The sequence below is a fragment of the Lotus japonicus genome, chromosome 2 (genome assembly GCF_012489685.1).
Source record: "Lotus japonicus ecotype B-129 chromosome 2, LjGifu_v1.2".
Lineage (NCBI taxonomy): Eukaryota > Viridiplantae > Streptophyta > Magnoliopsida > Fabales > Fabaceae > Lotus > Lotus japonicus.
This window is the reverse complement of record NC_080042.1, coordinates 52278509-52422687: the sequence shown is the minus strand read 5'-3', so window position 1 is coordinate 52422687 and position 144179 is coordinate 52278509. Positions and strand designations below refer to the sequence as shown.

Here is a 144179-nt window from a genome sequence, read left to right as displayed (position 1 = left end):
AAGCACCAAGGTCCTGCGTAAAGGACTCATTGTCAGATGAAACATAACTAACTATTCGACCAGAAGGATATTGAATTCGTAATGGTTGAAAGTTTAAAAAGTCATCAAGACTTTGGCAGTCAGAAGAACTGGAATCAGAAGAGTTCGAAGACAAATGGATTACTTGAGGAGGGGGCTTTGGTTTCGAGGAAGTGTCCTGAAGAAGAATGCAAAAGGTAAGTACAAGGATTAAGGAATAACGAAGAAAGGAGTGTTGAACGAAAAATACTTACTTGTTCTTGCTGAGTTTTGGTCGGAGAAGAAGCTCCCGAACTTTCGCTTTGAGAGGAGCCAGAATCTTCTTGGTCAGTTTCTGCTTGTTGCTCTTCTTGATTCGGCTCAGCCCCGGCACGTTTCTTTGCAGAAGAGATCGGTGGATTCTCTTCGTTAATGTCCGAGGCTTTAGAGTTAGCATTGTCTTGTGCAGCTTCATCTGGATCGACAGTCTTGGAAGAAATGTTCTCGTCTTCAGGAATTGGGTCTACCTACAAAATATAAGGGAAGAAGATGAGTAAAAAAAAAAAAAAAAGGAAAATGAAATGAGAAGGATAGAAGATAAGATTACCAAAGTTCTTTCTGAATCGTCCTTTTCGGATGAAATTCTTATTTTCTTTCGAGCATCCGAAGTCGAGCTTTGAGAACCTCTCTTTCGAGCCTGGAAAATATATAAGATATGGATTTGGAGTCGAATAAAGGGTAAAACAACGCGTTAACGAATATACCTTAGGGACGTTCTTTTGTTGAACTGGAATGCCTGTTGAATTGTCGGAACCTTCGTCTTCCTTGCATGGAACCTTGGGTATTGGTTCGGCTGAAGGAAAAGGGGTATAAGTACGAGAGTAAAGGAAAAAGAACAAAAGTAAGACGAGTCTATCTAACCTTGATGAATTTGTGTAAGGACTTGGACGTGACATGAGTTAACATGAACGTGTCCGGGGTAGTTGTGCAAGAAATATTTAGTCGAAGTAACCCTTTTCGGAAGTGGTAAAAGACTTTGTATAAAACATTTGTATGTAAAATGGTCGAGCCACTTTGGGTAAATAACAGGTAAAGCCAAAGCCATGTCACTGGTAGGAAAAGCTGGAAATTTTGGACAATAATGTCGAAGAGTATAAACATATTTATCCACAAAAGGGGGAAAAAGTTTAATTTTTAAAACTTTGGCTTTGACCTTTTCTTTTAAAACTTCCGCCGCTTCCGAAAGGGTTAAATTCAATCGACCTGGAAGATAAACAGTTTTGAAGAATCTCTGAAATGACTGGATTTCTTTGATGAGCATACCTCGAGTTTTCTTTGTAGCCTTTTTCTGCACAGATTGAAGAGCTTCAGTCATCTTTCCAATACAAACTCCTAAGGTGGTCTGAATAGACTTGTAGTAGGTCGACCACCAAACTTCAAATTCTTTAGTGCAATAAAAGGATGGTTCGAAAGACAGAGGTTCAAGACGAAGAGCAGACGTCTTCTTGTCATAATAGTTGAGGGCTTCATAAAAAGAGTCGACATCTTTGTCGCAAAACCCTTCATTGCAAATGGCATCCTTTTTTGAAAAAAGAGGGATAGGAACGATTTGACATAGGCCGAATTGTCTAGCCACAAGTTGAGGCTGGTAACCCAACACGTTCACCTCAGATTTTTTGAAACCAAGGGGAAGAACTTGAGGTCGGAAAAATTCCCTCCAGATGCTAATACTTTCAAGCTGTTCGCCCGGAGATTCGCATGGGAAAGGTCGGACAAGCCATTTGGGACCAGTAGTTGGAGCAGCAAATGGAGCAAGGTCGGGAGTAAAAGAGGTCATTTCCATAAAAGCAGTAAAAAACTCACGGAAAGTGGTTTCTGGATCGACTTTATCTTTGGAAGGAGTCAAGCAATTAAGTCGAAAAGCAGCAATAGAAGTCGAGACATTTTGTGGACTTGGAGTTGAGAGTTTGGTCTCAAATATGGCATTTAGCCAAAGTTGAAGAAACCATAGAGGTCCAGCAAAAAGGATGTTTTTCTCGGCTCCAGAGGGCTTCTGAAGAGAAGTGATGGCTTGACTCAAAGAAAGGTAAAGTTCGCCTAATAAAACTTTACCTAAACAGACGTCGGTACCTTCGTGCAAAAGCTGAGCAAGAAGCACAAATTTCTGAGGAACTTGAAGAGACTTGGAACAAAGGAAGAAAGCAGAGAGCCAGAACAACAAGAAAGCTACATGTTCCGAGTCGGAAACATTTGCAGAGGTCTTGTCGTGGTTTCTCAGAATGAAGCTTTTGTAAGTTAGATGGTTATAGTCTAATTTGATTTCTTTCTTAACAGGCCGGTCGAATGTAAAAGAGGAACCTGTAGGTCGAAGACCGGCAATAGCAGCTACATCTAAGAGAGTAGGGGTAATCATTCCCTGAGGAGTATGAAAGGTATTGGTCGAACGCTCCCAAAAGAAGAAAGAACTGGCTAACATTGCTGGATGGTAGACAATTTTCGACCTGGATAATTGGATTATGTCAAAAATCCCTAAAGTTTTCCAGAAATCTCCTTTCACTTTCTCGACTTTGTTTAACCATTCAATGTAGGGATTCGTCTTCACTGGAGGTGAAGAACGGAAAGCTCGAGGGGGGTCACCTAAAAAGGACAGATTGTAGGAATCCCTAAAGGCCAAGATTTTCTCATCCGGTAAAGGTGAAGGAAAGAATGCAGATGCATTTCTTGGGAAAATAGTTTGGTAAGGTCCTAGATATGCATGCAACTTATCACCAATGGAGAAGGGAATAAGTACCTGGGAATTCCAGATCTTAATCTTTTCTTCTTCATTGGGAGGTTCTGGAACAAAGGTCCTCCCTTCAACTTCAATGGGTTTTAAAAGAGAAACCGCAGACGGAACCTGAGAAGAGGATGTGGAAGTCATGGTGGTGGCCGGCGAACTGGAAGATGATGATGATGCAATGATGGTGATGGTGAAAGCTCGCGTAAACCGAAATGGTTCCGGTAGAGCTTTGGAATATCAAGGAGTTGCAGGGTTTGGAAATGGGTTTTTTCAGAGAGAAAAGCTAGAGGTTGAAGAAGAAGTGAAGTGGAAAAGTTTTTTCCATCTATTTATAAGTCTGGAGCTACAACAAGATGGACGGTTGAGATTGAAGCGGATGCCAAACTTTTGTTTAATAGAATTTATTTGTGATCCGTTTAAATTCTGAGTGGGGTATGGCAGTTTTCCTTGGAGAACGTGTCTGACATGATTAGACATTTATGATAGTGGAGTGTGGAAGTTACTAAAGGTTAAAAGAGACTTTTACTTGTCAGAAATGAAAAAGGGGAAAACTGACATATAGTATGTGGTCGAAATTAGGTAAGTCGAAAATATCATTTTTCTGATCGAACAAATGATATTTTGGGGGGCATCTGTTAATTGCATATAATTTCGACCTATTGTTGGACATTTCGATTGGAATTTATACTGGGTTCAACCTTCGAAGTCGAAAGTGAAGGGAATCAAGGAAATTTATCAAGTGTTCAACGACTTCGACTGTAAAGTACTGTTTTTCGAGATACGGAGAGTTCCATATGAGAAGCCGGTTTGTCTTTGAAAGATGATTCACGAGGGACACGTATAGAATAGAAAGACACGTGTAGGACGAAGCTATGTTCAGAAGACACTTGTAATAGTTGTATTAATTGACCGTTAGAAGTCAGTTACATTTTAAGTCTATAAATAGCAGGTTTGTAGAAAGAATAAGGGTTCACAATCTTTACTCGAAAACTCTCAAGTGCTTACAATCGATCACAATGATTACAAGCCAAGTTAGAGTGAAAAAGTAGGGATTCGTGTAACACTTTGCATCTTATAGTTCATTATTATTATTCAGATTCAGAAAGTTCATTTATGTTTTTATCATTTAAGTCGAATTTATTCGTTTTGTTTCTAATTTGTTATTAAATTTCTTTAGTTTTGAGTGACTAAATTTAATTCATTTTCACCAAAGAACCCAAGAGGACTCGAATCCAGTCCCAGATTGATCTTTGGATTCTTTATTTGTGTTTACTAAAATTTGGTGTAAACACCTTGTAGTTTCACATTTCATGCTTCTTAGAACTGACGACAATTTTAATTCTAAGTTGAAACAAACTTATAAATATTGTCATGTGCATCCAATTGAACACACACTGAGACACTTAAAAAACAACACAACATCGTACAATGTCAGATATAAAATCACAAAATTTCTTGTCAGAACTGATCGAAATGAGAAATCAATCAAATGATTGGAGAAGAAAGAATAGCCCAACCTAGGTTCATTCACTATTTATCTGGACGGAGAATTTTCTTTTTTTACATTGAAAATCATTTAAATTCTCCTGGTAAGGATTGATCATTGGATCTTCTCCTTCTCAACCCTAATATCCTCAACTCTTACCACTTGAGGTATTCACCACAGAAACAAGAGGGTGTCCTCGTTCCTTCTACAAACGGTAGGTGTGACGCCACCACTGAACCACACCTGTGTTTTTCATGAACAGAATAAAAGATTGTCTTTTTTTATATTGGCTAAAAAACACTTTTGGCCCCTGATGTTTCAAGTTTGTGCAAATTATGCCCCTATTCTATTTTTGTCGACGTTTCTACCCCTCATGTTTTCAAACAGTGCACCGTCTACCCATCCGTCACTCAGGCTTTCTCAGGAGAGGTTCCTGAGTAGATTGGAGAGATGAAGAGGAGTATATGAAGTTGATGATGATCAAGGAAATGATATCAATTAAATTTGCTCGATGTATATATCAATTATGTATGTAACTTAACTGGTTAAGTGCATGTTTTGTTACTTACAGGTCTTGAGTTTGAATCTCCCATGCCCAATTTTTCCAATTTCACTTGTAATTTCCATGTGACAGATCCAAATAATATAAAAAAAAGTCAAATTAGTTCATTCCGTTAGTTTTTTAACGTGTCTGAGTGACGGAGGGGTAGACGGTGCACTGTTTGAAAACATGAGGGGTAGAAACATCGACAAAAATAGAGTAAGGGCATAATTTGCAAAAACTTCAGGGGCCAAAAGTGCTTTTTAGCCTTTTATATTCTAGAGTACATTTTGGTAACTAATTTGATTGGCGTAGTGGCTCAGTATGGATTGACGTAGTGGTTTAGTATTTCATCCTTTAACCAAGTGATTGAGAATTTCGATCTCAAATCATATGAATGAAACAAACTCATTGGTCAGTCTCTTACCGCTTAGTGCGCTGAATGTATGACGAGAGATTAGTCTCACGGCTACTGATATCAAACATAATCTAGTTGAACTAGATAGAAACACTATCCACTTCGTCTCAAAGAAAATCCTAAAGAGAAGATGCAACATCTAAGGAGGGTTGTGCCCAATAGAGAATGATGGTGAAGGACCGAGCCACCTCTGCTCCAATCACTATCCTCGCAAAAAGCCCCCACTAGTCAAAGACCATAGCTAAAATACAAAAGAGAGAGGCGCTCATGAGAAGACGACGGAGGGGAGCTAGGAAGCCTTCAAAACCTCTTTTAGATGTTCTTTCTGCTAGAAGACGCTAGAAGTTCTTCCTGCTAGGATTCCTCTTCAGAGTATTATTTCACTCAACATGTGATAGACTAATCTCTCTATCCTTGTCTCTCGTCATTGTCAGATGCCAATGTGGAAACTCCTACTAGTTTTTTCATATACATCGATAAAAAAATCAAATCCAAGACCACACAAATAAAAATCCAGACAAGTCTACAAATTAAACTGCTCAAATTGGTGCAATTTATTACCTTGCCATATTAAATCATGAAAATCTCCGTCCAAACAAATTATTATATTTATCCAGAAAAACCATACAAACTAAGAGCATTTTTGGATACCAGTTAAAAATTATGAAAATAGGAAAACAATATATCCCGATACACTGTCTGTTAAAGTACCTCGTGACATATTATTATTTCGTTTTCATACTTTCTAATCGTTATCCAAACATACTCTAAATGTATTCAATACTTGGCTCAGAATATAATCCCAAATGTTCACTAATTGTGGCCTCTAAGTAACACATTATATGGAGTTCCATACGGGGTACGTGAGGAAGTTTACACCCAAGTGAAGTTAAACACTAAAAAAATCATTATTTATAAATAAATAAAAAAGCAAAGTCCAGGAAAAAGGGGAGGGAGAACTAGACTACTAAAAGGAAAACTTATGCAAAATACATTCAAGAAGGACCAGACCAATTTCTCTCAGAACCTCTTGTGCAATTGTGTACCATTATTTCTTGAGGGGAATTATCCAACCCTTTTTACTCTTTAGCTGCATCAATATTTGAAGGGGTTTCATCACTTTTAACAGCTTCAGTTTCTGAAGGGCCATTTTCAGTAGGTTTGGAAGCATCATCATCATCAGCATCAGCATCAGGGGTGGTGGTAGATTCTGATGGTTCACCAGTAGTGGATTCTGGTGCAGTAACCGTAACTGTCGTTTTGATAGTTCCAACTTTTACATACTTGCTCATGAACTTATATTCCCAGTCTTGCAAGGCATCAAGCTCAAATGAGCCAAGACCAGAGATATCCCCAGTTAGATCTTTCTCTTCAAAAGACATCTTTGCTAAAGCTCGGCTAGCATCCTTGCCGGCAAATAGAGCATAAGGTCCACCGGGTCCGTAAAACATCCTGGCAGGATAGATTACACACAGTGAGAGACAAAAATGGAAAACATATATCAATTTCCTTTACCAAACGTGATGTCCTGGTGGCAATTAAAGTAGAAATGAAAAGAAAATTAAACACATTAATTTTTGCAACTAGCAAATTTATCAGACACAAGGTGAGTTTTCAGGTCATTGTTTCCCAAATAGTTAAATTTACTTTGTTTTTACCTTTGAGTTTCATAACTCATGCATATTCAGACAAATTATCATGATATTCACAATTTTATTCAAAATCTGACAACAATGGTTGAAAGCAACCTATAATATAGTATGTTTGCTAGCAGGTATTGGAAAAGGTTGCGTGAAGGGAACACAGTGATCATCCTAATATTACCCAACTTTCATACAAAAAATATATCAAGCAAAAATAACTCGAGCTTTTTAGGGATAATTATGCAATCAGAATAAAATGAAAAGCTATACTGAAAACCAAAACGCACCTACACATTAGGTCCTACCAATATAGATTAAAAAAAATATGATGTACTTGTTTTCAACTAACCTATGCCTTAAATAAGAGGCTTACGTGATTCATACTACATAAAAACAGTTTGGAAACCCAAGCTTATTTGAGAACTTAAAGTTCATAATTTTATGACTACCCTAATTCTAAATTGAGCAACCCTATAAACAAAATTTAAACTTGAAACTACCAAGATTTTATTCTTTTCAGAGATAGAATGAATAATTAAAGTTGCAAAGAGAAAAATGACTAATACCCATGACATACCAACCATCTAGATCAACCATTGTCCCAATAAGGGGCATATCAATACTATATTTCCTCAAATCATTCTCTTTTGAGATGCATCAAAACTGTAGTTAAAACAATTGAATCATACACAAACATAAGAAAAAAATTAAATTGAGTAAAGCGTGAAAATTCACTTTATTTTAATTGAGGGACACCCTTTTCAATTAAAATGTTCAGTTTGTTTTAATTTTTTTTGAATGCAAACTTACATAGGATTGGAAGGTATAATAGAGGATTTGGGTCCTCTAAAGTGAGAGAGTCGCATTAGAGAGTAAAGTAAGCAATTACAACTGTTGATTTGGTGTGATCATACTTTCACATGTATAACAAACTAGGGTGAAGTTCTTTAAATCTCAACCTTTACTTTCTCAATCAATGGTTGTGATGACATAATTCACTCTCAAAATTCACTCCCCCATTTTTTAGGAGCTACAATTATAAATAGAAGCTCCAAGCAAAAGTGCATCAATGGGTTATAGTTTGCCTCATCCAGTCTTCAGTGTGCATTGTGTTTTGTCCTAAAAAAGTTTGGCAAAATAGCTTGACATATATTTGAATAACTTAAATATATGTATTTATATACTTTAAGAGAGGAAGAGAGGGATAGAGGGGGTGGGGGGAGTGAAACATGTGATGCACTTTGAAGAGAGAGATTGACAAGAAGAGGTATATAAAAATCATTACCCAGTTGAACATAATTCACTATTGTCCAAAAACAGCCTTGACTGAGAGCCTACTTGGTTGACTAGTATAATGTTGGAAGCCGGAAAATCTGAAGTCAATTCACTTAAAACTTGGCGTGGAAATACAAAATTAAGAAAAGGTTGAAGTACAAACTAAGTCATTTTCACTCTAATAAGCCATAACCATGTTTGATCACCACTTTTTTCCACCCAACCAACCACCTCCCAGCTAATCAACCAAACAGAAATTAAGGGTAGGTCAGAAAATGATAGCGCAATTGAATAAAACGTTACATAACTCTATACACACCCAACATCCAATTCTCCAATACCCACTTTCCCATCCCCCACCCCCTACCAAGCAAAACCAAACACTAATTGATAAGTGATAACATAGTAATTCCAATAAAAACTTGAGAAGGAGCACGTCCTCACCCTCTTCCAACCATACAATCAAACAAAGAACTACAAGTACTCATACACAGAAAACAATAACAAAACCAAGACCTTCAAACATAAAAAAGAAGTTCAAAATCATATATTCTTAAGATTTATACTTATCAAATGCAATTCGAAAAGAAGGGTAGCAAACACAAAATTTAAAAAGGCGAATTAACAACAGAGATGAAAACTAGACAGTATAAAAAAAAAATCCAAATACCAAAAAGTCTCTGTTGACCAAACAAAAGAAAACCCAGAATCCAAAATCAGCAAAAGTTTAGTTTTTCAACTATGCTATGATTATTTACCTGCTCTGTGAAACATCATAGATCTGACCCTTAATCGCCATGAGAAGGGGCTTCTCGGGATCAGAGCCATCGTAGCTCTTAAGCTCTTCCTCGGTGACTTCCCCGATCTGAACCGGCGGCCGAAGAGGCTCCATCTGCGGCTCGAAGTCCCTGGTGGTTCCATGGCGGTTGTGGGTGTCGGAGGAGCCAAAGAGGCCTGAAAGGACGTAGTATAAGGCGAAGAAGATAGCGAGGAGGGTGAAGAAGGTGGTTGGGGAGAAGCCAGTGTAGGCAACTATGGCTTCCTTCAGTGTTGACCACAGTTCCAGAGCCATGTTTTGTGGATTGGTTGGTGATAGAGGAAGTGTTTGAGAGAGAGTGTCAGATAAAGAGAGAAGAGAGAAAAGGGGAAGATTTTTATAACACCCTTTTTGCTTCTACTTTTACCACGGTTTGGTTTCGTCACCAAAGTTGTCTAACGCCAACAAAAAAATTCAACAATTCAATGAAGACTTGATGAGAATTTTTTTTCTTTGAAAATATTTTCATTGCTTTTACTTTTATATAATTTATAACAATTTTAATTTGTTCATTACCATAAAGCTTTTTTAGTGTGTGTCTCCTCCTTTCTCCCTCAAGTCTCAACCTTATTCAACCTCATCACCAGTAAAACTCACATCGTATACCAGAAGGCTTGCCACTTCCGGTACTACCCAACATCCCAAAAGCATCTTTAGAGTTCAAATATCATAATCAAGATTCAAGAGCAAAAACAATGAACAAACAAATTAAAATTAAAAATCCTATCTTGATCTAATTGAACAACCAAACCATCCTTCTCTCTAAAATAAACCAATTAAAAAAATACCTATTTGTATTGGTGGTGGTGGCTTTCCCCAGATCTGCACAAGCGAGAGGCTTTGATACAGATTCGCATGAAAGATGAATATTTGCTTCAGAGGAAGAACCTGATCTCATTGGTTCCGGCGAGTCTACGAGCAGCGGCGAGCACGGGGTTTGGCCTTCCTGCGACGGCGCTGTACAACGCAAGTACAGGCAAATCTCTATGCTCTACCGAAATTGTTCCAGGCACGAAGAAGGTTCTCGAAAACGCTTTCATCACCGCAATCGAGCCAACGACCACCACACGACGGAGACAACGCTAACGTCTTACCGCTCCTCCTCTTGGCCAGTTTCCCCCTCCAGTCACCAAGATGGCTGTTCAGATCTGGGTGAAGCTTGGTGGAACCATCGCGCGCGTGAGCGAGTTCTGAGGCTCCCCCCTCCAGCCACTGACGAGGCATTCAGTTATGGGCGAAATACGGTGGTTGTTTTTCGGAGATGGCGGCTTCACGGAGATGACGGCGGCGCAAAAAGGCAGCGAAAGGGAGAGAGGTGAGGCAGTGAGGTATCTGGTGGTCCTCACCGGTGGTGGCGGTGCTGGTGACCTGACATTGAGGGACAAGGGAGAGGAGAGAGAAAGGAGAGGGGAGAGGTAGAGAGAGAAGGTGGAATGAAAAGGGATATTTGTGTAATCTGAGTTTTTTAATTTTTTTAACAGCAGGTTACTAAACCTTCTATTATGCGTGATTTTTGCTCTTGCATGGTGAAAGACATAGAGTGCACTTGCACCCTAACAACCACCTTTACTTTTCTATAACTTTTTCAAATCACAAAATAAAACGAAATAACATTTTGATAATTAAAGTTTAAAGTAGGAAATGAAATTTTTCCTTTGTAAGAAAAAAGTAGGGAATGAAAACAAAATTATTTTAACAAATCAAATCAAAATATATCTTTCCCTCACTCTATATTCTTCCACCTTCGTTTTCCTCACTCTCAAATCCAAGAAGATTTTTTTCCAACTCTCATATCATTTTATGGCTCATCTAAAGTAAGGTATACTTTTCTATAGCTTGCAATGTTCGTGCATAACCCAACAAAGTTGTGACGGAAGATGGCTCAAGTTGAAGATACTTTTGCAGCAACAACTTTAGATCGCGAATGAGAAGCATAACAATGCCCATGAAGGTTTGAACTGGTAATTTGTTAGGTTTTACCCGTTTCATCAGGTTCTAATCGATTTTATTAGTGTACGAGACCGATCGTCACGCTAATTTCTGGTTCAACCTATTCAACTTGTGGGACTAGTCTGATTTTAATAACCATGGGATCTATCCTTACAAATGGAGTAAGTGGGGACTTGCTCATATACCTTATATGACACACCAGACCGACCTATTCAACGTGTGGGCTAGTCCGATTTTAATAACCATGGGAGCTATTCTTATAAATGGAGGAGTAAGTGAAGACTTTCACATAGACTTTATAAGATACATGGGTGTGGAAAATGGGCAAGCAGATCAACAATGATATGACATGACATTTAGTTTCCCAATATGAAAATGATTTTCTTGGTAATAGTTGATGAAATAACGATGAATAATTGTTTGTTGACACCTCAAAAATGAAAAATGAGTGGAATGAAGTGGAGAAGAAGAGAAATAGAAAGAAAAGAAAAAGTAAGAGAGAGAAAGTATAAGATGTGATAGATAATAAGAGAAAAGAAATAAAAATAAAAATAAGTGAAAATAAAATATATAATAAAGGAGGTGTGAATATATCATTGTTGAATAACGATACATGTTAGTCATGATGTGGCTGACTGTTAGGTAGCGTTTGGTAACGGGACAGAACAGGACGGAACAGAACAGAACAGGACGGAACAGGACAATAATGTTCTGTACATTGTGTTTGGTAAACATACACAGAACAGGACAATTAGATCCTGTTTCATGTTTGGTGCATGTTTCACAGAACAGAACCATAATGTTAATTACATATATACCCTTGTCATGTTTGAAGAGTGAAAATGCCTCTCTCGCCCAAGTGATTATAACTAAATATGATACTGCTACTTAATTTTTTAGTGGGTGATTGGTGATAAAACAATAGTATGAGAGGTGAGATATTAACAATAGCATCACGTGAGTTGTGGTCAAGAAAGAAAATGATGGAATCAATTGTAAAAAATAGTGATTCAGACATGAACACCTAAAAACCAAAAAGTAATGGCAAGAAGATGTATCATAGCATCATGTGGGTACAGAGCAAAACAATTTCGAGAACGGTGGAGTTTTTGGAATACCTTCAATGGAGTGAGAAAATCGATTGAGAAGATTGAAGCCGCAGCAGCCGCAGAAGACGTCAATTGATTTTGAGGAGAATGAGAATGATAGAGAAGCGTTTCTAACGCAATAGACCTAGAGGGCAATTTTGTCACCGTAAAATATTTTAATTATGTGTTCTGTTCTGTTCTCTTCGTTCCACCTTTTTTTAGGAACCAAAATGTTCCGTTCCTGGAGCTTTTTGTCCCGTTCTGTTCCGCATTAAAAGCATGACAAACACAGAACAGAACCCATATGTCCCGTTCCGTTCCCTTCCCCCATGTTTACCAAACGCTACCTTAGAGATGCTACCATTCTCCCTTTTAAATATTAATGGACTAAAACTATGTGAAAAATTGAATAACCAAAGCTAAACGCATGAATATTTGTAGAGAGAAAAAAAAAACATATTTAATTCAATGTAAAACTTAAAAATGAAATTATTTTCTTGAGTAAATTTGTCTACTTTATGGGAGAAAACTTTGATGTGGGTTTCATATTGCTCGTGCGAAGTCATGGTATATTTTCTTGAGTAATAGCCATTTTAATCTCAAAAGAATTCGAGTTGAACTGATTTAGTTCCTAGACTAGGGAAATTAGCATAAAAAATCTTTGACTCGTATTATGCTAGTCAATATGGATCTTTTGTTGCTCTTCATTACATAACCTTTACACAATGACATATATGACAAGTTTAGTTCTAATTAATAATGAATCTTTTCTTTCAAAAAAAAAAATAATGAATCTTATATGGAAATTTTGGAAGTTTTTTTTTTCTTTTTATTTTCTGTCATGGGTGTTTTCATGCTGGGGTGTTGTCCGAGTTCATTCCTTTGGGGGTTTTGTGTTGCTTTGCGGTTTATGTCGTTTTTTGTCTCCGTTGAGACCGGCTAATTTGTATTCTCAACTTGAGAATGCTACTCTCTTTCTTTTGCTAATATAATATAATTTTATCTTTCTAAAAAGAGAACTTAATTGGATAAATTGCGAAACATTTAATTTTTACGTACTCAAATCATCGCACCTAACTCTAATCATTCGATGATTATGTAGTTTTGTATCACTACAGCATTTTCAGCTTTAGGCCACGCTATTATCTTCAACGGACAAAAACCTGTGGCATAAGTACTGTATGTGCCACAGTTCAATAGTTGTGAAAGGTTGATGGCCACGGGTAAAGAAAACGGTGGCATCTACGTTTAGAACCACGGTTCAATAATTGTGGATGGGTTATGGCCACGACGTTCTAACCGTGGAAACCTTATCCCACTAAAAACCGTGGCATAAAACTTACATCTTGAAGTCAGTCCAACACAAAAAAAATCATTTCGCCAATTTGGTACTTGGACTTGACCACGACCACATACACTGTGACATGGAAAGCGTGGCAAAACTGTGGCGTAAGCTTTCAACCACAGTTTTTTAACATGTGCCCGCGGTTTTCCGTCCGCGGCGGAAGGCCAAAAATGATGTAGTGTATGGTACAATGGTCAACTATGCATGGCAGTAATCCTTTGGCTTTTTATGCAATGTCTACGATAGCATGCATGCATAACATCCCGATGATTTGTCAAAACCTACAAGTTCATGTATGACTTGCGAATTTCAAATAAACCTTATATGTCATGATTGTTATTCAAACATATTACCCTTACTATCAGAAACCTTACATCTAGTTTTATGTTTATTTTCCCTATTTTGTGGCATATGTGCTAATTGTTTGTGTATCCATCTAAGTATCTCATTTTAGATGTTATGCTTGGTTGAATCTTCAATTTTTTCTCAAATTTATTCCTATACATGTTCCAGAATAAAGATCTAAGCTAAATAGGTTGAGAGAAATACCTTAGAGTAAATTTTTTTGTAAAGAAGTGAACATGAATTATACATCATAGGCTCCCCCTTTATATATAGTTGGAGGCTAAAAACCTCACAGATACATTGAACCTGGATGGACTGGGCGAGACCCTAGGGTCCCTCGCCCAGGAACGCTAGTCCAAGGCGACGCGCAAGCCAGGAACTTGGGCCTTTCCCAGGAGACCCAACTGGCACATTAAGAGAAGCTAGGGGTGCTAAGCCCAACCCCAACTCTATAAATAGGGGACGGAAACCAATTGTAAAGGACTCTTAGCTCATTCGAGAAATAACAAACTTGAAATTCTGTTACTTTCTCTCTAAGCGGTTACGCTCTCAGTCTCTCTAAGATTCTCACATCACGATCCTTTCACTCTAGGTACCGCACCTCACCTCTATGTTCTTGGATAGAACACTGGATGACTTACTAAGTTGATTATGTTACATGAATGAGAGAGAAAATCAAGGGGAATAATAACTAATTCCTTTGACAAGTCTTGGGAATCAAGGGAATGAATATGGACCACACCTCATGCTTGGTTGTCTTTCTTTTGGGTCTGCTATGTTCTTGGATAGAACACTGGATGACTTACTAAGTTGATTATGTTACATGAATGAGAGAGAAAATCAAGGGGAATAATAACTAATTCCTTTGACAAGTCTTGGGAATCAAGGGAATGAATATGGACCACACCTCATGCTTGGTTGTCTTTCTTTTGGGTCTGCTTACCTGATTCTTGGTCGCTCATCTAGCTTGGAGACACACTCGACCCAATCCAAATCCATGACAATCTAATATCCACTTTCAATTAGCACTTTTGCTTTTGAACCCTCTACAACCAACATGCTCCTAACGCATTGTTTGGTTGGAGGAGAACGGAGGGGAGGGGAGGGGAGGGGAGAAAAATCCCTCCAACCTCAATTTTTTGTTCCCCCCAAAAGTGGGGAAATTAGGAGGGGAAATAAATTTCGGACAAAAATAACCCTGCACAAAACTAAAAATTCTAATTTATCCTAGGGTTTCACGTGTATTTCTTTACTTCTTCATTTCACGTGTATTTCCTTCCTTCTTCATACCAACCACCGCTGCCCCCCTCTCTGGTCTCTCTCTCCGCCATCTCCGGTGCCCCCCTTTCTAGTCTCTCACTCCGCCGCCGCCTCCTTCTTAGCGGCGCCGGCTCCCCTGCATCCGCAACACAGTTTCAATCCCCTTCTTTGTCACCAATAACAGCCCCTTCTAGAATTTTCGTTTCATTTGACTGTTCCATTGGCTGGCTGTATAGACGTTTTTTTCTGTTGTGAAAGGAAGAAATCATAGTATATATTGTTTGGTTCAACATGTTAATGTTTATTCATGTTGTCAATGTTTATTCATTGAGGGATTTTTAAAATCTGATTTTGTTTGGTTCAAACTTTAGGAGGGGGGGATGGGAGGGAATTGGAGGGGAGAAAAATCCCTCCAACCTCAATTTTTTGTTCCCCCCAAAAGTGGGGGAATTAGGAGGGGAAATAAATTTTGTACAAAAATAACCCTGCACAAATCTAAAAATTCCAATTTATCCTAGGGTTTCACGTGTATTTCTTTCCTTCTTCATTTCACATGTATTTCCTTCCTTCTTCATACCAACCACTGTTGCCCCCCTCTCTGGTCTCTCTCCGCCACCGCCGGTGCCCCCTCTCTAGTCTCTCACTCTACCGTCGCCTCCTTCTTAGCGGCGCCGGCTCCCCTGCATCCGCAACCCAGTTGCAACCCCTTCTTTGTCACCAATAACAGCCCCTTCTACAATTTTCGTTTCATTTGATTGTTCCCTTGGCTGGCTGTATAGACTTTTTTTTCTGTTGTGAAAGGAGGAAATCATAGTATATATTGTTTGGTTCAACATGTTAATGTTTATTCATGTTGTCAATGTTTATTTTGTTTTATATATGTTATGTTGTTAATGTTTTTTTCATGTTATATTATGAATGTCATACTTGGCTCCCTCTTTCTATTGTTGGATTACATAAATTGGATTATAAAAATATGTTACTATGTTAGATGGATGCTGAAGATTTGAATCTTATTATATAGTACGATTTGCATCGAATAAGTGTTGTAGCTCAGTTCATATGCAATGTTGTTTATTACCTTGTCCTGTAGAGGTCTCGTAAGAGAAAAATTAGTTACAATATGAGCTCCAAGAGAGAAAGGTGCGGAAAGAAATAATGGGTAGAATCAGTAGTAGTGAAACCAGTAGATATATATTAAGAATAGATCCCCAAGTCTTTTTAATGTTATGTGGTATGTCAGAAAGAGAGGGGGCTTACAACCCACAAGATGGTCAAGCGTAGAAGAACAAGTTGTCAAAACAATTTACATATTAACACACAATGCTAAAAATCGTAAAGTAAATTTTTGGTTTCGTCAACCTGGTGAGACGATTAGTTGTCATCTCCATCATGTATTGAGAGCCCTCCTCCAATTGGAAGCAAAGTTTATTGTGCAACCTGATTGTTGAATAGTTCCTCAAGAAATTTCTAGTAGTGGTAGATTCTACCCTTATTTTAAGGTAAAATTCATGTTGGAATTACTATTGAGTAAAAGATATGAACAACAAACTTGATTATATTAATATAAATATATTGTGTCAGGATTTTGTTGGTGCCATCGACGGTACACACATATGTGTCAAAGTACCTCCTAAAGATGCTCCCCGATATCATGGTACAAAATATTACCCAACCCAAAATGTGTTAGCAGCATGCACATTTGATTTAAGGTTCACCTATACGCTCCCTAGTTGGGAAGGGACAACCTCTGACTCAAGAATTATAAAGAACACATTAAGACGAGAATATATGCTTAAAATCCATCAAGGTAATGAGTAAATTATGTGTGCAATTTAGGCAATACTTGATTTTAAAACTATCTCATTAATTACTTATTTAACTTGATTATAGGAAAGTATTACCTTGTTGATGCTGGCTTCATGTTGACAAGTGGACTTATTACACCTTATAGAGGAGTTCGCCATCACTTGAAAGAATAATCAGCAACAAATCCACCGCAAAATCATAGAGAATTGTTTAATCTTCGACATTCATTATTGCGCAATGCAATTGAAAGAGCCTTTGGTGTATTGAAAAACATATTTGAGATTTTATCTAGCTCAACAGAGCCTACTTATGGCATTAGAGCTCAAAAGCAATTCATCGTTGCATGTTTCATCCTTCATAATTACTTAATGACCATAGATCCAGATGAAGACCTTATAGCTGAAGTAAATTATGAGCTTGCTAATCTAAATGTTTTTCATGACAATTATCAAGGTACAAGAAGTGGTTGTGAGAAGACTGCTCATGGAGAGCTTATAAGACACACTTTAGCCAATCAAATGTGGATAGATTATCAAAATGATCTTTTGAGCTAAAAGATGTGTAATCATATTTGTGTTACTTTTTTTTATTTTACCTTGATGTATGTTGAATTTGGTTGAATTTATTGTCATGCTGATTTTCTTGAAATGGAACATGTTTTATTGATTATTATTATTATTATTATTATTATTATTATTATTATTATTATTATTATTATTATTTTGTAATCATCTCATTTTATTAATTGTGTTATGCTATAATTGATGAAGTGGTAATAACATGAATTGGGCAAGAGCCATGGATGATGCTCTTGTCAAAGCTTTCATGCACGAGTATAAAGTCGGTAACAAAGTTAACGACCAGTTCTCTACCAAAGCACTTGACAGCATCGCAAGTGAGCTGAGTGTATTGTTTGCGATGAAAATTGGCAAGAGTAAGATTAAAAACCGCTGGAAACCGATCTTTATGATATTTTTAAGAATGGTATGAGTGGGTTTGCTTGGCATCCATCTACTCATTTATGGGATACTGAACCAGAAGTTTAGGGTGCTCTAATTCTGGTAACATGCTTGTCATTTTATTTACTAATATGTCATTATTGAATTGTTGGCTAACTTTTGTGAAATTTATGCTTTTATTAGTCAAAACCTAAAGCAGCATATTGTAGAAATACCTCATTTCCAAACTATGAGGCGATGGTGACACTTAATGGGAATGATCGAGCTATTAAAGAGGAAGTTGAAACCGCATCAGAAATGAGAAAGCGACTTAATTCAACCACTGAATCTGTTTGTTTTTTTATTCCAATGATGATATTGATGATTGTATACTTCGGAATGAGATGAGATTAGAGGACTTTGATGCTTATAATGGTAATGATGATTTTACTCCTGAAATTCAGTCTCAAGATACTTCACCAACACAAAGTACTAATAACAAAAGAAAGAAATCAAAAGTGGCTAACAACCAAGGGAAGGATGATGACATACTTGAAATTAAAGGAGCAATGCAAGAGGTTGCATCAGCACTAAGAGAAGGAAATGTTATAATGAAAGAGCGTCACAACCCTCCAATTTCTGGAATTAAGTTCTCTCCACATGTTGTGGAATACTTACACCCTTTGTATAAATTGTAGAGACATTTTGCATGCCCACTAGTACAAAAAATAGATAAGGTAGCGATTAAAATATGGATAAGGTAGTGGTTCTAACCGCAGAAAAGCAAGGTGTAGCCTTTGAGCAAGTGCAACGGTAGTGGTTCTTAACTGCTACCTTTTGTTTTTTAAGGAACCGCTAATAATTCTGCATAAATGACACCAGCAAACTTCTAATGTAGCAGTAGTAACCACTGTCATTCGATAGAAATAGTAGCGGTTGTAATCGTTGTCTTTGTTTAAATATTTAACAACAAAGGCAGCAGTTTCATTGCGCTGCTTTAATTTTTATTTTTTTAAATGAACTGTTGGAAACGTAGGCATCTGACATTGCTTGCTAAAGAAACATGCTAAAAATTTGTCCAAACGAAAATTTACATAGTTCACAAGTATCTTGATTATTATGTAATAATATTTGATAGAAGGAAATACAATTAAAACATGACAAAGTTTATCTTTTAAGGTTGCCAAACATGAGGGGTCAGGCAAAACAATGTAACAGAGAGAGATTTTTTCAACATCCTTCCACATAAATATATTAAAACAACAGCAGTGGGATCCTCATGCCTTGAAGCAAAACAAAGCAAAGAACAAGAATCAGAGGTTGCCATCTTGATCTTCAAAAATCAAAAGCACCAACCAAAACGCAAGATTAGTCCATGACCAACATCAATAAAGAAAGAAATAAAGCAATCCCATGACTCCAACCACAAATATCAACATAGATGTAGGAGGAAACGATTTTCTAATAAAAGCCAAAAACACTCAGCGGATGGTAACCACATTGTCATTAACACAAAATCTTATGGCAAACATATGTCCAAACTTATCAAAAACACGAAGATATCCAAACTTATAGCACTATTGCGTTATTTGTTATGGGAATCACTTTCAGTTTTCCAATTCAACCACACCAAACACATGACTTAATAAAAACAAACAACATAAACCAATCAGAAACACGAAATTTATAAAAAGACCAAAAGGGAAATTAAACACATACCAACAATATGTTTAGTTATAATTGCCCTCTATTTATAATAAAATTTAGAAACTAAAACGAAGACCACTTTTCCCTTATTTCATCCAATTGATCTTCAGTGAAGGAAGCACCTCATCCAGTCTTATAATCACCCTGAAGTTAAAAGTGAAGAATAATACTACACTTGAATTGAATAAGGAGATAAGTTCAATGAATACAATATATTTTAGGACGAGAATGACAACCCCTAGTAGGGACTGTGAATCTTCAACAATGATCATATCCCTCATGTATTTCTACTAATGTGCCTCTAAAAATTCCTCAAAGAGTCACTGGTATGAGTCTGTTGTTTCATCATAAAACAATGCAGCCCAAAATATCATTGTTCTTCGATAATGATTAAATTTAGAGAACATTGCTAGTGGTCTATTTGAACTATTAGTGCAATATGTTGTTGAGAATGAATATCAACGACACAAATCAATGAGTAGTTTGAATGATTTATCAATCAAAAACACAATACAAGAAACAAAGCAACTCAAACTCATTTCAATGATTTTTTAACAACACATTTGAAACACACTCTTTTTTAACCTTGGGCCGGATCAATTGAACTTGAATCAAGACTATTGATAGAAGTAAATATCAACCATTTACAGCAATGTCTCATGTAATCTGCCTCTTTTTGCACTTTTTTATTTCAGCACTTTATTTAGTATGTAAAAGTGAGAAAGTCAGAGCAGTTGTGCGATAAGATTTCATTACCTTTAAACCCTTCATCATAAACCTTGGGAGTTGGGCATGTTGGATCAAAAACTAGATCTATGACATAAAATAAACACTATGAATATCGTGAAAAGCCCATGAATTTGTCAAAACTATTAATTATTAACCCAGTTTATAAACAAATTGTATTCATTTCCTTTTCAGTAGAAGGAAAGGTATTGCATCGTAATACATATTGATTGCATGTAACATGGTTGGTTCCTTCCTGTTGAGCGACCTGATTCGAAACGTAGCCAAAATTTCTTTCTCCCCAACTTTGGTCCTGATGGATTCCTCTATATGTTAGTGTGCGTCAAACTTTCAGCCGCGGGTGTTCCCACCATTGAAGATTTCTACAAGTCAATTACAAATTAGTAAGCGAAACATCTTACGTTTCCTTTCCTATGACAAATAGATCGAGCATTGTAAGTGATAACAATATCTCATTATTCGATTAATGCTTGGAAAACGATACAGGAAGAAGAACAAAACACGAATCCAAAATCATTTTCCAAAATAATCTAGCTATAGCGAAAGAAGATTAGGGTGTAATCTAACATGATTTGAAGTTTCTAAAACAATTCAATCGTCGCATACATCTCATTGTCACAGTCACACAACATTTACCTCAAGAACGAATTTCTTGCAAGTGAAATATGGAAGACTACATGAGTTCTAGACGGCGGTTGGAAGTGCATAAGCATAGAATGCATGTGGCTGCTACTTCCACAGTGGTTCTTTCTTTGCTTACCACCAGAACAAGCAACACGAAATGAACGTTTCAAATTCCCCAATACAGTCAATTACAAATCACTAAACGAAACTTCTGACGTTTCCTTTCATATGACAAATAGATCGAGCATTGCAAGTGATAACAAAACCTCGTTATATGATTAATGCATTGGAAAATAATAGAGGAAGAAGAACAAAGTACAAATCCAAAATCAAATTCCTAAATAGTCTAGCTATAGCGAATTAAGATTAGGGTGTAATCTAACATGATTTGAAGTTTCTAAAACTGTTCAATCATTAGATGCATCTCATTATCACAGTCACACACCATTTCCCTCAAGAATGAGTTTCTTGCAAGTGAAATGTGGAAGGCAATGTGAGTTCTTGATGGCGGTTGGAAGTGGAGAAGCACAAACGATGACTATATGACTGCTACTTCCACATTAGTTCTTTCTTTGCTTACCACCGGAACAAGCAACAAGAAATGAACGTTTCAAATTCTCCAATACAGTTTTATGGGTCTGATATTGCAAGCCTAATTCTTACATTTCTGGTTCGCATCATAGCCTCTATTATTTTTACAATTTTAGAGTAAAAAATAAAAATATTAAGTTGATGTCATATTAAAACTCATAATACAAGTTACAATTTTAGAATGTTGTTTCAAAAAAAAATTAGAATGTTAAAAGTGGTATTATAGGAGGAAAGTACGACACACAATACAATCCAACCCTAGAGACTGCAAAGAAAGACTTGAGCATGTAATGAGTCCACTAGCACCAATGAATGGTCTGGGTATTTTTTGTTATGAGAGAGTTAGAAGAGAGAAAAATAAAACCCACCATTGTCTGATACTAGTATCTAGGCCCGTGCTTTGCACGGTTAGATTGTTACCATACAATGTATTATCATCATAATTCCCACAAAAATATCCTGACAGGTAATGAAAAATATGAAGTCTGCGTACACAACCAGATGATAAAACTAATGATCTATCACATGCCATTGAAAAGAAATATAAACAGCAATACTTGTCCAGTACTTAATACAACCCATGAAATACTTAATACAACAAACGAAATGCAGACTAACTTTAGAAAGGAAAATAAAAGGTTTACTGAATCAAGACTTAGGATGAATTATAACATCAATAATAGCAAAAATTTCACAGTAAAGAATAAGCTCAGGACATCTCCTGCCTTCAATCCATGGCCCGCGCAGAATGCCCTCCAGCCCCTACCAAGCTTAGCGTACTTGCGATGAGGCACACCAAGAATGGAACAATCCACTTTCAATCCAGATGGTCCTCTAATCACCCATTTGAGTACTTTCCCGGTACGCATATATTCATAGACATGCAGGGGAAAGTTCTGCAGTGAATAAACTATTTGGATAAGATAATTAAATAACCAATGAGGAGTTACGTGAGTTGTTAACCCTTACCAGAAGACTACCCGAAGCTTGATTTGGTGAGAGTTTGCAAGTGAAAAAACATGGATAACATATCCAATTAGTTGGAAGGGGCATTTTTTGCGATGTGCACTCGACATGCCTCAAAATATCAGCCATTACAACTGGAGGATGGGGTGTTATAGTTGGAGGTCCTAGTGGAGGAAGATAACATACCTCCTCAATACTTTCAGTATAGATGAACAAACCAAAGTTTGAAAAACCCTGGTATTTAAGAAGACGCCAATTCATCCCCTCCAACGAATAATACTTGCGCATATCTAGCACGCCTTTAAATACATAAGGTTGGTCAGCATTTTTTCATGACACCAAGTGCACCTTTCCAAGGGGATCAACCAAGTTCCACTCCTCTCCAAGTTTGTGACCATAGTGGACAACAAATTCACGTGCAACAACAATGATTTCCTACACATTGCAGAGGAATTGTGTGCTCACTAATTCCAGAATATGGATTTTGCAACAAAGCTAAGTTACAATTATCTAAGAATCTTGTTATAAAAAAAAATATATAAGAATCAAACCTGATCTGGTTTAGACAGAATGGCAATTTTATCTCTGCAACATAGAATATCATCTTCCAGATTCATCTCCATCACACTCCCAAACCATTATTGACCGTAAACAATTTAGCTTGCACAAATAGAATGTTTAAGTGAATGTAAGCAATGATGATATCAGAGTCAAGAGAACAAAGGGCAGTATAAAAGGTACCTATTGAGCACGCATGAATAAATGCTTACACAGCCCAAAGCACAGCTATAGGTGTCAAGTGATTTGGTTCATTCGTAGCCTCTAATTTTATGTACCCATTTTCCCTTGATGGAAATCTGAGTAACTTTGTGTCAGAGACATAATATCATGAAGGCGTGTATGTCCAAATAAAACTATAAATTATGTCATTTCAAAATGCTAAATTGATGACCTCGGTTCGTTTAAATGGAAAGGAACATGGTTATTTTTTACAGACATCAACGTGTATTTCCCACTACACCTTGATCTACATTTCTATCAATATGTTGTCTACCCACTTGTATTTAGTATTGGTATATTATAAATTATGTCACTTAAATTACAAATCTTTACTTCTTCACCTTCTAGACTAATTATATCTCCAGAAACTATAGCAAGACAACATCATACTTCAACTATATATTGAAATTATAATTGTATTCAATGGTCAATATGTTTCACTGCAACATGTGCCTACCCACAATAGCAGTTTTTCAATATTTGAAACTATTAGATGATAACTTTGCGTCACGTTTTAAATGTCAATATGAAATATAATAGTAAACATGGTTTGCCAACAATGAACCCAAACAACAGTTTCGGAAATATATCAATAATTGTAGAAATAAAACGAAATTTTCCTATAATATGACCATGACACATAAATTGTGATTGAATAGTGTCCTGGAAAATGGTCATCAACACTTGCAAACATGATCATGCGAAAAATATGACAGAAACAGATGAGAAACCAGGATCCTTATTTGTATAACTTGAATTTTATGATTGAACCTCTTAAACAGAAATACTTTAGAAATACTTAAATTTTTGTTCAATTTACCTTTCATCATATATTGTCAAAAACCTCCTTGTAGACAATATTCCTAGTAACCTTTGAAATTGAATCATCCTCATCTAATATCAAGATTTTTAAAACCTTCAATGTTGCCATGTTAGAAAAACAAAACAAAAAACTCAAATAATTTTTTCCTTCACATGTTACTGCAATATTGAAGCTATGTGAACCTCGAAAAAAATTATAAGTATATGAAAAATTGTTATGAACACTAAGACATCCATTTAAAAGCAATAACTTTTCACGAACGTGATGGCAATATATCAACGTAAATGTGTTTCAATAATTTTGTAACCATTTCAACAGTATACAAAATTTTCAAGGCTTGAAGCAAAGACATACTTCCCCTGGATATATGAATATTCCAACTGTATCATAGTATCCATCAGATGGCTCCACGTGCACCATGATTTCTCCTTCTAAAGAAATAAAACAAATCTAACAAAATAAAGTTGAATGAGAAGTTGGTTACTTTGAGCATAACCGAAAAGCCTTTTTATAGGTGACGTATTCTCCTTCAAGATATTAATGCTACAGGGGAACGTGCTACATATACTAAACAATTGCCTTTCATGTTTTTAAAAAACACAGGAAAGGTTAATTTGCAATTGTTTCCATTACACCATTACACTATTGCAAAAGGGTATAAGTAATTACGGAAATAAAATCTTCCACCGCAGTAAATTCTCTTAATCTTTTTGTAAAAAACTTTTGCTTTTTACTAATCATGACATTAGCAGAACCGTAAATATAAATGACATACTAATAGAATACAAAATGCACAGAAAAAGCATAAAAAAAATATAACATTTCCTTTACTATAGTACAAAAATTAAATTCCACACCTTTAATATTAACAACATTAAAGTACAAAGTTTGAGAGCCACACATTTTATTCTTTTAGTACCTAACTCCATATCATGTACATATTCTTGAAAACACTCAAATTGAGATAACAATATAACAAAATTACGTTAAAATAAAAATAATGTAACAAAATTTATCTCTCATTTCAAAAATAAAACAAAATTTATCTCATAAATTAGATTTGTGTTTAAATCCAAAAAAAACTAGAGTGCAGAATATAACAAAGTTATCTCCTATAAAATATAAAATAAAACAAATTTATCCCATAAAACAAAATTTCCCCACTCTTCCACTTTCTTAGAAACCTTATACGGTAAAATTGCACACTCTTGTACTCTCTCATCTCACCCGCCACTGAAAAGCTCTCTACGAGAAGGCACGAGGAGAGGGATTCAGGAAGCTCTAAGCATTACAAGCACCTCTGGCTGTCTTTTACGTGTGGGAGGTCAAGCTGTGGCAACGGAACCAGATCGTGTAGAGTCTTCTCTTTATCTCTAGTCACCAAAGGTAATCACTTTCTCTTCCAAACCCATTGCATTGTCTTGATTCTATGCGATGTCACTCAAGTATGTCTCTTGCTTTTGACATACAAAATAATTAAGTTGGGGGGATTGTCTTTCTAAACTTCTGTTGCTATAAGGAAGTAACATATTCTGGGGGTTTGAGTTGGTGGTTGAATTTAACCTTAGTAGGAGTTGAGGTTTGGTGTTGTGCTAATGTGTGCAGGACACCTCTATTGAACCCAGTTGCTAGTAAGCAGTAATTATGTTTTGTATATGTTTTGAAGTTGCATCCGATATGGTGAGATTGTCCTTCACCCTTTCAATTGGCTGGGTTCTATGTGCCTTTAGATTGTTGGGCTTGGGTGACTATCCATTGGAATTTAAGGCTTAATGTTTTTTATTCAAGTTGGAGGATTCAGCGCAAGTGAGGGAATGGTTTTTCTAACGTCTCCTTAATTTTTCTTTTTCTATTTGGTTTATCTTGCAACTTATTCGTGGGAACCACTTGCTGGTTTATTATGTCCAATGTAGTTTTAAGAATACAAAAGAAAATGAAATATATATGCAGAAATTGATGAAGTGGGATTGAAATCCTATTAACATACTGTCCTTAAAAATGTCATCTATATCTAATCTCACTATTCTCTTTATGAGTGGACCTCAAACCCCTTAGTTTGTCTGCAATCCCTCTAACCTGGACTGCTGGAAACTTCATAACTACATCCATTTGCTGCATCTTTCCTTGACTACACTTTTTTGCCCTGTCTTTTTTTTCCTGTTAGCTGGACTTGCATTTAGGGCCTTTTGAAGTTGTTTCTGTCGGCTTCAACTAGTAGCTTGTTAAGGCTTCTCCAAGTGGATTTGTGCTGAACTGTGGCAGTGAGACCATTTGTGATGCTGCCATGTTGCTCTAGTACGACATGCAGGGTTAGGAGGTTGTTGTTTGTGGTGTTTGTGCTTATAGTGCAGACTTAGGTTTTTTTAGACCATGCTTGTACAGTAGCAGATGTTGAAAGTAGCTCTTAAAGCTCTTTCTCCCTTTTGATATTTACTCTTCTTCTCTTTACTTTGTATATATCTCTCTGTACATGGATTGAAATATTCCTAGTATTTCTTCTAATTCAAATTTGGCTTATAAAAGAAAAATCTAATCTCACTATTCAATTGTATCCATATGCTAAATTTTATGCAATGTGAGGTTGAAGTTAACAGACTATGGCTTTTTCGACACTTGATTATTAGTTGAGGCTTCTTTGATTTACTAGCCTTTATTTGGCATTGTTTTACCAAAATATGTAAATATAAAACTAAGTAGACATTCTATGTAAACATCGACTTCTTCTAACTCCATGTAACTAATGTCATAATTAATTTGATAGATTGAGAAATATGGACCGGGAATGGATGTCTGCCAATCGTTTGTCTCAGGAATATGAGGATAGAGTGAAAATGTTTATTAGGTTTGCAGTTGAGCATGAAGAAGATCTTACCAGAATTGTATGCCCTTGCTTAAAATGTTGTTTTGCAAAGCGAATTAGTGCGGCTAATTTGGAAGATCATTTGATAATGTATGGAATTGATCAAAGTTATAAATATTGGACAAGACATGGTGAGACAAGATGTAAGGGTAGTGATCCGGGGAATAATGAAAAGCATGTTGTAGCTGATGCCAACACAAATATATATGAAGACGACCAAATGAAAGAATTTGCAAAAGTAGTTGAAGAAGACTTTCGAGATTGTCCTGAAATGTTTGAGAGGTTGGTAAGCGATTCTGAGAAGTCGTTGTACGATGGTTGTACAAAGTACACAAGATTGTCGACAGTGTTAAAGTTGTATAACTTGAAAGGAAGCAATGGATGGTCTGATAAGAGCTTCACGGAGTTACTTGCACTTCTGAAAGATATGCTCCCGGACAATAATGTGCTTCCTAGTCGAGCTTACGAGGCTAAACAAATATTATACTCCATTGGCATGAGATATGAGAAGATACATGCATGTCCTAATAATTGCATTTTATTTCGTAATGAATATGCATCCTTAAAGAGTTGCCCTAAATGTAATGTCTCACGATATAAGATGAAAGAATCAACCGCTCCAGCAAAGGTGGGTTGGTATTTTCCTATAATATCGAGATTTAGATGCATGTATAGCAGTGCAAAAGATGCAAAAAACTTGACATGGCACGCTAGTGATGGTAGAATTAAAGATGGCATGCTTCGTCATCCTGCAGATTCTCCTCAATGGGCGAAAATTGATCACGATTACAAAGATTTCGAGCGTAAACCAAGAAATCTGCGTCTTGCGTTGTCTAGTGATGGAATAAATCCCCATGGTGTTCAAAGTAGCTCTCACAGCACGTGGCCGGTGATATTGCTGATTTATAACTTACCTCCATGGTTATGCATGAAGCGTAAGTTTATGATGTTGTCTATGTTAATTTCTGGGCCTAAACAACCCGGAAATGATATTGATATATACTTGGCTCCTTTGATTGAAGACCTAAAGAAAATGTGGGAGACAGGTGTAGAGGTGTGTGACGGGTACAAGGAACAACATTTCAATTTGAGGGCTATATTATTTGGAACCATTAGCGATTTTCCAGCATACGGTAATTTGTCAGGATATAGTACGAAGGGGAAATGTGCTTGCCCTGTATGTGAAGAGAATACATATTGGATTCGGCTGCAACATTGTAAGAAAAATGTCTTCCTTGGGCACCGTAGATTTTTGCCTACAAATTATGAATATCGGAGTTGGACAAGAGCATTTAATGGGAACACAGAAGAAGTTATAGCTCCTACACCGTTGACCGGGGATCAATTGTTTGATAAGGTGAAGGGTTTGAATACTAAATTCGGTAAACCTTTTGCTGAAGAGCTTGTCACAAGCGGGTGGAAGAAAAAGTCAATCTTCTTTGAATTGCCATATTGGAAGTCATTATATGTAAGACATTTCCTTGACGTGATGCATATTGAAAAAAATGTTTGTGATAGCGTCATAGGCACGTTACTTAATGTTAAAGAAAAGCGTAAAGATGGTATCAATGCAAGGTTGGACCTTATTAGTATGGGAATAAGGAAAGAACTGAGATCAGTAAAGAAGGGGAGTCGTACATTTCTACCTCCAGCAGCTTATACTCTATCTAGAAAAGAGAAAATTGCTTTTTGTATGTTTCTTCAAGGAATGAAAGTTCCGGAGGGGTACTCTTCTAACATTCGCAACCTTGTATCAATGAAAGACTTGAAGTTAAAAAATCTAAAGTCCCACGATTGTCATGTTCTTATGGAGCATTTTCTACATGTGGGTGTACGCTCAATTTAGCCCAAAAAAGTGTGTGGGGCCATAACAAAACTATGTTTCTTCTTCAAGGCGATTTGCAGCAAAGTAATTGATCCTGAGAGGTTGCCGACATTGCAAAGAGAACTTGTTTTAACTGTAAACTTTCTCTAGTAAAGAAGTTTAAATTTTTAAATCTACTGATTTGTCATATGCTGTAGAGTCTCTTTTTAGTTTATTATATGTATCATCTCCTTATCTTTCGTTTTTCTTATTAAACTTATCAATTAGTACTGATGAATCTATGGTTGGTTCTCGAAGAAAACTATTATGAAATGATGATGAGTGTAAATTTTGGCAAGAATGAGGTACAGGTAATACTGGTAGTGTGTTCTGTTGAATTTTTATCAATAACATTCACACTAATTACTTCCAATTACACAAATGTGACCAATACCAAATGTTAATATTTCTTACTTTTTCATATACCTCTATTTGAAAGATAAACGATGTAGGCAAACAGGTCACTTTTAATGACCCATCAAATGTACTTTGAACTTTTGTGTATACTGACTTAGTGAGCACTGAGCAATGCATTTTTATTTTGCACAAGTGTTATATACATTTCTATTGTAAGCATTATTTTTTACGTCCAGTGGACATCCTTAATTAGTTCTTACTCAAAAAATTTGTAGGAATCACTGGGTGTTGGTTGTCATCAACCCCAATTCCAAACTAGACACTATCTATTATTTGAATTTTATGCATGGTACTCCCAGAGATTGGCCGGGCATGAAGGAAATATTTAACAAGTATGCATTTGCTATTCATCTCTTTTTGTGAATGTGATGATAGAAAAAAAAAATTCTGATGTAAAATTTATTTCACTTTGTTAGTGCTTTATACATGTACCGCGCAAGTAGGGGAGTTAGTTTGCCAAAAGCTAAGGCAAACAAAATAAATTGGGTTGTTGTAGAGGTAATATATACAAATTATCTATTATTTAAAAAATTAAATTGAATGATTATTTTTAATATTTTTCTTTGATTTTATAGTGCCCCCAGCAAACTAATGGCATAGATTGTGGGTTCTATGTCATGAGGTTTATGAAGGATAATATTTTACAAGATCAAGATCCAATCCCTGTAGAGATATGTGATGTCTAATATAATCTATATAACAAATGTCTTATTTTAATTCTATAACTACAATGATTTTACTTATGTGATGTTTATGTTTTGCAGTACTTTCCTAAATATAGATGTGCTACATATTCTAATAAGAAACCATGTGAAGTTAAGGAAGATTGGGCTGAGTTCGTGCTTCAAAATATTATATTTCAATAGATGGTAATAGCATATACAACTATATGCATTAAATTGATATTCTGTAGTAGTATAGTTAATTTTATATTTTATTGTATTTTGAGCATTATACTTCAATTATTTTAAGTTCTATGGTGCAAGGGATGTTATATGCTATGGTGATCACCGAGGATTATAATTTGTTTTGCCCATAGTAATATGCTACTTGCACGGTAGTTCTCAAGGGTGGTGCTTTGGATGAGTTGTGTAACACCACACTTTTCGTTATTATGTTATTTATTATTTTAGTTTAATTATTATTATGCTATATGGTAATTTGATAATTTATGTGATTTAATTAGATGATTATGTGATTATGTGATTTAATTAGATGATAAGTTCATTAAGTGATTTTATTAGATAAAATAAGTTATTATGTGATATAGATAATAAGAGTTTAAGGTTTTAAGTGAGTAGTTGGGAGTGGGGCCCATTAGAATACTATTTAAGGGTTAGGAGTGAATTAGAAAGGGAGAAATCAGAATTTGAGAATTGGAGAAGTTAGCAGAACAGAAGAAAAGAAGCGTGAAAAAGAGAAGGAGAGGAGAAAAGAGAAGAAAACCTAGACTTTGATCTTCAAGAGGTAAGGGTTTGAATTCATGTTCTATGGATTAGTATGATAGTGAGTAATGATAGGAAGCATGATTTAGAAACCTTAGGATGCATAAATTCCCAAATTGAAATAGTTAGGGTTTGATTTTAAGATGAATTTTGGGGGTAGAAGATATGCGCGTATGATGCGCAGGTTGCGCGCGGGAAATTTACGATCTCTTGAACCCTATTTCGAGCTATGTTAATGACCGAATCCGAAGAAGTAGTCTTCATAAAAGTTGTAGCCCTTTTCGTTATGAAACTTTTGGCGCTGGTTTCGCATCGTTCCGACGTTTGTAGCTCGAGTTATACACATTTTAGTGAGCATAGGTTAAGTTGTCTAGTTTCTTACGAACTGTTGTTAGTGTACGATTTTTCCTGATTTTTGTACTTCGAATTTTGACTTGACAATTTATAGGAATTTACAAAACGTGTATACAGAATCATGATAAAAATATTGGATTTTTCTGAGTGTTTTTGATAATTTATATATGTTTAATAGTTTATTATTTTGGTGTTGTTTTTCTGAATAGATGTTATGTGTTAAGTTGTTAAGTTACTGTGATTGCAAGTTGTGTGATTCATAACATGTAAGTGTGTGTTTTGTGAAATTGGAGATGATTTGAGTTGTTGAGCTGGTGATGAATATGCTAAAATAATTAAGACTTGGAGATGGTCTGAATATGCATATGTTAGTTGAGTTGTGCACAATACACTGCATAGTTGTCAAGAGGCAATGTTTGCTAGTTCTCGTGGAGACTAGTGACTTGTCCCAAAACTAGAGTGGTTTTGAAGCCTAGAGCGAGGGCTTTATTGGTGGTTATCTGTCTGGAGTGGACGCGGTGATACCGCTAAGGATAACAACTTTGGTACCAGAGGCATTTGCACGGGTCTCACTTGAGTCATATGTGTTAGGGAGTTGTTGATGCAAATTAATGATAATTGTGATATTTTTTTTATATTTGATGTTGTAGTAATTGTAGAAAATAATATTTGCTTACTTGATGCTAAGAATTATGGAGTATTGTCATAACTGTGAGATTGATTGATTATATTAAATTACATAATTTATTATTTGTTAGTGAAGTGTGAAGAATTTATGTGGGACATAGATAAGCTTTTACATTATTTATTATTATGCTTATCTATATGATATGAGTTTTCACCCTTCTGTTGGAATGATGTTCTATGCGACATCGCTCAGGTACCGAGGATAGTGGAGCTTCTCGCGAGGGTTAGTTTGAGGAGTTAGTCTTTCATTTATGGTTTAGTTAGGGGAGTCGTGCTCTGTTATGTAACACCGGGAAACGCTTAGTTTTGTACCTTGATGTTAGGAGTTATTTTATGAACTCTCTTTATTTATTTTTGGATTATGTTTTATTTTGAAGCTGAATAAATCCGCTGTGTTATGCATATGAAGTTAAATCATTAAAGTTGGAAAATTTATATATTTATTATGAGCATGACAGGTGTTTTGATTTATGGTTTTGGAGAATAAGTGTGACACCCTCTGTGTTATGCATTTTACTCTGATTTATGCTATAAAATTTACGCGGGGTTTAGAGGGTGTTACAGGTTGCTTCTTGGTTGGGTTGGTTGTGCTATTTTTACTGGGTGTTTACTGCTTTTTTTTGCAGGTTTTTTGCAGTTTTTTATGAGTGCAGAGGTGGCAATGTGGCTTCGGGTTTGAGTATGGCTAGGTGTGTGCTACTTCGTTCATTATCATCATGTCTATAGTAGCCTTTTCTCTACTTCATATTGAATATTTACATGGTAGTGTGGCTTGTGGTTGATGGCTATGGTGATATAGAAGTTGTGCTAACAAACATCCATGTGTTGGCTTTGGTTTTCTCTAGGTTTAGTTTGTGTTTTTGTATATATATGGGGTTGTCTAGGTTTTTTTTGTTGACTTGCTTGGGAAGGAGTACTCTTTTTCCTTCAATAGGGTTTTTGCCACCGGGTTTTTCCTAGGAAGGTTTAAATGAGGCTCTGTAGACATTTCATGTGGTGTTGGATTTGTTGTTCCCTTCTTCATGAGAGTTTTTGCCACCGGGTTTTTCCTAGGAAGGTTTAAATGAGGCTCTGTAGACATTTCATGTGGTGTTGGATTTGTTGTTCCCTTCTTCATGAGAGAGTTGTTCTCATGGAGTTCTTTCTATTAATAATATTTTTTATTACAATTTATTTGTTTTGTGGGAAACAAATTTAAGAATTGTTTTATGTCTCAAGCATATAGAAGTATATATATGCTAGAGTACAATGCAAAAAGTATATATCCAATTTAAAACTAAGCGTTGTAAGATGTTTCATTCTAAAACGTTTTTTTTTTAATTTAAGCGTTGTAGCATGTCACATCCTACAACGCTTTTCCAAAAATACGTTGTAGTTCATTTCTTTATCACCACGCTTTTCTAAACTAAAGCGATGTAGGATGTCTCATTCTACAACGCTTTTATAAAATTAAGCGATGTAGGATGTCTCATTCTACAACGCTTTTCAAAAATTAAGCGCTGTAGGATGTTCCATGCTACAACGCTTCTTCAGAAAATATGTTGTAATGTATTCGTATATTACCACGTTTTATAAACTTAAGCGTTTTAGTATGTACCATGTGCTACAAAGCTTGTTAAAAAAAGTGTTGGACATTACTACAGCGGTACAAGCTACAACGCTTAAATATACTATAGATATACTATCAACCTTGAATATACTGTCATTACCAAAATCTTGAATGATAATTTTTTGATTGAACTCGTATACAAACAACATGTAACCCACTATTTTTTCATATGTATTACTAACTCACAAAGTAGGAAAAGTTTCCCTTAGCCATATTACCATTTCACAACATTTGTCTAACACCACAACCCTTGCCATATTTGTCAGCATTCTACGATAGTCTGATATCTCTTCATTTTATATATATTCATGTGAAACTATTATCAATTCTCATTGTTGTCCCTGAGGTGAACTTACCCAATAAGTCACTTATCCACATCATCTGGAATGTAATCCCTGCCTAAATTGATTTTCATAAAGATGATACAATTCACTGAAGCATAATAATGAATAAATATGTTGATTATATTACCAAAAACTACTTGGATTAAGTTTTATCCTTCTTTTACAATCGTTATTCATATCACAATGAACACGATCTTGTCCAAAAGGATTCAGACATCTACAGCTAAAAATGTATAAACAACTATAACATTATGTGAATGGGCTACTATTTTTTCGACCATGTTAAACCTTTTCAGAACCGAAGCAAAGCATGAAAAATAGTAACTAAAAGATAAGACCGTAGAATACACAATATTTGTCGGCATCGCTTTTACTATTTACAAAACTAACTAAATTAATCTCCATTATAAATGAAATTTGATTCAGTCCTACAAATTAATGTGGACTTCACTTCAAGTGAAAGTATGCTTCATCTAAAAATGGGTCCATGATTCGATATGTCAAGGTGCAATAATTTAGGCTCCCTAATTAGAACTGAAAATGTGACATAAACCATATGTATTGCATATATGAGTATATTTGTACAACAACATACTAAGGCAGTCACTATTAATTAAATATGACTTTTGTTAATGCCTTAAATGAACAAAAGTATTCTATATTTACATGCTCCCATGGTAAAAGTATTATTATATTACATGTGAACTTTGCAAAAAAAAAATGGTACCAATGCAACCTTATTTAAACGAACCCACCATTAAGCTTGACGAAATTTCTTGTCGTGGCCAACTGAAATAAAAACTGACACCAAATAACGGTTAAATTAAAAATGACGCAATGATAAGAATGAAAGTCGGTACTGGACTGGGCGAGGCCCCCGCCCAGGGACGTTTACCCCAGGGTAAGGGTACGAGCCAGGGAGTTGGGCCTTCTCCCGGGAGGCCCAACTGGCCCACTAAGGATAGTTAAGGACGCTAGGCCCAACCTCCGGTCTATAAATAGGGGGCGGTTACCAATTGTAAGAGACTCTTAGCTCATTTGAGAAATAACAAACTTGAAATTCAGTTACTTTCTCTCTCTAAGCAGTTACGCTCTATCTATCTCTAGATTCTCACGTTGCAATCCTTTCACTCTAGGTACCATACCTCATCTCTATGTTCTTGGATAGAACATTTGGCGTCGTCTGTGGGGATCGAACCCAGAAGGAGATTGTTGCCCTTCCAATGGAGTCACGGTGCGAGGGGTGACTGGAAGCAGGGAAGTGCTTGTCCCACCATGGTGAGTAGACACCAGGGGGTGGCAAGCGCCATACGGAGGGGAATCCATGGCGGCAGATCAGGCGCGACGGGCCCTCCATCTGTGATAATCAAAGGGGTAGCTTGGGGGTTTGACTCACCCAAATTTCTCCTCTTAGGCGAGCAGGCGCTCACCGACGAGCATTTCCCCTTTTCCCCAACCTGGGCTGAGGAAGACACCTTGGCGTTTCCAGAGGTGAAGGCCTTAGGAGCTCGGCGGTAGAAAACTTCATATTCCCTGAAAAAACAAAAGGATTGGTCGTCAGCAACATAAAGGTCAAGGGGAAGGTATGAAGGAGACATTTAGAGGGGAAACCTAATCGCGGGAATAGTTTGGAGCCTGGACGAGCGCCGAGTAATTCAACACAACTAAGGCGGGGAAGTCGGGAGAGGATCCCGAGGGCAAAGTTTTCTCTGGTGGACATAAATGCTTTAGGGGGATCGACTATGAGTTTAGGATGCTTGGTCCAGTAAAACGGGAAGAGGGCTTTTCCTTCCTTTTGCGTAAATAACGAAGGGTAAGTTGGGTGAACGACGACCAGGAAGTACCGACGGGCTAGATGGGGTTCGGGGTCATCAAGGTAAGGAACGAGACGTTCCCGACCCGGGCGGGGCGCCAGTACAACCCAGCCATGGGGTCCCAGGGATCGAGAATCCACTTCAAAGAAAAAGGAGAAGAGGGCAATTGAAGGCACTACATCGACACAGCTGCAGATAATTTCAAAACACCTCAGATAGGCCCAGGCGTGGGGATGAAGTTGGCAAGGGGAGACGTTAACATCACGCAGCACTTGGATAAGAAATGGGGAAAAAGGGAGTTTGATGCCAAGGTCCAGGAACATATATTCATATACGAAAAAGAAGTGGGAATTCTTGGGGTTATTGAATGCGCGGTGTTGCTAGGGGCGGTCTTGGTCTCGGCAACCTGTGGTGCGAAGGAGGTCTTCCAACAGCGGGGTGCTACAGAGACCGCCAACCCTGCGGGCAAGGTCGGAAATAGAGTCATTGGTGGAAAGTTCCGATGGTTGGTCAAGGATTCCTTGGTCAGGAGCGTCCTGGACCGGGGAAGGGAGAGTGGCGAAGGTTTCTAAGCGATGAGCTTTGATTTCCTCCACAGAGGAGAGGGCTCTTGTTGAAGGCATCATGAAGAAAATGGAAAGAGTAAAAAACAGGGACGAGAAAACTAACCAGAAAGAAGCTGTGTAGAGAGGAGCAGGAAAGGTCGGAGTTCGCAGGGTTGTCGAGGGAAGCCGGTGTGAGAGTCAGGAACAAATATGAGGGTAGTTGGTTATAAGGAATGAATTAATGAAGAAAGAGGGGAAAGATAATGTGTACAGTTAAATAAGGAATCGTGACCTACAACGGCAAGGTGAAATGATTACAGGAGGAAAGGACGCATATTTCGAAAAGTGGGAGTAGCGCATTAAATAAGAATCATGACGGTTGGTTGGTTTAAATTCAAATCGGCAGGCTTTATTATGATTAGAGGGGACATTTCGAGGACAGTGGTTGAGATTCAGTTGATTCGCTGGCCTCTGCATTGTCTTGAGATGTTACATGAAGCTGACACGCGTCAAACCACCAGGACTCACGACGGTCACAACTGCGGTTGGGCAAGGGAATCAAGTGTTGTCGCCACGAACCCACTTGTGGACTCGTGGGCTCGGAGGGACTTATTAAGTGGATCAAAATATCAGTCTTAAGTCTTGCTTACCATGCCATGTTGGCAATCATCCTGGATCACTAGGCTTTAGTATTAGTTAGTTTTCTCATGATTATCGCCCCAGTTATTAAAAGACACTCTCAGCTCTCATACTTCGAGCTCGGTGTCTTGTGGACTTGTGGGGCGCTTACCCCAGGGAAAGCGTACAAGCCATGGAGTTGGGCCTTCTCCTGGGAGGCCCAACTGGCCCACTAAGGATAGTTAAGGACGCTAGGCCCAACCTCCAGTCTATAAATAGGGGGCAATTACCAATTGTAAGAGACTCTTAGCTCATTTGAGAAATAACAAACTTGAAATTCAGTTACTTTCTCTCTCTAAGCAGTTACGCTCTATCTCGCTCTAGATTCTCACGTTGCAATCCTTTCACTCTAGGTACCATACCTCATCTCTATGTTCTTGGATAGAACAGGTACCAACTTAGGACGGGGGAGGGCAAAGAAAATAGGGCAGCGACTAACAAAGGGTTCAATGAAAATAATGAAAGCTTCCAACAAATTAAAAAATTCAAGATCTTAATGGACAATTCTTTAAGATTATTTGAGGACACCAACAAAAGGCACTTTAACATGAAAGCCAAGGACTCATTGTTATTTCACTTAATCCACTTACAAACTCATTCTTCCTCCTATTGAGTAAGTAACACATTAGGTAAAAAAAAAATTTAGAAACAAATAAACTACCCATGTACTACAACCTTCAAATCCGAAGCACATAAACGCTTCTATGTCCATCCTCAACAAAGCCACATGACCACTTGTTGCTTCATGCCAAACATTAATCTCGTAAACCACTACAAATATACAACCCGGACAAACTAACTTATCCAAGTTTCACCACACAAACTTATAATATCATATCATAACCATTTCTTTCCGATCAATGTGAAAAAAACTTTGTAACTTGGAATGAAAAAATAAAACCACATCAAAGGAACAAATCAATATATAGTTATATAATTGAACACATTGTTCACGAAACAACAACACAATGCAACTTCAAGTTGCTTCTTAAAAAACACCTGAATGAAACAAACATTTGAATTCCCTACACAAAACATAGTGCAACCAAATTTTGGTTCTTCACAAACACATAGTAGAAACTAAATTGTAGATTCCCTACACATGACACACTGCAACCACAAGTTGCTTCTTCACAATCACACATTTGAAGATATTACTTAATATTACAAAGTGGCACTTGTAGTAAGTCCATAAAATCTTAACCTTCTTGTTCTTCAATGCCAATGTCTTCTTCCTCCCAATCACAGTCAACAACTCTTCAATTTCAGGAGATGTACTCCTTATTGGATTGATGATTTCTTGAGTACTACCATTTAGATCAACGGTAGGGGATATTGATTCCGAAGGAGTTTTGGGAGACTTCTCCCCATCCACATCCACGAAATCATCCATCAAATCCTACAACGAAGGTATGTCAAAAGAATCTTATGCATAACAATTTTTGCACATCCAAAGCTATATACGTTAATCAATATAAACTCTAAACACACATTTGTCACACTTTCAGGCTTCAGTGTTGACTGCGTAGTCATCAAACTTCGGCTCGAAGATGCACCAACCTTTATCCCGTAAAGATTAATATCAGGTCTAGCATTAGGTAAATAGGAATAGCAAAAAAAGGGCAATGTAAGACATACACTATGCTCTATCTGCAACGTCTTGAACTTCTGTATGATACCTTCATCGGTACAGACCCGTTTAACACGGTAAGACGACTCAAATCAAGATCTCTCAAACCTCTGCCCATGAACATTCTTAACCTCAATCTTGAAGAGAGCTGTCGTAGCAAAGAAGGCAAAAAATTCGGAGGGATAACCACTGAAAGCTTCCTCCTACCGCACATAGAAAAATGGACCAATACATTAATATGCTTTATAAATCGAATAACAAAATGCTCTTCAAGATTGATAGTAAACAAACATTTTCAACTGCATCCACCATTTCAGAGCAGGATTTTACCACCAAGAAACTTGCTTCCTTATCAAAGAGAGACAAATTTGCAACACCAGTTGCATCTTCAACAACAACTTGCAGACGATACCTGTAATTGATTGACAAAGTTAACTTACAAAGTCCAACAATACAAATTGAGTCCAATATATAATTAACCAAATCAGCATACAACCTAGGATAGGATAGACAACAAGCACATGGTGGTTGCAGCCCTCGCAACAAAACATTTTTTCATCCGCGTACACCTTTCTATTGCAACGACATGCAGTATACCACCATTCAACACCTTCTTCCATGGGACAAAAGGTACCATACACAACACAAATATAATCCTACAAATATATCACTATACACATCAAACACAGTACATAGATTCTAAACAGACCCACAAACAACTCATTTATACTACCAACCTTTTTCAGCTCCTTCATTTGTGCAATAGTCTTGCTAGAAGCTGGCATCAAGAATTCATCCTCACTAGATACAATTTTCGAGTCAGACAATTGGCTAAGTGAACGACTTACACAGTCATTTGATTCAAGAAACCTGCCAAATGACATTTCGTTATTAAAGAAACCTGTCAAATATAACCTAATGTTAGACATCTCCTAACACAAATATTTAAAAAAATTAGTTATACATTCTCTTCAACACTGCAGCGGTAAGAACATCAGGATCAAACCATATCTTGGTAGCACCATGGACATTTTGGATACTATTATTCCCCTGAAAGGATTTGACTTTGGCAAACTGAATAATAACAACAGGGTTATTGATATCACCACGGCCAAGAAAAATAGTCAGCTCATCCACATAGACTCCAAACAGCCCACACTCAATCCTTAAACTGAAAAAATAATTCAAACAGTTTTAACTCATATCAAAAAATTAAGTATATCCATCAGAATATATAATCCTACCCAGCAGACTCCATCTCAATAACATTCATCTTTGATCTTTTCCCATTGGTTACAATCTCCCTCTCAACACCAATTCTTGTTAATATGCCAATTACATCTGATATACATAAAACGCAAGGTATGAGTAAACTTAACACTATGCACCAGGCACGTTCGTAAATACATATAAAAGGATTTGGTTCATACCAACTAAATAATTAGCATCAAAAGCGGGGAAAATATCTCAGCAAAGGTAACGAAAGTGTAGGGAAACACATCCATATGAAATTGCTCCACAGACCGAACTTCAGTATTAAACATGAAGCAGATCTTGTAGTTATGCCTGGTAGTTTTGTACTCCCCAGTGCTGTCCACTAAAACAAACGCCGATAGGCTGTATACGTTACCATCCACCAATAACTTGTCAAACTTGTACATCAATGTCTTTCGTATTGTCGCATGGATCTTGCTACCCTGGATAACATACAAATAAGGATACTTATATTACAACAGTACATACAAAACAATGCAAAAAATGGATTAAAAATTCATTAGGATCTTACCTTTGAATCCATGAGGACCAACTCCAGCGACAAAGGCAGCTTCGAACTTGCAAACCCTTGGCTATACCACATCCGAATAACCTTGACCATAATCCTCCACTTCTCCTTCCTAGAATGAAGTTCAGAAACGTCATGGAAAACATCATTCATCTCTTGGGTAATAGTACGGCTAATTAGTTGCGGTGGTGAGTGAGTTTGGTTGAGAAGGGGTCACGAATCAGGAAGTTCCACGATTTGCGATTATGCAAAACCGTGGACACAAAATGGGTGGAGAAGGGGTCACGAATCTTGTTCTGCTAAAGTAAGACTTTTAAACTTTACCAATCTGAAGGTCCTAGAAGCTTGACACATGTAGAGTTGCTTAGAGAGTGCCACGTTGGATTTTTGTCGTCCTTAAGCACTTGTGCTTTTTATCTAGTATAGATTGCATTGGGATAAGGGTAGAGAGACTTCAAGTAGGGCCCACTACTTTTTGTAGTCTCTCCAAAGTGGAGAGAAATTGACTAATGCTAGTTTTTTCTTCTATTTTTCTGTACTTTTCTGGAGGTCTGACACTATCGAATTTAAGTCATTAATTAAAAGAATTACGCAACCACGTGGATAATGTATAAATATAAATCACTTAAGTTCCATCTTTTTTGTTCGCTCTTCTATTTATTTTCTTTCTTTTCATTTTCCTCCCAACCAATCAATATGTAAATGAGAAATATATACATTGATCCAAAATAAAAATAAGTTAAAAGGATAGAACTGAAAACGGCGTCGCTTCCAGAATTACAGAGCTTGGGTTCGCGTTTCAAATTTCAAAAATTCAAAGCCCTCCCTTTCACTCTCTCCTCTGAATGATCATTTTCCCTCGCTGGTAGAAGAATCTCTCTCTCTCTCTCTCTCTCTCTCTCTCTCTCTCTCTCTCTGCTACGCTTCATTCTCCACACTTCTCATGGGTGTGAAGAATTTGTGGGATGTTCTCGAATCATGCAAGAAAACGGTTCCCCTTCACCTTCTCCAGTTACGTTTTTTTACAATATCTCAAAAAAAATTGTTGTTTCCCACTGAATCGTGATCCCATTTGGCTGAATTGACGTGGGTATGTGTTGGATTTTGAGCTCAGGAACAAGCGCGTGTGCGTGGATCTTTCGTGCTGGATGGTGCAGCTTCATAATGTCAGCAAGTCGCACGCGTGTGTGAAGGAGAAAGTGCATCTCAGGGGACTCTTTCATCGACTCAGAGCACTCATTGCGTTGAATTGCAGTGTGGTCCTCGTTGCAGGTTTGTTTGTTAGTTTCGCCCTTCTCGTCCGTGTTCTAGAAATGAAATGAAAAAATTAGTTTATAAAATTTGTTGATTTTTTTTAGTTCAAACATAGGCAGCAAAATTGTGAACTTGCTTATTGTATTTCAAATTGTGAGCCGTATGTCGTGATCTGGTGTCAATATTTTATGACATGAACTGAATGAGGAAAAAGTGTGAATCGAATCGGTATTCAATCAATGAAATGTTTAGCTTATATACATCAGCAAATATAGTGAATGTAAACTCAGAAGTTCTTACAAACTAACTTTGTTCCTAACTCATTAACCTTTACTTTAGTCAGCTGTAACTAAATATTCTTAATTTAAGGCTTAATATCCCCTGCAAGCTAGGCATAGATATCTCGCATGCCAAGCTTCGATACAAGGTTAAAATGAGGGAGATGTAGTGCTTTAGTATGTAGATCCGCTAGTTGAGCAGCAGATGGTATAGCCAACAAATGAGTGGTTCCATCTTGAACCTTGTCCCGGATCAAGTGGCAGTCGATCACTATGTGTTTTGTCCGCTTGTGGAAGGTTGGATTCTGATCTATCTGACTGGCAGATTTATTATCACAATAGAGAGAAACCGGAAGATAGAAGATCATTCAATAAAACAGAATCCACTGAATCTCACAAGTGGCAGTAGCAAGCGCTCGGTATTCAACTTGAGATGAAAACTTGGAGATTTTCTTCTACTTCTTGGATTTCCAACTAATGAGTGATTCCCCATAGAAGACATTGTAACTTGTCACCGATTTATTGGAATCCGGGCAAGAAGCCCAGTCTGAATCACTAAAAACCTTGAGTTTAAAATCTGAGGTTGCTGGAAAAAACCAACCCTTGGCAGGACAACCTTTCAAATATCTTAAATATTTGAATTGCTGCCTCATAAGGCATATGCATAGGATGGAGATGAAACTGACTCAAAGTAGTTACTGCATAACTCAGGCCTGCTATTGGTGAGATATAGGAGTCTGCCTATGAGCCTCCTGTATACCTTTGGATTTTCATATGGTGATCTTGCTTATATTTAGAGCCGGGTAACATGGGTGTTGTTGCGGCTTACACCCTAACAATCCTGCATCATCTATGAGCTCCAGAGCATACTTTATTTGTGATTAAACTATCCCTCCTTTTGATCGTGCTACCTCAAGGCCTAGAAACTTTTTTAGAGATCCACGATCCTTTATTCTGAACTTGTGATATAGAAGCTGTTTAACTGCTTGAATTTCTTCCAGATCATCACCAGAGAGGACTATGTCATCCACATACACTAAAAGAACTGTAATGTGGGAATTTACAGCCTTGACAAACAAAGAGTAATCTGATTTAGACTGAACATACCCCAAAGACAAAAGAGTAGAAGTCAGCTTACAATTCCATTGTCTACTGGCCTGTTTCAGGCCATACAAACTTTTCACCAATTTGCAAAGTGAGGTTGTATTATATCCTGGGGGAACAACCATATAGACATCCTCTTGTAAATCTCCATGCAAAAATGCATTGTTTACATCCAATTGATGTAAGAACCATCCCTTGGCAGCAGCAAGTGAAAGAACCAACCTGACTGTAGTGATCTTAACAACTGATGAAAAATTCTCAAACTAATCAAGTCCTTTCTTTTGCTACCAAGCGTGCCTTATACCTCTCTATACTTCCATCAGCATGTCTTTTTATTTTGTAAACCCACTTATAGTCAATGGGTTGTTTTCCAGCAGGTAGTGTTCCCCAAGTATTTGTTTGTTCCAATACCTGAATCTCCTGACCCCATAGCTGTCTTCCAGCAGTCATGTTTGACAGCTTGTGTATATGATCTCAGTCATTTGTGTAATAGTCAGTGCAAAACATTTGTGAGCAGGAGATAATTTTTCATAAGAAAGGTAGTGAGACAAAGGATAAAGAACACCTGATGATGAATTGGCAGCAAGGGAAGAAGAATGGTCATGTTACAAATTACAATGACAGTCTTGTAAATATCTTGGTGTTGTCCTGTTTCTGGTGGATTGTCTAGTGACATGAGGTGAGGTAGATAAAGAAACAGGTGATGGTGAAGGAGGTACGACATTTGCAGGAGTGATGAGACTGTCATCAGTTATTGGTTTAGAAAGAGGTCCACTATTTGAAGTAAGCAGGGAAGGTTTAGGAAAATTTTCTGTGGTAGGTGTTAAATCTGATAAAATATTTCTTGTGTCTTATTCATTGATAAACTTGTACAATATATATATAGATGTTAAAAGATATCAAAACTATATCTATCTAAATCTAAAAGATATAATCTAAAAGATACTAATCTATAATAGAAACTTATATTTGAACCATATCTCTATTTCTAAACTAAATCTTAATAATAATATTCAACACTCCCCCTCAAGCTGGAGCATAAATATCTAATGCATCCAGCTTGTTACATATGTATTGTATCCTAGGACCTCGTAAAGACTTGGTTAACATATCTGCAAGTTGATCCCTAGATTGAACATAGGAAGTCTTGATGACACCTGAGAGGATCTTCTCTCTGATAAAATGACAGTCAACCTCTATATGTTTGGTCCTCTCATGAAAAATTGGATTCGAGGAAAGATACAATGCTGATTGGTTATCACAAGCAAGCTCCATAGGACCTAACTCACAAAACTTTAACTCCTGAAGCAAGTGCTTTAACCAAAGCAATTCGCACGTAGCGTTAGCCATAGCACGATACTCTGCTTCTGTACTAGACCTTGCTACTACTGTTTGTTTCTTGCTTTTCCAGGAAATTAGATTTCCTCCAATAAGAACACAATAACCTGTAGTGGATCTTCTATCACTAACATCCCCTGCCCAGTCTGCATCAGCATATGCAAGGACATCAGTATGACCCTTGTCTGTATAGACAAGCCCCTTTCCAGGTGATCCTTTAATGTATTTTAGGATCCGAATGACTGCATTCCAATGACTATCACATGGTGAATTAAGAAACTGACTCACAACGCTAACTGGGAAGGCAATGTCAGGTCTAGTCATTGTAAGATAATTCAACTTCCCAACTAACCTTCTATATCTCCCTGGATCAGGATATGGCTCCCCCTGATTAGAAAGAAGCTTCACATTGGGGTCCATAGGTGTGTCAACAGGTTTACAATCAAGCATTCCAGTTTCCTCTAGAATATCAAGAACATATTTCCTTTGAGAAATAGCAATACCTACCTTTGATTGTGCCACCTCAATCCCAAGAAAGTATCGTAACTGACCAAGATCTTTAGTTTGAAAGTTCTTGAACAAGTGTTGTTTCAGCTCCTCAATACCCTTTTGATCATCACCTGTAATGACAATATCGTCCACATACACCACAAGATAAATTGATTGATTGGATGATGAGCGTTTAAGAAACACAGAATGATCGGCTTCACAACGAATCATGCCAAACTCTTGAATGACTTTGCTAAACTTCCCAAACCAAGCTCGAGGTGACTGCTTCAAACCATATAGAGATTTCTTCAACCGGCAAACCTTACCTAACTCCCCCTGAGCAACAAACCCAGGTGGTTGCTCCATATAAATCTCCTCCTCCAAATCACCATGTAAGAAAGCATTCTTAATATCAAGTTGATACAACGGCCAATGGCGAATGGCAGCAATGGCTATAAATAAACGAACAGATGCCATCTTAGCAACGGGAGAGAAAGTATCACCATAATCCAGACCATAGATCTGAGTGTACCCTTTAGCAACAAGTCGGGCCTTTAAGCGGTCCACTTGTCCATCAGGGCCAACCTTAATGGTAAAGACCCATCGACATCCAACTGTAGATTTACCATGAGGAAGTGGAAGAAGTGTCCACGTATGATTGGCCTCCAAGGCAGTCATCTCATCAATCATAGCTTGTCTCCATCCAGGATGAGAAAGTGCTTCTTGAACAGTTTTAGGTACAGTAACAGAAGACAAGGCAGACACAAAGGAACAATAGGAAGGTGATATTCTGTGATAACTGAGAAAGTTATAAATAGGATGAGGATTAAGGGTGGAACGATTACCTTTACGAAGAGCAATAGGTTGATCATCAAGAGAATCAGGGAGGACCGCAGCAGGAGGAGATGTTGGAGTTGGAGCTGAATCACAAGTCTCAACTGTAGAAGAAGGCCCTGATGTGTTTGATCGTCGTCGCTCATAAGTAATACCAAAACGTCGTGAGTCAATGAGTGGCACAGGTAATACCGGGGAATGAATAACAGGGTCAATAAAGTCCGGCGAAGCCACGTCGGATGCTGAGTCAAAGAATGGTTTATCCTCAAAGAAAGTAACATCCGCACTCACATAGAAGCGGTGTGTAGTGGGTGAGTAACACCGGTATCCCTTCTGACAGCGAGAGTACCCAAGAAATATACATTTAATAGCTCGTGCAGTCATCTTGTCACATCCAGGGGAAAGATTATGAACAAAGCAAGTAGAGCCAAACACCCGGGGAGGAACAACATAAAGAGTGGCTTGAGGATGCAAAATACTGTGAGGGGCCTTATTACCAAGAACAACAGATGGCATGCGATTGATTAAATAACATGCTGTAAGAATAGCATCACTCCAAAACTTCAATGGTACTTTAGCAGTTATTAATAAAGTTCGAGCTGTGTCTACCAAATGACGATGCTTACGTTCAGCCACACCATTTTGTTGTGGTGTATGAGGGCAACTGGACTGATGAATGATGCCATGAGATGCCATGAATGAAGTAAACTGCGCTGAAAAATATTCTTTTGCATTATCGCTGCGTAAAGCTCGAAGAGTCTTGCCAAATTGATTCTTAATCTCAAAACAAAAGGTCTTAAAAACTTCAAATAACTCAGAACGATCTTTCATTAAAAATAACCAAGTACATCTTGAAAAGTCATCAATAAAGGTAACATAATACTTAAATCCTAAAACTGACGGAACACGACTTGGACCCCATACATCAGAATGAACGAGGTCAAACGGTGATACTGCAGGACGACTAATACTAGATGGAAAGGATGCCCTAACATGTTTTCCAAGTTGACATGACTCACACTCCAATGTCTTCAAATGAGAAAGCTTCGGAACCATTTGCTTCAACCTTTCAAGACTTGGGTGACCCAACCGACGATGTAAAAGATCAGGAGACTCAAAGACTGCGCATAGTGTTGATAGATGAGGTTGCATGTAATAGAGACCACGTGATTCATATCCAACTCCAATCGTCTTCCCTGTACTCCGGTCCTGTATAAGAAAAGAATCAGAAACAAAGGTTATCGAACAATTCAAACTACGAGTAAGTCGACTTATGGAAATTAAATTAAAAGGGGAACCGGGTACAAATAAGACTGAATCTAAGGACAAAGAGGAAAGGGGTGAAGCTTGACCAATGCCCATGACTTGTGCTTTAGATCCATCAGCAAGAGTAACACTATGAGGTGCTTTAGGAGGTGTCAAATTATTGAAAAGGGAAGGATTACCAGCCATATGATCAGAAGCACCGGAATCTAAAATCCACGATCCTGCAGATTGAGAGAAACAAAGGGTAGAATTACCAGCATGCGCTACGGTGGCTGAGGAAGAGGATTGTTGAGCTGCCTTAAGTTGAAGAAATTCCTTGTATTCACTAGGAGAAAGACGATGTTCCTCAGATTCGAGCTTTTGTTCAGTAGCATGTACCGAAGATTGAGCAGCAGTGGCAGTTTTGTTAGGAAACCCAACTATGTGGTAGCAACGATCCTGAGTGTGGCCGTCCCTATCGCAATAGGAACAATGAAGATTGCCTCTTCCTCTACCACGACCTCCATCTCTACCTCCATCTCTGCCTCCACGACCTCGACCTCGACCCCGACCTCGACCAAAGGAGTTAGAGGCCAAAACAGATGACTCAGAAGCTGTGTGAGAATCAATCTCTGGTGGCGGAACCCTAATCAAACGACCAATAAGCTCGGCAACAGTAGGGATACCAGGATTTGTCAAAGTTTGATTCCGAATAGATTCATAGTCTTTATGGAGGCCATGGAGAACAAGTACCATGAGCAGATTATCAATTTTCTTTTTCATTTCCTTTACATCATCCTTTTCCAACATCAGTTTGACTTCATCACAAAGAGATTGAGCCTTCTTCAGATAGGATGGCAGATCTGTATCTGTCATATGAAGAGATGATATACCTCGAGATGTCTCATAAAGCCTCTGAACATCATTAGCATAAAAGGTTTCAGCTGTCTTCCAGATGTCGTAACAAGTTTTGTAAGTGCGAAAGTGAAGCATCAAACTCGGTTCAATCGACTGCCATAACAAGGATACAAGCTGAGCATCAACTTTCTTCCAATCGTCTCTTTTAGTAGCATCAATGTCAGAAACCTTGGTAGAAAGATGGTCAGATAATCCCTGACCAACAAACCAAATGTCAACAGCATCACGCCAACTCAAATAGTTCTTCCCATCAAGCTTTTCCGAGGTAATTTTAGGAGATCCGGAAAAAGCATAAGACACCAAACTCTTCTTCTCTTCAGCCATGAGGAAAAGAGGAATAAAATACCAAAAAGACAAAGCACCAATAAACAAAATTGGGCAAACGATGAGAGACGTCAAAGAGGACGTCTAAACAGGGTCAAAACAGAGCACCTAAACCAAACCAAACCAAACAGGTGCAAAATAGAGCACCTAAAAGAAACCAAACCTGACTAACGATGGGAGACGGCACAAAGAACGTCCAAACAGGGTCAAAACAGAAGACCCACAAACCAAAAGTGGCCAAAACGGAAAGAGGAAGGCCGGCCGGTCACAACCGTGGCAGAACGGCGCCGGAAAACTGGCTGTAAGGCCGCGCGTGGATCCCACGCGCCGGTGAACCTGCGGAAGTGTGGCGGCGCGTGAAGGCGCGTGGAGGTCTGTTTGGCGGCGGTACTCCGGCAGATGGTGGATCGGCGGCCTCTGGCTTGATTCCGGGTGGCTGTGTCGTCACTTGACAAGCTTGAAAAATATGGATCAGCAGCACTTGCGGCTGTAACCCAGAACCAGAAAAAAAAAAAAGAACGCTCAAGGGAAAACTAGGGCTCTGATACCATGTTAAATCTGATAAAATATTTCTTGTGTCTTATTCATTGATAAACTTGTACAATATATATAGATGTTAAAAGATATCAAAACTATATCTATCTAAATCTAAAAGATATAATCTAAAAGATACTAATCTATAATAGAAACTTAAATTTGAACCATATCTCTATTTCTAAACTAAATCTTAATAATAATATTCAACAGTAGGAATGCTAGCAAGTAAGTTGAAAGGAAACACATTTTCAAAAAAATCACATGCCTGAAAGAAAAGTTTCCCTGGTATGCAGATCAAGCTATTGATATCCCTTTGTTCCTTCTTCGAAACCCAAAAGAACACACTTCCTAGCTCTAGACTGAAACTTGGTTCCATGTGCATGACTGGTAGTGGCATAACACAAAGAACCAAAGATTCTTAGAGATTGTAAATCAGGATTTCTTTGATGTACGATAGAAAAAGGAGAACTGGAATTAAGTTTTTTAGAAGGTAAAATATTTATGAGATGAACAGCATGTAAAATAGCGAAGGACCAAAAAGGAATAGGAAGTTGAGAATGAAACATGAGTAATCTAGCTTTGTTGATGTTTCCTCTCAATCACCCCATTTTGTTGAAGGGTTTGAACACATGACAATTGATGTATAATGCCTTTGGAATAGTAAAATCAGGCATAGACAATTAAACACCATTATCAGATCTAATGACTATTATCTGTTTTTGAAATTGTGTTTGAATGAAGGAAATAAAAAACTGACTAGCCCTAGTTTCTGATTTTGCTTTCATGAGTCTTACCCATGTGAATCTTGACTTATCATCAACAATAGTCAAGAAGAATCTAAAACCAGTAACTGAAGGAGCACTATAGGGACCCCAAATATCAACATGCACTAAGTTAAAACCCTATCTGCCCAAGTTACCTGGGAGCAGGGTGCATGGCATGATGGCCTATGCTGGCCCCATGTATCTAATTAATTGGAAATTTCTATTTATGTCATTGACTTAGGGCACCTTATTTATAGGGGATAGTTTGGATCTTTCTTATTGACTTCATTATGGTGTTTTTAATGCCATTCGTTCCTCTAATTTGCTTTTTATGTGCTTGCGTTTACATTATTCATTTATATCGTTCCTGATATGTAACCTTTAATGTATGGTAGATGGATCAATTCCAGCCATTAAATTATCAACTTATAGGCGTCGCTTAAATGTTGGAAAGGAGGTTGGTAATTCTCTCATATTTATTTTCTTTTGCTGTCTCTCAAATATGCTTTATACTTCTTCCACACCTTGACATATTGTCTTTAGTTTTTTGTGCTTTCTTTTGTCATAACTATAGTTAGCCAATAATAATAATAATCATGCAGGTAATGCAAGATGAAACTAACTTACCAAAAGTGACATCATTACGGAGAAACATGGGGTCTGAGTTTTCTTGCATGATAAAAGAGGCTAAAGCCTTGGGGATGGCTCTTGGCATATCTTGTTTGAATGGGTAATGTTTTTTTGAGGTTAAGATTCAGTGATTGCTTTAAAGAATGTGTTAAAAATATGATATAAAATCGTTCAGGTGTCCTTTACCCATCAACCTGAACTTTTGGAATAATTGGTACATAACTTGGACTTGGTATCTAAGTCTCTTTGACCAATTGGTCTATAGTTCAGTCCTTGACCTTGTTGCCCCCATTATTCTAATAAAAAGTTGAACTTCAGCACAAGGTAGTTGCGCCTGTGCATTTGTCCATGCTTCAAGGTCAATGGGCTCTTGGGTGAGGGGGCGTGTGAGGAATATCATATTAATATATAAAACTATTCATGTGTCATTTACCTAACAACTAAGCTATTGGGACAATTGGTTATTGGTTTATGACATAATGCTCTCATGTTATGGCTTGTGATGATTGATATAAACATATATCTTACTTGAATAAAAAAATAAAAAATTGTTTGTAAATTGATGATAATAGTTTAAGAAGAATTTTTTTTGCTCTTACCATATTGTTCGCCAAATAATTGTCGGTTGGACTAGTTTCCTTTTAATATAGGGGAATATATGAGAGCACTGATTTACTATAAGAGATGCAAGGTGCTAGACATTCTGTGGTATGCACTATGCAGTATGCTAGTATAAAATCTTTGAAAATTTTGTTGATGTCTTGTTGCTGAGGTTCAATACGCATATTTAGAAATGAAAATTATCTTCTTGCCTACATTGTGTTCTTTTTATAGTTGATTGAAAATGTTACATTGCTGGATTATAAATATAAAGGCTCTCTGCAGGACTTTGAACTAATAGTGTTTTTCTCTTTTCCAAAATTCAGGATTGAAGAAGCTGAAGCTCAGTGTGCTTTGTTGAACCTTGAATTATTATGTGTAAGACCTATGTGTATTTATCTGACTTCAAACTTTTTTGCACTTAGTTATTATCTGATATTCATGGGAAACTTATGCTATTGCTGTTAGCTAACCTATCATCTTTTTTTTTTTCGTTCTCTGTTAATAAATTTGGTAGGATGGATGTTTCAGTTTAGATTCAGACATATTCCTCTTTGGTGCAAGAACGGTGTATAGGGATATCTGCCTTGGTGAGTTGGTCACCATTTTTATTATTGATGGTATTTGTTTTGTATTAAGTATGTTTTCAAACAACTTATATGGATTTTTTATTAGGAGATGGTGGATATGCGGTTTGTTATGAGATGGCTGACATTGAAAGAAAACTTGGATTTGGAAGGGACTCATTGGTAAATATTTGATTGACTTTTCTACATATACTTCAGAATCAAAATGCTTGCTTTCTTTCTCTTTTTCTTTTTGAGTATGATCTATCATTGCTCTGTGTTGTTTAATGCAAATTCAGCTTGGTTTATTCATGTCAATACCCAAAAGAGAAAGTTAGATCTATGAACGATAGGTTAATTTTAACTTTCCAGTTCAGGTCATCATGGGCAGCCTAGAAGCATGTTACCCTGTAAAGGAAGCCTAATTGGTCTTTCGTTGTTTTCCTTGGATATGGTTTTCATTGTTTTGCATTGAATATAGAAGTGTGCATGCATTTATGCCCTCACTCACTTTGATGGCTTGTATTGAAATTAGTGTCATTTTCATCTTATTAAGGTAAACTTCCAATCCTGTATATATGTCCATTCAAGCATATTTATTATTTTTTTTTCAAAAGCAAAATATCTATTGATGAGGTAAACTTCCATTCAAGCATATTTATTGGGTTCTTTTTCTGGTGAAAATCAGTGACTGTGTAACCTGTGATCTTCAGATTGCTCTCTCCTTACTTCTTGGCAGCGACTATTATCAAGGAGTTCATGGTTTGGGTCCGGTAAGCCGTGAATCTTGTTCTTCACGGTCATATTACTGTTCACAGCAGAACTTGAGATTACATGTATATGGGTGCTTACCCAAAAAAACACATGTTATATGGGTACTTATTTTTTGCTCAATTTTTTTCCCATGGTTGTAGGAGTCAGCTTGTCAGATTGTCAAATCAATTGGGGATGAATTTATTCTTAAAAAAATTGCATCAGAAGGACTTGGATGGGTAAAAAAGAGAAGAGGTATACCTTCTATATTGCATTCTAATTCCATTATCTTAATGTTATATGACTGTTAGTTTTGCCAAGACTTATATTTTACACCAAATTAACTAATTAACTAACTGATTACTGACCATATGAATGTAACTTTTAAAGCAGTGATATGTGACAGACAGTTAGGCCCAATATAATATATATTTCTTAAACTATTGATGGAATGTTTTGACTTTTATGCTTATGTATTCTGCAATTTGTCGACTGCATCAACATACTAATGTTGACTTGCAGTTAATATTTTCTTATGTCAAATGGAAGTTTGTCAGTCATCTGCGGAACTTTATAACTTTGTTTCTATCTTTTGTCTATGCAGGAGGAGGGAATAATTTACATCGGGATGAGAAGGTTTTAGAAGTGATTAATGCTTATATGAAACCAAAATGCCACTCAGCAGATTCAGATGTTGTGCACAGGTTGGCTTATCTTTATTCAGTTCATTGTTTCCGTTTCCTTTCCTTCATGTTTCAGTGGGTTTTACTGTTTTTCATATTATATCACAATACTCTGGTAATTTTTTTCACACGCCTATGGAAACTATCAAAACTGAATACTCAGTTATCTTACTGTTGACTGTTGATGGGTTATACATTTGTTGATGAGGGGATGTTGATTCAAAAAAAAAATTCCTAATATATTTTTCCTTGGGTGGGGGGGTAATGCCTACTCTCTAGGATTAGACTTTTATCAAACAAGCCTCTACTGTTCTGTAATCATTTAAATTGTGAGGGATGTCTATCGTCTAAATATTTACTCAGCATTGATTGAAATATATTCGTTCAGTATACTCACAAATCAGAACATATGAAAACTGAGTCCATTGACCTCTGGAATTGAATATTTTTCTCATCCTATTCTCATGCTTTTTTAAACTGAGAAAGGTAATGTACATCTGCTATAGTTCTTGTTGAGAAGTCCCACATTGACTAGAGACATGACCATATACGTATTTATAAAGGGTAGAGCAAACCTCACCCCTGAGTTAGCTCTTGGCGTATAGTTAAGCCTCAACTGAACTCTAAATGTTCTTAATAATGATTAATGATTATGTATACACTTCAATCTTTTGAAAACTGATATGCAGTCGTTCTGTAGCAGTTACTGTTATCATTTAGCTAACATTTAATTTAGCTTCTAGGGTTCCTAATTGGAATTTTATATCTTGTGCAGTTCAAGGAATTAGATCAAATCATAAATGGTACCACATTGTTATCAACAGCTAACATTTAATTTAGCTTCTAGGGTTCCTAATTGGAATTTTTTATCTTGTACAGTCCAAGGAATTAGATCAGAATCATAAATGGTACCACATTGTTATCAACTACCTAAAGTTTGACTCATCTCTACAGGGCTCTTGCTAACTATCCTTTTCAACGTATTCAACTCCAGCAGATATGTGCTGAATTCTTTGAATGGCCTTCAGATAGAACAGGTTCGTCATCTATTTTGACATACATACTCATATAGGTGATTGAGCCATTTGTTCTACTGAAATGTCTTAATCTTATTGTATTTTTGGTTTGGACTGGCTGGGGTGCACGACTTTAGTACTTTATAACCTGTTCTGATGCAAATCAAAGAGCACTTATTGGAGCTTATCTAGCGCTTTTTCGAGCAGTTAGGCTCCAATAAGCTTCAAAAAGTCCGTATCCCAACCGGCTATTAGTTACGGATTGTTTGTTATTTGCTCATGTAGTGAAATACTATTGACTTCTTATCTAACCCAGAATTCTTTGAAGTTTGAAATAAAAAATCATGCTGAGTCTCTTCTGGGCTGGAATATTAGTGATTTTGTGATTTGTGATGCTGATTGAAATTTCATGAAATAGATGGGTATATCCTTCCAAGTATAGCTGAAAGAGATTTACGAAGATTTGCAAATCTGCGATTAACTTCATCTGATCTTGGCTTGAACCTCCCTTTACATGAGGTACTGCTAACCCTTTCCACTAAACCTTTAAACTGAAAAATGACTGCTGCCATGCTTAGAATCCCATCGCATTTTGGTATCAGACTTTTACTCAAAACATGTTCATGAAGTACGATCAGCGCTGTACATCTCATTATGTCAGTATGCTGCTTATTTTATATTTGGGCAATGAAATAGGAAACAGGGATACCGCCTTTTGGACCAAAGCTGAAACTAAATAGAATATTCTCCAGCCTCTCCTTCCCAAAACCCAAATCCCGTTTAACAATTGTTCTGTCATTCGTATGTGGTCATAACGTTCTACCATATTCAGTATATAAATCATCTACAAACTCTAGTAAATCTGTCAGTCATAAAGATAAATAATGTCTTTGGTTTTATCATATTCATGAATATGAACTGTATGTATGGTCTCCATATTTTGAACCAAAATGTATATCCCTTACATCATGTATAATATATCCTTTCGCAGATCCCTGTGAAGTGTCCTGTGTCAGAAATCGTTAAGAGCCGAAAAGTTCAAGGGAAAGAATGCTATGAGGTTACCTGGAAAGACATGGATGGACTTGAAACTTCAATAGTACCGGCAGATCTTATAGAAAGGTAATACAAATTGTTTAATTGATGATCTTGCTTTATTCCTTTAATCACGGAAAAGAGACATCTGATTCTTGTCAATTTATTTTTTGGTTATTTTTGCCTATTACAATTAATGCATTTTTTATTAAACTTCTTGAGCAATAATGTTCCATGATATATTTTAAAACTACTATGGCTCAGACATTCTACTTCCTATTTTACAACCTTAGCATCATTGTCAATAAGTTCCAGCAATTTGACTGCCAGTACATCAAAATTTTGTCATCTCTGACATTAATGTTGCCATTATTGTCTCATTATAATCATCTACAGTGCCTGTCCTGAGAAGATTTTAGAGTTTGAGGAGAAAAAAGCTCAACGGAAGAAGCAAAATATCAAGAACAGAAGATCAAAGAAAAAGGAAACTTCAGCTTCTGTTGCGGAGCTTGATCTAAAGCTGCAGAATTTGTTGCTAGATATCAATTCGGGAGACCAAGCCAACCTCAATGCCTCTAATTCTTCTGGAAGCATATCAGGAGTTACCACTTCTATGGCTGAACCTGATCTGGATACTGCAGATTTTTACCTATCACATGACTTAGAACACTGTGAATTATCAGTTCAGAATATCAGCAACAAATCTAGCAATGAAGCTGTTTCCAGTATTAATAAAAGTGAGATCATAGATCTTCTCAGCCCTTCTCCCCCTAAGGCTAAGCAATCATCCCTAACCTCCTTAAAATGTGAACAGTCAAGTGACAAACGTATGGAAGTGATTAACTTGAGTGATTCAGAGAATGATATGTCACCTGAACACAAGGAGAAAGCAAAAGAGCTGAGATTGTTCTTAGCAAGTATTAGAAATGAAATCCATTGAACAACGAACAGAGCCTTGTGTGTGTAATATGAAGCAAGTCTTTAGTTGTATTAGTAAAAATTCTTAAATTTTATAATGATAAGAAAGTTGTTTTACATAAAATAAGACTAAGGACTTGATTGTGATAAACATAATTAGACTAAGTAGAACTTTTCCCATGTACTTCTTTTTCTGAATTACAATTCTAGCTTTTAATTACAAGTGTTTTTACACACAACAAAACTTCAAACTTATATTGCTTTTTCCTTTTACAATTCTGAACACTAAATTCCTTGAACAATTTGATAAACAACTATATCTGCGGTTCAATATCTTTATATTACTTCGGACAATCCGTACGCTTGCGGGTTGGCTATCAAGTTTTTGGTGCCGTTGCCGGGGCTAGTTGAGCTTTATCAAACATTATTGCATTATGTTTGTTTAGAATTTTTGTTACTTACAATTTTGTCGTACAGAAGTTGCAATTGTATTTTTACTTGTTTTTTTTTTACGTTTTTTCATTTGTTTTTTTTTTTACATCGGAAAAGTCGTTTTTTCATTTGTTAATATCAATAAAACTTGCACTTTTTCTAAGAATAATATTATACATAAATATAAAATTATCATTTATTTGACCAATGTTATAAATTACCAAAGAAGTAATGAGATCAAAATGTTAATTAATCAAATTATCTATTGAAAACATATTACTTAATTGAATATAGAAGATAAATGACGAGGTTTGCGAAAAAGTTGAGGTGCAAAATATAATCTCAAACTTATTTTTAAAAGTATCATTTAAAAGACTCGATTATAAGTGTCGGTGTATGTTCAAAAAGTCAATTATGTATTGACGTGTTTTAACTCTTTTGTTAGTGTACAAAAGTAATTAAAAATTGAATTTAGTATACATACATGTGTTTTTTGTTTTTGTTGAAAGGGTATTGAATGATGAGAACCAAAAATCATTCTAAATTAAGGCAGATTTGGTGAATGAACCTCATATCTACAACTCTCACATAAGTTCACTCAAGGGCTTCACTTCAATACCCTATTGTTTTATTGAGTGCTGAGAGTTTAAATGTTCATTCCTAACATGCTTGCACATGGTTGAATCTGTTTTGAATTACATATCGGTTAACTCTTTGTGATACTTGTTCCTTAAAGAGACTAGTAGGAATCTTTGTTGGCTTTCAGAGTTCGGATTATCAATGTTCCCTTAGTTGCCCAAATTGAGCCTAAAAGAATATTTTCTTGGTCCTAAGTGTTGATAAATCTAAAATTGTTGAGTGATCTATGTGTGGATTGAGCAGAAAAAAAAAAGGAAAGGAACTTTCTTCTTAATGTGTGCTGGAAATTGTGAAACAAAAAGGCATGTGTCTTTGACAAAAGAAAGAGAAAAAAAAATGCTGAAAAGAAAAAGAAAAATCGAAGAAAAAAAAAAGTCCCTATGGTTTGTAAAGTTTGCTCAGGTTTTAAAGTTTGATAAAAATCACTCACTAGTATGTTATAAGCCCTTTGTGTTTTCCCTTTTGTTCTATATCCTACCTTACATTGTACCTTAGCCAAAGTTACAACCTGTTTTCCCCTTCCTTTCTATGTTTTTCTTCCTTGTTTCAATATTCTCTTAATTGCGCATACAGGTGTATTTTGCTTTCTTCTTGCACAACAATAGTTATTAAGGGACCTGAGATTACATAGATTTGTTTTCTATCACGTAGGTATAAGGGTAGAAACTTATTGTGTTGGTTTGAACTTGTAATTCTTCAATTGAATTAACTAAGCATTAAGGCATTAGGTTTGAGAAATGAGATTGAATGGTTTATTTGATTTAGGTATTAACAAGTAAAGGTAGATGCTAAAACATCATGGAATGGGTTCTAAAATTCATATAAGGACTTGATTGTGATAAACATAATTAGACTAAGTAGAACTTTTCCCATGTACTTCTTTTTCTGAATTACAATTCTAGCTTTTAATTACAAGTGTTTTTACACACAACAAAACTTCAAACTTATATTGCTTTTTCCTTTTACAATTCTGAACACTAAATTCCTTGAACAATTTGATAAACAACTATATCTGCGGTTCAATATCTTTATATTACTTCGGACAATCCGTACGCTTGCGGGTTGGCTATCAAGTTTTTGGTGCCGTTGCCGGGGCTAGTTGAGCTTTATCAAACATTATTGCATTATGTTTGTTTAGAATTTTTGTTACTTACTTGCTTGAATCTTTGCTGAGTGAATAGGTGCTATTAACTGTTTGTTAAATTATGCGAGGTTTAAGTTGATCCTAAGTCATTACTATTTGATCCAGACATTGACCGTAGTTTTCATTACAGACTTGCACAACAGAGGAGATGCACTCAGGCTATTAACATGGCCGCCAATGAGACACCAGCTGAGATGGAATCAAGGCTTCGTGCTGAGATCACTACCCAGACTAAAAGAGATAGGCAAATTCAAGAAGAGTAGGAGGCTCAAAGGTCCTTGAGGGATATCACTGCACCTCGTGTGGACTACAACTTTGAGGGGAGCATTGTCATACCTCAGAATGCTCCTCTAGACTTCCAAATCTCACCACACTTCATTACTTTGGTCAGTCAACATTAGTTCAGTGGGAGTGCAAATGAGGACGTCCATGTAGACTTGGAGCGCTTTACCAGACACTGCTCCACACTGAGAAGGAATGTCAACGTGGACACTATCAGGTTAATGTTATTTTTTTTTCTCTCAGGGATGCTGCTGAAGAATGGTTGGGAACACAACCACTAAGGAGTATTATTTTTTGGGACGATTTAGCTGAGAAATTCGCAGCTAAGTTCTTTTCTTACAACCGCATAAGGAAGTTGAAGCAAGAGATCAATTCCTTCATCCAGCTGGACTCTGAGAATCTCTATGAAACATGCGAGAGGTTCAAATGATACCAGGACCAGCTTGAAAAATCATGAGGCCTCCATAAAAAATTTGGAGACTCAAGTTGGCCAAATGCCAAGGTCATTGCTGAAAGGTTCCCAAGTACGCGTTCCCTAGTGACACTCTCATTAATTCTACAGACTCTAAATCTGAAAATTGTTCTGCTGTCACTCTTAGGAGTGACAAAACTTTAAATGAAATTGAAGAGTTAGTTGAAAAGAAGAGTGATGAAACTGAGAAAGTGGTTGAGAAAGAAAAAGAGTAAACAAAAAGTGAGGAAGCTATGAAAAACAAAGAGCGTAATGATTCTTCTCCTGGAAAAATAACTTGCAAGGTACCATTTCTTAAGGCCTTAGTGATGAAAAATCGGGACAAACAATTTTCAAAGTTCCTAGAGGTTTTCAAAAAATTGCAAATCAATATTCCTTTTTCTAAAGTCTTAGAGAAAATGCCTACCTATGCAAAGTTCATGAATGATATTGTATCTGGAAGGAGAAAATTAAGTGAGGTGAATGAAACAATTATGATGACAGAGGATTGCAATGCAATTGTCCAAAAAAAAAACTCCCTCAAAAGTTAAACGAGCCTAGGAGTTTTACTAAATTTAACTAACAATAAAACCTTTCAACTGTATAATTTTATATTTTAAGAACTAATGTGATAATTTTATTTATTTTAATTGTTGTACTTGTACGAGAGTTTGCGATATATGATCCAACCTAATACACGCCTAGTAGGATAAGTGGATCAAACTAAATATGTTATGTTGAATCATATATGCTAGAATCAAGTGTTGGACATTGAGTACTTTATCCCGTAAATAAGTGGTTGATAGTTCAATTCTTAATGCTTATGAAAAAAAACTTATTAGTCGGTCACCAGGGCCGGCCTTGGGCCTGTGCAAGCAGGCCCACAGCCCAGGGCCTCCAAAAAGAAGGGGCCCCAAAAAAAAATTTGTGAGATATATTTCCAAACATATAAATTATTAATGTTCAAAAATATTCTAATATAGTGAGCTAGTTCAATGGAAAAGCACTATGCTCTGAGTGGTACAGGTTCAAATCCTCCTGGTGGTAATTTTTTAGCCATTAATTCGAATTTAAATTCAAAATTTATGCAAAAAGTCAGAGGTCTCTGGGATTCGAACCCGCGCGAGCTGCATGGCCAGGAGATGCGTTGCCAAGCGAACCAACGCATTGCTAGTTATTAATTCCAGACATTAATTCTATATAGCGGTGTTTTAAGAGCTTAATTAGCATTGGAATGTGGAAGGTTTCCTTGGGTTCTTCTACCTAATTTACTAGATAAGTGGATATTAATTGGTGAACCAATTAACTCTGAAAATGCTTAATGGGTTAGCATTGAAAGCAATTGAGAATAATATGTTGGAGAATATACAATATGAAACTTGATTGAAAATTTTGCTTCAAAAAATGCTAGGAGAGAGGCTTTTTTTTAGTTAATTTTTTTTTTTGAATTATATTGACTAGAATATGACATTTTATTTATGTTAGTCACATATTTTTTAAGTTGTTGATGCTATTTATAATTTAAATAGATAATGTTCTTTAAAAAAAAATTATTGGGGGTCCATTTTTATTATTTGCACAGGGTTGGGACCGGCCCTGTCGGTCACCTAGTGCTTAGTGCACTAACATTGAGGTGAATGACAAGTCTCAAGCTATTGGGAGAACAGAAAAACCTTTTAGCGTTTAGTGGAAGTTTTGGATCACCATAAGATTCTCGTTCGGAAAGACGCGTTTACGTCGGTTGAAACTTGAAACCCTTGCTAAATGCATGTTATATTTTTTTTGTACAGTTCGTGTTTAGTTGTAGTTGAACTAACGCACATATGTCAATCATTTGTCACAGATAATGATGTGATGTCTACGTATAAGGACCGTATATTTTAAGCACTGATTTTTCAACTTCAGTAGTACAAGGTTCCAAATTCTTGAAATATTACCTGATTTATTGGAATGACATTTATGTCATCAGCTGCATACATCATGGCACATGCAGTACAGAGAAGAAACAAGGGTTTTCTTATCGGCATTAACTTTGTCACAAAATTTTTATGTCTGTCAAAAGAACAGGGGAATTGATGACTTCATTTTACCAAATACTTTCGTCGTTTTATTTGTGCCATGTTCTGTTGCTAGATGTTCATAACAAATTTGTTAATCATCTCCATTACAAATATGTACCTAATTTGGTCATTCTATTCATTTGTCATGTCTTCCCAAAACTGAATCTTATTTAGGAAGATCTTATCTAATTCTATTAGTGGACAAGACTAAAAATAGTGGTGAACAAATACAACTATACAAGGTGAATGCATCAACAAAACAAAAGTATGATTAATTGTCATCTATCCATAGCATATTTGAATCAAATTTCTCTTTTATCAGAGTGAATCCTAAATTGTAAAATCTACTCACGAACATGGATGGTAATAAAATGAACAGGGTTATAAACTTGGGTATATTAACATGTATCTAAGTATTCATTGGTTATAACTTGTTACACATGAAACAAATTTGAAATGATCGAGTTCAATAGTATACATTACTTTGTTAATTGGTAATATCTATAGGAGATAGAGAATGTGTCCCCAAATGCTGACTTGATTAAGCCTTGTAATTGCTAAGCAGCAGGCAAAAAGTCTACTCTGGCTAGAGAGGACAATTTTTTTGCATCATTTAAAAGAATTTAAGTTGTAGGTAAAGTTTGAAGATTCTTCTTTTATATTTAACAAAAGCATTTTGCATAAAATAAGATTTTAATATTACGTGAGTAAACAATTTCGATATTAAAATACAACGTGAAGGTTTAAATATAAACATTTACAATACTTTACTCTGGTATTTATTAAATGGTCATGATTCATGAATAAGATCTTTTAAAAGTGCTTGCCAATAAAAATGTTCCATATGGGCCATTTTGTGTTGGAAAAAAAACCATGCTGATCATACCCAAAATATATTCATGTACGATTTGGGATTATTTTGATAAATGATTGATGCAGAGAAACAAACAATGATTGGTACAAATTTATTCTAACAGTTTCCTAGATGGTACCCTTCCAATAAGGAAAAGCATGGTTTCTACCAAGCAGGACATAATTTCTTTTTAACATCATTTCAGAGAAGGTTTTACATGCTTGGTTAATATTTATTTTAATGATTTTTGTTTCAACTCTTTTCTGGTATAAATTATGGGCATCCACTGCACCATAATCACAACTATTCGTTACATTATATATTAGTCTGAAATATTCTACCTCTATTTTCTTTGTGGACTACTTGGTCTCTCTGTAGTTCATATCAGCTTCAGGGAATCCAAGGTTGCCATCAAAGTGAAGTGGTGTTAGAAAAAAGCAGAATGGGGGTCCAGTTACAGGAAAAAACAAAGCCAAAATACAGAAAGGGTTTATGGTCACCTGAGGAAGATAATAAGCTCAGAAACTATATCCTTAACCATGGTCATGGCTGCTGGAGCTCTGTCCCCATTAAGGCAGGTAGGTTTCTTTCCAATTGGTGATCCTTTATCAGTAAGTAGCATAATCTTGGTCCATGTGCTGTCTTATATAATTCAATTGATTCTTCCTTGGTTTTGTTGAGGAGAAGTTTCTCTTCCTTTCATATGATAAAATGTGCATTCAACTTATTTATGTGTTTGGATTAGTGTGTAACATGAACGAATTCATAAAAAGAGTTATTATCACTTTTTATCTTGAACTCATGTTAACCTCAATTTACGTAGGGGTGAACAGTTATACAAACATAACTCATACTTAAGTTATCAAACAGAAATGTAGGCATTCTTCACTGACTTTGGCACCAATAATTTTGAGATATCTAGTGAAATAAACTACTAACAATTAAGACATTCTTCTCATGAATCAGTTTTAAGAATTTTGTCCAATCCATTTAAAATTAGAAAAGAAGAAATGTGGTTAAAAGTTCAAAATCTTCTTTGTAAAAGACAACCTAAGGATTATCCACAATTCTGATTTCCAAACTTTTATACCATATGGCTGACATGATAATCATTTTGTGTTAACTTCTGATTCTGCAGGTAAAAATATTCATGTTAAAGTTAGAGATGGGTTTTTATTGTGAATAACTTAAAGTTTAAATTATTTCTTATTTTGTTCTACATTCACTAGAGATATATACTTTATAAAGAGTAGGATAATTCTAACCGCTGAACTAATTTTTGGAGCAGAGTAAAACTTAAATCAAATTTTAATATGGTGGTAGAGCCAATTTTAAATCCAAGGCCACCCCTAAAAAATTAAGATTAAAGAATCATGTTCTTTCATGTAAATATTTCATGATAGGGATAAAGGTATTGACAAGACCTCTCATGTTCATATCCCGCACTTGAAGGCGAGTTCAAATCATTGATTTAAGATGTGACTAATAAAATACATATAAAGGGTTGGACAATCTTACTCCTAAGCTAACTCTTGGCATGTGGTTAGGTTTATTCAGAATTCTAATAATGTAGCAGCAGGTGAATTTGTATTCATTTAATTATAGCTTATTTTGAATTGCTGACTAAGTGTGCTGAAATATCCAGGATTGCAAAGGAATGGAAAGAGCTGCAGACTAAGGTGGATCAATTACCTGAGGCCAGGACTAAAGAGAGGGGTATTCAGCAAACATGAGGAGGATACAATCATGACCCTTCACCACATGTTGGGTAACAAGTAAGCAAGAACACCTTCCCTTTCACCTTATTAATTTTTAATTATTTCAATTGCACCTAGAGGTCAAGAACTAAAAATTGGAACTTTTAGTGAAGATAATGATATAGCCATAGTAGACTTTTGAGTCAAGGAGTTGTTAGTTACCAAATAATTAGGTAGTGCAAGTGCTGCAAGTAAAGGAAAATATTATTTTTTGCATTTATTTATATATTTATTTATGTTGAGGACTTACGCTATTGAATGTCATTGGATTTCCATGCCAGCTATCTCCTATTTAATGTTATTTAAATACTATTCGTACCAAAAACTAGTACGACAATGAAACCATGAACTGGCATTTGATCGCATGCTCCTTTTTCAAATAGAGGGAGAGACGTGAATGTACATATAAAACATATCTGGTCTACTATTCCTTAACTTTTTTAAATGAACTTAAATTTAGCCCAGCATTAGCATTATTGAATAATTGTTAGACTTTTCCATCACAAGTATTTAACAATCAAAATATTAAAATATTTCTCTAAACATACTGTTATGCCATATGATGAAATGTTTCTTTAATTAAACTCCGTTGGAACTGAGCCTGCCCCCAACATGTGAAACTAAGGATGCAATTACTATGAGTTTAATTTAAAGTGCATCACAAACACATAAATTGAACTCATTAGGTTTGGTGACATTTATGAAAAAATGATTTTTATAGGTAATATTGTGAAATTCAATCACAAAATTTCATAATTGATCATGTTAAATGCATGCATAATTGATTATGTGTGAGATTAATTCCACAAATTGATTCTCAATTATCAATGTTTTCATCCATAATTGATTTTACTCTACCGAAATTGATTTTGGAGTTTCCAAACAAGCTCTCAATCTCTCAAAGCGCGCGCTTGTTTAGATATCAATTGAGTAATCAGAATAGTTGCTTTAACTTTTTATACACTAATGTGCCAACAGATATTTAAATGTATCATTACAATTCAAGTGTGTTATTTTTGGGAAGACATTTTCATCAGCGTTATTTCTTTCAACTCATTAAAACAAAGCCTGATAGAATGAATAATCACACAATATCATTTTCTTTGTACCCATTTTGCAGTGTTCAATCTTTGATTTCCCTAAAACAATTCTTTTTTTTTAATGGAATCTGCTGAGAGAAACTTAATATATATTTTGATCAGGTGGTCTCAGATATCACAGCATTTGCCAGGAAGGACTGACAATGAGATAAAAAACTACTGGCATTCATATTTGAAAAAGAAAGTACTCAAACCTCATGAAATGGAACCTCATAGCCAAACTCAGCATGCTAGCTCAAGCTCAGACACAAAGGACTCATCACTCTCTACACAGAAACTCTCAATTCAGGATCCTAATTATGGAATTTTAGAAAACATGGAAAAATCAACACCACAATATTCTGATCACCACCTCTCACAAAACTATAACTTGGCCAAGGATACTTCTCAAAGCTCCTTACCAAAACTGCTATTTGCTGAGTGGCTTTCAGTGGAGCATGTGAATGCTGGTGGAAGCTCTGTAAATTCTGAAGACTCTTTGGTCAATGGATTTGATCAAACTTCAACTTTCCAAGAACCTGTGATGAATATGTCAGGAGGACACTTCGGTGAAGAGTTTCATGATAGTCTAATTCACAACTCAGCTACTGCTATGTACAATTCACAGCTTAACTTACCAGGTCAAGGGGATGAAAATGACTATGTCCATTATATACAAGGAGGAGATTTATGTAGCAATTTCACCCTGAGCATTGATTCAATAATGTATGTATAAGGAAGAAGTGTACAAGACTTCTTAAAAAGGAAGAATAATTTGCCCAGCGTCTGTGTTGTTCCCGGAGATCTCTTCTCCTTGCAGGGGCGTTGAGTGGGCTGTTTCTGGTGGGATGAGGGCTCTTCCCAGGGAGGCTCTGTTCCCTGAATTGGGGGCGGGCCTCTCTGGTTCTGATGCAATTGCTTGCTTGGAGGCTCCTTCTTCCGTTCCGGTTTGCGACCCCCTCTCCCTTCTAGTGTTTTTCATACCATCACATCCCAAACACATTCTCTTATTTTAGTTTCTTAATACTATTTATCACCATTTATGTGGGTTCATTGCCACAAAAGATTTAAGATCTCAAATGGAACAGAGCAAATTTTGCTTCAACTATGATTTTTTATTTTACTATTACTCGGGTCTCATCATAGCACAAATATTTATAATGCAAGTGAGAGAATTTAATAATACTCAATCTAACGAACCATAAAGTAGAGTTTCTTAGTGTTTTAATTTTAAGGAACCAAGACTCCAAGATCACAAGTGTTTGTTTAAGGCTCACAAAAAACCGTGATTTTAGAGGGACCTAAGATATGATAAAAATTGATTTTTATATCACTCTAAAATTATGGTTCTTTGGTTTAGGTCCCACTAAAATCATGATTCCTTGGTTCTGACCTATACATATAACAACATTAATTAGTGGATAGTAGTCTTTTATATTTGGACCTAATTGTAATTTTTTTATTTCTCATTTTTTTTTTTGTTACAAGAGGAATTTCTCATATATTTGAATTAAGATTGAAGATTTCATATTTAAAAATAAAAGTTATCATTATTTAAATTTCAATTAGTAATCATGACTTGATAAAATTAATTAAAGATAATAATGATAATAATAAGTTGATTGGTTATGACCCTTTTTGGTTTGTTCCTGGGTCGTGGGGCTTGGATTTTGCGCTTCTTATCTAGGTTTTTTTTTTGGGCTGTCTATATTGCTTGGTAGTTTCCTTTTTGTTGCGCAAATCTCCACTTTGCTCCTACTCTTGCTAGTTAAGCTTTGAAATGTATATATAATATTATCGTTTAGCTGTAAAAAAATAATAAGAAAAATTGAAATTGACTCACACTATATAAAAATATTAATCATTTATTATAACCTTTTATATTATTATTTATACTAATAACTAGTTGTAAAAGATTTCAATTACTCATAATTAAATTAAATATTAATATTGTTTAAATTTTAATTATTAATCAAAATTTTAATATTTTTTTATAATAAAACAATATTAATAAGAAGAAGTAAAATTGACTTGACTTGTACATTGATAACTACATTAATGAGTGGATAATAGTCTTTTATATTTATAACTAAAAGATTCGAGAGCTCGAAGACAATCTAAAATCTATTATGGGAAGAATGGAAGTGGTGGGAGTGTCTGAGGAGCTTCGAAAAGACAGATTTCAAGTAATGGAGGTTCTGTGGAGGGAATATACAAACGAGGAAAGAAAATGGCGGGTGAAATCTCGGGTACAATGGTTGAAGGAAGGGGATCGCAACACAAGGAATTTTCATCGTGTTAGTAAAGCAAAATCAGTTAAGCGTAACATGGTTCACCTAAACTATGATGGGAGGAGCTTGGAAAATCCGAAGGAAATCAAGGAAGCGGTTCGTGATCATTTTGTTCAGTTTTTTGCTTCGGACAACAGGGATAGGCCAACGCTGAGGAATTTGGGAATGAAAACAATGAGTATGGCAATGAATATGTTGCTAGAAGAAGAGTTCAGTGAGGATGAAATCAAGGATGCTATTTGGGGTTGTGATGGTAACAAAGCACCGGGTCCGGATGGGTTTACAATGGCATATTTTACAGAGTTTTGGGATGTAATCAAGGCTGATCTGTTTAATTTTTTTCCAGGAATTTTACCGGTTAGGGAAGTTTGTGAGAGGTTTGAATACAACGTTTGTTTCTTTGATTCCCAAAGGAGATCGGCAAGATTCTATTGCAGATTGTCGCCCTATTAGCCTTATAGGAAGCACTTACAAGATAGTCTCTAAGGTATTGGCCAATAGACTAAGCCTGGTGCTTCCGGGGCTGCTGTCAGAGAATCAATTTGCATTTACCAAAGGTCGACAGATTGTTGATTGCTGTTTTATTGCAAATGAGGTGGTTGATGTGCTGAAACGGAAACCGGGTGGCAAAATTTTGCTTAAGTTAGACTTGGCAAAAGCTTATGATAAGGTTGATTGGAATTACCTGTTTGATATTATGCAAAATATGGGTTTTGGAGATAAGTGGTTGGAGTGGATTCGATGTTGTGTGACTACGTCGTCTCTTGCGGTGTTAGTGAACGGTTCACCAACGAAATCTTTTTCTTTTCACAGAGGTTTAAGGCAAGGGGATCCTCTGTCCCCTTTGCTCTTTAATTTGTGTGTTAATGGCTTGTCTGTGATGCTTAATCAGCTATTGCAAGAAAATAGTCCGTGTGGTGTTAATGTGGGGCATGATCTTTTCCTAAACCATTTGCTATTTGCAGATGATATTCTTCTGTTTTGTGAAAATCATTTTTGGCAGATTGAGATGTTGGCAGACACAGTGGAGGCTTTCCTATATGTTTCTGGGTTACAGCTTAATTTCCAAAAATCGAATGTCATTGGGGTTAATGTTAATGATGAGCTGGTACAAAGAGCAGCGGTATATTTGTCTTTCTCAAGTTGTCATTTGCCTGTAATGCATTTGGGTTGTTCGCATGGGGGTAATCCACGAAGAAAGATTTTTTGGGAGCCCGTTTTACAGAAGCTTAAGCGTAAGTTGGGGTCAATGACTTCACGGTTTTTATCATTAAGCGGGAGGTTAGTGCTCTTGAAGGCAACTCTAAATTCTATACCGCTGTATTTTATGGCAATATACAGGGCACCGGTAGGGGTGGTTAAGGAGATGGAGAAAATAATGCAGAGGTTTGTGTGGGGCTTTAATGATGGGGGGAGAAATATTGTGTGGGTTGCTTGGGGAGACATTTGTAAGGGAAGGAGGCTTGGGGGCTTAGGAGTGGGATATCTCGAGTGGCGAAACTGAGCTTTGTTGCTGAAGTGGGTGTGGAGGTTTGGGAGGGAGAAGGGAGCTCTTTGGAGAAGGGTGGCTTGTGCAAAATATGATATCCCAGAAGAGTTCATTTGCTTGGATTTGATCAGGTTACAGCGTCAGAAAGCTTCTTTGGTTGTGGCAGATATTTACAAAACCTATACAGAGGCGTCTCTGGTGGCTGCTGAATTTAAAAGAGGATTAGCATGTCAGGTAGGTGATGGTGTTAGTGTTCGGTTTTGGTCAGATATTTGGTTCGGGGATGCACCGCTGCAGGTGAGGTTTCCTAGAGTGTTTGCTCTTGCTCGTGATAAAAATGTATCGGTGGCCCAAGTGCGTATCTCCAATGAAGAGGGGATGGGGTGGTCCTTTGATTTTCGAAGGGCGTTCTTTGATTGGGAGTTGGGGCAATATGATGATTTTATGCAACTCATCAGTTCGCATGTGCCGGCAATGGATAAGGACGATAAATTGATTTGGAGAGGGGATCAGTCAGGGTTCTTCTCAGTCAAAGCAGTGTGTGATGCAGCGGAAGCATTGTGGATTGCGAGCGAATCCTAGATGGTACCCGTGCGTATTTCATGGGTGATCCCAGCCAAGGTTTCCTAATTCGTCTGGCAGCTGCAGGCCAATAAGGTGGCTACTAAAGATAATCTGATTGCTCGTGGTGTGCCAGATATTGGGGAGGGACTCTGTGATTTTTGTAGGCGGGTACCAGAAACAACGGGTCATTTATTTATTCATTGCCCGGTTGTTTGGGAGCTATGGTGTAAGGTCTTGAGTAGGGAAGACATGGTGTGGGTGTGTCCGAGGATTGTTGAAGCTTTACTGTTAGCATGGGAGGGCTATCGAAGAAGGGTTGATAAGTTTGTTTGGGAATTGTTCCCTTATGTCGTGTTTTGGACAGTTTGGCTTCACCGGAATGATTGTGGGTTTAATCAAGGAACTGTTTCTTCAGTTCATTTATGGGACCTGAGTTTGGTTCATGTGTTCTGGTGGATTAAGGGCGCGTGGGAGGAGTGTCCTTATGATTTGCAGCAGTTTGTGGCGGGTTTTGAGCATGTTCGATGGCCACAAAAACAGAAGGTACAACGTGTTGTTTGTTGGACTCCACCGCAAGCTCCTTTGTTGAAATTTAATGTTGATGGAGCGTCAAAAGGAAACCCGGGTCAGAGTGGGATTGGTGGAGTGCTTAGAGACCATGACGGGGAACCTTTGGGTTTTTTTGCAAAAGGAATGGGTATCTTGTGGGCCTTTGAGGCAGAAGTCCAGGCTGTGTTACATGCCTTGCGGTTTTGCTCTCAATTTAGTTTTAAGGATGTTGTGATTGAAACTGATTCTACTCTAGTGGTGGGATGGATATCTAGTGGAGATAGGAGGCCATGGAAGCTAGAACATGTTTTTAATCGTATTGACCAGCTAATGGCTGAGGTGAGGTGTGTAGGGGTGGTGCATGTACTACGTGAAGGGAATACGGTTGCAGATTTTTTGGCAAATCAAGGATGTGGTAGGGAGAATCAAATATGGGTCTGCAGTGGTATTACTGAATGATAAGGGTAATCATAGTACTGGTATATTTACCATATATCTGCATATTTCTGTCTGCTGCAATTGTATGTGAAGTTGTTCATTTGCTGCAAGTGATTTGGTGGGTTCAAGGGGTTTCAAAGGTTTTTTTAATGTATATGCCAACGGTGGGATTGTGATATTTTGATTGTGGGAGGTTTTTTGTTATGATCTTTGGCTCTTTGTGGTGACTTGGTAGCCAAAAGTTTTGGTTCCTTGGGTACTGTAGGTGTCTCACGGGGTGACTAAAAGGAGTTTGGTTGTGTCAAGATTTTTCAAGGCTTTATATGAGACTTATTTTTCCACAGGAGCTAAAATGTGTTGGTGATGGGTTGTGTTGGAAACTACTTTTTTGGCTGTGGTCACGGTGCATTTTTGGGGGGGTTATATGATCTGTACGGTATATGGCATCTTTGAGACTTGAGTACTCTTTTTCCTTCCTTAGGTTTTTTCCCATTGGGTTTTTCCTAGGAAGGTTTTAATGAGGCTTAGTCTCAAGGTTTTCTTTGGCCATAGGGTGGGTTTTGTCTTCCCTTTCTGGATTATACTTGTACTCTCTTTTTGTTGTGCTTTTGTAGCACTTTATTAATAATATATATTCAGCTTCAAAAAAAAACTTAATTGTAGAAAAAATTAATTTCTGTGACGCCCAAACTTGTGACGCAAATTAAGTTCTAATGATGCATTACTTGACTAGAAATTTAAAACTTCTCTTCATTAATCACAACATCAAAACTTAGATATATCTTCGAATTGTAATTTCAATGAGAAACTTTCTTAAGTTATATAGTCTAAGGTAAACTTCCGGTGTACACAAAATGCATGATCCTGAGTCCTAAGCTCCTGAAAATCTTATGTCTTAACTTTTCAGGAATATTTAACGTCTATACTCCCTATTGTCTGAAGAGCACAAGTCTGGTTTGAAGAACGCATCGTCCAAAGATTATTTGACCAGTTAATGAAAGAACTGTTACATACAATTGAAGAAGTAATATGGTTCAATGAAGAAGCTGAAGAAGAGACTTAAGTGATAAGTAGCTAGAAGAACCAGGTCTTATCAAGTGAGCTACAAAAGTCTTGTTGAACAAAGAACAAAGCGAAAGTACAATGTTGTCATAACAAGTCACATCAGACAGTTATTTACCAACTCCAAACTTTCACTCAAAGAGGACAGATCCACTATACGAGGACTTCACCTACCTTTTGGATCACCTTTTCAGAAGTCTTCTCTGAAGCAAAGTACAACGACGTGCAAAAGCATTAAACGCAAAGCAAATGTCTGTTTGTATTATAGAAGGCTTGGACGGTCAAGCACTCAACAATGTCTCTTGACCTAAAGTGAGAAGTATATGAAGAAGACTTGAAGAGCTGAAGTAATAACAATTCTTATATAATTATATATAAGCTAAAAAAACATTTCCTCAATATATAAATATTGCTTATAAAAAAATATAGCTAAAATAATTTTATTCTATTTTTTTTTCTCAAATTAAGACCACGTCTCAATTTTACAACTCATGGGGACTTAGGTGGTATACTTTGTTCATATCTAAAGAAATTCTCAGGATCAACCTTGGTTTTCACTCTCACTAATCTCTCAAAATTATCTTTGAAAAATTTTCTTCCGTAAACTTGAGCCGTGTCGAAACTTGTTACGTTACTTGGATGATTGGCTCCAATATCAATATCCCTATAATTGAGGAATGCCTCCCTTGGAGAGTTTGAAACATATGGGTTCATGAATTCATAAAATGACCTTGAAAAGTTCATATAATGATATGTGGCGTCGGCTTCAGTCCAAGATGTGTAGTACTGAATCTTGAACAAGTTCCCTGCCCTGTGAGGAAAAGGGGTTTCATATGGTAAAATTTTCTCCATCTTTCCACCATAAGGATTCCATTCCATCCTTATATTCACACCTTTAATCATCCAAGCCCACATGGATTGCATAGCTTCCTTTGGAATTGGTTTTTTCACATAGTCAGACTTACTTTTATAGTAGCTTGTAGAAAGCTCTTTGGGAACATCCAACAAACTTTCAAGGGGGGTCCCAATTGGATTCCTCTCCCAGAAAAGAGTGGAATTCACCCAAGGCATTAAGATGCAATCACTTTGCTTCAAACCCAGTTCAGGGAAAGTCTCATCCACCAAAGGCAAAAGCCTCTCAAATGGCCCTAAGAATTGACCAATGAAAGAAACTCGCACTGTCTTTTTACCCACCTTTCCATCCACCACTTCATGCGTAGCCCTTATGAAAAGATCTTTAGGAAATTTTGTTGCAACTTGTTGCCATTTGTAGACAACATCTGTTGCACCTTCTTCTAAAGTCCTTGTCACATTGAAAACGATCACTTCTGAAGTCACGGGAACCAATTTGATCTTCCATGACAGAATGACCCCAAAACTGGCCCTACCACCTCCTCTAATAGCCCAAAATAGATCTTCTCCCATAGACTTTCTGTCAAGAATTTTACCATTGACATTAACATGTTTTGCATCAATGATATTATCCACAGAAAGACCATATTTTCTCATCAAATTTCCATACCCACCACCCGAAAAGTGACCACCAACACCCACAGTAGCGCATACCCCAGCTGGGAAAGCATGGACCCTGCTTTTCTTTGCAATGTTATAGTAAAGTTTGCCAAGTGTTGCACCAGCTTGAACCCATGTTGTCCCGTCTTCTATGTTCACATCAACTGCATTGAAATGAAACATGTCAAGGATAACAAACGTTACATCAGATACATATGAAAGGCCTTCATAGTCATGGCCACCACTTCGGATCCTAATTTGAATGTTGTTAGACTTGGCACATGCAATCGTTGCCTGGACATGATTTTCCTGCAGGGCAGTTATAATGGCTAGAGGTTTCGGTGTTGTTGCTGTTTTGAATCTGTTATTCTGTACGCGCGCATTCAAGATGGATAAGAATGAGGTGTTGTGTGGAGTGCCAATGGCTTTAAATACTGGAATGTTTAAATTTTTTGAATAGTGAGAAAGACAACTAAGAAATTTTTCATCGAGTGATTCTGATGTTGTGTGTGAAATAGTCAGGACAATAGTTAAAGTTGTCACGATAAGAGGCCATGAGTACCCCATCGTTTCTAGTTGCTGATGCTAGTATAGATTACAATGTTCAGGCTTAGCATTACAAATTGCATTTGATCAAAAATATATAGGAAAATTAGCTTGACCAACAAATTAAAAATACTATATTTTGTACACAAATATATTAATATTGTAAAGATATAACATTGAATGCATAAAGTTAAATACCATATTAAATCAAATTAAATTAATTTATATTTTTATATACAAAAATATATTAATATTATAAATATATAAAATACAATATTGTAAAGATTTCTTTTAATTAAATTCAAAATACTATATTTTGTATACAAATATATTAATATTGTAAAGATAGAAAATATAAAATATAAATTTAAATAGTTCATAAATATTTTAAAGAAAGAGAATAAAATAATATACAATGGCTTGAAGGAGGGACGAGTGGCAACGCAAGGGGTGGCTGAGGCTGGGGAAGATGAAGCAGAAGGGGAGGACGAAGGTGCGACACCGCGAGGGGGGTCACCTTTGCAGGAGAAGCCTACGTTGTTCGTCGATGGGATAACGGATTTGGTGGATTTTTCTCAAATCAGGGATCTATTCATCCAAGTTGGGTGTGTTGGTAAGGTGTTTGTGCAGCGATTTCGCAAGGTGGGTAGGAGACTTAGATTCGGATTTGTTCAATTTCTTTCCAGGCCTCATGCCGAGGCAGCGATGGCTAGGATCAATGGTACCAAGGTCGGCGGTGCCCTTTTGTCGGTGAAGGAGGCCAGGTTTCCTATGAGGAGTGGGACACGACCTCCTGTGGAGGATTTGAAGGCTAGGCCACCTATTCAGAGAAAGCCTTCCTCTGTGTCGCAGAAGAGCTTGGGCAGGGGAGAAGTCTCTGTGTTCTCTTCTATTTCATGGCGGGATGTCGCTGTGGGCAATCTTCGACCTCGACGTGAACGTTCTCTTCTCAAGTGAAATTCTAGTTCCCTTGGAACAGATGTCCTACGCGATGCTGGGACAACATATTCAACAATCGTCTAACAGTAACAACAATAACTTTAAAGCATAAGTAAACAAGACACAAGAGTTGTTAACCCAGTTCGGTGAAACTTCACCTACGTCTGGAGGGTTTGCACCCAAAGAAAATAAATCTACTATCTCAATATTCAGGAATAACAGACACTCATGAACACCACAGTTCATAGTTCACTTCCTAATCTACCCATTGTATTTCTACTTAGTATCTCAACCTAAGTATGAGAGCCCCTCTTACTTTCTCTCAATCACTGCCTTAGTTATTGGTAACTAAAAATCAACAATTAGAGTTTGAAGAATCAAACAACACAAATCACTACTTTGCTTTATAGAACCAGGGAGCAAAGTATGATCACAAGTAACAAGGACAAAGCACAATGAACAATCCTAAAACACTTGATCTCTCTCAATTAGCTTCGGTAGTCTTCATGGTTTAGGTCTTCATCCTTTTATATACTTCAGCAGTGGCAGCATATGCACTAGGGTTTGCTTGGGCTGAAGTAACAGATTGCAACAACCAAACAAATCAAAACTGAATCTCCAAGATATTGTTGCGTTTTTCCCAAGTAAAGATAGAAACAAATCTTTTATCAAAGATTGTTTCAACAAATAACAACCCACAATTAAAACCCTTCTGGAAAAGCTACTTGAACCGCAAGTAACTTATTAAAACATATCTTCATAAGATCTTCAAGGGCCCACAACAACATACCAAGCAGAGGACTGATGTCCTAGCTACACAAAGTCAGATGTCACGGCATCGGCTTCGACATCCGGTTGTTTTTGACAAAATGCAATACAACAAAGTAACAACATCCAGGATGAAGAGTGTATGTTTTTAGGGGGTGGGAATTATTCTGTTGAGTCTTGGAGGCTTCCTGATGTCGTCTTGTTTCCTGAACTGAAGTCTGATGCGCATTTGAAGGATGGGTGCGAGGTTTTGGAGGAACCCATATTACCGTTTTATTCTTTGTTCCCGGAATGCGTGATTGGGCAGCCTAGGACGAAGCATGTGGTGCCGAAGCATGTAGGAGGAGAGGTTTTTTGTGCTGTGACTTCTGTATCTTCTTTGGCCTCTTTGGGGTGGCTAGTCCAGGAGAGTTCGCTGGTTTTTTTGTTGGGTTTGGGGCATCAGTGTCTCGCAAGGTTTGCTATTCTTCCCTTTGATTCAGATGGGTTTTGGGTGGCCTCGATCCTTTGGGACAGTTTTCAGGAGCGGTTTAGGGGGTTTTCAGTATGCTCTCATGTCATTTGTGCTCTCACTGTTGATGGTGGTGGGCTCGCTGTTGAGATGGCTACTGGTGATGGTGGTGGGCGTGTTATTGAGTTGGCTAGTTTTGTGGAGGATCAGTTTCCTTGCAACGATGTTGTTGTTGAACCTCCAAGTGCTCCTTCCCGCCGTCAAGGACGACCTAAGAAGAAGGATGTGGTGTATGCTATTGTCCCCAGGGAAGGGGTTGTCAGAGGTAGGTGCCCCAATTTGCAGGCTCCCCGCCGCCTCCGTGGGCGACCCAAGACAGTGAAGACCTCGGCAGGGGAAGTGAATGGTGTCCTTACCTCTCCATCAGGGTCATTGGAGGCTGTTCCGATTTCTATGGATACACGGTTGGTTCTTCATGAGCCGGAGAGCCCAGAGGCCCTTCGGGAATTATGACGAGGGCGAGATCGGCATTGCTTATGGGGAAACAAATGGGCATGACATATTCTTGTTCTGATGAGGTTGCTCTTTAAGGCATAGCTGATAATATTAGGGCTCGTAGGCTTAATCGTGGTTAAGTAGCTGATCTCTTGTGGGGTTTTTTTGGAGCTGTTGTTCTTTGGTTTTTGGTGGTTGTTTGGTCTTTTTGTTTGTTTGGTTTGTCGGATTTCACTTTTAGGGGCTATTTATATTTCTTTGTCTTTGATGATTAGCTTTTTGTATCACTAATCATCATCCCTTTTATTCATTTGAGATTCGCTCTCAAATCCTTGATATATTTATAATTATCCTTTTGCTGCGCTGTCAAAAAAATATATACATACTTGAGAAAATAAACTAAAACATATAATGATTTTTTTTTGAAAATGAAAGTATTATTAATAATAAAAATCATGAGGAAAAGAACTCATGACCAAGAACAACAAACATCAAACATAGCCTCACGAAGACCTTGCAAGGAAAACCTAAAGGGAAAAATCCAACAAGGAAAAAAGAGAACCACACCCTAAATAAAACAAAATTCTAATAGCCACACCGCATTATAACCATGTTCACGTTACAGACAAGTACAATAGCACCAGCATATCTAGCTTCACAAAAAAACCTGATCAACTCCCACACACCAACACATTATCAACATTCCCCAACATAAACTAAACTAAAAACAACATCAGCACCATCCCATGAAAATGATGAAAAAGAGAAACAAACGCCAGCACCATTTCTTTAGAGCACGCTACACAAATGAAACACCAAAAAACAATCCACCCTCGGCTGCAATATCATCCCGGCAACAATACACTCGCTGCCCCCTTAAAACACCAAAACAGCAGCAAGGTGCCGCTCCTCCAAGCAGGAAAAAATTCATGGCAGCAACACCCTTCACAACCAGTATAATTCATGCCATGCCACAACCAACCTCAAAATAAATCCTCACACTTTGATCTCAGCTTAGTTCCGCCAAACATCAGCATCAAGCCAACAAGAACACAGTAACAACACCACCTTCCATGGCTAAAAAAAGACACCCCACCACATGGCCCATAAAAATTACCTCAATTTGATGCAGCCGACATATCAACGGAGATGAGGATGGTTTTGACGGATCTGCGCCTCTAATCCTCTAAGCATCAAAGCTTCTGACCCTCTTGGCTTCAAACCCAATTCCTTACCCAACAACCACGCTCTTTGGGCACGAGTCGTCACGCCATCTTCCCCCGGTACTGGCTCCAAGAAATCAACCGGCAGCGGGTGTGGCTTATTCTTACTCCCTTTCGGACGTCCCCTTTGTGAGCTTTAATTTTTGTGATGAATTAGATAGTGGAGTAGAGTCTACAACTGGTGAAGCAGGGGCAGCAGGCACATCACAAAGAAGAGGAGGAGTAAGCTGCTGCTGAACGTATGAGGAAACAAACATAGGATAAGCAGCTTGATACGCATGTAGCCTAATAATCTGATTTGGAGAAGTATGTACATATGCCTGCTTTAAATCGCATGGAGCTGCTCCCGTTGCTTGAGCCAAGCCCTCCTTCCCTGCCCTTGTGATAAACGCGTTCTGATAACTTGCTGCAGCTATCAAACACGCCTCACCTCCTTACTATTGATATATATGACGTGGGTCCCAAGCGAAAAAATAGGGTTGCCAACAATTATTTGATTTCAAAAATATATCTTGTGGCTTGTGCATTAAAAGAGTAACCCGTAACCAAATATTTCTGTGCACAATCAGTGGTAAAATCACGTTTGTTTTCATTTAAAATCAAGCATCCCTCAGATTTCGTCTAGGCCGTTACTTCTATTTTTCACTCCTCAATCTCCTCCGTTGAATACCCTGAGTCAAGCAAAACCTGTTCCTGATCTCCTTCTTTCACGCCCGGTAACTGATCTCCTTCTGTCACGCCTGGACTGCTTGTCACGTTCAAATTTGAATTTTGAAACGTGTGTGCCGTTGACAGAACTAGCGGCTTCACCGGCCACCATCTGAGACAGCTCGAACACCATGCCCTCCTCCCTGAAAGCAAAGTTAGCCAAACCGTTACCTAACTCCAAACCGCCACCTGCCATAGACTAACATCAATAAAATATTAATTAATTATTAATAAAAATAAATATTACTCTTTATATTAATAAGTAATAGTAAGAAATTAAAATAGAACAAAAATAATAAAAAATCAGAAAATAAAATCAATTTAAATCCTTTTTAATTTAATTTTCAACGTAAATGTTATTTTAATTTTTCAATCTATATCTATATATATATGAAAACAAGGTTTTCTTCTAGAAGACCTATACCACATGTGTCTCCTCTTAAGTAATTCATTTTCCTTCCAAAACAAAAAAATATATTTCCACTTTTTGTCACATTAATTGCTAAGTTTAATATAGGTAAAATATTTTTTAAGAATAAACATAAGTAATACTTATAAAAACTATCAAAGTAAGGATATAAATTCCAAATAATATTATTTTCTGCCCCTCCATATTTTCGAAAACATGATACAATAAACATCTCTAAACCTATTTCATTTCATCCATTATTAAAAATTCATGATTAGATTTAAACTTTTTGAAAATAATCAATTCTGATTAAAAAAATTCAATTTTTATTTTCCCCTAAATTCTTTTTAAGATATATCAAATATTTTAAAAAATATTACAAATTTAAAAATATGATTCATAAAAATACTTGGAATCCTTTTATTTTAATTAATAATATGCTAAATAATTATAATAAATATTCGTAATTATTTCAAATAGAAATAAACATTGGATCTTTTAATTTTTATTTTTCTAAAATTTATTGATTTGTTTTTCTTTAATATTATGGTTAAAATTATTTTAAAAGATAAATTATTATTTTTTAATTCGAATTTCCCTTACTATAGTAATTGTTTAAAATCTATTTATTACTAGATTAGTTGTAAAATGAGTGTGATGAGCAAATAAATTTGTTAAAATAAAATAAATATTTTTTTAAAAAATTTTCCGCATCATTTTTTTTTATTTTGAATTTTTCGAAAATTTTCCAATTGAATAAATATTCCTATTTTAGATACTACAATATTTATTTCTTATAATTGAAATTAATGGCTCTAATTAATTCCTAAAATTAATTGTCTTTTGAAATTCAATTTTTAAAAACCTTGATGCTCAAGAATTGATAATTTATTGGAAGAATGAAATAATTTGTAAGAAATAACGAATTTTTTTAATTAAATTAGACAAGATTAATTAAAGAATTGAATTTTCAAAATGAAATATTCCACATTTTCGAAATTAAATTAATATAATTTAATTAATGAATCATTAGAACATTTAATACAAATAATTTTGTTGATATGTTTAATTTCTGATTAATTTTTCATTGACCAATAGTGAATATTTTATTTTAGGAAAAAATTAAGCATTAATAGATCAAAATATTTCAGCATCATTTTGTGCATACCTCCTCGAAAACAAGGCAAGGACTTTCATTTTCCTCCATTTCCTATTCAACTTATACTTCTTCCTCTCATCTTTGGAATTTCTTATGAAAAAAACTCATCCTGTTTTTCTCTCCGTTCTTCTACTTCATGGTAAGTTTTTTCAACTTTCTTCCATATTTTTCATACTCCTCTCTTTCCTCCCTTTCATTTTTCTGTTTCTCAATTCTTTATTCAATTTCATGTTAAGGAACTTTCACCTTCAATTTTTCTTTCATTTGAAACAACTATAGAGAAAAATAATTTATCAATCATGTGCAAGGTAATGCTTTAATTTTATCTTAATGCAAAAATAATTAATTTTGCTATACATGTGCATTGTTTAGAGAATTCATTTGCTCTTTTGAGGCATTTCTCAGATTATTTATTTAATCTATAACATTTTGATATAATTTAATTAATGAATCATTAGAACATTTAATACAAATAATTTTGTTGATATGTTTAATTTCTGATTAATTTTTCATTGACCAATAGTGAATATTTTATTTTAGGAAAAAATTAAGCATTAATAGATCAAAATATTTCAGCATCATTTTGTGCATACCTCCTCGAAAACAAGGCAAGGACTTTCATTTTCCTCCATTTCCTATTCAACTTATACTTCTTCCTCTCATCTTTGGAATTTCTTATGAAAAAAACTCATCCTGTTTTTCTCTCCGTTCGTCTACTTCATGGTAAGTATTTTCAACTTTCTTCCATATTTTTCATACTCCTCTCTTTCCTCTCTTTCATTTTTCTGTTTCTCAATTCTTTATTCAATTTCCTGCTAAGGAACTTTCACCTTCAATTTTTCTTTCATTTGAAACAACTATAGAGAAAAATAATTTATCAATCATGTGCAAGGTAATGCTTTAATTTTATCTTAATGCAAAAATTATTAATTTTGCTATACATGTGCATTGGTTAGAGAATTCATTTGCTCTTTTGAGACATTTCTCACATTATTTCTTTAATCTATAACATTATCTTTCACCCATTCTTTGTGGCATTGTGTTTATCTTATTTTGATTTATTGTTTTTAGAGTTTTATTTCCATTTTTTATTTTATAATTATCCCCCACCACTATATGATCGCAAATTCGCAATATTATAAGTTTATAATTGATTACATTATCCTCTTATTCACCGCTTTTTATTTGTTGTGTAAAATGATTTATTTCATGTTTCGTGATAGAGGTGATCGCGATTTGGTTTTAAAGGAAAAATTCATCCGATCCGATTGTTTCGGTTTTATAATTTAATCACCCAATCTTTTTTTTTTCAAATCCGATCCAATTTTTATCAGTTTGGATTGGATTGGATTTCAGTTTTTCAAAGAAACTAAAAATCTTGAAATACATAACGAAATAGAATTATGTATCATGCTTAACACTAACATCAATACTGTAAGAAATGAATTATGTATGCACCGATATGTTTCACTTTCGCTGAATGAAAAGAAGACATATGTCTCCTAACTTGAAAAGTGTTAAACACATTACTGTAAAGGTTTGGGTATACATGAAATAAAATATTATAAACATGGTTAAATGGGTAATTATGTATGTCAAAATTTAAATAAATAAATACTTTCGGTTTGATTTGGATCGGTTCGATTTAGAACATGGGAACTGAAAACCAATCCGATCCATTAGCAAAATATTGGTTTTTGCGGTTTTCGATTTTTTCAGTTTTTGGTTTTTTGGATCGATTTGAGCGATTTTAATTGGTTTGGTTCGGTTATGAACACCCCTATTTCATGATCTATTATTTACTTATTCATCCATTTTTCATTCACCATTACATATTGTTTCACCCATTTTTTAAATCATGAAGGGGAAAGACAAAAATCCTTCAATTTATCTGCTTGGATTGATAAAATGAATTTTTCCTCCATCGTCCCTGGTAGGCGATGGTTACCAAATGTATGATCGAAGAGCCAAAGACAAAGGGAACGAGTTCAAACTTAAAAGTAATAGTCACATGAAAGTTTATTCAAAAATAAGAGAAGCCTTTGGATCTAAATAATTTTCGTAAATTATCTTTTATTTTGGTTTATTTAATCTGGCAATTTTCTCCTATGATTTGATTTGAGTTTTATTAGAAGTGGGGTTTCATTTTGTTGTTACATGTTTTTTTTTTGTCCTTTGGCCACCAGTCACCACGGAGGAAAATGTGACTAATCTGGCTAGGGATACGGTAGTGATGTCCCTGACCACAAATGTATTATATTTTACCTTAGAAGGGATCGAACCCGAACCAGAAGCCTAGGCGAAATCCCTTAAGGAAATGCACATTCACCAAACATTTTGAATCAAAATATATATATTATAATTAGTGTTATTGCTATGAGTTTAATTTTTATGCACCTTACATCGTCAACCAATCAGATTTTAAGGATGTGAGAAAATCTCTCTTTTTATTTAATTTCATTAATTGATGTGGCACATTCTTGAAATCTGATTGGTTGACCAAAAAAACTTGACACCGTCGGTGCATCATCCTTTTTCTCTATTGCTATTATAAATAGAAACATTGATATGAAAAATAATCAATCAAATATTAATAGTTAAACATGTATTAAAAAATTAATATACTGATTTAATGCATATATAAAAATTTGAGTGAATTTAAGTGTTATAATTTAAAATATTTAATTTTTTTCATATTTAAATAAGTAAAAATTTATAAGTAAAAAGTTGTGGTAGATTAATACACAATTATAACTATTAAGAACATATAGTTGAAACAATTGTTAAAATATATTTATTAAAAAGATACAAAACATAATATTACATGAAATTTAAATTGTAAATAACAAAAGTCACCCGTGCAGGGCACGGGCAATTCCGCTAGTTAATAACTAATTGTAAGAAATTTCAATTACTCAAAATCAAGTTAAATATTAATATTGTTTAAATTTTAATTATTAATCAAAATTTAATTATTTTTATGATAAAAACAATATTAATAAGAAGAAGAAGTAAAATTGTCTTGACATGTACATCGATTACAACATTAATTAGCGGATAATAGTCTTTTATATTTGTTAATAATTGTAAATTTTTTTTAATTTCTCATATACTTTTCTGGTTACAAGAGGAATATCTCATAATTTGAACTAAGATTGAGGATTTTGTAACGCCCCGACTTTTAGGGGTCACAATAGTGACCTATTTAAAAATAAATGCGAAATATGCGAGTAATTTTTTTTTTTTGTTTTATTTTCCTATCCAAGGTAAACATTTCACAACATGCAATGCATTAAACTTAACATAATTAATTACAACTCATAGTGTCATGAACATAGGCCCGAAGGCAAGGTTTACAAGTTTTCAGAAAGCATCAGTAGTTCCAAATATATTACAAGTGAAAGAAGGAAGTAGTCAGCCCAAAATGACCTCCTCCAGACCTCTACGTCCGACTACTCCCAGTGATTCCCATCAACGGAGGACCACACAAAAGTGGCAAGTCGGGAACCTACCCTGCCCTAGAATACTGTCACAACCAGTCAAAACATCAAGCGCCTCATAACAGTAAGCTCTAGCCACCCATATACCAGCCCAATCTCATCGACTCTCATCCTCCTCACTCATGAAGTACGAGTCCTCGTCGGATTGCTCAATAGTCAATAGTAATCATTTCGCTCCGGATCTGCCCTGAATGACAAACCATCACGAACCAATTGATGACCATCTGGTAGTTTGTCGACCGCCCAAACACAAACAGACAAACAAGGCAGTGCGAGGGTTAACTCACAGAAATAATGCATAATACGAGCAGCATATCACAAGATAAAGATATGTATATATATAGCATGTTATACCATAAGTATATTCATAACGTGTTATCATTTTGCAATTTATATTCTTCTAATTTTTCAATCCACCTCAAAAGAGAACCCATAAATCATTCAAACCTAAAACCCCTTCAACCGGAAACCATCCACTAATTGCTTTCATTTTCATTTTGTACAATGGATACATCAGATACCTAGTTCCGAGGTTCAATATTTTAAGCGAAATTATTTAAAGCCTGATAGTAGATCTAGGGTTCCACACTGCAGATGAACCAAAGGATGCGTCGGATCTACAATGGAACTTGCATTGTGTTCCCGTGTTGCTGCCAACTAATGAATCTAAGCATTAAGGAGTACTCACCTCTTGGACCGGGCGAGCCCCTATAGGGGCGATGCCCTAGGGTTGCCCGCCCGTCAGTGGGTCACTTGGCTCATAATCTGGGCCTATCCATACGGACCGGTGAACCCATTAGGAATAGGCCTACACGCGGGGTCCACACCCCCCACACCTATAAATAGGGGACGATTACCAATTGTAAGGGGCTTTTTGGCATTTTCTTAATAATACATGAAATTCAGTTACGCACACTCTCTTTAGTGCAATCTCACCACACTCTAGGTATTACCCTACCTCTCAATGTTCCATGCAGGAACATTTGGCGCCGTCTGTGGGGATCGGTAAACTCTCGATTCCCAACTCGCGTGGATAGGTTGCACGATTGAAACTCCGTGATTGATCGGTCGTCATTTCTTTGTTTTTCGTTGATTTTGAGCGCTTGTTTGATCGCCTGGCATTGATTTAGTTTGATTTGAGCTTCATTGAACCCTAGTCTAATGGAAACCCGTTGAAGAAGGCATCGCGATTCGCCGGAACGACGACGAGTCTCACCTACGCGTCGTACCAGGCAGGTACACTGCGAATCCCCGGTTCTGCACCAGGAAGCGCGGCAGGAACATGTGTTGCCTCCTCTTCCTCCACCACCTCCATCACCTTCACAACACGGAACTCCGATTCCTTCGCCAGATCCATCACTTTCACCACATCAACCTTCTGTGAACGTCATTCAGGGGGAGTGGCGCCAGATGATGCGCAGCATAGGCGACATTCAGCAAAGGAATGCGCACTTACAAGCACAGCTTGATTTCTTCTGACGGGAGCAACAAGATGACGGCGTCCGTGACGCAGACACGGTGGTGGAGTTTCGTCCGTTCTCAACTGAGTTGGAGGAGGTGGCGATACCAGATAACATGAAACGCTAGTTCTAAACTCGTACAGTGGAGATTCGGATCCTAAAGATCATCTCCTGTATTTCAACACAAAGATGGTGATCAGTGCGGCGTCAGATGAAGTGAAATGTAGGATGTTCCCTTCGGCGTTCAAGTCGACGGCGATGGCATGGTTCACAACCTTGCCGCGTGGTTCGATTTCGAATTTCTGGGACTTTTCCTCGAAGTTTTTAGTGCAATTTTCTGCGAATAAAATTCAACAAGTGACAATCAACGATCTGTATAACATTCGCCAACAGGAGGGTGAGTCTTTGAAGAAGTATATGGCGCGTTATAGTGCAGAGTCTGTGAAGGTAGAAGATGTGGAGTCGCGCGCTTGCGCTCTAGCGTTCAAGAACGGTTTGTTGCCTGGTTCGCTGAACAGCAAATTGAGCAGGAAGCCAGCACAATCCATGGCGGAAGTGCGCGCTCAGGATAGTACGTATATCCTAGATGAAGAAGATGATGCATTCAAGCGCAAGCGCACAAGAATGGAAAGAGATGGGGCGCCGACTAAACATTCGCGAAAGGAGAAGTACAATGGTGAGGGAGGCGAAGGAAGTCGTCGCACGGAAGAAAAGAGAAAGTCGGAGACAAAGCAAACTAGAGAGCAGTTGTATCCGCCGAGGGAAGATTATGAGCGCCGTCGTCCTTGGAAGATTATGAGACAGATATGGTGCTTAACACAAATCCTACAAATATGTTCCGCGAGGCCAAGTTGACGAGTTTAGTCGATGAACCTGAGGCGCCAATGCACCAACCGCGGGGTACGGATCCGAACAAGTGGTGTGAGTATCACCGTTTGATAGGGCACGACACGGACAATTGCTGGTCTTTGAAGCGCGAAATCAAGAAGTTGGTCAAGGCAGGGCATTTCACGCGATATGGTCAGAAGGACGATCGCCAACGTGATGACCGTCAGTATGACGATCGCAAGCGCGATGAGCATCGATACGACGATCGCCAGCGTGATGTCATAGAGAAGCTGAGCGGAGACATGAAGATTGCCGAAAGGATCAAGCGGTAGAACAAAAAAAGGAAACGCAAGCAGTCACGGAACGAAGTGCTGGGAAGTAATATACGCACGACTTGGGACCGCTAGCAGGCACCATAAACACGATTGCCGGATATTTTGGCGGTGGGGGAGACACTTAGACAGCAAGAAAGCGGCATGTGCACACGGTAAACTCTGTCCATGAGATCCCTTTTGGATTTGAGCATCTAGATATTACGATCTCGATGGCAGATTTTGAAGGAGTTAAGCCTCACAAGGAAGATCCGATAGTAGTACAGTTGAGGGTGAATAGCTTTAATGTCAGGCGCGTGCTTTTGGATCAGGGAAGCTCAGCTGACATCATTTACGGCGACGCATTTGACAAGCTGGGACTATCCGACAGTGATTTAACGCCGTATACGGGAACATTGGTAGGTTTCGCTGGCGAACAGGTCATGGTGCGTGGCTACCTTGACTTGGATACAATTTTTGGCGAGGAAGAGAATGTGAGGATCCTGAGAGTCAGGTACCTCGTGTTGCAAGTTGTGGCTTCGTATAATGTGATCATTGGGAGACATACTTTGAATCGACTTTGGGCCGTCATTTCGACGGTACATTTGGCAGTTAAGTATCCGTTGAGAAATGAAAGATTGGAAAAATCAAAGTTGACCAGAAAAGGGCGAGAGAATGTTACAACAATTTCCTGGACTTGTATGGTAAGAAAAGCGCGGTGGTGGGCCACTGATGCTATGAGATTGAAACCCCGAACGAAAATTTTGATCCAAGGGGCAAGGGGCGTTTGAACAGGCCTACCCCGATTGAAGAAACCAAGGCTTTGAAGTTCGGTGAGAGAGTGTTGAAGATAGGAACCAAGCTCACCAGCGGGCTAGAGGAACGTTTGGAGAAACTATTGGGAGAAAACCTGGATCCCTTTGCGTGGAGCTGCAAAGACATGCCTGGAATCGACCCCAATTTTATTTGTCACAGACTTGCTTTAAATTCAAGCGCCAAGCCAGTTTCCCAACTTCGTCGCCGCATGGGGGGTGACAAGAGAAAGGCGGCACAGCAAGAAGTTGACAAGCTTTTGGCGGCTGAGTTCATCAAGGAAGTCAAATACCCGACGTGGTTGGCAAACATTGTCATGGTAAAGAAGGCGAGCGGCAAATGGCGAATGTGCGTAGATTACACTGACCTGAACAAGGCGTGCCCAAAAGATTCTTACCCCCTCCCAAGCATCGACAAGCTGGTCGATGGCGCTTCCGGAAACGAGCTGCTCAGTTTGATGGACGCAATTTCTCGATATCATCAAATCTGCATGCACCCATCAGATGAAGATAAAACGACCTTCATGACAGTTAGGGTCAATTACTTTTACCGCACTATGCCATTTGGATTGAAAAACATCGGTGCCACCTATCAAAGATTGATGGACATGGTCTTCGCTAAACAAGTCGGGAGAAACATGGAGGTTTACGTTGATGATATGATAGTGAAATCTGTTTTGGGAGAGAACCACCATCAGAACCTCTCAGAGGCGTTCGGAGAAATCCGTAAGCATAATATGCGGCTTAAAACAGAGAAGTGCTCGTTCGGTATTCAAGGCAAAAAAATTTTAAGCTTCATGAAGTGATGAAGAGTCCAGCAACGGCGAAAGAAGTGCAACATTTGACGGGTCGCGTGGCGGCTTTGTCAAGGTTCCTCCCACGTTCAGGTGATAGGTCATCACCTTTTTTCAAATGTCTCAGGAAGAACGCAACATTTGAATGGACGACGAAGTGTGAAGAGGCGTTCGCCCACCTCAAGGAGATCTTATCCACCCCGCCCATCCTTTCAAAACCCGAACAAGGCTTTCCCCTTCACTTGTATTTTTCCATAAGTGACAACGCCATCAGTTATGTTATTTTGCAGGAAATAAACAGTGAGCAAAAGATAATTTACTTTGTAAGCCACACCCTTCAGGGCGCGGAAGTCAGATACCAAAAGATTGAGAAGGCTGCACTGGAGGTTCTAGTGACCGCTCGACGTTTGAGGCCTTATTTCCAGAGTTTCCCAGTGAAGGTGCATACCGATCTGCCTTTAAGGCAAGTTTTTCAAAAACCTGACCTGTCAGGAAGGCTAGTTGCGTGGTCTGTGGAGTTGTCAGAGAACGGGTTGCAGTATGACAAGCGCGGGACGATGAGTGCCCAATCGTTGGCTGATTTTGTAGTTGAGCTGACTCCTGATTCTGGCGAGAAAGTAAACACTTAGTGGACTTTGTTTGGGGATGTGTCTTCCAACAGTAACGGAAGCGACGCGAGAGTCACGCTAGAGGGACTAGGGGAGTTGACTTTGGAGCAATCCTTGAAGTTTGAATTCCAGGCTACAAACAACCAGGCGGAGTACGAGGCGCTGATCGTCGTACTCAAATTGGCAATTGAGATTAAGATTGAAAGTTTGCACATTAGGACGGACTCGCAGCTGGTGGCGAGCTAGGTGACAGGAGCCTTTCGGGTGAAAGAGCCTAACTTGATCAGATACTTAAAACGAGTGAGATACTTAATGACTCGTATTCAGGAGGTAACTGAGGAGTTTGTTCCTCGAACGCAGAACCAACGGGCAGACGCCCTGGCTAAGTTAGCAAGCACAAGCAAGCCCGACAACAATCGTAGTGTGATACAAGAGACGTTGGCGTTTCCGAGTATCGAGGGGGAGTTGGTAGGTTGCGTGAACAAGGGAGCCACTTGGATGGGACCCATTCTGATCATCCTCGCCGGGGAACCCGCGGAAGTTGAGAAGTACACAAAAGAACAAAGGAGGGAAGCCAGTCACTATACGCTCATCGACGACGATCTGTTCCGTCGGGGTTTTTCATCGCCTTTACTGAGATGTTTGACGCCAGAGAAATATGAGGCGGTCATGTCGGAAGTTCATGAAGGGGTCTGTGCAAGTCATATAGGAGGAAGGTCACTGGCGTGTAAAGTTCTGAGAGCAGGGTTCTACTGGCCGACACTAAGGAGGGACTGCATGAACTTTGTAAAGAAATGCGAGAAATGTCAAGTGTTTGCAGATTTGCCAAAAGCGCCGCCAGAGCAGTTGGCAACTATAAGTGCCCCATGGTCGTTCGCCATGTGGGGAGCGGACTTGGTTGGACCTTTTCCTGTCGCCAGGTCCCAGATGAAGTTCATTCTAGTAGCGGTGGATTATTTTACCAAGTGGATTGAGGCGGAACCGCTTGCTAAAATCACTTCTGCAAAAATTATTAATTTTTACTGGCGACGTATTGTTTGTAGGTTTGGAGTACCAAGGGCGATAGTATCTGATAATGGAACCCAGTTTACGAGCAAGCAAACGAGGGAATTTTGCAAAGAGATGGGAATCCAGATGAGGTTCGCCTCGGTGGAGCACCCACAAACAAACGGGCAAGTGGAGTCAGCAAACAAGGTAATCCTGCGAGGTTTAAAGCGGCGACAAAAGGAAGCCGACGGGGCATGGTTGGACGAGCTTCCAGTGGTTATGTGGTCCTACAATACAACTGAACAATCAAGTACGAGAGAAACGCCATTTAGAATGACTTATGGAGCACGCCATGCTCGCGGTTGAGATTGACAACTCTTCTTGGTGATCTGAGCCATTCTTGGAGGGCGAAAACCAGGCAAATATGGCGATGGAGCTCGATTTGTTGTCTGAAACTCAAGAAGAAGCCCACGTGCGCGAGGCGGCGATGAAGCAACGGGCGGCGACGAAGTATGATTCGAAGGTTCGCCCCAGAGCAATGCAAATAGGGGATCTGGTTCTTAAATGGCGAACATGTACTGTAGAAAACAAGCTGAGCCAAAACTGGGCAGGACCCTACAGAATTGCAGAAGTCTTGGGCAAGGGAGCTTACCATCTCGAGGAGCTAAATGGAAGGCGAGTACCGCGGTCGTGGAACGCTGCAAGCCTCCGCCATTACTACAGTTAAGCTGGGAGCGGAAAGAAAGAAGATATTGTATTCTCCAAAGTAGGGATGGCAATGGGTAGGGTACTATAGTACCCATCCCCATACCCGCGTTTTAAAAAATTACCCGTACCCGTCCCCATAGCAACTTGAATACCCGTCCCCGTACCCGTGCCCATTACCCGTAATTTAGCTAACCAAAATATATTTTTCACTAATTTTTGTTAATAGAAAACAAAAAATACAACTAACTTTTTAAATAAAAAACACTAATATAAATACAAAAGATTATCTACGTAACAAATAAAATCATTCAAATAAGAATATATTTTTTTAGAACGAATAAGCAAGTTGTAGGTTATTAACTTACTAATTTTAAAATAAGTGGGAGTAAATTAGCAATGATTATGAATACTTTAAATAGTCACCTATTTTCTAAAATAATTAAGTTTGAAAGCTATAGCTTAAGTTAATTTGTTCATATAATAATAATAATAATAATAATAATAATAATAATAATAATAATAATAATATGTGTGTGCGGGTATGGGGCGGGTTGGGTACTATAATGGGGCGGGTTGGGTACTATAGTACCCATACCCGCACCCATACCCATTACTTTTTGCGGGTAATTACCCATACCCAACCCCATACCCATCTAGCGGGTTTTTACCCTACCCATAGTGGGTATTTTTTGCGGGTACCCTATGGGTCCGAGACCCATTGCCATCCCTACTCCAAAGAAAGTTAAATAAAGACGCACTCTTTTTCTCCCAAAGTGGAGTTTTTTCACGAGGCGCCAAGACAATGTAATAACAAGTTGATCTATAAATGAAGAAGCATTTTCAGAAATTCTCATGATTAAAATCACCAAATTAAAATGCTGAGTTACGAAGGTTATTAGGTTGGACAAGCTTGATCCCCAAAAGGGCTTGCTGGAACCCTGAAGGCGGCGATTCCATCATGATCTTTGACGTCTGGGAATCGCCCCGGAAAGTCCATAGTAATCGCTGGATCCTTTGACGATGTGGAGGGTAAGTCTCCCCAGAATACAGGCAAGCGCCACTGACTAGGCAAAAGTCTTAGGCCACCCAATTGGCCATTGGGACCCAAGCATCGTAAGCCTCGAGCGGGCAAAGCCCCGGGCGAAGTCCTCAAGAATAGAGGCCGCTTTTCCTTTTTAGGGAAGGTGTTTTAAAAAGCCTTGGCAGGGATAAACCAAGCACGAATTCCTAGTCAAAATTTTACACACTTAAATCGTTAAACGTAATTCAGTTCAAAAATGATGCGTGAAATAATAGCGCAAGTAATAAGGTCGGTGAATGAATAAGGCGGAAGGTGGGCAATTTGTCACTCGTATAGTTATAAAAGGGGGGGCGCATGCTAAAACGAAGGGCGAAAGCACAATAACTTAAGGAAAAGAAAAATGCATAAAAGCTCAAGGGGCAAGTCAGTTACATAAAGGCCCTAGAGGGCAAGGCCAAAAGAGGCGGAATAAAACAAAGTTCAACATGGCGAAGGTAAAGTACTAAGAACTAATTGTCTTCATTTTCTTCTTCGTCCTTCAACCCAAAGATTTGGTTCCATCCTTGGAGGATCATCTGGTCCGATCAGCCCAACGTCCATTATTTCCTTCAACATTCTCATGGGGCTCAAATATATGTTCGAGAAGAGCCATTGAGCTTGGTCCTTGCCGAGATAAAAGCCTTCTTCGCGTTGCTCCAAGGCGTCATCCGCGACTGACTCCCTCGCCTTAACGACTTTCTCTTTTCCTCAGCAAATTATTTTTTCTTTTCCTCGAGCTCCGCCATCAGTGACCTCAGTTCCTGGGCCTTCAAAGCAAATGCCTCATCCTTGGCCGCCAGTGCCGACTGGGCCACTTGCTTTGCTTCCTTCATTTCTTCCTCAAGATCCTCGATCCTCCTGGCCCGGCGAACAAGCTCAACCCGCGCCTCGAATAGATCGTTGGCGATCGTCACAAGTTTTTTGTCAATGGCGATCTTGTCCCTCGCCGCTTCGGTCAAGACATTGTCTAGGCACTCGTCGCACTTAGCGTGTTCCGCCTGGAGCGTGGTGTAGTCGGCTTGGAGCTTTTCTCCTTCAGCAGATGAAGCCCCAAACTTTCGGAAAGCGTGGGAGAAGATACACCCAGCATGCAAGAGCGACGCCACGCATTCTTGCCCTGCGTCATCGATCCCTTTGCCAAAGACTTCTTTTTCCAAGTAATCATGGTTGATACCGAAAAGCAAAAACTCCACGGGGTCGGTGGCGTCGCGCATTATGGGGGAGGGATAAGAGGAACTTCTTTCTCCTTCTCAACCAAGTTAGGATGAGCTTCTTTCTCGGCCAAGTCAGAATGGCCTTCTTTTTCCCCTAAGCTGGTTTGGCTTTCTTTTTCGCCAGTCCCTTGGTGAACGGGACCGGAATTTCCGGAAGCTTGGTGAGATGTCAGAGTTGTCGGTGTATGATGAGTTGGAGGTGGCGATGATTGGCGAGGAGGGGACTTTGGAGTCGAAGTCTTCTCCCCTTGGCGGTTGGCAGTGTCTAGAATCGGCTTGGAAGGTCTTGTTGTCCTCTGTTGGTTCCTCTGCAAGTGTACATAATCTACCCGGTTTTAATTTATCGAACCACAGGGAATTGGTATGCGAATTTAGCATAAAGTTCAAGTTCGAGGTTGGAAAACAAGTAAAATTCAGTTTTAAAGGTTGATTGTTTCTTGAGTTATGTAAAAAGAACAAGTGAACGAATAATAAAGCGTGTAAAATTCAGAGATGGGAGTGCCTTGGGTTCTTGCTCAACTAATTCAGTTTTAGCAAACCTTTCATACTCACAAAGTTCGGGGTCTCTCCTTGATGTTCTAGCCTAATTAGTCATCTAATGATGTCTCGCATAGACAACCCTCTCTAGTCAAAAGATAGGCACAATTCCTTGACAACCCAAACATTTGCTAGAAGCACTAAGCATGCAATTCATGCCAACAAACCCCAACCCTTCCTCTATTCCTAGTAGCAAGCATAGAAGAGGTAATCCCACAACAAGTCTCAATTCTATAACAAACTTCCGTTATAATTATAGAAAAGCAAAAAGCTAGCATGCATTCAAGCTTAAAAGATAAAGCATAGGACTGGGATTCAAGGGTTTACTCGGAACAACATGAATGGAAAAGGAATGATAGCTAAAACATCAAAAGTCTTACAAAGAACCCAAAACAAAAGGGATTTTAGCTAAGCATGCCTATGAAATCCATACAAGAAAAGAAAGGCAAAACCTGGAACATAGGACTTGGAGAAAGCTCCTCAAGCTCCAGCACTAAAACCCTTACTTCTAACTATTTAAAATATGAGAAAATGACAAGAGATTCCAAGAGAAATCACAAAAATCCTATTTATAGGCAAAAGGGGCGAGTTTTCTGCTGTGTCGGGCGCTCAGGCGCCAGTGTCGGGCGCTCAAGCGCCAGCATCAGAAATCAGCACCAAAAGTTAATGCCTCTCTGGCGCTCAGGCGCCTATGTGGGGCGCTTGAGCGCCCCAACTCGCCTAGAAAACCTTTAATCTTCAATTTAACTCCATTTTAATGCTCGCATAGACTTTCCATCTTCAGCTGATCCAACCTGAAAAACTTAATGCACAAGCTAGGTAATTTGGGGTTTTTGAATGGCGGGCGCCTTCAATAACCTTGGAGCAATCAAGGATTTAGAGTTGGACAAAGAAGCTAATGAGGGTCTTGTCCTCAGCTGTCAGTGAATCTACTGGAGGGCCGACGATCCTGTTTGGTTTGTTGGTCAAGTAGAAAGGGAAACAGGCGGTTCCGTCCCTCAAAGTAAAAAGCTCAGTGTAGGCTTGGTGAATCGCCACCATAAAGTACTTCCGGGAGAAGCTGGTTTTGGCGTTACTCTTAAAGGGGTTCAAGCACTTACGACCTGTGCGCGCCTTTAGAGAGATCCAACCTCGAGCCTTCAAGGATTTGGCGTCAACATCATATAAGTAGAAGAAGTGAACAGGCAGTGGTGTGATTTGGATGGCATCGCACAAAATCTCGAAGCACCGCATGAACGCTCAAGCGTTGGGGTGCAGTTGACACGGGGCCACATTGATATCGGCTAGGACGTCGCAGAAGAAATGCGATAAAGTAAACTTAATTCCCACTTCCGTGAATAAATACTCATACGTATAAAAAACGTGATAGTGAGCTATGTCGCCATCAACTTTATGAAGCCAGAGGCGGTCCTCTTCCTTACAGGCCGCGACACGAAGCTTTTCATTTAGATCGTCCTCGTAGCATAGACCATCGACCGCCTCGATGAGGACGATCACCATGTCCCGAGTAGTGTAATCCAAGGGCGGGTCAATCACCGCTTGAGGCGGGCCACTTGAACAGGAGTAGGGAGCGCCGCAAAGGTTCTCCGACGGAAGGCAGCAACCTCAGAGGGCTCAAGGGGAAGCCCGCCGGCAGCGGAGGAGTCTGGCATGGAGGGATTCTGGGAGGAGGATGCGGTTTGAAGTTTGGGGGACATTGCAGGGGAAGGGGAAAAAATGGGAAGCTACTCAAGAGAAAAAGGCAATGTGATGACCCGGATTTTGTCCTTGTTTTTAGGAATTTTCCTTGCTTCTTTTGAGTCCTTTTGTTGAGTCTCATGTAGTGTTTCATGCATTCTCATGCATTTTTACTTTTATTTGTGCATTTGCATTGGTTTAGTAATTTTGTAGTTTTTTAAGGGTTTTAGTTGCATTTTATTAGAGTTTAGGAGTCTTAGGTAATTTCCACTTATTTTGGAGCCTTTGTGAAAAACTAACCTTTGAGTTTCTAGATATTTCCCTAGCTTTGTCTTTAAGTTTTCAGGTTGTAACAGCTGAAGAGGGAAGGTCTAGAGGCTTGGAGACATGAAGAAGGCATCAAAGTGGAGTTAAAATGAAGTTCAAGGGGTTTTTTGGCGAGCAAGGGCGCTCAGGCGCCCCCAGTCTGGCGCCTGAGCGCCAATTAAGCTTTGCCAGAATTTGAGTCTGCCGCTTGAGCGCCCTGGGCCAGCACTTGAGCGCTCCCATGGCAGAAACTTTCTGTTTCTAGAGCGCTCAAGCATGCATTGCCAATGCTTGAGCGCCCAGACTCGACCCTTTTGCCTATAAATATGATTCTAGTCATTTTCTCTTGTATATTTTCATACTTTGTAAAATTCAGAGGTAGAGGATCATCTAGGAGAGTGAGAGAGGGCTTTCAAGCTTGTAATTCAAGAGCCATGCTTGGCTAATCTCTTCTATTGCTTTGGTTTTCTTGTAAGACTTTTCATCTTTAAGTTATAATCTTAAGTTCTTTCCCACATGATCTTCTTCTTCCCTTGAATCTCATTTTCTGAATTTCAATCTAAGCTTGTATGCATGCTTGCTTTATGCTTTTCTATAATCAGAACAGAAGTTTGTTATAGATCAGGGAACCGATTTGGGATTACCTCGTCTACCTTGGCTACTAGGAGTAGAGGAAGGGTTGTGGTTTGTTGGCCTGAACTTTGTAATCTTTATGCTTCAAACAAATGTTTAAGTACACAAGGAATTGGGCTTATCTTTTGGTTTGAAAGCATTATCTATGCGAGGCATCGATAGGTAGTTGCTTAGGCTTTAACATCAAGGAGATATTCATGAGTTCATGTGCAGGGGGTAGAAGAAAGGGAAGGAGGCAGCGGCGCCGAAACGGAATACGCCGGAGGATTGCTCAAGGAAATCTGAGAAGGAAGGAGTTTGGAAAGTGAGAAATGGTGGAGAAGTAGGGTTTTTATAGGCCTGGGGTGACAGTTGGCATGGAGGAGTGCGTGGTTGCGTGGGGGCAATGGGGATACATGTCTCATAATTGTAGGAGAAATGATTACCTTGGGAAGAGCAGGCGGCACATTAATGGGAATGAATGCGCGTGATTGATGGAACATGATTGACGAAAGCCTTTCCGACTTCAGCCCTCAAGTGACGTATGATGAATTTGAAAGGACAGTGTCCATTGGGAGCCCTTGATCGCCACAACCGTCGATCTGGTTTCTTGATCGCCTCCGGATTTGATTCCCTGTGATCGCCTCTCGCCATCGTATCTCTTGTGGACTTGTGGCATCGTGAATTTAGGACTTTGTATTGGCAATGTGATTGAAACGCCATGTTGGGGACCTATAATAAGCGAATTTTTTAGAATTAGGTTAGGCTTAGGAGATGGTTAAGTTCTTTAAAGACACGCTCGACTTTCGTGCCTCAAGCCTGGTGTCTTGTGGACTTCTGGACCGGGCGAGCCCCTATAGGGGCGACGCCCTAGGGTTGCCCGCCCGTCGGCGGGTCACTTGGCTCATAATCTGGGCCTATCCATACAGACCGGTGAACCCATTAGGAAAAGGCCTACACGCGGGGCCCACGCCCCCACACCTATAAATAGGGGACGGTTACCGATTGTAAGGGGCTTATTGACATTTTCTCAATAATACATGAAATTCAGTTACCCACTCTCTCTCTAATCTCTCTCTCTAGTGCAATCTCACCACACTCTAGGTACTACCTTACCTCTCAATGTTCCATGCAAGAACACCTCTTTGTCATAAAGCTTTTCACCTTTTTGAACAGGGGTGGAAGCAAGTAAATGTAAAAGAAAATATTGTTTTTCAGAAAGCAAAAAAAAAAATACAAAATCAATGAAGCCATATTACTGTTTTTGCTCAATCTGGTGTTCAATTAATTGGCCAAGCAAAGTGTTGTGGTAGAGAAGTACAAGAGGGACAAAGGAATGATAAAAATATTAAGCTAACTTAGTCTCAGAGCTAGCATAATTATAAAGCCAACATAGTTGAATAGCAGTATCAAGTGCACCAAAAGCCAACTAGTAAAAACATGGTTGATCCCTCCAAAATTGTCAAATCATGAATCTAAACAAACTAGTTACTGCAATGGTGTCAAATCATAAATCTAAAACAACTAGCTACTGCAATGGTTGACCTTTAATCTGAAACTTGTATGTCATAGTTAGCATGTGCTTATTGTAGTCAAAATTTTGTAATCAAATGAAGCACATTAACTAGAATTTGCATCCAAATTTCGTCACTCAATTGATATACTATGATTGCTTCGTTTACAAAAGTGTGATGCTTATTTCTTAATTCATCACAATTCATCATCAATTTCTGATAGAAATTGATGGTATTCCAACTTGTCTGTATCACTTTTAACAGAACCACAACAAAACCTCATCAAAACCGAAATCGCAGAAAACACAAACTCAAGCAATCATAGAGCAACGATTTCAATAAAACCTAAAATCAAACTAAAATTGTTCCAAACCAGGAGTACCTTTTGTTTGCGAGAGGAACAGAGTGAACTCACGAAATGGACCTTGGAGCTTCGATGGAGTGCGAGACAGAGAGAGAGAGAGAGACAGAAGGATCTTGGAGCTTCGATGGAGTGCGAGAGAGAAAGAGAGACAGACCCTGCGAGCTTCGATGGAGTGCGAGAGAGACCAACCCTGCGACCATCGATGGAGTGCGAGAGAGAGAGAGAGAGAGAGAGAGAGAGAGAGAGAGAGAGACGAACCCTGTGAGCTTCCATGGAGTGCGAGAGAGAACCCTGCGAGCTTCGTCTACGTCTTCGCGAGCTCTGGTTCTCGATCTAGATTCTAGAGAATCTGCAAGCTTCCACAGACTTCCCTATTCTTTCCATTTCATCTGATTTTCATTTTGAGTTTTTTTTTTTAAATTTTAAAAAACTTTGAGCAACACTCATCAAATGTTAAGCTATGTAATTTACAATATTAACATGGCAAAATTGTTGCTATATGAATTTTAAGGGAACAATTGTCTTATGTTAGGATATGAGTGTTTCATAAAATACACTGATGACCCTAGTTTAGTAGTGTTTTTAGGGTCATTTCCTAGTTTGTTTCGAGTCTTTTTGTTGAGTCTCATGTAGTGTTTCATGCTTTGTCATGCATTTTTATCTTTCTTTGTGTTTTTATTTTGTTTTTGTATTTTTGTAGTTTTATAAGGACCTTTCGTGCATTTTGATTAGCTAGAGGACTTGCATATCTTTTCTATTTTAATTGAAGGTGCTCCTTGCTAATTAACTCTTTGAAGCTTCTAGATATCTCTTTTACTTTGTGCCTAAGTTACCAGGTCTGAAACTGATGGATGAGGAAGGCCAAGAAGATTGGAATTGAAGGTGGGCTTAAAGAGGCTTGAAGAGGAGTTACAAGGAGCTGAAAAGTCTGTTCCAGTGAAGCTTGAGCGCCTAGGCGCTGGGAATTGGTGCCTAGGCGCTAGTACAATTTCCTGAAGCTTTTGGAATTGGCGCCTAGGCGCCAGACACCTCCAGAGAGCATGTTTCTGGGCTGGAATTGGCGCTCAGGCGCTCTGAATTGGCGCCTGAGCGCCCAGACTCGACTGTTTTGGCTATAAATTGGTTTTTAGACATTTCTCTTGTAACCTTTTGTCATTTTATCATATTTTAATAAGTTAGAAGAGAGGGTTTGAGTTCTGGAGCTTGAGGAGCTTTCTCTAAGCCCTATGTTTCAGGTTTCATCTTTATCTTCTTGTATGGATTCTATAGCCATGCTTGGCTAAACCCCTTTTGCTTTGGGTTCTTTGTAAGACTTATGATGTTTTAATCTTAATTCCTATTTCTATTCATGATTCCTCTGAGTAAACCCTTGAATCCCATATCCATGCTTTGTGTTTCAAGTTAGAACATGTGCTAGCTTTATACTTTTCTATAATAGAACGGAAGTTTGTTATAGATTAGGGACTTGTTGTGGGATTACCTCTTCTATACTTGCTACTAGGAATAGAGGAAGGGTTGGGGTTTGTTGGCCTGAATTGCATGCTTAATGCCTTTAGCAAATGTTTAGGTTATCAAGGAATTATGCTTATCTTTTGGCTTGAGAGGATTGTCTATGCGAGGCATCGATAGATGATTGATTAGGCTAGAACATCAAGGAGAGACTCGGAGTTTTGTGGATAGAATAGGTTGATTAGAACTGAATTAGTCAAGCAAGAACCCAAGGCACTCTCACCATTGATTATCACACACTTATATTTCAATTGCTTGTTAATTAATCACCAAAACAATCAACCTTTAAAACTGAATTTTACTCGCTTTTTAACCTTGAACTTGACTCTTAAACTGAATTCACATTCCAATTCCCTGTGGTTCGATAATTTAAAACCCGGAGATATCTGTGCACTTGGAGATTGACCAACATACACATTTTATGGCAACACTAAACAAGTGTTAGGTATTCTATTTTAAGCAACACTTTAGACTTGTTGCTTAAAAATTTGTTGCTAGAGGCACAAAATGGTGTAGTGAAGTGCGCAAGCTATGCTAAAAAATAAGAACAATTCCTTAGCATCTCCAGCTGGTGTAAGGAACTAGTGTTTCGAGATGCTCTAAGAACACCCTACCCAATCTTTCTCACCTCTTAAGATTTGTAACTAATAAAGTGGGTTTACTTCTTTTTTGCATGACTCTCTCTTGTTAATTTTTTCGCCATCAAATACACGGTTAGCCGTAATAAAGTAAAATGAAAGTAAATGTGCATTTAAGTTATTTAATGAACTTCACATATTGCTTCCGTTCTAAAATATAAATTGTTTAAAAGAACTCATCATTTAATAAATATTTTGATTAAAATATTTCTGTTTAAAATTTAGTTATATAAAGAAAAAAGAAATGTGATTATTGGTTAAATGCATAATGAAAGTTGTAATAGGTGAAAATTGAAAGTGCTGGGTAAGAACTATAATATAAATGAGGGTATAGAAGGAATAAAGTGAGAAAAAATACATTGGATTACTCTGTAAATACAGTTTACACTGACATTACACACACTTATAATCTTATAAAAACTAAAAAATGCATTTTTTTATTATTAAACTAAGCTATATTTAGTTGATTGACAATTTCTTTTGCTTTTGCCTAAAGTAAAATAAAGGCTAAAAAGCATTTTTGGTCCCTGATGTTTCAAGTTTGTGCGTTAGGGGTAGACGGTGCACTGTTTGAAAACATGAGGGGTAGACGATGCACTGTTTGAAAACATGAGGGGTAGAAATATCGACAAAAATAGAGTAGGGGCAGAATTTGCACAAACTTGAAACATCAGGGGCCAAAAGTGCATTTTAGCCAAAAATATCTTGTGGCAATTTTTTTTTCATTTTGAATGGTCCATCCATCAAGTGTCTTGTTTTGTTTTTAAAGTTTTGTCCATTGGTTCATGGTTTTCACGTGAAAAGTTTGCATAGCTACTTATAGCTAGTGTTGAACTACAGAGAGAAAATGCTTCGTCCGGTCATGAAAAAGCAGATAGCTATATCCAGGGCCGGTCGCGACATTTTAGAAGTCCTGGGCAAATAATAAAAATGGACCCCTAATAAAGAGAAATATTTCTTGGAGATACAACTGCCAGATACCGTTATATATTTAACGTTCGAAATTTCATCAAAATCATTATGTTGATTCATTTGGCAACTGGCCTCTTGCACCCTGCCTAGGGGGTGGCGTGTTCGAATCCAAGCAACGCGACCTTTTGCTTTAATTTTTGAATTCTTTCAAACCGGTACATAAAAGTAACATGAGCAGTTACTAACTACTAGACCAGACAAAATCATTAATAACATTTTGAACATTAATTATCATAACTAAATTGTTTTTAGAGAAAAGTTTAATGTGAACTTTTTTTTGTGCCCTTCTTTTTGGAGACCCTGGGCTGTGGGCCTGCTTGTACAGGCCCAGGGCCCTGCTATTATCTTTGGATTATTATTTTTTAAAAATCTAAACATGATTTCACATATTTTTAGGATATGTTTGGTTTTGCGTTAAAATCACTTTAAAAGTAATTTCATGTAGTTCATAAAACTAATATAGTAGATAAAATATGACACAATGAAGTATGAGATTAGAGAAGCAAGATTTTGACACGTTAACTTTAACATGGTTTCATGTTGAATTCAAAAGAAATCCAAATAAAGATGTGAACCAAAAAGCTTAAATTTGATTAACATGCACAAAAAAGCAAGATTTTTACACTTTAAATTCAATGTCGATAATGTGGATTCACACTGAACTTAACCGAAATCTAAACACATAAAGAACTTAACCGAAATCTAAACACATAAAGAGATCAACTGCACATACACAGCATGATGTTGGATCCAAGGTATCTTCAGACAAAAATAAATGACTTGTGAGTTCAAATGCATACATACAAGGCTACAAGCCAAGCAACCCCTCGTTTTTAGCATATTTCAAAAAGTCTTCATTTGAAATGGGTGGTGGGGTGGTTCTCTGTTCTTCTCTGCCAGTCTTCATTTCGTTCTCTGAATATTCTGTCAATTTATTGCCACACTCTGCTATATTTTCCATATACTGCCACATTTTTGTATTTTATACATGTTGTCATTGAGAACCCTGTGGCATTGCCTTTATTAGAAAGCATGTACTATATTAAATGCAATTTCCCTGTACACATGCATTTATTGCTGTCTGTTTCATCAATCGATTTATCCCATCACTTCACTTGATGGTTTTCTTCTGCAACACTCTTTCTTACCTATGATGACTGATGGGGTGGTGTGCAAGGTTGTGGTTCTTGTTATTATATTATAGTAAGATTAGTGTAATTAAAATTTTTGGGGTTATGAGGTGGTGGTGACGATGGGAAAAGCACCATGTTGTGATAAAAATGGAGTGAGGAGGGGAGCTTGGACTCCTGAAGAAGATAAAGCTTTGGTTGACTACATTAACAAGCATGGCCAGGGAAGTTGGCGTACACTTCCCATGCAAGCAGGTGCACCCAGTTCCAATTCTTGGCTTTGTCATATTCTTGTTCTTTTTCTTCTCTGCTTCTGCATTCTGCTTGTTTTGTTTTTCATTAGGGAGGAGTGGCTTTTACACTTTTGATGCTTGGGGGAAATAGGGCCTAATAATAGAAGAAAGGCTTGGTGGGTGTCTTTGATTTTGATATTGCTTCTGTGATTTACCTACAAGTTCCTATTCTAAGCTCTTCCATCCTCCTGGATTTAATTAGTTAAATCCTATATGAATATGGAGTAGGAATTTACATACAACAATGGGATAGGCGCATCACTTTTTTTTTCTTCAGTCTTGTATAATGATTCCATCAGAGTCAAGGTTTTACATGCTCCAATCACAATGTGATGATGTTTACTTAATGAAGAAAATTGGTTGTTGATTTTGCTGTGTGTTGTAGGCTTGTAGCTCTTTTATTTCTACCTCTTTTCTCTTTGGTAAAATAAGGTCATGTTAATGTCTGTTTATAATAAAGTCATTAGCGGTGAACCATGTTCTGTTATCTTAATGCTATATGTATTCTTTAAAAAAATGCTATATGTATGTAATTAGGCTTAAATGCACTTTTTGTCCCCCACTTATACTCTTTGTGCAAAAATGGTCCCTAAACTTTAAAAATTACAGTTTTGGCCCCACACGTTTACCTCCGTTAGCACTTTTGGTTTTCCGTCACTTTTCTGTCAAAAACCTAACGGTTTCTGGAATTTCCAGAAATATTCATCAACTTCTTCATCATATTCATCATGAAATTCTCAGAAACATGAAATTCTCACCCTACGCAGCACCAATAAATAACAATTGTAAATGTTGAGAAACCTTAATATTAAATAAAATTTAAAGAACAACAGAGCCAAACACGCAATGAGAAAACCCAATTGCTTATTGAGCAAATAGAACCAACACTTTCTCCAAAACTATAGTGTTGGAAGTAATCAAAATGTAGATGGAAATGCAATGAGATTAGAGCCAGTAGCTTTAAGAAGAACACAATCACAAAATCAAAGCATGAGAAGAAGGAGAAATGAATGTTTGAAAAATAAACACTAGCAGAGAGTGTTTGATAAAAACAAAATCAAAGCATTAAAAGTACTACGTAGTATTACTTTAGACCTTCAAAAGTGATTTATAAATTTGAGTTTGAAGGGGGAGTTTGTTGTGCTAGGGAGAGTGAAAATTTGGAACAACTTAATGAAGAAAGCTGAAAACATGGTTATAGTAAGAGAAAGATGAAGAAGTTAATTTAGTAAGTATTACAAAGTATGTCCGAGCCACACATGTTGAAATTTGAAATTTATGGCAAAGATTTTGGGTAAGGGCCATATGAATGGTTTTATATTATATTTTAACATCAAGCAACCACTTAACCCAAAAGCTTAAGCTGTTGTGTAAGGGCCATATGAATGGTTTTATATTATATTCTAACACGCCCCCTCACGCAAGAGCCCTTTGGGCTTGAAGCGTGGATAAATGCACAGGCCCACCTACCATGTGCGTAATTAAATTCCACTTTTTACTTAGAAAGTGAGGGAAGCAAGGATCGAACTCTAGACCTCTCGGTCATAGAGGCTCTGATACCATGTCAAGCAACCACTTAACCCAAAAGCTTAAGCTGTTGGGTAAGGGCCATATATTGATTTTATATTATATTCTAACATTATATATTGTAATGTGATTTCTGAGATAATGCATACCCTTTTGTATCCAGCTATATATCTAAAATTCTGATTAAGAATATGTCAAGAAGTCTCAACTATTCATTAGAATAGTCTTTTTTCTAAAGTAGATTTTGCATATAGTAAAATTCTAAGGTTGAAAGCTTGGCTCTTACTAGGTCTCCTTCGATGTGGGAAAAGTTGCCGGCTTCGGTGGATAAATTATCTTCGCCCTGACATAAAGCGTGGACCATTTACTAGTGACGAAGAAAGTAAAATTATTCAGCTTCATGCCATGCTTGGCAACAGGTAGTACATTTCTCTCTAATTCTCTATGCTGATTTTCTTGTACATGAAATGAACTCAACCCTTAATGCTGAAACTCATTGCATTCATGATATTCGGAGTCCTGAGTTAAGATCCTGCATTCTCTGAAGCCTATCACATTGATAATTCATTTTTAGATTCATGTGCTGAACCAATTTAAAGCGTGGACTAGTTTATATGCAAGGTTACTTACAGAGTATAGCTAGAAGCAAAGCTACCTTTTCATTTCAGGTTAACATGTGGGTACTAGATTTGAAAATTAAGCTATATAGTAAATTGCTATTCTGGTGCATAATCCTGCTATTCTGTCAGGAAGTGTTTGGATCAACTTCTCTTTAATCAATGCTGACACCTTAAAGCTACTCATAGAAGCTTCTTCCCAGATTCGGACTTTACAACCAATTGTACAAGGATTTCTAAACATGCACTAAGAATAGAAGGTTATTTAGGTTGTTAGGCGCCAAAACCTGATTGGCACCCCATTCAAATATGGAAATGGAAGATAAGTCATAACATTTCCAGTGAATTAGAGGTGATGGAGATGCTTCCTGAACTTTACCCTTGTTAAAATGCAGACTGTAATAAGCTTCATAAAATTTTACTACCTCAAGTACTTAGTGCATGGTTAGGTACACAGTAAAAAATTACTGTGAGTCAAAATCATGGTGGACAAAAGTAACTTCCCTTAGCTTTGTTTATGTCCACCATCATTTTGGTTTCGGTGGTTTTCTACCGTTTATTCACATATGCACTTGTTTTCACAATACAAAAGTGATATTATAGAAACTCCATCATGCAATTACCAATCTTGCTTGCTCTCCAATACTTGATTGCATTTGAAATGATACATAACTAGTCATGTAATCATGTTAAATTTTATTTTAGGTGGGCTGCTATAGCAACTCAACTCCCAGGAAGAACAGACAATGAAATCAAGAACTACTGGAACACCCAGCTGAAGAAGCGCCTTCCTCGGTCGGGATATTCCCCAGGGACACAACAAACACAACAACAACAACATCACTCTTTCAGCCCTGATCACAGCGTTGTGAAATCCGAGTCTCCTTCGACACGCCACATGGTGCAATGGGAAAAGACCAGAGTTGAGGCAGAGGTAAGATTATCAATGGAATCAGCAATGGTTAATTCTCTGTCAGCAACTGAAACATCAGTATACACAGATTACTTTCTTCAACTTTGGCATTCTGAGGTTGGAAACTCCTTCCGCATGATCAAAGGAAAAGAAGGAGTTGTAGTGTGTCCGAGCTCTGTCTCACAGGCATCATCATCCTCAAAATTGGAGTCATGTTCAGAAGCATCATTGCCGGTTAAAAACACTGCCTTGGCAAACAAGTCACAAGAACAAGGTAGTAGCTATAAGCTAAATCTTGAAGATGGCACTGCAGATTCAGAGTCTGGCTACTATGAATTTCATGATGCTACTACTGATTCTGAAGAATTAAAGCACCTGCTAGATATGCCTGATGGTGAAGTAGGCTTCATAGGGGAGAATGACAATTACCTCAATACTCTTTATGGTTAGATGTAACTAACATAGTCTTCATGTTAATGTTAATTTCCTCATGTAAGGCTGTACTTTGATCGAAGAGAAAACTTTTTGCCCTCTTCTATTCCTTAGATTGATTACATATACACTAATCTGGCTATAGAGATATCTTGTCCTTATCTCTTATTTTGAAGCTAAATTGGTAAAATTAAAATCCAATCATTCTAGAGTTTTCTTTCATTTCATGGTCTTCGAAACTTTTTGGGTGTCGCCGTGTGGCTATGTTGTCACACTTAAAGTTCACATTGAACTCAATATCAAATGCACATATACAATGTAGATAATGTTTTTCACTTTGTCCTAAAACCAACAAATCCATAGAACCCAACATTGTAATTTAGGGATGACTTTCATAATGAGCTTATAGCACCCAATATTCCATTAAACTAACATTCGTAATGTCTTTCTTTTTATCAGATGCCCCAAAACGTTCTCATGTTTTCGCAGGTTGACATTGTGTTTATATCTCTTTTCACATGTAATAAATATGTGAGACCTTTTGAATATTTATTAAAAGAGATAGACACGGATATTACATTTGAAATGAGATGATTTTAATCCGAAGTATAATTCAAAATATTACTAAATTATCTTCAAAATAATTATAAATAATAATATTCTGAATTAATAATTGTAAGGTCTATTAAAAAAAATTAAATATGTCACTCTCTCTTAATTCAAAATTATTCTTCGTTGAAGTCTGATGTAGAAACTGACACATCTAAAATTAATCAAAATAATTCTAGATTAATTCCTAAAACTCAAAATAATATTCTGAACCTATATTTTCAAATCAAATTTTGAAATTAAATTAATTTTAATTAAAAACTAATTTATCTCTACCTTAAATAAATTAAGAGATAATCATATTTTCTCTCGATAAATCACAAAATAATTACAATAGTTATATAATTATGTTATAGAAAATATATTCAGCTAATATATCCGAATATAATTTAAAATTTAACCCCCCCCCCCTCTATTTTTGCACCTTTATATCCTAATTTTTCAATAAAAACAACTTTATCTGCTCAAAAATTAAATTTTAAATTGAAATCTCATAATAAATTCCATAATTAACTCCTAAGGTTCAAAATAATCTCTGAATCACTTTTTCAAATAATAACTTTGGGTTTTAAATTATTTTAACCAAAAATAATTTTTATCCTATTTTCTCTCCCTATAAAATAAGGGAAAACATATTTTTAATTAATAATCCCATAATAATTCAAATGATAATTTTTCTCTCCATAATCACGAAATAAACTAATTATAATTATTTTCATTTATCAGAATATATTTATCCAATAATATTATTCCTATACATTATTATTTCAAAATCAAGGCAACCTCAAGTCAAAGTCAACCAAACAAGTCAACATAACACAAAATCAATATTCACCTAATTATTATTATAATAATAATATAATTAAGTAATAATTAACCACTAAAATATAGGATCTTACAGTCACTAAAGGGATTAAATCTTTAGATTTGTAACCCAAGCGGTCAAGATACTTGTAACACATCAAGTTCATGGTACTCCTAGGGTCGACAAACACTTCTTCAAGTTCTTTTCCAGCAATCATAGTCGGGTTTATCAACGGGAAATCAAAATTTCTTTCTTGGCTAATGCCTCATTTTTCAAGAAAACCGTGGAAGTTAGTATGGTAATTTTCGGGTTCTCTATTTACTTGATATGGAACTTCTTCGCTTTCACTGCAACTTTCCGAGCGAAGATGAATCTTTTGCTTTCGTTGTTGATGCGGTGTAATCGAATCCTCATATTCCATCGCTCGAGCCCGAAATCGGTCAATCTAATTGATGGCGTCCTCTTCAAGGATGCGTGGAAAGAAGTCCCAAGTAGGATTGTATCAATGATCATCTCGAGAATATCCTTTGTTCCTATTCCACGAAATATCGCAATTTCTCTAGTGAAGCATGAAAAAATATTTTCATAGTCTCATCTCTCATTTGCTTTATACTTTCATCAATGCACCATTTCTTGGATGTGCATTCTCGCTTTGGTTGTTTTCCCTTATTCAGTCCAAAAAACTCTTGTAAGAATAGCTGATTGAATCCTTCCCAATCTTCAACGGAAGTTGTTGGAAAAGATTTGAACTAGCTTAGAGCAGGGCGGAGCAGCTGGTCCACAACGTTGGGGTACCTACAGAAGAAATTACGACGTTCAAGTATGTGAGTGAGATAGCTTGGAGAGAATCCTATAGTCTTAAAAGAACTCGGAGATTTGAAGAATCAATAGTTTGTTAAGTAAATAGATTATCACATATGTATTTCTAGGCATTGAGTATGTGGGTCACATCTCTTATAAAGTCTTCAACTCACCCACACTTAACCAATGTAGGACTCCAACTCACCGCCTCATCGAGACACGTTGTCTAGCCCCACGTCTAGGTAGACTTCTAGTACAAGGAGTCATCACCATGGTTATACCACTTGTTGGGGAGACAGGGGATCCTATAGGGTAAGGAAACAAGAGAAGCAAACAACTTATCCTTACACAAAACCTTAAAACATTGATCTTTATGGATTGCATCTCTTATAAACTTTGCAGTACCTCACTCACTTTTACTCCAATTCACACTTGAGTTCTCAACATTATAACCCTCAAGTGTGAGTCTCTACCATATTACTATGATCAACCTTCACGGAAGCTATTCAAACTTGCGTCGTTGTTCGCTTCACTGTATCATCGAGACACATCGTCTGACAACACTGCCACATATACTTTCGATACAAGAAGTCGTCACCATGATTACGTCAACATTCGACTTAGATACCACTTGTTGGGAAGATAAGGGAAGCCCATAGGCCAACACTTAAGTCCGCTAAGAGACCAGGACACCACATATTTTCCCAAAATCTTAAGGCATTGGGTATATGAATCACATCTCTTATAAAGTCTTCAACACACTCATACTTAACCAATGTAAGACTCTAACTCACTTGAATTCTCATCAAGAACATAGATGAAGAAAGATAGAAAAAACATGAGCTATCAAGCATCTTGCCGAGTATTAGATAAGATTCTAGAATAATATTTCAATGTTATTAAGAAAGGGGGGATTTAAATATTGCAGTTCTAAAACTTTGGTTTTTCAAACGACTATAAGTTTTTAAGCCGTTTTTGCAATCGTCTAGTGCAGCGGATAAAAGAGTGAAATAGTAAACGATAGGAACACAAGGATATATCCTGTTTTACCCAAAAACGATGGAGATACGTTCATTCCTTTGCTTAAGCAAGATTTTACTAACAAGTATTAAAGACTTCTGCTACACGTATTCACCCGGAATTCTCCCACAAGTATTATCCAGGACTTCTCCTAACAAATATTATACATGACTTCTCTCAACCAAGTATTACCAAGGACTTCTGCTAACAAGTATTCTAAGGACTTCTCCTAACAAGTATTAGACACGACTTCTCCTAACAATCTTTTTCAATATCGTTTTCTTTTACAGAGATCTCATCTTACAATATTGATAGTAGAGGCTTTCAAGCTCAAGAACTATAAAGTATTTGATGTGAGATTTGACTCTAAGGATATACTTTGTGCTATAATTCTAGAGAGGGTTGGATAAGAGAATTTGACTCTTGGGTATGGTTCTCTTCTTCTTGAAGTAGACGATGTCAAAAGATTTGACTCTTAAGCTTGTTTTTTATTTCCTGCTTCTTGTTGACTTTGATCGCTAGAATAAGTTCAATAGAGATTAGATTGTTAGTTTGTAAAAATCTTCAAGTCTTGCTTTTATACATCTTAATCTTCTGCGAGAGAGATTATAACCGTTGAAACTTGTTCTTCACAAAGATTCTAGTTGATGGATCAAACAATGCTTTTGTGTACTTATTGGCAGATGCATTAAATTCATGGTACTGTTTGATAAAGACCTTTTACCCAAAAGATGTAGTATGTCAATTGGTAGGTAGCATTGGTCTTTGTTTATATTCGTTGATAAGAAGGGACAGATACAAGTAGAGGGGCATGAGGGCAAGTGCCCTCACTTGAATTTGGAAAAATACATCAGAAAAAAATTTGAGTAGTAAAAGTATGTAGTTTTTTATGACTCATTTGATAAAATTACCCTCACTAAATTTGAGTAGTAAAAGTATGTGGTTTTTGATGATTCCTTTAATAAAAATTGCCCTCACTTATGTCTCACATTGCTTAAAATTGAAACTTTTATACACAAATTGAGTATCTTTTAATTTGATGTTTCTTGAGTAATATCCATCAAATATCACACCATTCTTTCACTCACATTTCTTTTGTCCAATGGTTATACTATGGCTCACAAGATAATCCCAAATTCCCAACCATTTTCCTTCTTTCATTCAACAACATACACACAACATAGAGAAAGAAGGAACCCCAACATTTTCGTTTTTTTCTTCCAACTATCCAGCAAGTAGAGCCAGAGGTATTGAGCTTTTACTTCGGTTTATATTTGATGAATAACTGGATTGATTCTTGCTTCTTCTGATTTCATTGATATGCTTCTGTCTTCATTTCTTTTTTCTCAGTTCATTTCGGGTTTGTGGCTATCGGTGGGATATTGGGAGTGTTTGAGAAATCTGGTCTGTAGTGTTGATTAACTTGGGTTTTGGAGTTGGGTTATACTATGGGAGATGAATGGCTAAATGATTGTTTAGTTACTTATATAGAGAAAAATCTATTTGATAGTGTTGAGAATAAAAAAATTATGCAAAGTTTTCAAAATATGAAAACTTGTAGGGAACAATTATGATGTGCTTTAAAATTTTATATATTAATTTTTTTTCTATGTATTTATATGTATATATTGCCCTCATAAGATTAAATTCCTGGATCTGTGACTGTTGATAAGCAAATATGACAACTTGATGGTGACAATGTTGTACTTCAACTCCATTGTGCTTTGTCAAACCACGTGCTTCTTCTATCAAGACTTCTTCCCCAAGTTTGTCTGAGACCTTTTTCTAATTGAAATATGGTGCTCATTCTTTAGACATTGCAATTTTCTTTGGTTAGTAGCCTTCAGACGTTCCTTTGCTTCAGACGATCTTCTTTTCTCATGCAGTCTTCTTCCTTTTCCTTCCATTGGTCATTTTGAGTTAAACGATAGACTTTGACCAGTAGAATGTAGCTTTTTCACAGTGATTGAACTGTATTTATATGTAAGTTGTTTGGCTTGGACAAAACAAAGTAGGCGTAAACGATGAGTTAGAGTGTTCCTGAAATATAAAAATTTTAGTGTTCCACTTATGGCCTTAAAATTATTATCGTACAAAACATGATAAACGTTAAGAGTAAACGTTTGAACTTAAAAATTTGTTGTAGTGATTGTGTTTAGTTTGTTGCTTTTTATATTTAGTTTTCATCCGTTCATAAAAAAAATAAACCAACATTTCTAAGCATTTGGATTATGATATGATTTGATTTTTAATCACAAAACAAAATAAAAAGCATTTATATTTCAAATAAACTTTCAATTTTAATATTTTTTGAGTAATCAATTAATCTTTTTATAAATAAAAAACATTTATATTATCATGAATAATTTAATTTTTAGCAACAAGAATCTCTCATGCATGACATGAGTCTCAAACTAGTATCAACAATTTCTATTTACATTTTGGATGAAAGTGAAATGGTTGTACCCATTTTTTATAAATTAAAATATAAAAGGACTAAATTGCTCGTTTTAAAGATTAATATTTGGCTTTAAGCCATTTTGTGGGGAAGTCAGGGGGGATTAGTACTATATTTTGTACTATGTTTTCTTTGGAGGGGTGATCTTTTGTACTATGTTTTGTCATGAGAACTGTTTGCTCATGATTGACCATTTATTATTAATAATATTACTTTCATATTCAAAAAAAAAATTAAGGTGCTGAATCGCACAATCGCATAGTTGAAAAACTAAAATTGCAACTAAATCATTTAATTTCATCTGTAGGTGTGGTCTTTGGGGTGGTTTTAATTGGTGAAGTTTTGTTGATTGTTTTATTTGTGAGAGGGTTGTTATAATGAATTTACTTATTCAATTATACATATCTTTTGTTGTCGAAAAAAATAAAGTGAAGATAAGTATGTACGACTAGTCACTAGATACCGAATTCTATGCCTCGGCTTCTCACTATTTTTTTACTTCACATTAATGTTAATATTCAATTTATTTATCAACCTTTTGTGAATCTCGAGACAATTTATAATTGTAAAATGAATGTTAGGCTAAATGAGTTGATTTAAACTATCACAGATCATTGCATCATTGCATTGGGCTCAACCGCGGTATAAAAGCTAATGGTTGGCTTATCATGGTGACTGTCAAAAGTTTTCATAGCGATGGTGGCTAGGTGTCATGTCTTGTTGATCAGCCCATTGTGTCGAAAAGATTCTTCAGATGAATGTGTGACCTCATTACTAATATTATTATCAAAATATATAAGGTTTTCTATGAATTTTACATTTTTCACGAAATTTTGGCTCTTTATCAATTTTGATGTCAATTTTTTTTCTGTGGATTCTAAAATCGATGCAAATTCATGTTTCCTATAATTTTTCAAAATAAGTTATAAGACTCATCTTCCCTTTATCTTTGTTGTTTTATTTGTTTTAATATTTACTTCCTAATAAATAGTTCACCATGTAAACTACTGTAGAGTAATTTTTCAATTTTATCTTTAGTTATTGTTAAAAAAATTGGGGCCTGGTCTGACATGGGCGCACCGATTTATTTGACAATTGGGCTGACCGAAACTATATACCAAATGGGCCGGGCAACCCATAGTTCATCCGAACTTAAACCCAAGCTATAAATAACAGGCGCCACCCAATCGGTGGGGGACCTATCATTTCACGCATTTTTCATTCGTTTGTTTACTTCGCTTGCTCTCTAATTTGATTAGCCCAAGTCTGTGGTTCCATACCGGAACATTGGCGCCCACTGTGGGGCCGAAGGAAATTTTCCTAGGCTTCATTTTTTCACCGCAATGGTGACTCGATCCGGAGCGAATGGAGAGAGGAACCACGTCCCACAGAATAATGTTCCTCCTGATATTCTTCAGCGGATTATGGATGATTTTAATGATCTCCGTCAGCACAACCAACAGTTACAAAATCAACTTACTGATCTTAATCAGACTCAGGGGCTACGAAAAGGCGATCGACGAATGGCTGAGACGGTGGTGGATTTTCAACCTTTCACGGAGGAAATAGCAAACACAACCGTCCCAGACAACTTGAAGACGCTAAAACTTGATTCTTATTATGGCGATACTGACCCAAAGGACCATTTGGTGTATTTTAACACGAAAATGGTTATTGTGGGGGCATCGGATGCGTTGAAGTGCAAAATTCTTCCATCAACTTTCAAGAAGTCAGCAATGATTTGGTTTACAACTTTTCCTTCAAGGTTAATTGTGAATTTCACAGAATTGTCAGCGAAGTTTTTGTCTCAGTTTTCAACTAGTCGTGCCCAAAAGGTGACTCCAGCGACATTATTCAATGTTCGTCAGGGGCCGAATGAAACTTTGCAATCTTACATGGGGCGTTTCAATCAATTATCAGTTCATTTGGAGGATAAGATGCCGGAAATTTGCATCGCAGCTTTTGAATTAGGTTTGAGGCCTGGAAGTTTAAACAACAACTTAAGCAGGAAGCCGGTGGAAACAATGGCACACTTACGTGAAAGAGTGCAAGGATTCATCAGGGAGGAGCAAAGTGACCAAATAAAAAACAACCGCCCAAATGCAGCGGTTACAGGGCAGCACAGCAGTTTGAGGCGAAGAGGGGAGCGATTACTAATCAGAGTTCAAAGGGATGGGTCGAACGTGGAGACAAAGGGTACAACAATCGGAACCGTTACTGTAACATCCTAGGAATTTTTTTATATATATCTTTGAAATTAAGTAAACATAATTTACTATCTATCTTATATACTGTCATAAGATTTTAATAGATATTATCACTTGGGAATGGTATATAGATCCCAAATCTAAGAAGATGATATCCCATCTTATTATATATATATCATGTGTAAAAAAAAATAATAATAATAACAAAACAGAACTTGATTTTTATATTACTATATATATATTGTATATAATATTGTAGACTTAAAGACATCTCAGGAAGTTGATTTGGCTTCCACGAGTTCCTTTGATGTTTATTATATAATTAAAAGATACATTAAAAGCACTTTTGGGGAAAGAGAATATACATTAGGAAAGACACAGATCTAAAAAAAAAAGAAAGAAAGAAAGAAGAGGATTGTGAGAGTAGCAGAGCAGAGGTAGCGTGAAACACCCAGTGAGAAGAAGAAAAGGAATAAGGAGCAGAATTCTGCATGCAGTGAAGGTTTTGCAAGGGTACATCGTTGGAGAAGTAGGTAAGGAAAGTCTTGATCTTTACGGGTGTCTTCAGCAATAGGGGAAGGGAAAAATGGATTAGGAATGGAGTATTGAGAAATTAAATATCTTTTCTTTTGCATGTTAAATTTTTACATAAGAATTGATAGCTTATGTGTTAGCTATTTGGGTATGTCACAGACAAGAGGAAAAGCTCAGACATTCATATTATGAACTTTTGGAACATAGGAAATTGGGTAAAAGCTCTTAGTTGTGTGTTGTATTTTTCTGGGTTCATTTTTTTTGCGATGCAAGTCAGTTAGGAAAAGTTTAGGATCATTGGAAATTACATTTTAGGGGTGGAAAGCCTAGTGGAAGTCTAAGTTAAATGACTGACGTAATCTGTAGAACAATTTAGGATTGGAAATTGATTTAATCTTGCAGCAATCCTTTAGAGTACTAATTTAATATTTTATTTTCACTCTAGATTTTGCAAATTTGGCTCATTAGCATCAGTGGACAACTTCTGTTTCAGCTGCTCAAGAAGTCAGTGAGTAAAATGATGGAGATTATAGCAAGTTTATAAATTATCTTATTATAACTGATATATCTTCTTATTACCATAAAGTGAGATGAAATCATGGTTCAACTATTTCATGATTTATGACTTGAGATATGTGGTGAAATTATTGATGTTATAGTTCAATGGTTGTCTAAACCATTTTAGTAATGTGCTAAGTATATTGATTACATATTTTCTGAAAGAGGAAGAAGATTTCTTAGAACTTTGTAGCTCATGGCAGTACACATTAGTCTTGGTGCACCATGATGTATGTTCGGGCGGGAAGCTCGACTATGATTCGTTTAGGCGGGGAGCCTGTTATGGATTATTTGTTCAGGCGGGGAGCCTGCTGTTGATTTTCTCGGCGGGGAGCCTCACTCTTTTAGGCGGGGAGCCTTCTATGGGTAATTTCAGGCGGGGAGCCTGCCATTTAATCTTTCAGGCGGGGAGCCTATGTTGACATGGTTAAAGATTCTATTTACAAGAAGAGAGTTGTTTTTGTTCTTCTATTGAGTAATATCTTTACTTAGTTATGTAAAGTATAATTTGTATGCAATGATTTGGATAAGACCAAGGATATCATTCGTCCTAATATCTATTTAATTTTGCTGTTTGCTTTATTTTCTATTATTTTCTCACTAAGTATGAGGTGACTTACCTTGTTTGCTGTTTCTTTTATATAGGTAATCGGGCTCGTGTTGAACCAAGCACATCCCCTAGACAACCGTCTTAGGATCCTTCATGAGGCCCTTCTGCTAAAGGGCTACTAGTGTTGTTGTGTCTGACCCATGCTGTTGAGTTAAAACTTGTTTTGTAATTGTCACTTTAACTTGTACGTTGTATCTACGTAGTGGCTCTAATATGTGGTCTACTAGAACCTTTATTATAGAGCCTTGGTCCTGTATAGCTTTAGGAGGCTTGTTTTGAACTTGCTGCTATCATTTTGTTATTACAGGCTCTTATAATATTTTGGATAGTTTCTATTTTAGAGGAGACTCTGCCGAATTTTCTATAGAAAATTCCTTGAAGCATAAATATGTCATATATAGATATTATAAAGTCCTTCCATCTCTATGCGCAATTAGTTAAGGCTTGCTAGGTTAGGATGATTAACCTATGCGCCGGTCACCATCTAGGTTGGGTCGTGACAGTTACGATAATAAATATGATAGCCGTCCCAACTTTAAAAATCGTGCTCCACCGTATGGTACTCGTGGGTATGGACATTCGATGACGTGGACTCGAAATCAAAATGATCGTGCCACACCTTTGGCGGTTAACTTAACCGAAGCTTTGCATACATGTTTGGAGGTGAACGTAATTCGTTTTCCTCGACAACCAAAACAACCAACAGGTCACGTGGATAAAACAAAGTGGTGTGAATATCACAGAATTTCAGGACACAGTACTGATGATTGTTTCACTTTGAGAAAAGAAATAGAGAAGTTTATAAAAGCTGGATGCATGAAACAATTGGAGGGGCGAAACCATTCTGAGGAGGCAGGACCTTCCACAAAGCGTACTAAAGATGGTAAGGAAATTGAGAATGAAGGTCAAAATAGGCAGCCAGAGGGAAAAGCAAAGGGGCGAATTCATTCCATTTTTGGTGGATTTCGTGGTGGAGGAACGACCAATTCAGCTCGAAAGAGGTACGTTCATTATATTAATGCTGTTTATTCTAACGATTGGGGAAGTTGGGCAATCAACCAGCCCGATATTATTTTTACTGTGCGAGATTTTGAGGGAGTTCAACCTCACGAAGACGATCCAATTGTGGTAATGCTGAGGATTGCTGAATATGAAATTGAGAGGGTGTTGTTGGATCAAGGAAGTTCGGCGGACTTGATTTATGGCGATGCTTTTGAAAATTTGGGGTTGACCGAATCTGATTTGTTACCTTATGATGGCTCCTTGGTGGGTTTTTCTGGAGAAAAGGTATTCGTTAGAGGCTATGTGGAGTTAAAAACTGTCTTTGGAGAAGGGAAGAATGCGGAGACATTTGCTATTAAGTTTTTGGTAGTCAAATGTACTTCACCGTACAATGTGCTCATCGGGAGGCCTTCATTGAACAGACTTGGGGCGATCATTTCCACAAGGCATTTCACAGCCAAGTATCCGTTAAGCAAGGGAGGAGTTGGAGTTTTAAAGGCTGATCAAGTTGTAGCTAGAAAGTGCTATTCTGAAAGCTTTAAACAGTATGGTCATTTGGGAAAGAAAGCTGTGAAGGAAGGACATCGAGTGTATGAGGTCAACATGAATCAAGATGAAGCAAGTTTGGATCCTCGTTATGGATTTTTAGAACACAAGATGACTTCAGAAGAAGAAACTAAAGTTGTGGCGATTGGCGAGAGAAATCTGAAAGTGGGCGTAAGTCTAACAGCAAGTCAACAGGACAGGCTAACTAAACTTTTAGCTGAGAACATGGATTTGTTTGCATGGAGTGCGAAAGATCTTCCGGGAATTGATCCGGAATTTATTTGTCATAAGTTAGCTCTAAATCCTAGGGCAAAGCCAATCGTTCAGTTCAAAAGGAAGATGGGCGAAGAAAAAGCAGAAGATGTGAAAGTGGAAACTAACAAGTTGCTAGAGGCTGGATTTATCAGAGAAGTGAAGTACCCAACTTGGCTAGCGAATGTCGTTATGGTGAAAAATGCTAATGGAAAGTGGAGGATGTGTACCGATTATACGGATTTGAACAAGCATTGTCCGAAGGATTCGTATCCTTTGCCAAACATTGACAAACTTGTGGATAGGGCGTCTGGATTTGGTATGCTCAGCCTCATGGATGCATATTCAGGATATCATCAGATCAGAATGTATGGACCGAATGAGGAGAAAAGAGCTTTCATGACGAATCAGGCGAACTACTGTTATCAGACTATGTCGTTTGGGCTCAAAAATGCAGGTGCAACTTATCAAAGGTTAATGGATAAAGTTTTTGATAACCAAGTGGGGCGAAAATGGAAATTTATGTTGATGACATGGTGGTTAAATCGGAGGAAATGTTAACACACTGTTCAGATTTGAAGGAAGCATTTGGAGAACTCAGGAAATATAATATGCGACTTAATCCAGAGAAGTGTTCATTTGGGATTCAGAGTGGAAAATTTTTGGGTTTTATGATCACAAGGAGGGGAATTGAAGCAAATCCTGATAAGTGTAAAGCCATTCTCGAAATGCAAAGTCCCACTTCAGTGAAAGATGTGCAGAAATTGACAGGGAGAATTGCAGCTCTGGCAAGATTTTTGCCATGTTCGGGAAACAAGTCAGCTCAATTTTTCCAGTGTTTGAGAAAGAATAAGGCGTTCCAATGGACAACAGAGTGTGAAGAGACGTTTCAAAATTTAAAGGAGCATTTGTCAAAGCCACCAATTTTATCAAAACTCATGCCAGGTATTTCGCTGTCAATGTTTATTTCAATGTCTGATAATGCTGTTAGCTCAGTCTTATTGCAAAAAATTAAGGATGATTTGAGGATCATATATTTTGTGAGCCATGCTCTTCAAGGAGCCGAGGTGAGATACCAAAAAATAGAAAAGACTGCTTTAGCCCTGATTATATCCGCCAGGAAATTAAGACCTTACTTTCAAGGCTTTCCAGTTGTGGTCAAAACTGACCTACCACTTCGCCAAGTGTTGCAAAAACCTGATTTAGCAGGAAGAATGGTTGTAAGATCCAGTTTTGATCTAGTAGTACAACTCTATGTTTTGATGATTACAAGTTAACCTTTTGATATGAACAATTGTGGTACTCTAACGTGTTTTTCTGAGTGTGCTAATTACAGGCTCTGACCTCAACTCAATCTCACACAAATCAGAAGCACTGTGTATAAAGAGCAACCCAAGCAACGCTTTCGCATTCACCATGTTCAGTATGAACAGTGGAAAAGCTTCAGAAGTTCTGAAGTTATACAAACTCTGATGTGGACTCAGTCACTAGAAGCTCTGAAGATCCAGAAAGTCTGATAACCAAGAAACACTGAAGGCTCAGATATTCTGATGGTGTAGAAGACTCTGAAGATCCAGAAGCTGAATAGTGGAAACTCTGATGTCCAGAAGCAAGATACTCTGAAGACCATGTTCTTCCCTCTGAGTTCAGAATCAGAAGAAACAATGGTCAGAGGATCTGGGCTTTCACTCTGACTCTGATCAACCGGCTTCACAAGTTCCAATATGAAGCATTCCCCTGATCAGAAGTCTCCTAGGTTTAAAGGTCAAGTCGCTATCCAAGTACAAAAGCAACTGTACCCTCCTGACGACCTACCTAACAGTCTCAGACACAGCAGAAGCTGGATTTTCCAGAACTGCCCTCCAACGGTAGCATTTCCCATGCAACGCTCAACCCTAATCCTTGGAGTATATAAAGAGGCTGAAGATTGAAAGAAGCGGCTAGAAGAAGCATTCACATACGCGCAAGACAAACTTAAATCCTTCTAAGCTTTCTTTCATCTGAAATTCATTGAGTTTACTATTAGCTTTTTAGAAGCAAATCTCTTGTAAACAATTCTTTGATAAACAGTTTGTTTAGTTCCTTTAGGAGATCAAGGTTGATCGGATCCTAGAGAAGACTAAGAGAGTGAATCTTAGTGTGAGCTAAGTCAGTGTAATTGTTAGTCACTTGTAGGTTTCAAGTGCAGTTGTAACTCTTACCTGATTAGTGGATTGCCTTCATTCTAAGAAGGAAGAAATCACCTTAACGGGTGGACTGGAGTAGCTTGAGTGATTTATCAAGTGAACCAGGATAAAATCCTTGTGTGCTTTTCTATCTCTTATCTTTAGCACTTAAGTTCTCGAAAGATTTGTCAAAATCTTTAAGGTGGAAGTTTTATACTGAAAACGTTATTCAAACCCCCCCTTTCTACCGTTTTTCATACCTTCAATGGTTTCATGGGCTGTTGAGTTGTCAGAGTTTGGGATTTCGTTTGAGAAAAAAGGACAAGTTAAAGCGCAAGCTTTGATTGATTTTGTTAATGAAATGTCTCCCGAAGAGAAAGACGACGAACCAGGCGAGTGGAGTTTATCAGTCGATGGTTCATCCAATGTCAAAGGCAGTGGTGCTGGAGTGATTTTAGAAGGGCCAGGAGGCGTAACAATTGAACAGTCACTCAAGTTTGATTTTAAAGCGAGTAACAATCAGGCAGAGTATGAGGCTATAATTGCAGGGTTAAGATTGGCGATCGAAATGGGCGTACAAAGCATCAGGATCAAAACAGATTCGCAGATAGTTTCAAGACAGATTCAGGGAGAGTATCAAGCCAAAGATGCACAATTGGCCAAGTACTTAGTGAAAACTCAGAATTTGATGAAGCAGGTGGACAAAGTGCATATTAATCATGTTCCACGAGAGGAGAATACAAGGGCTGATATATTGTCAAAACTAGCAAATACTAAAAAGCCAGGGAATAGCAAATCAGTGATCCAGGAAGTTTTAAATAGCCCAAGTATTGAAAATGATGAGGTTATGGCAATTCCGATGGCAATAGATCAAGATTGGATGGGACGAATCAAGCTGTGTTTGGAGGCGGAAGGAACTGACCTGTTTATGTTTACTAAGGATCAAATTCGGGAAGCAAGTCATTATACCCTTTTGGGCGATCAATTGTACAGAAGAGGAGTAGGAGTCCCATTGCTGAGATGCGTTTCCAAGGAAGAGGCTGAAAGAATTATGTTTGAAGTACATGAGGGAGTGTGCGCAAGTCACGTGGACGGAAGATCTTTGGCAGCGAAAGTGTTAAGAGCAGGATTTTATTGGCCAACACTAAGGTCAGATTGTAAGGAATATGTAAAAAAGTGTGAAAAATGTCAGATATATGCAGATTTACATAGAGCACCGCCGGAAGTCTTAAGTTCAATGAGTTCATCATGGCCATTTGCAATGTGGGGCGTAGATATCTTGGGACCTTTCACTCCAGTAGGGTCACAAGTTAGATTCGTCTTAGTTGCAGTGGATTATTTTACTAAATGGATTGAGGCAGAGTCAATGGCGAAGATAACAGCAGAAAATGTCAAGAAGTTTTATTGGAGAAAGCTTATTTGCAGATTTGGTGTACCGGCTACGATTAAAGGTCAAGTCGCTATCCAAGTACAAAAGCAACTGTACCCTCCTGACGACCTACCTAACAGTCTCAGACACAGCAGAAGCTGGATTTTCCAGAACTGCCCTCCAACGGTAGCATTTCCCATGCAACGCTCAACCCTAATCCTTGGAGTATATAAAGAGGCTGAAGATTGAAAGAAGCGGCTAGAAGAAGCATTCACATACGCGCAAGACAAACTTAAATCCTTCTAAGCTTTCTTTCATCTGAAATTCATTGAGTTTACTATTAGCTTTTTAGAAGCAAATCTCTTGTAAACAATTCTTTGATAAACAGTTTGTTTAGTTCCTTTAGGAGATCAAGGTTGATCGGATCCTAGAGAAGACTAAGAGAGTGAATCTTAGTGTGAGCTAAGTCAGTGTAATTGTTAGTCACTAGTAGGTTTCAAGTGCAGTTGTAACTCTTACCTGATTAGTGGATTGCCTTCATTCTAAGAAGGAAGAAATCATCTTAACGGGTGGACTGGAGTAGCTTGAGTGATTTATCAAGTGAACCAGGATAAAATCCTTGTGTGCTTTTCTATCTCTTATCTTTAGCACTTAAGTTCTCGAAAGATTTGTCAAAATCTTTAAGGTGGAAGTTTTATACTGAAAACGTTATTCAAACCCCCCCTTTCTACCGTTTTTCATACCTTCAATTGGTATCAGAGCGCAAGTTCTGATTACCACACCTAACAGTGTTCAGTGATCCGGGCCGGTGTGAAAAGCAATGGCTGCCACCACCAGTGAAACTCAAAGAGATGGTTACAATGCAAAGCCTCCTATGTTCGACGGTCAAAGGTTCGAATATTGGAAAGATAGACTGGAAAGTTTCTTTCTGGGTTTCGATGCAGATCTCTGGGATATTATTGTGGATGGCTACGAGCGTCCAGTTGATGCAGATGGCAAGAAGATCCCAAGGTCAGAGATGACTGCAGATCAAAAGAAGCTGTACTCACAACATCACAAAGCAAGAGCAATTCTTCTAAGTGCTATTTCCTATGAAGAGTACCAGAAGATTACAGATCGTGAGTTTGCGAAAGGCATTTTCGAATCTCTGAAGATGTCTCATGAAGGAAACAAGAAAGTCAAAGAGTCAAAGGCATTGTCTTTGATCCAAAAGTATGAATCCTTCATCATGGAGCCAAATGAGTCCATTGAAGAAATGTTCTCCAGATTTCAGTTGCTTGTAGCTGGCATACGACCTCTCAACAAGAGCTACACAACAAAAGATCATGTCATAAGGGTCATCAGGTGTCTTCCTGAAAGTTGGATGCCTTTAGTGACTTCAATAGAGCTCACGAGAGACGTTGAGAATATGAGTTTAGAAGAACTCATCAGCATTTTGAAATGCCATGAGCTGAAGCGCTCAGAGATGCAAGATCTAAGGAAAAAGTCCATAGCCTTGAAATCTAAATCTGAAAAGCCTAAGGTTGAGAAGTCAAAAGCTCTTCAAGCTGAAGAAGAGGAATCTGAAGAAGCATCAGAAGATTCTGATGAAGATGAGCTGACTCTGATCTCCAAGAGACTCAATCGCATCTGGAAGCACAGGCAGAGCAAATACAAAGGCTCTGGAAAGGCAAGAGGAAAGTCTGAATCCTCAGGTCAGAAGAAGTCCTCACTTAAGGAAGTCACATGCTTTGAGTGCAAAGAATCAGGGCACTACAAAAGTGACTGTCCAAAACTGAAGAAGGACAAGAAGCCAAAGAAGCACTTCAAGACAAAGAAGAGTCTGATGGTGACATTCGATGAATCAGAGTCAGAGGATGTTGACTCTGATGGTGAAGTCCAAGGACTCATGGCTATTGTCAAAGACAAGGAAGCAGAGTCAAAGGGAGCTGTTGACTCTGACTCAGAATCAGAAGGAAATCCTAACTCAGACGATGAAAATGAGGTATTCGCTTCTTTCTCTACCTCTGAACTGAAACATGCATTGTCTGATATTATGGATAAGTATAACTCCTTATTGTCTAAGCATAAGAAGCTGAAAAAGAACTTATCTGCTGTTTCCAAGACTCCTTCTGAACATGAGAAAATTATTTCTGATTTGAAAAATGATAATCATGCCTTGATCAATTCTAACTCTGTGCTTAAGAACCAGATTGTTAAGTTAGAAGAAATTGTTGCCTGTGATGCCTCTGATTGTAGAAATGAATCTAAGTATGAAAAGTCTTTTCAAAGATTCCTAGCTAAAAGCGTAGATAGAAGCTTAATGGCTTCAATGATCTATGGCGTAAGCAGAAATGGAATGCATGGCATTGGCTATTCTAAACCAATTAGAAATGAGCCCTCTGTGTCTAAAGCTAAATCCTTGTATGAATGCTTTGTTCCCTCTGGTACCATATTGCCTGATCCTGTACCTGCTAAAGTTGCTAAAAACCCTCTTAAAAAGGGATCTTTCTCTATGACTAAATATCATGCAAATATTCCTTTAAAATATCATGTTGAGACACCCAAGGTGATCAGAACCTCTGGGGTAACTAACAAGAGAGGACCCAGAAAGTGGGTACCTAAGGACAAGATTATCTATGTTGCAGATATCCTTGATAGCTCCACTGAAACACCAATCATGGTATCTGGACAGTGGATGCTCGCGTCACATGACGGGAGAAAGGCGTATGTTCCGAGAGCTGAAACTTAAGCCTGGAGGCGAAGTTGGCTTTGGAGGAAATGAAAAGGGTAAAATTATTGGTACTGGTACTATTTGTGTAGATAGTAGTCCATGCATTGATAATGTTTTATTGGTAGACGGCTTAACACATAACTTATTGTCTATAAGTCAATTAGCTGACAAGGGTTATGATGTTATATTCAATCAAAAGTCCTGCCGGGCTGTAAGTCAGATCGATGGCTCTGTTCTATTTAACAGCAAGAGGAAGAACAACATCTATAAGATCAGATTATCTGAGTTGGAGGCTCAGAATGTGAAGTGCCTTCTGTCTGTTAATGAAGAGCAGTGGGTATGGCATAGACGGTTAGGGCATGCCAGTATGAGAAAGATTTCTCAGCTGAGCAAGCTAAACCTTGTCAGGGGCTTACCCAATCTGAAGTTCGCTTCAGACGCTCTTTGTGAAGCATGTCAGAAAGGCAAATTCACAAAAGTCCCTTTCAAGGCAAAGAATGTTGTCTCAACCTCAAGGCCGTTGGAACTTCTGCATATCGACCTTTTTGGACCAGTGAAAACTGAGTCTATAGGTGGCAAGAGATATGAGATGGTTATCGTTGATGACTATAGCCGCTGGACATGGGTAAAGTTTCTAACCCGCAAGGATGAGTCTCATGCTGTGTTCTCTACCTTCATTGCTCAAGTGCAAAACGAGAAGGCTTGTAGGATTGTGCGTGTCAGAAGTGACCATGGTGGAGAGTTTGAGAATGACAAGTTTGAGAGTCTGTTTGATTCCTATGGAATTGCACATGATTTCTCTTGTCCCAGAACTCCTCAACAAAATGGTGTTGTTGAGAGGAAGAACAGAACTCTTCAGGAGATGGCTAGAACCATGCTCCAAGAAACTGACATGGCTAAGCACTTTTGGGTAGAGGCAGTAAATACAGCATGTTACATTCAGAACAGAATCTCTGTGAGACCAATTCTGAATAAGACTCCTTATGAATTGTGGAAGAACATAAAGCCCAACATTTCTTATTTTCATCCTTTTGGCTGTGTTTGTTATGTTCTCAATACTAAGGATAGATTGCATAAATTTGATGCTAAGTCTTCTAAGTGTCTATTACTTGGTTATTCTGATAGATCTAAAGGTTTTAGATTTTATAATACTGATGCTAAGACTATTGAAGAATCCATTCATGTTAGATTTGATGATAAGCTTGACTCTGACCAGTCAAAGCTAGTTGAAAAGTTTGCAGATTTAAGCATTAATGTTTCTGACAAAGGCAAAGCTCCAGAGGAAGTTGAGCCAGAGGAAGATGAACCAGAGGAAGAAGCTGGTCCCTCTAACTCACAAACTCTGAAGAAGAGCAGAATCACTGCAGCTCACCCTAAGGAACTGATTCTGGGTAACAAAGACGAACCAGTCAGAACCAGATCTGCCTTCAGACCCTCTGAAGAGACCTTGCTCAGTCTGAAAGGATTGGTGTCCTTAATTGAACCCAAGTCCATAGATGAAGCTCTTCAGGACAAGGATTGGATTCTGGCCATGGAAGAAGAATTGAATCAATTTTCCAAGAACGATGTTTGGAGCTTAGTGAAGAAGCCTGAGAATGTCCATGTTATTGGAACGAAATGGGTATTCAGAAACAAGCTGAATGAGAAAGGAGATGTAGTCAGAAACAAGGCAAGGCTAGTTGCTCAAGGCTACAGTCAGCAGGAAGGAATACACTACACTGAAACATTTGCTCCAGTAGCAAGACTGGAGGCAATCAGACTGTTGATCTCTTTCTCAGTAAATCACAACATAGTTCTACATCAGATGGACGTAAAGAGTGCCTTCCTAAATGGTTATATTTCAGAGGAAGTCTATGTTCATCAACCCCCAGGTTTTGAAGATGAGAAGAAACCAGACCATGTGTTCAAATTGAAGAAATCACTCTATGGTCTGAAGCAAGCTCCCAGAGCATGGTATGAGAGACTTAGCTCATTCCTTCTGGAGAATGAGTTTGTAAGGGGTAAAGTAGATACAACTCTTTTTTGCAAGACTTATAAAGATGATATCTTAATTGTGCAAATTTATGTTGATGATATTATATTTGGTTCTGCTAATCAATCTCTATGCAAAGAATTTTCTGAGATGATGCAGGCTGAATTTGAGATGAGTATGATGGGAGAATTAAAGTACTTTCTGGGAATACAAGTTGATCAAACACCAGAAGGAACATATATCCATCAGAGCAAGTACACTAAAGAACTTCTGAAGAAGTTCAATATGCTGGAATCTACAGTGGCCAAGACTCCAATGCATCCTACATGCATTCTGGAGAAAGAAGATAAAAGTGGTAAAGTATGTCAGAAGCTCTATCGTGGCATGATAGGTTCACTTCTATACTTAACTGCATCTAGGCCAGACATACTATTTAGTGTTCATTTATGTGCTCGTTTCCAATCAGATCCAAGGGAAACCCACTTAACTGCTGTTAAGAGGATCCTAAGGTATCTGAAAGGCACCACTAACCTTGGCTTGATGTATAAGAAAACATTAGAGTATAAGCTTTCAGGTTATTGTGATGCTGATTATGCTGGAGATAGAACAGAGAGAAAAAGTACTTCTGGAAATTGTCAATTTCTGGGAAGCAATCTAGTCTCATGGGCAAGCAAGAGGCAATCAACCATTGCACTATCAACTGCAGAAGCAGAATATATCTCAGCAGCAATATGCAGCACTCAGATGCTCTGGATGAAACATCAGCTGGAGGATTATCAGATCCTTGAGAGCAATATCCCAATCTATTGTGATAACACTGCTGCAATCTCATTAAGTAAGAATCCTATCTTGCATTCAAGGGCAAAGCACATTGAGGTAAAGTATCACTTTATTAGAGATTATGTACAGAAGGGCGTACTTCTTCTGAAGTTTGTTGATACTGACCATCAATGGGCAGATATCTTTACAAAGCCCTTAGCAGAGGATAGATTTAATTTTATTCTGAAAAATCTAAACATGGACTTTTGTCCAGAGTGAAGATGGATCAGAACCTCTGACTATGATACTTCTTGATCAGAAGATGTCTAGTCCAGAAGGTAACTCAATCAGAGTGTGTGTACCCACTGGTACTGACTCTGAAGCTGAGACAACAACACGTGTGTCAGAATTTCTGATGCATAGTTCCTTGTGCCCGTGTGACAGTCTGTTATGATTGCGTGTAGATGTGCTTCTCTCCTGTGTGTGATTTGTGTATTTTACTGTTACTATCTATCTTTAATTTTCAACCGTTGATCTTAAAGTGCTTTTTGAATCAACAACGGTTATTTGATAAAACCCACTATACACACACGATCTCCATCACTTCCGGTTTTTACTCTCGCTCTCTCTCTGCTTTTCAAAAACCGCTTATTCTCGATTTCTCTCTCGATCTCTCTTCATCTTTCAACCTTCATCTTCTACCTCAAACCTTCAACCACTTCAAAAATGGTGAGACAAACCAGAAGATCTACTGCAGATGCACCTCAGGTCCCTCACATGGTAGTCGGTCTAGCAACGGGTCAAAGGGACCCTGAGAATCCGACATCAGATCAAGGTCAAGCTCAAGAGCAGAGTGTTCCAATTGCAGAACGGGGCTGTGCCGTTCACTGCGTATTTGCTCCTGAGGAACTCCAAGTCCTGGCAGAATGGAGATTCAACCTCGACAACCTGGCTGCAAATGGGTATGATCTTCGTCCTGAAGTCCAAGCTCAAGGTTGGGGAAATTATTTCAACAGACTTCGAGAACCGGTGTATGAGAAACTGGTAAAGGAATTCTGGAAGCATGCCGACTGCGACAATACTCAAGTGGTATCGTACATTCTTGGAAGAAAGATCATCATCACGGAGGAGTCCTTCGTGAACTTGCTGGGAGCAGACACTGCTTATGGGTATCGTTTCCAACTCTCGGAATCGAAGCTGAAGATGGTTCTGGAAGAATCCTCTGAGGAATCAGATGTCCCTCTGGTCAAAACGAAGAAGAGAAAGCCTGATGATGGTGATGATAGTGATGATGAGGATGGTCCTCCCAAGAAGAAGAAGAAGCAGGTCAGAATCGTGGTGAAGCCTACTCAGGTGGAACCAGCTGCTGAAGTGGTCAGAAGGACTGAACCTCCTGCCAGAGTGACTAGATCATCAGCTCATTCAAGTAAGTCTGCACTTGCTTCTGATGATGATTTGAATTTATTTGATGCACTCCCTATTTCTGCTATGCTCAAACACTCCTCAAATCCCCTCACTCCTATTCCTGAATCCCAACCAGCTGCACAAACCACCTCTCCACCACATTCCCCCAGATCTTCCTTCTTTCAACCTTCCCCTACTGAAGCACCTCTCTGGAATTTGCTTCAGAACCAACCCTCTAGGTCAGAAGAACCAACCTCTCTTATTACCATTCCGTACGACCCATTATCTTCTGAACCCATCATCCTTGAACAACCTGAGCCCAACCAAACAGAACCACAACCCAGAACGTCTGATCACTCTGTTCCCAGAGCATCAGAACGTCCTGCTGCCAGAACCACGGATACAGACTCTTCAACAGCCTTTACACCTGTATCCTTCCCAACCAATGTTGCTGATTCTTCTCCCTCCAATAACTCTGAATCCATTAGAAAATTCATGGAGGTAAGAAAAGAAAAGGTGTCTACCCTAGAAGATTATTATCTTACTTGTCCAAGCCCTAGGAGATATCCTGGCCCTAGACCTGAACGTCTAGTAGACCCAGATGAACCTATCTTGGCTAATCCTTTACAAGAGGCAGACCCTTTGGCTCAACAAACTCACCCTGTCCCTGACCAACAAGAGCCTATTCAACCAGAACCTGAACCCGAACTTTCAGTGTCTAACCAATCCTCGGTTAGATCACCCCATCCTCTGGTTGAAACTTCAGACCCTCACCTTGGAACCTCTGAACCCAATGCTCAACTGATTAACATTGGTTCTCCACAAGGTGCCTCTGAAGCTCATAGCAGCAATCACCCAGCCTCTCCTGAAACCAACCTCTCCATAATTCCCTATACTCACCTCCAACCCACATCTCTCTCTGAGTGCATCAATATTTTCTATCATGAAGCCTCTTTGAGGCTCCGCAATGTGCACGGTCAGACTGACCTCAGTGAGAATGCTGAAAGTGTGGCTGATGAGTGGAACAATCTGGGCACTTGGCTAGTGGCTCAAGTTCCAATTATGATGCAGCTCCTGCATGCAGAGGGAAGTCAGAGCATTGAGGCTGCAAAGCAAAGGTTTGCTCGAAGGGTGGCTCTTCATGAACAAGAACAGAGACAGAAGCTTCTTGAAGCCATTGAAGAAGCCAAGAGAAAGAAGGCTCAAGCAGAAGAAGTTGCACGTCTAGCCAGACTAGAGGCAGAGCGACTTGAAGCTGAGGCTGAAGCTCTTAGATGCCAAGCACTTGCACCAGATGTGTTTACTCCTGATGCTTCTGCTTCCATTCCAGATCCTCAAGCTGCTCAGAATGTTCCTTCCAGTTCTACTCAGACAAGCTCATCCAGACTCGACATCATGGAACAGCGTCTTGACATTCATGAATCCCTGCTGATTGAGATGAAGCAAATGATGATGGAACTTCTGCGACGATCTGACAAACCTTAGTTTTAGGATCTCTTCTTTTTCTTTCTTTTTATCTAACGTTGTTTTATTTAAACTCTGTTTCTTTTTATTTACTTATTCTATTTTTATTCGTTTGTGATTCTATATGCATATCTATATATATATTTGTATCACATATGTTTGCAAAAATCCTTTTATTCATAATATTTTTCTGTTTACATCATACATTCGTTCTGTTTACATTTTTTCCCTAAGTCTAGAATGGAGGATCTCTCCTCATTCTTCTGCACTCCTGGCGCTGCTCTGACCTATCTTTCTCCAGACGCTCCAGTACATGCTGGATGTTGCTGAGCCTGTCCTTTAGCTCATCCCTCTCCAGAATCTCTTCTGCAGTATTGAGCTCCTCTTCCAAACTTTCTTTTTCTTCCAGCAGCTTGAGTTCAAGCCGGCTGAGTTCTTGCACCTCCTCCACGAAGGCAAGAAATTCCTTCAGGTCTCTCTCCAACTCTGGACGCAGGTCCTCTTCCAGCAGTGTCCGTGTCAGCTCCGCGATGGTAGTTGCACCCTCTGGATGCCTGATGTTCAGGAACAAGTCCTCTTCAAAGGCCTTCTTCCTCAGCTCTTCTAGTGCTACGATGTATGATGCCATTTTTTTTCTTTCCTGAAAATCGTTCGAAGTGTGAAGCTTACCTCTCTCTCCAACGCTTTATATAGGCTTCACTTTATCTCTGAAAGTTAATGCTCCTACAGTTTCTCGAGGTTAAGTTCTTGGTAACTGACCCTTCTCTTTACTCACTTGACCGGTGGTAAACGTTCTTCTTTTGCATTAACTCTTCTATTTATTTTCGCCTTACTCTGACTCTTGCATCGTTTTCATTTTCTTTAAACTTAGACCTTCTCTAAGGGGGAGTACCTTGTACTTCAAGCTAAGTTTTTCACACCCCAAGCTTTTTGCTTATGACAAAAAGGGGGAGTAAACCCAGTTTTTGATGTGTAAGATGTGTTAGTGTGATTTAATTTTTCTTTTGGAGAATTTAAGAGTTCCACCTTCATGACCATAGATGTGTCACTGGGCAAATACAAGGAATACATTTCACCTCTTCTGAAGTGATTCTAAGTTGACTCTGATACTCAAGACTCTGATACCCTGTCCGTGACTCTGATTACTTATGCGCTCTGATTACTCGATTTTCATCTATGTCATAAGTTTTTCACTCTGAACTCTTATATCATTTAGCTCAGAATCTAGACTTTACTAACGTTTTCATCAAGTATTAGATTCAGGGGGAGCTAAGCTCAGAATCAAGCAGTGACTTGAATTCAGAATGAGCAAGATAAACTATTCTATATCTCTAAACTCTGAGTGAATTCAGTTTAATGTTTAAGAATTGTTCATCAAAAATCTTAGTTTTGTCATCATCAAAAAGGGGGAGATTGTAAGATCATGTTTTGATCTAGTAGTACAACTCTATGTTTTGATGATTACAAGTTAACCTTTTGATATGAATAATTGTGGTACTCTAACGTGTTTTTCTGAGTGTGCTATTTACAGGCTCTGACCTCAACTCAATCTCACACAAATCAGAAGCACTGTGTATAAAGAGTGACCCAAGCAACGCTTTCGCATTCACCATGTTCAGTATGAACAGTGGAAAAGCTTCAGAAGTTCTGAAGTTATACAAACTCTGATGTGGACTCAGTCGCTAGAAGCTCTGAAGATCCAGAAGTTCTGATAACCAAGAAACACTGAAGGTTCAGATGTTCTGATGGTGTAGAAGACTCTGAAGATCCAGAAGCTGAATAGTGGAAACTCTGAAGTCCAGAAGCAAGAAACTCTGAAGGCCATGTTCTTCCTTCTGAGTTCAGAATCAGAAGATACAATGGTCAGAGGATCTGTGCTTTCCCTCTGACTCTGATCAACCGGCTTCACAAGTTCCAATACGAAGCATTCCTCTGATCAGAAGTCTCCTAGGTTTAAAGGTCGCGTCGCTATCCAAGTACAAAAGCAACTGTACCTTCCTGACGACCTACCTAACGCTCTCAGCCACAGCAGAAGCTGGATTTTCCAGAACTGCCCTCCAACGGTAGCATTTCCCATGCAACGCTCAACCCTAATCCTTGGAGTATATATAGAGGCTGAAGATTGAAAGAAGCGGCTAGAAGCAATACATACGTGCAAGACATATTCAAATTATTCTAAGCTTTCTTTCATCTGAAATTCATTGAGTTTACTATTAGCTTTTTAGAAGCAAATCTCTTGTAAACAATTCTTTGATAAACAGTTTGTTTTGTTCCTTTAGGAGATCAAGGTTGATCGGATCCTAGAGAAGACTAAGAGAGTGAATCTTAGTGTGAGCTAAGTCAGTGTAATTGTTAGTCACTTGTAGGTTTCAAGTGCATTTGTAACTCTTACCTGATTAGTGGATTGCCTTCATTCTAAGAAGGAAGAAATCACCTTAACGGGTGGACTGAAGTAGCTTGAGTGATTTATCAAGTGAACCAGGATAAAATCCTTGTGTGCTTTTCTATCTCTTATCTTTAGCACTTAAGTTCTCGAAAGATTTGTCAAAATCTTTAAGGTGGAAGTTTTGTACTGAAAACGTTATTCAAACCCCCCCTTTCTACCGTTTACCATACCTTCATCTATGGACTTGGGTTCAATTAAGGACACCAATCCTTTCAGACTAAGCAAGGTCTCTTCAGAGGGTCTGAAGGCAGATCTGGTTCTGACTGGTTCGTCTTTGTTGCCCAGAATCAATTCCTTAGGGTGAGCTGCAGTGATTCTGCTCTTCTTCAGAGTTTGTGAGTTAGAGGGACCAGCTTCTTCCTCTGGTTCATCTTCCTCTGGCTCAACTTCCTCTGGAGCTTTGCCTTTGTCAGAAACATTAATGCTTAAATCTGCAAACTTTTCAACTAGCTTTGACTGGTCAGAGTCAAGCTTATCGTCAAATCCTTTTCATTTCCTCCAAAGCCAACTTCGCCTCCAGGCTTAAGTTTCAGCTCTCGGAACATACGCCAATCTGCCAATGCCATGCATTCTTTCAATCTGGAAGCACAGGCAGAGCAAGTTCAAAGGCTCTGGAAAGGCAAAAGGAAAGTATGAGTCCTCAGGCCAGAAGAAGTCTTCAATCAAGGAAGTCACATGTTTTGAGTGCAAAGAATCTGGGCACTACAAAAGTGATTGTCCAAAGTTGAAGAAAGACAAGAAGCCAAAGAAGCACTTCAAGACGAAGAAGAGTCTGATGGTGACATTTGATGAATCAGAGTCAGAGGATGTTGACTCTGATGGTGAAGTCCAAGGACTCATGGCAATTGTCAAAGACAAGGAAGCAGAGTCAAAGGAAGCTGTTGACTCTGACTCAGAATCAGAAGGAAATCCTAACTCAGACGATGAAAATGAGGTATTCGCTTCTTTCTCTACCTCTGAACTGAAACATGCATTGTCTGATATTATGGATAAGTATAACTCCTTATTGTCTAAGCATAAGAAGCTGAAAAAGAACTTATCTGCTGTTTCCAAGACTCCTTCTGAACATGAGAAAATTATTTCTGATTTGAAAAATGATTATCATGCCTTGATCAATTCTAACTCTGTGCTTAAGAACCAGATTGTTAAGTTAGAAGAAATTGTTGCCTGTGATGCCTCTGATTGTAGAAATGAATCTAAGTATGAAAAGTCTTTTCAAAGATTCCTAGCTAAAAGCGTAGATAGAAGCTTAATGGCTTCAATGATCTATGGCGTAAGCAGAAATGGAATGCATGGCATTGGCTATTCTAAACCAATTAGAAATGAGCCCTCTGTGTCTAAAGCTAAATCCTTGTATGAATGCTTTGTTCCCTCTGGTACCATATTGCCTGATCCTGTACCTGCTAAAGTTGCTAAAAACCCTCTTAAAAAGGGATCTTTCTCTATGACTAAATATCATGCAAATATTCCTTTAAAATATCATGTTGAGACACCCAAGGTGATCAGAACCTCTGGGGTAACTAACAAGAGAGGACCCAGAAAGTGGGTACATAAGGACAAGATTATCTATGTTGCAGATATCCTTGATAGCTCCACTGAAACACCAATCATGGTATCTGGACAGTGGATGCTCGCGTCACATGACGGGAGAAAGGCGTATGTTCCGAGAGCTGAAACTTAAGCCTGGAGGCGAAGTTGGCTTTGGAGGAAATGAAAAGGATTTGACGATAAGCTTGACTCTGACCAGTCAAAGCTAGTTGAAAAGTTTGCAGATTTAAGCATTAATGTTTCTGACAAAGGCAAAGCTCCAGAGGAAGTTGAGCCAGAGGAAGATGAACCAGAGGAAGAAGCTGGTCCCTCTAACTCACAAACTCTGAAGAAGAGCAGAATCACTGCAGCTCACCCTAAGGAATTGATTCTGGGCAACAAAGACGAACCAGTCAGAACCAGATCTGCCTTCAGACCCTCTGAAGAGACCTTGCTTAGTCTGAAAGGATTGGTGTCCTTAATTGAACCCAAGTCCATAGATGAAGCTCTTCAGGATAAGGATTGGATTCTAGCCATGGAAGAAGAATTGAATCAATTCTCCAAGAACGATGTTTGGAGCTTAGTGAAGAAGCCTGAGAGTGTCCATGTTATTGGAACGAAATGGGTATTCAGAAACAAGCTGAATGAGAAAGGAGATGTAGTCAGAAACAAGGCAAGGCTAGTTGCTCAAGGCTACAGCCAGCAGGAAGGAATAGACTACACTGAAACATTTGCTCCAGTAGCAAGACTGGAGGCAATCAGACTGTTGATTTCTTTTTCAGTAAATCACAACATAGTTCTACATCAGATGGACGTGAAGAGTGCCTTCCTAAATGGTTATATCTCAGAGGAAGTCTATGTTCATCAACCCCCAGGTTTTGAAGATGAGAAGAAACCAGACCATGTGTTCAAATTGAAGAAATCACTCTACGGTCTAAAGCAAGCTCCCAGAGCATGGTATGAGAGACTCAGCTCATTCCTTCTGGAGAATGAGTTTGTAAGGGGTAAAGTAGATACAACTCTTTTTTGCAAGACTTATAAAGATGATATCTTAATTGTGCAAATTTATGTTGATGATATTATATTTGGTTCTGCTAATCAATCTCTATGCAAAGAATTTTCTGAGATGATGTAGGCTGAATTTGAGATGAGTATGATGGGAGAATTAAAGTACTTTCTGGGAATACAAGTTGATCAAACACCAGAAGGAACATATATCCATCAGAGCAAGTACACTAAAGAACTTCTGAAGAAGTTCAATATGCTGGAATCTACAGTGACCAAGACTCCAATGCATCCTACATGCATTCTGGAGAAAGAAGATAAAAGTGGTAAAGTATGTCAGAAGCTCTATCGTGGCATGATAGGTTCACTTCTATACTTAACTGCATCTAGGCCAGACATACTATTTAGTGTTCATTTATGTGCTCGTTTCCAATCAGATCCAAGGGAAACCCACTTAACTGCTGTTAAGAGGATCCTAAGGTATCTGAAAGGCACCACTAACCTTGGCTTGATGTATAAGAAAACATCAGAGTATAAGCTTTCAGGTTACTGTGATGCTGATTATGCTGGAGATAGAACAGAGAGAAAAAGTACCTCTGAAATTGTCAATTTCTGGGTATATGCTCCTGAGGAACTTCAAGTACTGGCAGAATGGAGATTCGACCTCGACAACCTTGCTACAAATGGGTATGATCTTCGTCCTGAAGTCCAAGTTCAAGGTTGGGGAAATTACTTCAACAGACTTCGAGGACCGGTGTATGATAAACTGATCAAGGAATTCTGGAAGCACGCCGACTGCGATGATACTCAGGTGGTATCTTACATTCTTGGAAGAAAGATCATCATCACAGAGAAGTCCTTCGTGAATTTACTGGGTGCAGACACTGCTTTTGGGTATCGTTTCCAACTCACGGAATCGAAGCTGAAACCCAGCACCAAGGATACAATCAACCAGGCCCTGTACACCACTTACAAACCGGGCAAGACGAATTACAAGGTGATGGACCTTCATCCCAAGCTCAGAATCTGGCACAAAATCTTGCTCCAATGCATAAACCAGAGACCAAAGGGCAGTTCCCCAGATTACATCAACTTCAACCAGAAGGTGATGCTGTTCTTCATCCAAGACCAGAAGAAGATCTGCCTTCCCTACTTCCTGTTCTCCTATTTGAAGGAATGTATCCGGAAGTCTCGTACCACTGCCTCCATCAAGTCAGCGATCAAGTATATTCCCTTCGGGAGACTCTTGTCTGATCTCTTCATTGAGAGTGGCCTCGTCCAAGATCTGATAAATGCTGGATGCACAGAGGATCTGACCACCATTGTCAGTGATGTCTACACGGCAAACTCTCTAAAGAAGATGGGCCTAATCAAGAAGAAGATTGCTCCTGCCCATGAAGACACATCTTCTGAGATCAGAAGTAGAAGGATGCCTCTGAATGACTACCCTCTGTGGACGCAGGCAGACAATCCTGACGCCATTAGGTGCTATGTTGAAGACCTAAGAGCTCAAGGATTCGAAATTGATCTCGATGACTTCTTCAGCAGACTGCCGCCAGCTCCAGAGTTTCCTTCTCCTCCCAAGAAGAAAGTTCAGAGGAAGATGATCCTAGAAGAATCTTCTGAGGAATCAGATGTCCCTCTGATCAAAAAGAAGAAGGCTGGTCAACTCAAGAGAAAGCCAGATGAAATCAGCAAGCCCGATGATGGCGATGATGGTGATGATGGTGATCATGAGGATGGTCCTCCTAAGAAGAAGAAGAAGCAGGTCAGAATCGTGGTGAAGCCTACTCGGGTGGAACCAGCTGCTGAAGTGATCAGAAGGACTGAACCTCCTGCCAGAGTGACACGATCATCAGCACATTCAAGTAAGTCTGCCATTGCTTCTGATGATGATTTGAATTTATTTGATGCACTCCCCATATCTGCCATGCTCAAACACTCTTCAAATCCCCTCACTCCTATTCCTGAATCCCAACCAGCTGCACAACCCACCTCTCCACCACTTTCCCCAAGGTCTTCGTTCTTTCAACCTTCCCCTACTGAAGCACCTCTCTGGAATTTGCTCCAGAACCAACCCTCTAGGTCAGAAGAACCAACCTCTCCCATCACCATTCCATACAACCCACTTGAACAACCAGAGCCTACCCACACACAACCTGGACCCAGAACCTCTGATCACTCTGTCCCAAGAGCATCAGAACGTCTGGCTCCCAGAACTACTGATACAGACTCTTCCACAGCCTATACACCTGTATCCTTCCCAACCAATGTTGCTGACTCTTCTCCCTCCAATAACTCTGAATCCATTAGACAATTCATGGAGGTCAGAAAAGAAAAGGTGTCTACCTTAGAAGAGTATTATCTTACTTGTCCAAGCCCTAGGAGATATCCTGGCCCTAGACCTGAACGTCTAGTTGACCCAGATGAACCTATCTTTTTCAATCCTTTACAAGAGGCAGACCCTTTGCCTCAACAAGCTCACCCTGCCCCTGACCAACAAGAGCCTATTCAACCAGAACCTGAACCAGAACAATCTGTGTCTAACCAATCCTCGGTTAGATCACCCCATCCCCTGGTTGAAACTTCAGAACCTCACCTTGGAACCTCTGAACCCAATGCTCAAATGTTTAACATTGGTTCTCCACAAGGTGCCTCTGAAGCCCACAGCAGCAATCACCCAGCCTCTCCTGAAACCAACCTCTCCATAATTCCTTATACTCCCCTCCGACCCACATCTCTCTCTGAGTGCATCAATATTTTCTATCATGAAGCCTCCTTGAGGCTACGCAATGTGCACGGTCAGACTGACCTAAGTGAGAATGCTGAACATGTGGCTGATGAGTGGAACAATCTGGGCACTTGGCTAGTGGCTCAAGTTCCAATTATGATGCAGCTCCTGCATGCAGAGGGAAGTCAGAGGATTGAGGCTGCCAAGCAAAGGTTTGCTCGGAAGGTGGCTCTTCATGAACAAGAACAGAGGAATAAGCTTCTTGAAGCTATTGAAGAAGCCAAGAGAAAGAAAGCTCAAGCAGAAGAAGCTGCACGTCAAGCAGCAGCTCAAGCTGAACAAGCCAGATTAGAGGTAGAACGACTTGAAGCTGAGGCTGAAGCCCTTAGATGCCAAGCACTTGCACCAGTAGTGTTTACTCCTGCTGCTTCTGCTTCCATTCCAGATCCTCAAGCTGCTCAGAATGTTCCTTCCAGTTCTACTCAGTCAAGCTCGTCCAGACTCGACATCATGGAACAGCGTCTTGACATTCATGAATCCATGCTAATTGAAATGAAGCACATGATGATGGAACTTCTGCGTCGAACTGATAAACCTTAGTTTTTAGGATCTCTTCGTTTTTCTTTTTCTTTAACGTTGTTTTATTTTTGTTAAACTCTGTTTCTTTTTATTTAATTATTCTACTTTGTTCGTTTGTGATTATCTATGCATATCTATATATATTTGTGTCACATATGTTTGCAAAAATCTTTTTATTCATAACATTCTTTATGTTTACATCATACATTCTTTCCCTAAAATCTAGAATGGAGGATCCCTCCTCATTCTTCTGCACTCCTGGCGCTGCTCTGACCTATCCTTCTCCAGACGCTCCAGTGCATGCTGGATGTTGTTGAGCCTGTCCTTTAGCTCATCCCTCTCCAGAATCTCTTCTGCAGTCTTGAGCTTCTCTTCCAAACTTTCTTGTTCTTCCAGCAGCTTGAGTTCAAGCCGGCTGAGTTCTTGCACCTCCTCCGCGAAGGCAAGAAATTCCCTCAGGTCTCTCTTCAACTCTGGACGCAGGTCCTCCTCCAGCAGTGTCCGTGTTAGCTCCGCGATGGTCGTTGTACCCTCTGGATGCCTGATGTTCAGGAACAAGTCCTCCTCGAAGGCCTTCTTCCTCAGCTCTTCTAGTGCTACGATGTATGATGCCATTTATTTTTTTACTGAAAATTGTTCGAGGTGTGAAGCTTACCTCTCTCTCCAACGCTTTATATAGGCTTCACTTTCTCTCTGAAAGTTAATGCTCCTACAGTTTCTCGAGGTTAAGTTCTTGGTAACTGACCCTTCTCTTTACTCCCTTGACCGGTGGTAAACGTTCTTCTCTTGCATTAACTCTTCTATTTATTTCGCCTAACTCTGATTCTTGCATCGTTTTCCTTTTCTTTAAACTTAGACCTTCTCTAAGGGGGAGTACCTTGTACTTCAAGCTAAGTTTTTCACACCCCAAGCTTTTTGCTTATGACAAAAAGGGGGAATAAACCCAGTTTTTGATGTGTAAGATGTGTTAGTGTGATTTATTTTTCTTTTGGAGAATTTAAGAGTTCCACCTTCATGACCATAGATGTGTTACTGGGCAAATACAAGGAATACATTTCACTTCTTCTGAAGTGATTCTAAGTTGACTCTGATACCCAAGACTCTGATACCTTGTCCGTGACTCTAATTACTTATGCGCTCTGATTACTCGATTTTCATCTATGTCATAAGTTTTTCACTCTGAACTCTTATATCATTTAGCTCAGAATCTAGACTTTACTAACGTTTTCATCAAGTATTAGATTCAGGGGGAGCTAAGCTCAGAATCAAGCAGTGACTTGAATTCAGAATGAGCAAGATAAACTATTCACATCAGGATAAGTCTTATTCTATATCTCTAAACTCTGAGTGAATTCAGTTTAATGTTTAAGAATTGTTCATCAAAAATCTTAGTTTTGTCATCATCAAAAAGGGGGAGATTGTAAGATCAAGTTTTGATCTAGTAGTACAACTCTATGTTTTGATGATTACAAGTTAACCTTTTGATATGAACAATTGTGGTACTCTAACGTGTTTTTCTGAGTGTGCTAATTACAGGCTCTGACCTCAACTCAATCTCACACAAATCAGAAGCACTGTGTATAAAGAGCAACCCAAGCAACGCTTTCGCATTCACCATGTTCAGTATGAACAGTGGAAAAGCTTCAGAAGTTCTGAAGTTATACAAACTCTGATGTGGACTCAGTCACTAGAAGCTCTGAAGATCCAGAAAGTCTGATAACCAAGAAACACTGAAGGCTCAGATATTCTGATGGTGTAGAAGACTCTGAAGATCCAGAAGCAAGATACTCTGAAGACCATGTTCTTCCCTCTGAGTTCAGAATCAGAAGAAACAATGGTCAGAGGATCTGGGCTTTCACTCTGACTCTGATCAACCGGCTTCACAAGTTCCAATATGAAGCATTCCCCTGATCAGAAGTCTCCTAGGTTTAAAGGTCAAGTCGCTATCCAAGTACAAAAGCAATTGTACCCTCCTGACGACCTACCTAACAGTCTCAGACACAGCAGAAGCTGGATTTTCCAGAACTGCCCTCCAACGGTAGCATTTCCCATGCAACGCTCAACCCTAATCCTTGGAGTATATAAAGAGGCTGAAGATTGAAAGAAGCGGCTAGAAGAAGCATTCACATACGCGCAAGACAAACTTAAATCCTTCTAAGCTTTCTTTCATCTGAAATTCATTGAGTTTACTATTAGCTTTTTAGAAGCAAATCTCTTGTAAACAATTCTTTGATAAACAGTTTGTTTAGTTCCTTTAGGAGATCAAGGTTGATCGGATCCTAGAGAAGACTAAGAGAGTGAATCTTAGTGTGAGCTAAGTCAGTGTAATTGTTAGTCACTTGTAGGTTTCAAGTGCAGTTGTAACTCTTACCTGATTAGTGGATTGCCTTCATTCTAAGAAGGAAGAAATCACCTTAACGGGTGGACTGGAGTAGCTTGAGTGATTTATCAAGTGAACCAGGATAAAATCCTTGTGTGCTTTTCTATCTCTTATCTTTAGCACTTAAGTTCTCGAAAGATTTGTCAAAATCTTTAAGGTGGAAGTTTTATACTGAAAACGTTATTCAAACCCCCCCTTTCTACCGTTTTTCATACCTTCAATGGTTTCATGGGCTGTTGAGTTGTCAGAGTTTGGGATTTCGTTTGAGAAAAAAGGACAAGTTAAAGCGCAAGCTTTGATTGATTTTGTTAATGAAATGTCTCCCGAAGAGAAAGACGACGAACCAGGCGAGTGGAGTTTATCAGTCGATGGTTCATCCAATGTCAAAGGCAGTGGTGCTGGAGTGATTTTAGAAGGGCCAGGAGGCGTAACAATTGAACAGTCACTCAAGTTTGATTTTAAAGCGAGTAACAATCAGGCAGAGTATGAGGCTATAATTGCAGGGTTAAGATTGGCGATCGAAATGGGCGTACAAAGCATCAGGATCAAAACAGATTCGCAGATAGTTTCAAGACAGATTCAGGGAGAGTATCAAGCCAAAGATGCACAATTGGCCAAGTACTTAGTGAAAACTCAGAATTTGATGAAGCAGGTGGACAAAGTGCATATTAATCATGTTCCACGAGAGGAGAATACAAGGGCTGATATATTGTCAAAACTAGCAAATACTAAAAAGCCAGGGAATAGCAAATCAGTGATCCAGGAAGTTTTAAATAGCCCAAGTATTGAAAATGATGAGGTTATGGCAATTCCGATGGCAATAGATCAAGATTGGATGGGACGAATCAAGCTGTGTTTGGAGGCGGAAGGAACTGACCTGTTTATGTTTACTAAGGATCAAATTCGGGAAGCAAGTCATTATACCCTTTTGGGCGATCAATTGTACAGAAGAGGAGTAGGAGTCCCATTGCTGAGATGCGTTTCCAAGGAAGAGGCTGAAAGAATTATGTTTGAAGTACATGAGGGAGTGTGCGCAAGTCACGTGGACGGAAGATCTTTGGCAGCGAAAGTGTTAAGAGCAGGATTTTATTGGCCAACACTAAGGTCAGATTGTAAGGAATATGTAAAAAAGTGTGAAAAATGTCAGATATATGCAGATTTACATAGAGCACCGCCGGAAGTCTTAAGTTCAATGAGTTCATCATGGCCATTTGCAATGTGGGGCGTAGATATCTTGGGACCTTTCACTCCAGTAGGGTCACAAGTTAGATTCGTCTTAGTTGCAGTGGATTATTTTACTAAATGGATTGAGGCAGAGTCAATGGCGAAGATAACAGCAGAAAATGTCAAGAAGTTTTATTGGAGAAAGCTTATTTGCAGATTTGGTGTACCGGCTACGATTATCTCAGACAATGGAACGCAATTTACAAGCAGGAGTGTGAAGAATTTTTGTGCAGAAATGGGTATTGAGATGCGTTTTGCTTCAGTAGAGCACCCACAATCAAATGGACAAGTGGAGTCGGCGAATAAAGTGATTTTGAATGGAATCAAGAAGCGATTGGGCGAAGCAAAAGGATTAGGGGCTGATGAATTGATCACAGTCGTTTGGGCATATAATACAACACCACAATCTACAACTGGGGAAACACCTTTCAAGTTAACTTATGGAGTGGATGCGATGATTCCAGTGGAAGTGCAAGATGTGACATTCAGGGTGGCAACTTATAATGAAGAGCGGAATGATATGAATAGACTTGTTGATTTGAATTTGGCTGATGAGACTCATGCGGAAGTTCGTTTGAGGCAAGCAGTGGTAAAGCAGAGATCAGAAAGGCGTTACAACTCAAGGGTAGTTCCAAGGCAGATGGAAGTGGGCGATCTAGTGCTGAGAAGAAAGGCAAGAGGACCATATGACTCAAAGTTATCACCAAATTGGGAAGGACCCTACAGAATTTGAAGAGAATTGGGACAAGGGGCGTATCATTTGGAGGAACTGTCTGGGCAAAGGATACCGAGGGCTTGGAATGCACAGCATCTCAGTTACTATTACAATTGATGTGCAAGATGTTCGTCCAGTTTGCATTGTGTTTGTATTGTTTGTTTCAGTTTGTGTGTGTTGAAGACTACATTTATTCTCCGTGTTGTTTAAGACTACGTTCTATTTGTGTAAGACTAAGTTGATGTGCTCTTTTCTCTGCCTGAAAAGGAGAGTTTTTAACGAGGCATCAAATATTAATGAATAACAGGTATGCACTATTTTCTCTACCCCAGGTGGGAGAGTTTTTAACGAGGCATAACCTTTCAAAAATGTTCAAGTGTGCAACATTTTGTTTATTTCCGTAAAGGAAGATATATCAACTTAGGTCTATCAATTGGGCGACGCCAGACAATTGAGAAAGAGTAAGTCTCTTAAAACTAGAGCATTTGACCACGAATTCATAAGCACAACCTTAAATTGGATTTAAGCTTGTCCAAATTAAGCACAAGTCTCCACGCGAGCAAATAATGAAATCAAATAGTGTGACTTTGATTTAATGAATAACTAAGTCAAGAGATGTGAAATTTTGACTAAGTTATGTATACAAAGGCCTTATGATTCCAAGAATAGTTGATTGATATAAATTTCTCCAAAATCTGTGAGATTTATTTAAACGTTATTTTACTATATACAGTAAAAAAAGGCGGAATGAGTATGATGGAAAGGTTAGTAAATGAAATTTTCATTAAGTTATATTTTTGAGCTTTGATATTTGAGGCCATATTTTTTTTAATTTTGATAATTGCTTAGAACAATATGTTAGGCAAAATATGAGTCATATTTGAGTTCTTTAGTTGGGCGAAGGAATGATATTAGTATTGTAGATTATGTTAGAAGTTATGAAATACTTTGGTAGAAACAAGTGGAGCATAAAAAGAAGATTTTTGATGGGCGAAGAACTTAGACAGTTATGTAACACCGAAAGGAAATTCATTGCATTAAAGGAAAAGTCATTACATGATGGGAATAAAGGAACATGAAAGCAAAAGAGACCGGAGGTCTTTAACATAATGCGATAAAAGGACAGGGTACAAGATTTGGAGTTAGTTGTTTTCTCCTTCTCCTTCTTTGTTGTTGACATTTTCTCCCTCGTTATGTTTTCCTTCTCCTTTTTCCTCTTCTTCATCTTCATCTTCGCCTTCTCCATCCGCGTTATCCGGGCTAATCAATTTGTTAACCACAATTCGGGCGTAGGGATTTGATCCCTCATAGTTGATAGCCAGGTCGGATTGAGAAAGGAGATTTGCTGTATCGCCTTGGCGAAGCCAGCTTCCAGTTGATCTAAGACAGAGCACTTCAGTTCAGTAACTTCTGTTTTTAACTTGGAATTTTCTTCAAGCACTTGGTTGTGCACAGTAGTCAGTTGAGTAAGATCAGCCTTCGCCTTCTCATTTTCTTTAGTCAATGCTTGAATAGAAGCATTGTTTTCTTCAGCGTTCTTCTTCAAACTTCCAATTTCTGAAGCCAAGTCAGCGGCTTTCTTCTCATTAGCTTTGTTGGATTTATCCAACAGTTTCAGTGTTGCTTTCATCTTTCCAATTTCTTTTTCTTTCTCTTCAACAAGTTTGGCACTGGCAATGCCATCAAATCCAACAGACTCAAGATCAATCATCTTGGAGATAGCAGCAATCTCCAAACCCTTAGTCATCATGGCCTGACAAGCCTCCTTCAAGCCAATCTTCCTCATCTTCTCACGGTCCGCCTCAAAAACCAGATTCATCTCCACCAGAGAGTTGAAGTCGATTTTGGAATCCCAGAGTGAAGTCACTTCATTCGAAGTTAACTCTTCGAACTCCTTCAGTAAATTCTTCCAGCAAGGGGGCGGAGCACTTGACGAACAACCTTTGTTCGCCTCAGCAACATCACCTTTGTTCATAAATTGTTCCAGAGAAGTTTGGTTCGAAATTTTACTCTTGACAGAAGTAGTTTCTTCATTCTTCTTCTTCTTTTTGGCGGGGCGACCAGTTTCGGTACCGGAGTGACTGGTGTCATGGTCTGCTAGTGATTTGGCTGGATTTCTCTTTTCTCGAGCAGCCTGTTGCTCACGACGGAAGCGCAGGATATCTTCCTCAAATAGGCGAGCCATTTTTCCTGCAACAAGAAAATGATATTAGAATACAGTGGAAAATTTATAAGTTATACGAAGGCGGAAGTGCAAGTCAGGATGCCTTACCAATGTATGCACCCACTTCATTTTTAGAAAGAGCAGCCATAAAGTCCTTAAGATTTAACCCTAGATCGGACATAAGTCGACAATCTACTAGCTCTTCTTGAGTCAGGGCATCATCGGGAATTTTGATGATAACTTCATACTGGTTCGTCCAGTAGAATGGAAATCGAGAACTTCCATCGTCAAAGTAGAATATGTCTTTGCAAGGTTCAGATTCGCGAAGTTTGAAAAAATTTCCTTTAAAGTGTTTATAATGGCTTTTGAATAGAGTGAATAGTCCTAGACCCCTAGCAGTAGCGAGCGAAACATATTAGCCCCTAACGTTTCGCCCACAGGTTTCAAAGAAATAGAAAAATTTATTGCTGGTAGGTTCAATGTGCAGGGTGTGACATAGAATTTCAAAGGCCTTTAGGTAAGCCCAAGCATTACCATGAAGTTGGGTAGGAGCTACATTTAGGAGAGTTAGGACGGAGCAAGTAAAGTCAGAAAAGGGTAGGGTGTATTTCAAATCAGAGAACAAATTTTCAAAGAGGTAAGTGAAGTTTCGCCCTTGACCATCCATTTTTCCAAAGCAACATGGTTCGTCAGGGAAGCAGGGTAGTATGTCTAGGTGGGCATCTAAGCCATCTTTTCGAAAATTATATTTAGTGACTAGATCTACAACAGCCTTAGGGGTACAAATTTTCGAAAATTGTTTTTTGATTTTACTAGCAACCCATAAAGAGTCTGCAGTAGTTTGAACATTAAGTGCAGAAGTTTCCCTACGAGTACGTTTGGCAGCCATTTTTCAGAAGGAATCCTGAAAGTAAAATTTTAGAAGTGTGAGATGAAGGAAGAAGTTAGGTTTAAGTTTTCGGGTTGAAAAGGCAAAAGATTCATATAAAGTTTCTGGGTTGTGAAAAGTTTAGGTTTCTGGGTTTAGAATGCAAAATGTTCATACAAAGTTTAGTGCGAGATTAGAAATGCTAAAGTTACAGAAGGAGAAAGGAGAGGAGATTTACCTTAGAAAGATGGAGACTCGAATGATTTCTGGGGATGTTGACACTGAATGCAAGTGGGGAGTGTTGAGCGTTGAGTGAACTTGGTGAGGAAGCAGCAAAAGCTTGGATCTTTTTAGTTATGGTGAAAGGAGAGTATGGGTAAGAAGAAAATGAAAGTGTAGAAGAAAGGTAAGAATGTTGGACTTTATATAAAGAAAGAAGTGAAGGTGAACGGGTGAGTTGAATGGTGAACAGACGCGTGCCTTCACGCGTGTACATAAAGGACATATCCTGACGATTGGGCTGAAGGGACACGTTGGTCTGAGATTTGAATTTGAAAGGATGTGATTGCTTGAGAAATTTGAATTTAAAAGGGCATATTGGTCCGGAAGGTAGGACGTTTCAAAGATGGTTTAAGTTTTCATAGGTTGGAAGGGGTATGTTGGTCCAAAAAAAAAGGAACGCTTTAGGAAAGGGTGTGACCTTTTGTGTGTGAACTTGATTGTGATTTTAACTACATTTATTTCCTTCTCGATGGTTGTGTTAATGGGACTTAAGAGTGCCTGATAATACTGTAGCACCAAGTTCCCAAATATATGCATGGTATCTTGTTGATGTATTTATGACAGGTGAAGTAATGATGACTTTGAAACTTGTCACGGTAAGGGCAAACGAAGTGACAGTTGAGGGGACTTGTCAGCCTGGTCACACGCGAAGAAAAAGAGATAAGAGGAAAAGTTGGATTCATGTGATTATTATTTGCCTCTTATTTAAATTTTTAGACATTGGAGCCTGTGCGCCCATTTTATTTGCATTATATGTGATTTAATAATTGTGGGCTTACTAAAGACACTTTCGTCTTATTCTAAGTCTTAGTGTCTTGTGAGCTTGTGGTCTGACATGGGCGCACCGATTTATTTGACAATTGGGCTGACCAAAACTATATACCAAATGGGCCGGGCAACCCATGGTTCATCCGAACTTAAACCCAAGCTATAAATAACAGGCGTCATCCAATCGGTGGAGGACCTATTTGGTTTGTTTACTTCGTTTGCTCTCTAATTTGATTAGCCCTAGTCTGTGGTTCCATACCGAAACAGGGCTATAAAAAGTAAAAAATAAATTGAGGCCTTAAACATGTGCCTAATTGGCCTAATAGCTTCCACGGTCCTGCAAACAAGAGTAAGTCATTGTCTTGTTTGGAAGT

General features: G+C 38.1%; 8 protein-coding genes and 1 long non-coding RNA gene across 13 annotated transcripts; 6 read left to right on the top strand and 3 right to left on the bottom strand.

Annotated features, from left to right (window-relative positions):
- Nucleotides 1-6018: 6018 nt before the first annotated feature.
- Nucleotides 6019-9288, bottom strand: LOC130738286 (membrane steroid-binding protein 1-like). Its single transcript, XM_057590245.1, has 2 exons — nt 8898-9288; nt 6019-6673 (listed from the first exon to the last, which is right to left on the bottom strand). Exons 1-2 carry the CDS (start codon nt 9209-9211, stop codon nt 6301-6303), a joined length of 687 nt encoding a protein of 228 aa, XP_057446228.1. The 5' UTR covers nt 9212-9288; the 3' UTR covers nt 6019-6300.
- A 17412-nt stretch (nt 9289-26700) lies between these two features.
- Nucleotides 26701-29936, top strand: LOC130736599 (uncharacterized). The gene is made up of 3 exons (XM_057588412.1): nt 26701-28614; nt 29646-29735; nt 29835-29936. Exons 1-3 carry the CDS (start codon nt 26701-26703, stop codon nt 29934-29936), a joined length of 2106 nt encoding a protein of 701 aa, XP_057444395.1.
- A 10801-nt stretch (nt 29937-40737) lies between these two features.
- LOC130738285 (single-strand DNA endonuclease 1) lies at nt 40738-55271 on the top strand. The gene is made up of 14 exons (XM_057590244.1): nt 40738-40970; nt 41074-41231; nt 49440-49501; nt 49647-49774; nt 50601-50652; nt 50792-50864; nt 50950-51023; nt 51554-51613; nt 51755-51848; nt 52198-52297; nt 53231-53313; nt 53711-53811; nt 54284-54414; nt 54724-55271. The coding sequence occupies exons 1-14, from the start codon at nt 40903-40905 to the stop codon at nt 55265-55267; spliced, it is 1728 nt and encodes a 575-aa protein (XP_057446227.1). The 5' UTR covers nt 40738-40902; the 3' UTR covers nt 55268-55271.
- Nucleotides 55272-61168: 5897 nt separating this feature from the next.
- On the top strand, nt 61169-65125 carry LOC130738284 (transcription factor LAF1-like). The gene is made up of 4 exons (XM_057590242.1): nt 61169-61316; nt 61485-61684; nt 62752-62881; nt 64066-65125. Exons 2-4 carry the CDS (start codon nt 61549-61551, stop codon nt 64676-64678), a joined length of 879 nt encoding a protein of 292 aa, XP_057446225.1. The 5' UTR covers nt 61169-61316; nt 61485-61548; the 3' UTR covers nt 64679-65125.
- A 5699-nt stretch (nt 65126-70824) lies between these two features.
- LOC130736598 (berberine bridge enzyme-like 17) lies at nt 70825-72594 on the bottom strand. The gene is made up of 2 exons (XM_057588411.1): nt 72541-72594; nt 70825-72432 (listed from the first exon to the last, which is right to left on the bottom strand). The coding sequence occupies exons 1-2, from the start codon at nt 72592-72594 to the stop codon at nt 70825-70827; spliced, it is 1662 nt and encodes a 553-aa protein (XP_057444394.1).
- A 9224-nt stretch (nt 72595-81818) lies between these two features.
- LOC130738283 (uncharacterized) lies at nt 81819-96325 on the bottom strand. The gene is made up of 2 exons (XR_009019315.1): nt 95856-96325; nt 81819-82269 (listed from the first exon to the last, which is right to left on the bottom strand). It is a non-coding gene; the product is annotated as an uncharacterized LOC130738283 (long non-coding RNA).
- Nucleotides 96326-100208: 3883 nt separating this feature from the next.
- On the top strand, nt 100209-103888 carry LOC130735449 (transcription factor MYB17-like). Its single transcript, XM_057587433.1, has 3 exons — nt 100209-100341; nt 102196-102325; nt 103229-103888. The coding sequence occupies exons 1-3, from the start codon at nt 100209-100211 to the stop codon at nt 103884-103886; spliced, it is 921 nt and encodes a 306-aa protein (XP_057443416.1). The 3' UTR covers nt 103887-103888.
- A 7897-nt stretch (nt 103889-111785) lies between these two features.
- Nucleotides 111786-115831, top strand: LOC130738281 (uncharacterized). 5 transcript variants are annotated; one of them, XM_057590238.1, is made up of 3 exons: nt 111786-112301; nt 112748-112806; nt 113506-115831. In XM_057590238.1, the coding sequence occupies exon 3, from the start codon at nt 113939-113941 to the stop codon at nt 115829-115831; it is 1893 nt and encodes a 630-aa protein (XP_057446221.1). In that variant the 5' UTR covers nt 111786-112301; nt 112748-112806; nt 113506-113938. The 5 variants fall into 5 exon arrangements, with proteins under 5 accessions (XP_057446221.1, XP_057446220.1, XP_057446224.1 ...); XM_057590237.1 differs by having other exon boundaries at nt 112748-112810; XM_057590241.1 differs by lacking the exon at nt 112748-112806.
- A 50-nt stretch (nt 115832-115881) lies between these two features.
- Nucleotides 115882-118667, top strand: LOC130736597 (uncharacterized). The gene is made up of 3 exons (XM_057588410.1): nt 115882-116500; nt 117729-118495; nt 118638-118667. Exons 1-3 carry the CDS (start codon nt 115882-115884, stop codon nt 118665-118667), a joined length of 1416 nt encoding a protein of 471 aa, XP_057444393.1.
- Nucleotides 118668-144179: the final 25512 nt, after the last annotated feature.

Excerpts from the sequence above, each read along its gene's own strand:
- LOC130738286 (XM_057590245.1), bottom strand. The coding sequence starts at position 9,211 with ATGGCTCTGGAACTGTGGTCAACACTGAAGGAAGCCATAGTTGCCTAC. Across the intron at positions 6,674-8,897 it reads TATGATGTTTCACAGAGCAG|GATGTTTTACGGACCCGGTG; the intron begins GTAAATAATCAT and ends CTATCCTGCCAG.
- LOC130736599 (XM_057588412.1), top strand. The coding sequence starts at position 26,701 with ATGGACCGGGAATGGATGTCTGCCAATCGTTTGTCTCAGGAATATGAG. Across the intron at positions 28,615-29,645 it reads TTATGGAGCATTTTCTACAT|TGCCCCCAGCAAACTAATGG; the intron begins GTGGGTGTACGC and ends TTGATTTTATAG. Across the intron at positions 29,736-29,834 it reads AAGATCAAGATCCAATCCCT|TACTTTCCTAAATATAGATG; the intron begins GTAGAGATATGT and ends TATGTTTTGCAG.
- LOC130738285 (XM_057590244.1), top strand. The coding sequence starts at position 40,903 with ATGGGTGTGAAGAATTTGTGGGATGTTCTCGAATCATGCAAGAAAACG. Across the intron at positions 49,502-49,646 it reads GCTTAAATGTTGGAAAGGAG|GTAATGCAAGATGAAACTAA; the intron begins GTTGGTAATTCT and ends ATAATCATGCAG. Across the intron at positions 50,653-50,791 it reads TGAACCTTGAATTATTATGT|GATGGATGTTTCAGTTTAGA; the intron begins GTAAGACCTATG and ends TAAATTTGGTAG.
- LOC130738284 (XM_057590242.1), top strand. The coding sequence starts at position 61,549 with ATGGGGGTCCAGTTACAGGAAAAAACAAAGCCAAAATACAGAAAGGGT. Across the intron at positions 61,685-62,751 it reads CTCTGTCCCCATTAAGGCAG|GATTGCAAAGGAATGGAAAG; the intron begins GTAGGTTTCTTT and ends TGAAATATCCAG. Across the intron at positions 62,882-64,065 it reads CACCACATGTTGGGTAACAA|GTGGTCTCAGATATCACAGC; the intron begins GTAAGCAAGAAC and ends TATTTTGATCAG.
- LOC130736598 (XM_057588411.1), bottom strand. The coding sequence starts at position 72,594 with ATGGTATTTAACTTTATGCATTCAATGTTATATCTTTACAATATTAAT. Across the intron at positions 72,433-72,540 it reads TTTACAATATTAATATATTT|CATCAGCAACTAGAAACGAT; the intron begins GTGTACAAAATA and ends AATCTATACTAG.
- LOC130735449 (XM_057587433.1), top strand. The coding sequence starts at position 100,209 with ATGGGAAAAGCACCATGTTGTGATAAAAATGGAGTGAGGAGGGGAGCT. Across the intron at positions 100,342-102,195 it reads TACACTTCCCATGCAAGCAG|GTCTCCTTCGATGTGGGAAA; the intron begins GTGCACCCAGTT and ends GGCTCTTACTAG. Across the intron at positions 102,326-103,228 it reads CATGCCATGCTTGGCAACAG|GTGGGCTGCTATAGCAACTC; the intron begins GTAGTACATTTC and ends ATTTTATTTTAG.
- LOC130738281 (XM_057590241.1), top strand. The coding sequence starts at position 113,939 with ATGCGCCGGTCACCATCTAGGTTGGGTCGTGACAGTTACGATAATAAA.
- LOC130736597 (XM_057588410.1), top strand. The coding sequence starts at position 115,882 with ATGCGACTTAATCCAGAGAAGTGTTCATTTGGGATTCAGAGTGGAAAA. Across the intron at positions 116,501-117,728 it reads AAGAATGGTTGTAAGATCCA|AGTTTGGGATTTCGTTTGAG; the intron begins GTTTTGATCTAG and ends TTGAGTTGTCAG. Across the intron at positions 118,496-118,637 it reads CTGAAAGAATTATGTTTGAA|ATTTACATAGAGCACCGCCG; the intron begins GTACATGAGGGA and ends AGATATATGCAG.